Here is a 144,179-nt window from a genome sequence, read left to right as displayed (position 1 = left end):
GCATGATCTCTATATGCATTTTATCTTACTTCCAAAACCATGCCTGTAGCTGAGAGATTATTTTAAACCAGAGTTGACCAATTACATATGCAAAGGACAAATATGGGTGCAAGTCTTCATATCAGTCATGCAGGAGCAACAATAATTTAGAGCAAGGTGCTGACAACCAATAAAATGCTGTACATTGTACAAAATTCTGAAAACGTATAATAATTCAGTCTCTACTGCTTATTCAATTCATTTTTATTTGTATAGCGCTTTTAACAATGAATATTGTCTCAAAGCAGCTTTGCACAGATAATGTGGTGATTAAAAGTAAATATGTTCTTTTATAAGTAAGTTTGTCCCTGATGAGCAAGCCAGTGGCGACTGTGGCAAGGAAAAACTCCCTGAGATGGCATAAGGAAGAAACCTTGAGAGGAACCAGAATCAAGATCATAGCTTAAAGGGAGAACCAGAAGGTAACACCGACATGAGGGATCTCTTGGATAAGAGACGACCCACCACACCACCGTCAACAAACCTGAGTAAATGTGTGAAAGTGAGGGGACGACAGCATACAAATATCCCAGTTCACCAAACACTCTATATCCATGATCCCTCCAGATCTGCGCCTTTACCTAAGAAAAAGTGCCTTTTGTAAACTTTTGTAAACGCTAGTGCCTTGCCCAATTACTTGCTCAGTGATTAAGGCTCTTGGTTACTGATCGGAAGGCCACTGGCTCAAGCCCTGGTATCAACAAGCTGCCACTCTTGGAGCCCCTGAGCAAGGCCCTTAACCCTCGGTGCTCCAGAGGCTCTGTATTATCGTTGACCCTGCGCTCTGACCCCAGCTCCTAATATCATTGTGATATGCAAAGAACATATCACATATTTACATTCTGGCTCAAATAATGTTCTGCTTCTTCATGACTACTACTATTTTTAGTTCCTGCACATGAAAATCATTCACTGCTTCTTAGGATGGTCCTATATCGATACCCTAAAAATACCTAAAGAAGGTTGTAGGTAGTATCGCACCGACACTCTTAAATCTGCTGTCAATGTTCTGATGTCACCTATGAGAGGATGGGTTGCCTTTTGAGTCTCTCAAGCTTTGTTCTTCATGCCATCCCAGGATAACTCAGTGCTTATCTAAATCTAAATCTGTATTTTGATTGTTAAAAATGCTACATAAATAAAATAAAATGTACCTGCCTGTGAGTTTGGGTTAGATTACTGTCTGACCCAAAGTCTGGGAGAACACTATTTGCAATATCACTTCGGTTCCATATAACTGCAGTGGCATTTGCGTCAGGTCAGTGAGCAGAAGTGATATCTGCCAAATGCACAGAGAAGTAAAAGAGCTGGGACTGGAATTAAGCCAAGGCGCTGTGTTAGGGTTTCGCCGACCGTAGTAGGATCTTATTAACTTCTTCAGTAGGCCATGATTGATGCTGTGAACCCTGGTGTGTCTTGTTACTTCTCACCGTGGTGTGTCGATTTGTGCTCATCAGAAAAAGTAAAGTGTTTAGTCGGAAAAAAACCCCACCTTCATATTAGGCATGCCACATAAACCTGTATATGTTTATGTGTGAAATTGTGGTATGGTAGCCTGTATATTTAGCATTATTAGAGTGTGTGCTATTGGCCAGTGCTGTCCAGACTAAAGTAATGGCAGTGATTTATGCCTAACCTTGTATCCAGACTGCAGACAAAAGTCAGAACCCCAAGGTCAAGGGCTCTGTCTGACCCCGCTGACCCTTTCAGCTTACCCATCAATATCTGATACAAGCTGGTCCTCATTTGCTGTCTCAACCAATAACACATTTAAGGAGAATATCAATAACTGTTCCATTACTGTAAATCATTATCACACGTCAAGTCAAGTCAAGAGGCTTGTATTGTCATTTCTACTATACACAGTGGTACACAGTACACATTAAAAATAAGACAACGTTCCTCCACAACCCTGGTGCTACACTAAACAACATAGAGCTACAACACACAACATAAAGCTACATAAAGTGAATTGAGTGCAAGCTAGTGCAAACAGTGCAGAGGAAAAACAGTACTGACAGACAGACAACACAGGACAACACAAGACAGTGTGGGACAATACACACAATAATATACAGTACTGTGCAAAGAGGACTATAAAGACTATAACGATTGTGTTGTAAACAAACACAATGCGGTGCAAAAACAGCAGTAGCAGCAGTCAAGAGGTGAAAAAACAGCATGTAAACAGTGTAATATGGTTAAGTATAAAAAATAATAAATAAATGATGGTGGAATGGATTGAGATGAGAATTGAGTGTGTGTTAAGTTCAGGTTGTACAGTTTGGTAACACACAGTTGAGTGTGTGTGTGTGTGTGTGTGTGTGTGTGTGTGTGTGTGTGTGTGTGTGTGTGTGTGTGTAAGTTCCAGTTCAGTTCTGTGTATTGAGGAGCTTGATGGCTTGCGGGAAAAGCCATCAAAACAAAAACATGTGGCCTTGATGAAATGGAAAAATAAGGAGGAAAAATAAGGAGGCAACCTAAAGTTATGGAAGGATATTCTGGACAAAATTAAAAAGGAATCAGAGATTGTATTTTCAGTTGCATTTTCCATATGTGGACGCATAATTGTGAAAAAGTTAAAATGCATTTGCAAATCATGCATTACTGTTTGTGTTCTTGCTTTCGCAAATGCACAGCAACTTCCAAATTTCAAATGGAAAAGCAAAGTCTATTTGCAACTGTATTTCCCATTTTTTATGAGTTATGACCATGTCATATTTAAATAGCTATATTAATTACCATGTGTGCTTTTTCACTTTCTCTGCATCACCTATGTAGTCTGCCAAAACTCAGAAGGAATCGTAATTCCTTATGCATTTGGATTTACAAAGCCTTACACTGAAAGCTGTCCCTTCGCAAAGACATTGATTGGCGTTCTTGTCATGGATTGACGGACATAGCAACAGTAACTAAGGAGAGCAGGGTCTTTGCGAAGGGTCAGTTGCTTATATATATAGTGAGGAAAATAAGTATTTGAACACCCTGCTATTTTGCAAGTTCTCCCACTTAGAAATCATGGAGGGGTCTGAAATTGTCATCGTAGGTACATGTCCACTGAGAGACATAATCTAAAAAAAAAAAATCCAGAAATCACAATATGATTTTTTTAACTATTTATTTGTATGATACAGCTGCAAATAAGTATTTGAACACCTGAGAAAGTCAATGTTAATATTTGGTACAGTAGCCTTTGTTTGCAATTACAGAGGTCAAACGTTTCCTGTAGTTTTTCCTGTAGGTTTGCACACACTGCAGGAGGGATTTTGGCCCACTCCTCCACACAGATCTTCTCTAGATCAGTCAGGTTTCTGGCCTGTCGCTGAGAAACACGGAGTTTGAGCTCCCTCCAAAGATTCTTTATTAGGTCTTGAGACTGGCTAGGCCACACCAGAACCTTGATATGCTTCTTACAGAGCCACTCCTTGGTTATCCTGGCTGTGTGCTTCGGGTCATTGTCATGTTGGAAGACCCAGCCTCGACCCATCTTCAATGCTCTAACTGAGGGAAGGAGGTTGTTTCCCAAAATCTCGCAATACATGGCCCCGGTCATCCGCTCCTTAATACAGTGCAGTTGCCATGTCCCATGTGCAGAAAAACACCCCCAAAGCATGATGCTACCACCCCCATGCTTCACAGTAGGGATGGTGTTCTTGGGATGGTACTCATCATTCTTCTTCCTCCAAACACGTTTAGTGGAATTATGACCCAAAAGTTCTATTTTGGTCTCATCTGACCACATGACTTTCTCCCATGACTCCTCTGGATCATCCAAATGGTCATTGGCAAACTTAAGACCTGCCTGGACATGTGCTGTTTTAAGCAGGGGAACCTTCTGTGCCATGCATGATTTCAAACCATGACGTCTTATTGTATTACCAACAGTAACCTTGGAAACGGTGGTCCCAGCTCTTTTCAGGTCATTGACCAGCTCCTCCCCTGTAGTTCTGGGCTGATTTCTCACCTTCCTTAGGATCATTGAGACTCCACGAGGTGAGATCTTGCATGGAGCCCCAGTCCAAGGGAGATTGACAGTCATGTTTAGCTTCTTCCATTTTCTAATGATTGCTCTAACAGTGGACCTTTTTTCACCAAGCTGCTTGGCAATTTCCCCATAGCCCTTTCCAGCCTTGTGGAGGTGTACAATTTTGTCTCTAGTGTCTTTGGACAGCTCTTTGGTTCTCGGCCATGTTAGTAGTTAGATTATTACTGATTGTATGGGGTGGACAGGTGTCTTTATGCAGCTAACGACCTCTAACAGGTGCATCTAATTTAGGATAATAAATGTAGTGGAGGTGGACATTTTAAAGGCATACTAACAGGTCTTTGAGTGTCAGAATTCTAGCTGATAGACAGGTGTTCAAATACTTATTTGCAGCTGTATCATACAAATAAATAGTTAAATCATATATTGTGTTTTCTGGGTTTTTTTTTCAGATTATGTCTCTCACAGTGGACATGCACTTACGATGACAATTTCAGACCCCTCCATGATTTCTAAGTGGGAGAACTTGCAAAATAGCAGGGTGTACAAATACTTATTTTCCTCACTTTGTGTGTATATATATATATATATATATATATATATATATATATATATATATATATATATATATATATATATTATAGAAGTGTGGAAGGCTCTATCAATAAATACATCCTGATAATGGTGACCTTCTATAAGTTGCGCTGGATAAAGTGCTAAAACAAAACTATTTATCACACCATACCCATGCTTTACCATAGGTATGGTGTGGTAAGTGCTTTTGTTTTAGCATCGAATATAACACCATACAACAAAACTGTAGAAAGAAAAATCTTCTTTCCTTCTGTCGAGAAACCCTTCCTCATAGCCAAGAATAGTATTGGAAAACTGGAAATGACTACAAAAACCATGCCAGTACTGCCAGCACTAATTTATTAATTGGTCTCAACAAGCATGTGTGTGTGAAGGTTTTTTTTTATTATCTTGCTTGTGCTGTATATTTGCTTGCACCCTCCGACAATATTTTATCATGAACCGTGTTAATTTTATTTCCCAAACAGCCCATACAGTTCATGTGAGATCTCCCGATCAGCAGCTCCTGCTTAAAAATAGTAATAGACTGCTATTTATGTCTGTATTTGGTCAGATACTACATGTGCTATACTATGTAAAATGAATACAGGATATGAGTATAGGATGTCTTTGGATGCAGTAGCATGAAATTTTCCCTTTAACCAGAAGACCCAAACCTGTTCCAGCATGACAATGCCTCCATAAAGATATGCTTTACATGGGCTGGATTGAAAGATGTCCTGCTGTAGAACTATTAACCCTATTGAATTCCTTTGGGATGAATTGGGAAGCTGAGGGAGATAGACAGAGGGAGGGAGACAGAGGAAGGGAGGTAGGGAGGGAGAGGGAGAGGGAGGGAGGGAGGGAGAGAGAGAGAGAGAGAGAGAGAGAGAGAGAGAGAGAGAGAGAGAGAGCCTTATAATAAAACGGAACAATTGTACTGGGTTTATTAGTAAGTAGCTGATCAATATCTATTACAGTCTTTATTTGTGGCACACTCCCACAGGCAGCTGGGGGGGGAGAATTGATTCTTTTAAGGTTGTCTTGATTTCAAAATCACACTCACACATACACCCTACACCCCACCACCACACATACAAACCTATTACTGTGTCTATAATAAGCACTTTCACCTTCAGTATATACCTAATGAGTGTGTTCTCACACTGCAATGCGCTCACACTCAATTTCATGTGGGCTTTTTTTCTCACTTGGCCACCAGGCCGCATGACAGAAATAATAAAAGAAGGTGAGCATTCAACAAGCCAGACAAAAAAAAAACCACTACAATTTTCTTTTGAAATCTGTTTCTGAATGATGCTATGATTTCTCAGTCACAAAACATAAAACAGGAGCACTGCCTGAAAGACCATTGTGGTCTGTATGTGTGTGTTTACCTTAAAGGTTTAAAATTTTTCTTGATCAAATTGAAATTATAATAATTATTGTAATCACAGTGTAAGTTTTATTTATGCATTAATGTTGGAATAACATGCAAAGATAACAGCTACAAGTGTGTGTGTGTGTGTGTGTGTGTGTGTGTGTGTGTGTGTTGGGTGTGTGAGTAAGTGCATAAATAAGCTTCAGTTAGTCCAGAATGCAGCAGCAAGGGTCCTCACTAGATCTAGGAAATATGACCACATCACCCCTGTTTTAATCAGTCTACACTGCTCCCAATCAAATCACGCATTGATTATAAAATATAACTACTGACGTATAAAGCACTTAACGGTCTCTCACCGCAGTATCTGAGTGAACTTCTGTACCAGTATGATCCTCCACGCCTACTTAGATCAAAAGGTGCTGGCTATCTGTTGGTTCCTCAAATAATGAAGACTACAGCAGGGGGCAGATCTTTCTCTTATAAAGCCCCACAGTTATGGAACAGCCTTCCAACCAGTGTTCGGGACTCGGACACAGTCTCAGTGTTCAAGTCGAGGTTGAAAACTTATTTATTTAGTCAAGCCTTTTATCAGTAGATTTTTCTTAGGTGAAGGCTCAGATCTGGAGGAAGCATGGATATAGAGTGTTTGGTGAACTGGTATATTTGTATGCTGTCGTCCCCTCACATTCACACGTTCACTCAGGTTTGTTGACGGTGGTGTGGTGGGTCGTCTCTTATCCCAGCGATCCCTCATGTCTGTGTTACCTTCTGGTTTTCCCTTTTAGTTATGCTGCCATAGCGAGTCTTGCCGGAGTCCAAACTGCACAGTGACATTAACTTTCATACACCAATAGGGACACTTAATAATCCATATCCTTCTCTCTCTCTCTCTCTCTCTCTCTCTCTCTCTCTCTCTCGGTCGAGTTAAACATGCTCCTGAGGTTCCAGTGACCACTGTTCCTGCCCCTCTCCCCTCTCCCCTCCGTGGATCTTCACACTTCTGTGCAGCTTGGGACGGTATCTCATCAACACCTTGGGTGGTTCCATGTAATTCCGGAGTAGAACGGGTGCTTTTGAGGACGGATTGGACTGTAGTTGGTGTCGGTCTGCTGCACTGACTCGGGAGTGCAGTTTGCTTCTGATCGTCACCACTGTACCCCGCAACTTTGTATATCTGCTTCAAATGGACATTTGGTGCAACTCAGATGAGGATGGGTTCCCTCTTGAGTCTGATTCCTCTCAAGGTTTCTTCCTTATGCCATCTCGGGGAGTTTTTCCTTGCCACAGTTGCTCATCAGGGACAAACTTACTTACAAAGAACATATTTACGTTTAATCACCACATTATCTGTGTAAAGCTGCTTTGAGACAATGTTCATTGTTAAAAGCGCTATACAAATAAAAATGAATTGAATTGAATTGAATTGTGTGTGTGTGTGTGTGTGTGACTTAGTTTGTAAATGAGTGAGTGTGTAAGAGAGTGAGTATGTGTGTAAGGGAGTGAGTGTGTAAGGGAGTGAGTAAATGTGTAAATGAGTGAGTATATGTGTAAGGGAGTGGGTCTGTAAGGAAGTGAGTTTTAAGGGAGTGAGTGTGTAAGAGAGTGTGTGCACGGGAGTGAGTAAATGTATAAGGAGTGAGTGTGTAAGGGATTGAGTAAATGTATAAGGGAGTGAGTAAATGTGTAAGGGAGTCAGTGTGTAAGGAGTGAGTGTGTAAGGGAGTGAGTAATTGTGTAAGGGAGTGAGTGTGTAAGGAAGTGAGTAAATGTGTAAGGGAGTGTGTGTAAGGGATTGAGTAAATGTGTAAGGGAGTGAGTAAATATGTAAGGAGTGAGTGTGTAAGGGGTGAGTAAATGTGTAAGGAGTGATTGTGTAAGGAGTGAGTAAATGTGTAAGGGAGTGATTGTGTAAGGGAGTGAGTAAATGTGTAAGGGAGTGAGTGTGTAAGGAAGTGAGTAAATGTGTAAGGGAGTGAGTGTGTAAGGGAGTGAGTAAATGTGTAAGGGAGTGAGTGTGTAAGGGTGAGTAAATGTGTAAGGAGTGAGTGTGTAAGGGAGTTAGTAAATGTGTAAGGGAGTGAGTGTGTAAGGGAGTGAGTGTGTAAGGGAGTGAGTAAATGTGTAAGGGAGTGAGTGTGTAAGGGAGTGAGTGTGTAAGGGAGTGAGTAAATGTGTAAGGGAGTGTGTGTGTAAGGGAGTGAGTCAATGTGTAAGGGAGTGAGTATGTAAGGGAGTGAGTAAATGTGTGTCACGCATGGATCAAGAGTCGGAAACCAGAGTACGGGCAAACGCGTTATTAGTCTCAGTACACAAGGCAGAAGCTTCCGTACAAGCACAAACTGAAAAACGGGTGTAATCCGTAATGTGGGAAGTCCAGGGATGATCACCAGTCTAAACCGTAGATCGTGAGCAAGTGGAAATAGGGGCCTTATGAAGGGGAGAGTAGATTGGAGACAGGTGAAAGTGATTAGTAGGAGAGCGAGGCTATGCGAGTGTGCTGAGTGTAGGAGAGCGGTGTGGCTGGTGGTTCCCTGACAATGTCAATGTGCCTCCACAGAAATAGTGTCAATGTCCCTCCACAGAAATAGTGTCAATGTCCCTCCACAGAAATAGTTAATGATTGACTATTATGCTAATAACTAGCTTCATACAGCAATCAAGGAATCCTAGTTATAAACTGATACACATTTACAATTTAATGCAAATATCAAAGGAAGACCCTGCCCAAATGATCAATATCAAACTTCAGACAACAACTTTCATCAAAAAGGAGATAAAGGAACATATGCACCAGAACCAGCAGATTCAGGGCCTTTTCTTTTTTCCACCCACTATCACACTACTGAACTCTATACTACACTGTATAAACACTGAGTATAACTTCTGTACAGCTGTACTAACAATGTACATGTTGTATATTATAAGTATATTATGAAGTCATTCTCTACACATATTGTGCCTTACACACATCTGCACTAATGTTTTATATGTCTATCTATCTATCTATCTATCTATCTATCTATCTATCTATCTATCTATCTATCTATCTATCTATCTATCTATCTATCTTTCGTTCTTTCGTTCTCTCGTTCTCTCGTTCTCTTTCTCTCTCTACCACGAAAGATATGCAAATATACTAACCAAACACACACACACAATCTGTTGCTGCAGGCCTGCGCATATTTATGCTGATAGATTGAAGGAGCTGAGCTCATAAATCAGCTTTGAAGAAAAACAGCTTTAAATAGAAGCGTACTGCGGCCTTTTCATTGCAAGATCACAAGAGAGCACATTTTTTTCTTGTGAACATGTATAGTATAGTTTATTTTATTTATTTACGTTTATTTCACTAGTCCCAGTGAGATTGATTATCTCAATGCGAATGCAAAACTCAACATTAAAGTACACAAATTTAAATAAAAAAAACAATACACACCTGTCTAACACCGGTTCTTACTAAAAACAATCACATGCCACCTTCATCAAATTCCTTATAAAAGCCTTTAATGTTTTATATATATATATATATATATATATATATATATATATATATATATATATATATATATATATATATATATATATATAATCGAAATACCTGGCAACAAAAGTGAGTACTCCTTAAGTGATAACAGCTGTACATTGTTTACTAATACAAAGCCACATTCATGTTTTTATCTGCTTCACTGGACTATACAAAGGTTATAAGAAGATCTAAGTTGCAGTACAGTGGCCAGGGTCATACAGAGGTTTTTCAAGACAGGTTCCACTCAGAACCTGCCTATCAAGGGTCTATCAAAGAAGTCGAGTTCTCGTGCTGTGCATCACGTGAGGAATCTGGCTTAAAAAATCTGACTTAAGTTCTGCAGCTTTGCTTTAGCGTTTGCATGGCCGTCGTACCAGAAGAAAGCCTTTTCTGAAGCTGGATCACAAGAAAGACCACAAACAGTTTGCTAAAGATAACCGGTCCAAGAGCATGAAGTAGTAAAACATAGTCTGATGAGACTAAGATAAACTTTGGCTCAGATGGTGTCCAGCATGTGTGGTGACATCCTGGTGAGGAGTACCAAGAACATTGTGTCTTGCCTACAGTCAAGCATGGTGGTGATAGCATCATGGTCTGGGGCTCCATAAGTGCTGCTGGTACTGGGCAGCTGCAGTTCATTACGAAAAATCATGGATTCCAACATGTACTGCGACATTCTGATGCAGAAGATGATGCCCACCCTTTAAAAACTGGGCAGAATAACAACCCCAAACACACTGCCAAGATTACATCTGCCTTGCTGTGGAAGCTAAAGGTGAAGGTGATTGAGTGGCCAAGTATGTCTTCAGACCTGAACCCTACTGAGCACCTGTGGGGCATCATCAAGCGGAAGGTGGAGAAGCGCCACGTGTCTAACATCCAGCGGCTCAGTGATGTGGAGGAGTGGAGGAGTGGAAGAGGATCCCAGCAACAACCTGTGCAGCTCTGGTGAATTCCATGCCCATTAGGATTAAGAGAGTGCTAGATAACATTGATGTTCACACAAAATATGCACACTTGGACACACTTGTACTCACTTTTAATAATGGCTGTATGTTGAGTTATTTTTAGAGGACAGTAAATCTGTACCGCTGTAAAAGCTGCACAATGACTACTTTAAAGTATATAAGTTATATTTCTATAGTATACTCCCTTGGGTGCACAATGACATGTACATGTCTAGCGAGGGGGCACAGGATAGCTGCGATAAATGTATAAAAAGCGTGAGAGATGAGATTCTATTTAGAACATTATTTAGAACTAGATGGTGATATCACAGACCCTTGGCTGAAAGTCCAAAATTGCATGATGACCTCCGATCTTTTTCCTCAAATTAATGTTATCTACCATACAGAAATGAGGTAATAATTTTCCCAAGGGTGGAACAAACTGGATGTTTAAGTCTATTTCTTTTTCATTATCTACATATGAGGTATTACTTGCCAGAGCATCCTAAATAGTACAGGGACATATCAAAAAGCAGGCTGTTCCATCGCCATTATCCTCTTGGGCTCTCGTAGGAGTCCTAATTGTACATTGGCTCTAGCTTCCAACTGATGCACTACCTGTACTTGATACAAGAGCCAAGAGTGACTTACCTGAAAAAGCCAGTTTCCTTGGCAACCCTGCATCATAGACACAGGGGCAAGGTCTGCACACAGTAGGAAACTGCTGTCTGAGAAGTAACATATGCTACTGCCAGCCTGCCTCATTCCAGTCCTGATGAGCATCGATGTTTACAGATTCATTAAAAATGGATTTCTGAAACATATTTGGTCTGTCAAAAGTTTGCCAACAACTTGCTGTCTACAGTTTGCTAATAGACAAGCATTTCCTTTTCCATCCATTTCTCGGAGAAAATAATGCAACATAGTAATGTTTGTGACGGTACGGAAATAAAAATTAATTAACAACAACAACAAAATCTAAAGTGGTCTTCAGGATAGAGATATTTATGCTGTTTACAGTTTATCAGTAACATGACAAGCTGCATTTATTATTAGGGGACCAAGCACCTAATGAGCATCTTCACAACTCATGAATGCTTTTAAAAGCAATTTTTGTTTAAAACTGTCCAACAACATCAAACGATCAGCTTCTCTAGTTTTTATGTCAAACAAAGACACCGTTGTCCCATTGAGCCTTTCCTATTGGCTCATGTATTGACTAAGGCTTGTAAATATAGGTCAAAGTTCTTCTAAATAAAACAACGGTGAACAAAAGAAATTTTGTAATTAGGGGTCAAAAACAACAAACCTACTGAAGCATACAGCAGAGCTTAAATTGATGTACACACCAGAGTCCACTGTTCTGCTTGGTATATTTTCTATTACCTCTAAACATTAAAAAAAGAAATTAATAGTGCCTAGATCGGTCCAAGGCAGAATTGATTTCTACAGATGGTCTGGTGAAAATTACAAGGGACAGAGGGCCTCTCTGCGGGTTTCTGTTAATACAGCGATATCCAGAGCCAAGCCGCCTCTTCGAAAGGCCCCGATGTGACAATGAAATCATCACAGACATCGCTGCTCACAGCGGGACACTACAGAGTTCTGGCGCTGCTAATGAAGTCTGCTGGCTCGGCCCAGTCTGTTTATGTGTGCGCATATGTGATGGGTGTTTTGTGTATTATTTGAAGCAGGTACATATTTGCTGTACTGCATTATTTTGTTTGTTTATTAGTCTTGGCAGAAACCTCGTTAAGCTCATAGCTGTGGGTTAGAACATGCACCCATGCACAAACAATGCTAACCTCATTACCACTATTTTCAAAAAACTTTTTATAGTGTTAATTTAAGCACAGCTGATCCAGTCTGACGTGCCTGTATTATTAGAGAATCTCAGTAGCTAATAAACATGTATTAGCTAATTGGCAGTAAAGATACAATGTGTTATGTGCAGTACAAATATTTCAGCATTGTTTCTGGGGGCTGCTTCCTGGGAGAAAACCTGCTTCCAAATCAAATGCGACATGTTTCTATTCGCTTGGAGATTATTTGACTAACGCTTACAAATAACATGTTCAAGTTCAGGATTTAGCAGAATGTTGTCTCCTCACAGCCATGTGTCTCATCTGCATTCAGCCTAATTAGCGCTGCTCTGTGCCTTTAGTTTCCTCTCAGAAGTGGGTGATTGGCAGTGCCTTACTGACAGGAGGAGTCCTGCACTCGCTTATTTTTAGAACATGAGCAACTGTAGACTTTGAGTTTGAGATTACGCATAATTATAGGTGCTGTGCAAAATAGAGAAACGGTTAGGAACAACAGTAAACTCAAAGGGAATAATTATATTTATGTATCAAAGGAAAAATGTATATTTAATCAGATAGAGAGGGACAGATGTTATTTGTACCCAGGGCCACCTTGTATAACAGAGCTGAACCTCTTTTATATGAAAACACATTAAAATTCATTTATTTGCTCTGAACACTGCACATTTTCAAAGTTTTATGAAACGAAATCCAAATCAAGACCACCAGTAAAATAAATAAGCACAATGCTATGAAGGAAGGATGAGTGCTGGTTTCCTCCTAGCCCAGACTGTGCATTCATAAAGCCTTGATGTAGATTTGATTTCCATTTGGGCTGATATTTCCTATCCCGCTTCGTTGAAACATCCATTACACGGTATCAGCAGTGAAAGTGAAGCTGCATGTAAAATACACTTAAGGGGGGAATTAAATATAAACAAGTTGAAGGCCTTTTCCCAACTCTGAAATGCCTTTTTGATTCAGAAGTACAAATAAAATTAAGTATAAATTAAAGTATAAATTACATTAAAAAATATACAACTATAATCTTAGTGGGTTTTGGTTTGGAAGGAAGGTTTATAAATATCTCATACAGCATGTTTGGTATTTGGAGAGAACCCACCATGCAAAGAACATGGACAAGAACATGGAAGGTCCTTGTAGGTGTGCACCACATCTTTCTGATTATGCCTTTGGTAAAGACTTACAAAATATGCCTCTGGTAAGGACGATATAATACTATTGCTTAATCTAAATAGCCTTATTATTTATTACAGTGGGAAATGAGTTCAAGCCACAGTATCACAAGCTACAACTCTTAGGCCCTTGAGCATAGCCCTTAACCCCCCTGTGCTCCAGGGGCACTGCAGGAGCTTAGTATCATCCCTGGAATATGCGAAGCAAGAATTTCACTCTGCTGTAATATACATGTGACAAGTAAGAAATTAATTTTTCAACTTCTTGATCAGATAATAGCCTTCCATCCTAAAGATCACAGCCAGTACATTTGTAAATCAACAGTAACAGTATCTAGGGTTAGGGTTAGGGTTAGGGTTATCACAAGACTATGAGAGTGTGCTACAGTCCAAAGCACTGCAGGTCACATGTATTTCTTAACATGGCTGTTCAAACATTATACACTTATTTACTGCTAATTTACAGGTTAAAAACAGTCCACAAGTGGATTTTTTGCTGTCTTTTTCCCTCAACTGTCTCACATTATTAAAATACTTCTCATCATGCCGTATTTGAGTAGCTTGTGATGTAGAGAGAGGGTAGTATAAAAATGCTCCTGATCAATGATGTTTTTTCTGTAAAAGGATTTGGCAGGGTTTTTTTTTCACCCCAACCTCAAGCAGAAATAGATCTAAGATTACTATAATAGGATTGAGGAGTTATTTTCGGATGAAACAATGTATTCTATTTGTAATAGACTGATGACCAGTGTTGGGCAGTAACGCGTTACCGGTAACTATATATGCGTTTTTACAGTAACTATATATATATATATATATATATATATATATATATATATATATATATATATATATATATATATAGTGTTTAAAAGTTACGTTGTGTTTAAGTGAGTTTTGTGTTTGTATAGACCATAACGCATAAAAGGGCATTAATGGGAACATTAAAGAAGGTTCTTTAAAAAAGTAACTAAAAAGTTACTTTTTACAGTAACGCATTACTTTTTGGTGTAAGTAATTAACAAAGTAACGGAGTTACTTTTTGAATGAAGTAACGAGTAACTGTAACTAGTTACTATTTTTTAGTAATGAGCACAACACTGCTGATGACCCTAGAGCCACTGACGGCTTCTAACACACCCATTGCTTTGGCTAACAGAAAGGAACAAAAGGGCAATGAACCAGATGTTTAGGTTCATAAGGAGAACAAATACTTTAGTTAAACAGACCTTTCAATAAACAATACCCAGATTATAAATACTCACTGATCATACTGCACCTAAATACTTCACATGTACTACAAAAGAATCTAAAATTAAAATAATATGTGAAACAATCCCTGTTTGTCTCTTGCCTTCTCTTGTCTGCTATATTACATTGAGTTTCCATTTCAAGGTTTTTCCTTTGAGTTTTCACTCTATTTCATGCACCTAATTTTGGTATAATTAAGGATATTAGTCAAATAACATATTTTATTGAATAATTTCTCATATTTTTCATAACCTCACTCATAAACCCTCTTAACCCCAGTTCAGCCCAGCTGCAGTGTGAGCACCTCTAAACCTCCACCAACATTTCGGGTTTTAACTGTATCTAGGACACCAAGAGAAGAGCAGTGTACACAAATTAATTGTGTGCATTTGAACACAAGTGCGAAGACTTTTACATATTCATTCAATTGAGCCCAATCCTGTCATGTAATTGAATGATTCTCTCTCTTTTTTTTTTTTAGCTCACAGAGGGACAGTAAAACAGTTACACATGCAAATCTCTAATCGAAACACTGTTCATGTGGGAAGTGGTGTGTTTGAGTCAAGTAATTAAGCTGACGAGGTTTTCACTAATTAAGTTTGTGTTTGGCAGAGGTCTGTGGAAAGGGCATAACAAGCCCAGGTACTTACGTTAATGCCCCTGAGGATAGCTGGAAATTAGAACCAAAGTAATGTTTCATACTCGCTGATTGGCTTAATTAAGCACTGACACATATATAAGTGGATCTGTGCTGAGGAAAAAAAAGGCATGAATTATTCAATGTGGAGCTTATTATGGGTGACTTTTTTGTTCAAAATAATTAAATTAATGAAGATGACAGGATGGCATGAATGTATGTAATTACAGATAAAAGGAGAAGCCATTAAACCATTTTGATTTCATCGCAAATGAATATGTGAAGGACAATGCCAAGCCATTGACAATAAAGCGACATCCACTTATTTAGGGTTATTCATAAGACATATACGATGCTCCAACATTGGATCCCGTGTCAACAACAACAGCAAAGGAAGAGGCTCCTGCAACCTCTTAGACTCAATATATTTTCCAGCGCTATCTCATTGGAACTTCTCCTCCACTGATTGTTCTGTCCCTACTGAGCCCTGTCCCCTGTCACACATCTGATTTCATGCTGCGCCGTGCTGTATTGCCCTGTCAGTCCATTGCTGGCTAAAGCAGGACTTAGCGGTTGGAGTGGGACGGTGGGGAAAGAGGAGGAGGGGTCGGTAATTGAAGTTTGAGGGACTGGAGAGCTGAGACCAGAACGATTTTTCTCCAGGGTCATGCCCTACCTAGGAAGCACCCCACACTTTACAGCACCTCTGGTGTCTACACATCAACCAGGTGACACTAGCAGGCACACGTTTCATTTCACATTACATTTTCACATTTAATGAAACCAGTGGCTTTCCAATAAAAGGGTAGCATGGTCAGTACAGAGGTCTAGATTTAGCTGCAGCAGCAAGCTGGCTATAAACAGAATCCTATTATAGGCACAGAGCATCTATATATTGTAGTCTTATTATAATGAGACTGGAGTAGGCCAGAAAAAACACTGCACTTAGTGAATGGAGTGGTGCACAAAGAACATACACGCTTTCATTTGCCGTTTTAGTTTTAGTCAGCACCAACAGAAATCTTTTGATTATTTATTTCATTTTACTGCTTAAAAGAAGCAATATCTATATGAATCAGCCATAGCTATAAAACCACCTACTTGGTTATGTTGTCCTCATATCTATATATCATCTGCATGTACACTGTGTATAACTTTTGTAAAGTTACATATTCCATATTGTAAATTTTTATATCCCACATTCTCTACACATCTTGCACCATATATATTATATATTAATCGCACGGTTATAGGCAAAATTCAATAATGAATTCAAAAGTAGTGTATAGCCCACCTTTATTTTAAATATACTGCTGAATTAAAGAAAGTGCAATAATACTTGTTGTGCAAACACTAACAGCAGTATTTCATTTACACAGTACCAGTTAAATAAAATATTTAGTGTAAATCTCAACTTAAACAACACAAATATTAAACTAAGGCTTATTGATACTACCAGGGCATTCATGTTTTATCCTGTTTGTTATAAAAAACAAATGACCACAGAACCTTGAGCAACAATCATAACATTATAACAGGCAACTTCTGAGTTAACATTTATCTGGGGCTTTTTTTGTTTGTTTTTTTAACAGGTAGCAGTAGAAACATGGAGAAGCATAACCAGTCTATGTTTAGTACCAAATGTCCCTGTTAGAGTGAGGTGAAGTGGTCATGCACAAAAAAATAAAAAAGTTCACAGCTGGGATTTACTGTGCAGGGTTTCCATGTTTATGCTGGATTTCCTTAGGACAATCTCAGTTAAAAAAAAGAACCAGAAAACACTTTCAGTGCAGTTTGTCAATTACTACAACTTTACAATTTCATCGGTGTGTGCATTTAAGTGATATTTTAGACTGGAAGTACTCCGGTGATAGGAAAATTCAACTTTGTAAAAAAATTAAATTTTGCAGTGTTTCAAATAAATAAACAAAAAATTCTAATAACTTTGGTTCTATTGACTCCGCCGTCTGGATGAAGTTTAAAATGAAACGGTCCATGTAAATTCAAATAAATTTGGTACATTTTTCCATGTTTGTTTATCTGCCAGTTCTTTTATTTTCCGGTTCCTGTGAGCGCCACAGCAGACATACGGTCATACCAAATGCTCTCATTAGTTGAGATGCGTGATGACGTTCATCCCAAGCCAGTACGGATCAAGATGCCCCCCTCCCATCACCTATGGTTTGTCTGTATGTGTATTTAGAGCCAGTGCGCAACAGACTTTTAAAATAGTAAAAATAATTATAAAAACTGTGTTAATACACGATAAAATGATTGTCGACCTCAATTAATTAACGAGTTAACGCGATAATAATGCGTTAACTTGTTCGGCCCTGGAACACCTCTGCCGAGTCATCACAATTTGGCTATTGTTAAAGTAACTCAGAGCCTTATAATCACCCATTTTTCCTGCTTCCAGTACATTAACTTTAAAAACTGACTGCAATATTTTCCATGGTGGCGTTTTACTTTATTCAATTAATGAAGCTTGAATGTGTCTAAAACATCCACACACAGTTACAAATGCAGGTAAGCGACATGTTCTCAGGCAGATTCAAGTCAAGTCAAGTCAGGTTTATTTCTATAGCGCTTTTCCCAACAGACATTGTCTCAAAGCAGCTTTACAGAATTCAACAGTTAAGGTGAATGGTGTGTATTTATCCCTTATGAGCAGCCGTGGTGACTGTGGCAAGGAAAAACTCTCTTAGATGTTATGAGCAAGAAACATTGAGGGGAACCAGACTCAAAAGGGGAACCCATCCTTATTTGGGTGATATCAAGAGTGTGATTATAGTATTTAAACAATATAGAACGAGAGTGAGAACTAACATGAGTGTGAGATTATGAGTAATGTCCTTTTACAGTCATTTGAGGATATAGAACTAGGAGCTACTGAGCAACTCATAAAATAGCTCAAAGGCAGATCCATGTCCTTGGATCTGCACACACAGAAACATGTTCACAACCAAAGTTTCCTCATTGTAAACCTGAACCGTAGCTGGATGACATTATCACTAAGAAAGAAAATTCTGGTTCTGTATTGTGGTGCTGATGAAGAAGACCCTTGTCTTAGCAGAATGAAGGGTGTCATCCATTAGGTGCTAATGGTGGGGTTGATATCTCCTAATGTAGTTGTTTCAGCAGTAGACCAGCTAGTGACAGCCTAATACACTTATTTCTATGCTGCCTGCCCTCACAAAAACCTACACATACATTTAAGAACAAACCAGATGTCATTTCTAGGAGTCTTATCAAAAACCATCTAAACCCTCATTGACTTTTAATCGTTGTAATGGTTATAATACACATTTTATTGAGTTTAATGGAAATTGAAATGCCATCTGTGAGTCTCCACTAGGAATGTGTTGTCTTCTATATTTTTCATGTGTAGTGGATAACATTAAAGACCAACAGAGCTTCCAACCGATACGTGGTTTCTTTGGTGTAATGATAATGATTGAATCATGTATGCTGTGGATGTAATGGAAACCATTTGCTAATGCTTTTAATGGTTAACCATTGATGGTGTGTAATGGTATTATTTGTAGTGGAAACCATTAGAATGTTTGTCATCGTTTTTTATTGTTTCATTTCTACAGCAGGCTAAAAAGCTAATTCCATTAGAGATAAAAACAGAGCCATTTATTTTTCTTTATCCTCTCTGCTTTAAGGTTATCTCAACAGAGCGGTATCTACAACACAACGAGACTCTATCTGTAGGAAAGTGTTATTAACAGGTAAGATGGAGGATGGGCCCGAGCGCTGGGCTACCACCTGTCTCGAATGAAAAATGGCTCGGTGTGCCTTCATGAGTCGGGTGAGATGCGCTCACTGGAGAGCCATAAAATCCAGGCATGCACAAAACTGGAATAAAAGAATGAATTTGTGGAGACGCAGCGCTCTCATCCCCTGGGGTGAGTGTGTATCTGTGTGTGATGTGTGGTGTGTGTGTGTGTATGTGTGTGTGTGTAGAGGAAGAAGGCTGTATGATGTGTGCACAAAATCACCTTTTCTAGCTGGCACCGTCATTTGCATGGCGCATAATCTCCAAGGTTTTGCCATGCAAATCTCTCATAACATGGAAACAGAAAGGGTTTTTGGAGCAGCCGCCAAGAGTAGATTTATACGCACGCGCCCAGCCACTGCTGCAATTCTAAATCACATTCAATTACATGACATTTTCAATATAGAGGCTCCGATTAAGAAATATATGGTGTTCTCTTCAAAATTAGGCTCGAGGCACACGTTGCCAAAAATTGGTTTCAATGTCACTTTTTTTCCCACCTCATAATAATGACTCCACTGAAATGTTATTTGTCTTGTGCTATCCTGGAAGTAAGTTTAAATGGAAGAACCTTAAGTCTATTGGCTGTGTCACAAAGCCTCTGTGGCCTGTTTAGTATAATGGATATTTAAGTATGGAATAAAACATGATTTATACAAAGACATAGAATTACACAAAGCAGAAGGCTATAATTATCCAAGAGTGGATAGGTTTTCCAATAAGGCACAGCCCTTTCTTTAATTTAAATAGTTACATAATAAAAGTTGCATAATAGTTACATAATAAAATATTAAACAGCTGTTTCTTCACCAGAAAAATATTTTTTTCTCTTGAAGTTAATACCACAAAATAAATGCAGCTTGTCTTGTTGCCAAGAAAAGAACAAAAGCCTCGATCCTAAATACATTCTTGTTTTGGAAAATGTAAAGTTACAGCTTCACATGCAACTTACAAAGTATTAAAACTGGAGACTGAAAAAAAAAGGGAAATACATTATATGACCAAATGTTTGTGGACACCTTAACATGAGATTGGTATGTGCTTTTTGAACATCCCATTACACATTTAGTTTCCATTTGCTCGTATAATAAACTCCACTATTATGGAAAGATTTGGGGGATATTGGTGCTCATTTAACCACAAGGGCATTAGTAAAGTCAGGTACTGATGTAGGTGAGATGAGGAGGCCTGGGGTACAGTCAACGTTCCAATTCATCCCAAAGGATTTCAGTTGGTTTGAGGTCAGATCTTTTGCAGACAACTTAATATCTTCTACTTCAATCCACTCCATTGTCATGCTGGAACAAGTTTTGGTCTCCAAGTTTAATTGAAGGGAAAATCCAAAGACGTCCTATACAACTGAGTATCTCCAACTCCAACTGATATCAGTGTGTGGAACTGCATATGGCTGGAAAAGTCAGGTGTTCTAATAATATAGTGTACATGACTTCTTAAAAAAAAATCAACCCATGCTGATAAAAACGTTTGATTTAAAAAAAAAACATTTCAGAGCAAGTAAATTAACATACACCTGAGTTGTTAAATTATAGGAAACTTAACAATACCACCTTTACCAATCAGAATGTAGCAGTGCTGTGGTATAAAATAAAAGGTAATAAATAAGAAAAAGCCTGTGGCAAGCTGATAGAAAATGAGTGACAGTGACAGTACCCTGGTGATCTCTGTAGCAGGTAATAATGCTACAATATCCCAAGAGTTAATAATACAACAGTGCATTGGTGAAATGACCCCCAACAATATCACTCTGCAGAACAGTACAGCTCTTATTTAATTTAATTTGTTCTACTTTAAATCTGCCATTTATTGCAAATGTTATAATTAGAGGAAACACGTACTTGGGGAAGTTGTTTTTGTAATATAATATACACAATATGTACAAAGATATTGGGACACATTGGGACACATTGCACAATAATCTTTACAGTTTTCTGCTACTGTGCACCTTATTTTGTTAAGACAGGTTTACTGGCGGAGCTATTTTGTGTTTTGTTTATTGTCCTGCACTGTCCTGTGTTGTCTTTTGCACTGTTTGCACCAGTTGCACACATGCACTTGAGGCAAGGATCTCCTACTTAGTTCTTGGCCCTGTGTTTTTTCTGTTCTGTGACTGTTGTTTTATGTTGTTTTATTCAGCACCTGGGTTCTGGAGGAACGTTGTTTCATTTCACTGTGTACTGCATCAGCTATATATGGTTGAAATGACAATAAAAGCTTCTTGACAGATTCCAGTCTTGACTTGACTTGAATCTGGATCAGATGTCTAGAGCGACTAGAACATGACTTTTCCAGACGTATGTGATTCTTCCCCAAATTGTTACTGCAAAGTTGGAAGCACACCATTGTATAGGATGACTCTGTTCACTTCAGCTAGAAGAATCAAACCTTTTCCAGCATGACAATGCCCCTGTGAACAAAGCTAGCTCTATGCTTTACATGGGTTGGAGTGGAAGATTTTGAGTGGCCTGCTACAGGCCTCCTCATCTCACCTACATCAGTACCTAACTTGACTAAATTGAATGTAGGTTAATGAGTACAAATCTCCAGAAGAACTTTTAAAAATCTAGTGGAATCTTCTCAGATGATTGAATTTTGTTATTGCTATGTTTTGTAGAGAGTTCTTTTTTGGGATAATAAAGCACTTGAATTCAAATTCAACTGTCTTTATATTGTTGAAATATTTTCCAGGCTGATTAATTGTGACAGATCTAAACGTATTTATTTCTCTTACTTTTTTTTTTTCCGAGCATTTTAATCATATTTAATAACCATTTACTATTAAAACACACCCACACATAATGAACACCCATGTTCTCTCACACTCTTGTTAGTAGTCAATTTCCTGAAATGTGATAAGGCTCTATGGTGAAAGCTGTAATACCAATGAGGCCGTTCATTTCCTCTAATTGAGTGGCTTTGAAACAGAAAGCCAGACAGCCAGTCTATTTGTTCATTCATCATTCGGCTCTTCACCCGCACTCTCGCTCCACTGACACTGATGTGCTCTGTCAAATAAAGACAGAGACGGTATCATACCTCCAGATAGCAATCTAATCTGACACCGTGCTTTGCCGGGTGCATTGTCTGAAGTAACACAGTGTCAAAATCAAATTAGATCAATGTCAGTCCTTGCTAGCTCGACCTCCCCGTGCCAGCCTGAGAAGGATGAGCTCTTCTCGCTTTTAAGTTTTATTTCTTAGGTTTCTTCCTCCTTCTGCCAAACAGGGACTAGCCCTTGGCTTGCTCATAAGGAATTAGTGAATTGGTGCCTGAAAGCATCATGTGTTTAAATATCTTAAAGAAAAACATAATTATTTTGGAAAATGCAGAGCAGGAGTAGCATTAGGTCAAATCATAAGAAGAATGGTGCCAATAAATTAAGTAGTTTTCCAAATCAGAGCACTGTATTTATATTATCCTGTATACTCACTGTGTGTATAATAACTATGTTCCTGCATCTCTTACTGTATAATTACTGTCGAATTTTACTTAATATTCTTCCTATAACCAAATAGTCTTTGTGCCACCAGTAAAAAACTTCAGTTGTTCAGTTTCCTCAGCTTACAAAAAAAACTAACTAATATTCCATGCAAGAAGTTAATTTGTAGCAAGGCGTTATTTATTCAGTTATTTCAGTGACAACATCCTGGTGAAGATCATGATGGATCCAGAGGATGTCCCTGTAACACTACAGTAGAGAATCTACTCCAGATACAAAGCCAATCCATTGCAGGGCACCATGCAGACATTTATACCATAATTCACACTTGGGGGGAAATTTAGTGTCGACTTTTAACGTACACACTTGTCTTCGTACATTGGGAGAAAGCTGGAGAAAGCCAGAGGTGCTTGGATAAAGGTGTGTGCCAAATGCCATAAATGTAACCATAAACCTGAGGTTAGGATTAAACCAGGGATCCTAGAACGGTATCGTGGCAATGTTTCCTGCTTCACCACTGAGCTGACATTGCTTATCAGAATGTTTCGGTGGTTGAATTTGACATCTTGTGCGTCTGAATGATGAAGAAAGAAGCCCATCAAGTCATAGTGAGCTGTATATTGAAGATGCTGTATATTCCAGTGTATATCAGTGATGGATATATAGATCTTGGTGACAATCCTGCAGTACACACCATAAATAAAAACACATTTGATTCATTGATGTTGGGTTTGTGTGGTATTATTTACTAAACACATCGTTCATCTTCTGTGGATTAGAATATTATAATGATATACGCTCAAATTTATTCAATACTAAGTATTCAAATTACTGGAATGTTTTTAATTCTGTAATATGACTAGGCTGACAAACAATATGCGATTATAAACAATTCAAATAGCATTTATATAATAAAAAATCAATCAAATACATGCCCAGTTCAGTGTTACAATACTATACTATTTGTAATGAGACAAGTAGGCATGATAGTTAGAACTGATGAAACCTCTACCACTTTGAGAGAGAAATTCATAGGAGGAGAAAATGCAAGGTGAACAAGCCCCTCAGCTCAAATGATGAAAAAAGACAGTAAGGATAATAAACAATAACTGAGAACCAGGCATCTCTGCAGAGACAAGCGAATCCTATTTCCCTTTAATAAACAGAGCAACTGTACAAGAAACACTCTCTCTTTATTGTTTCATATGGGATGTCTGTGCTGTGCGACGCTTGGCATTTCAGAGCACAGGGGTTTTACTTAAAGATTTCATTACACGGTCAGAAAAAACAGGATGGTCTCAGAGATAGAACCAAGTCACAAAGGCACTAAGATTTTATGAACTTTATAGTTGTTTGGACTAAGTCTCTCAGGTAGCTGTTTATACAATATTACAGAAAATATAATACAAGCAACACATGCATTTCTACAAGAAATCCACACCACCACCATCAGCACCCCACAGAAACTAAGAAAACAACTATGGACTGTAATTTAAAGACCACAATGTTGTCTGAGCTTTATATGTTAAATTAATGCACTGAATGACCATTAAATCAGTCAATTCACAGGAAACTTTCATTTTTAATGTATTAAATAATCTCACCACGTTTGTACTGTATTTAGAGCTTCCTTCACCATGAAACTCAAGGGTATGTCAATAGGCGCTTTATGCTCCCCAGTAGAACCAGCTTTGGTAAACAAGAAATGAAAACTGGATTTAGGAAATTGGAATGTCACTACACTGAAAGAGCACTGAGTGTGAGTTAGTGTGTGTGAGATGAAAAGATCTGGACACTGTATACATGTGTATGACAGGATCTCAGGAAGGAAGATTATTTATGTATTTGAACTAAATAGCAGAGTCAGAGTACAGATACTGTATATGGCATTCATGAAGAATGTGCTAGAGATGATTCTTCCTAATGACACCAGTGCTACGAGGGGGCTTGTACTGCAGAAGACACAGATTGTCAATAACAAACGCTTAATTTGAAACTCACTTTACTTCAGGCTGAATGTCTATGATTAATTCTGATACAGTGATGAATGAATTAAATGATTGTCAACTGATTAGCATTGGTGATGATTCGGATACAATGTACAAGGTTATTGCAATGTAGCATTAAGACGGAATGGACTGTATTGCAGTCACAGTGAAAGAGGTAGCATGTTCATAAAAGGGTGCTTTTCATTTAACTGTAGGAAATCCTGAAGGGCTTCAGCCAAAGCAATTGCAAAAGCAACTGATGTCTTTATCTTGCTGAGGTTACTATACTATTTAATAGTGGGTGAATAGGTTTAAGCTGGAGGTAGTGGGTGAGGATTGCAGGTTGTTGAACCTATTTAGAATTGCATTAAGATGTAGGACACTGTCATTGTATCAGCAAACTGTGGGCAAGTTTGTGTTCCAATTATGGAAGCAAAACTTCATAGCACCTCAGGAAAAGCAAGTGTGATGGAGAGAAAACTTCATCGGGTTGAGTTCAGTTGAGTTGTTTTGGAACACTGCAGGTTCTGTCCAGGCTGTGAGGGGATAGAGGAGTATGCTAATTTACATGTAGTTTAGGAATTTGAAGAAGGCTGCATTTACCTAAGAAGGCACTAGCCTAGGGGTCTCTTCAATAAGAGTGCCCATAAAAGAGTGGTTGAAGCACTTTATGATTGGATTCATGTCCGAATAAAATAAGAGTGTGAGAAATTAACTCGGCAGTAAAGCAAAACCTCTGTTTTAAACAAAGCTCTGTGATTACAGCTGGAAGTGTCTTAATCCAACCAAGATATAAAAATGTATACAGGCTGTAATATCATATTTTGTGGCTACAAAAGTAGAACAGGGTGATGAGGCCCTGTATGTAATGAAGCCGAGGCTGATTAGGTACTGTTACAGTTTGACACTGGAGAACATGTGTAGCATGAATGCTCTTGGCCCAATAAGATTAATGCTGGAGATGCAGTGGATACAGAAATACAGTGGACTCTAAATTTTAGTTTAACTAGCTGTCTCAAACCGTATTATCAGAGCCCCAACAAGCTGTCGATATGCTGGTCGCTATCTGAAAGCAAGAACCTTTAGGTGGGGCCAAACTTTATATAAATGCCCAGAACACAAAACTGTGAAAAAAGGGTTCTGTATGAAAATGAAAGAGTAGTGGAAAAGCATTTAAAAAAAATAAATGTCACCTGTGCTGCAACATTTACAGTACCAGAGATTGCAAAAGTACACACATCCTTCACTCACTCAGATACTCAGATGTTTCAAAAGACTCTGGTAAAAAATGGAGTAATGACTACTTAAATTAAAAAGTGTAAAGAAGTTTGGGCTCTGATATGTACTTAAGTAAAAAGTAGTCATTACTCCTACCTGTTTTAGTGTCATGCTGGTTACTGGACCTCTCATCATATTAATATATTAATACAAAAAAAATTTCTAATTTTGTTACTTAGTTAATGTAGCCAGGCAGAACATCCACCATATAGAACGCAAGCAGAGAAAAGATTATGTTGATCAGGTGATCAGGAATGTCTCTGTTCTCTGAAAATGGTGCGTAATAAGAAGAAAAAAATATTGATCATGTCACCAAATAGATTTAAACTCAAGTAACAAGCCTGTTTAAAAATGTAAGTAGAAAATACAGATATTTGAGGAAAATATCTAATGAGTGAAAGTAAAATGTCCCCAAAAAAATAGTGAAGTAAAGAACTTTAGTGCAGGAACAAAGTATTTGTTCTTTGTTACTTCCCATCTCTGAACCTCCTACTGGGATTAAATAGAACCAACAACATGGTGATGTTCAACATCAACCATCACAAAGGCACAAAATCACACATATTGAGGTGGGAAAACAAGCTCTGAAAGTGGACACATGCACACCATGAAGCCTTTATCTTACATGTTGCACAACATATTAGCCTAATTTTCCCAAAGTTGACTAGAGATACCTTGTTGGGTTTAACTTAAGTGTATGTGTCAGCATGGTCTGTTCACCTGGAAGCGGTTTCATTTCAATTGCTGGAAGCACCCGTATCATTTCTTTAAATTGAAAATTATATTAGTCACACGAGTCATTGCTTTGACCCGTCTAATAATGAAGGACAAACTTGGAGCCCACTTACGTTTTCTGCTGCTTGCTTTCACTCCAGCCCTGCATGTGATTTTTTCTGTGCTACCTAGTTACCATTAACGCTCAAAAACACAGCCTGTGCAATTCACCATAGGAAATTAATTTTCTCTGGCAAGGAATGGATTATTGATGGCACTGAGCCTTAAACAAGGAAGCACCCTGGCTATAAACTCTCACAACATTCACTTCTAGCCCCTAATTAACAGGTAGAAGATGAACGAGTAAGTAGGTAGAGAAGATTGTGTTGCCTTAAATTGACAGGACATTGTCGGCATCTGATTTCTCTCACACACACACACACACCGAAATAGGCTGGCTTTATAGATGCCAATCTGGGTCATCAGTACATTCTGTTGAAGAGAGACAAACTAATCTCCTTTTGATGAAGAAGTTGCTTATGGACGAAGCTGAAGATTAATGGCATTGTAGTTTCATCCAGACCTGGTTAAGCATGACACCTGCCAGACTGGTGCAACAGACAGGAAACACGAGAGGGCTCTATATACATCTCCATTTTACATCCCGCCCCCACGTTCATAAACTAGCCAAGAAGAAAATGAACCGATTATTCAATTAGGCATGGATGTGAACCACTGTCCAATATCCCACATCATCATTAGGCAGGTAGGACAGTGAGAATATTAAAAATAACCCCATTACCCTTTATCTCAGTGGAGTCTCACCAGCCCTTCATTTTCAACATTCTATTCTATTGTTTAATATAAAACTGTTCTTGTTTCCTGTCCTGAAATGAGACCTTTAACGGGATGTTGCTTGCATAGTCTGGTGTAAAGGCATCACTCGAGAGCATCTTTTAATATATAAGAGCATCTCTTAATATATACTGTTACCTACAGCCTTTTCATTGTGGCATTATAGCACATAAAACTGTAAGGATCATTCAATTGTGCATGTCTGCATTTTATAAGTAACTATAAATGAGAAATAAGTTCACTAAGCATGTTTAAAATAGACATGTGTGGGTGTGAGTGTGTGGGGGAGAGTGAGAGAGAGAGAGAGAGAGAGAGAAAGAGAGAGAGGGAAAAAGATTATTGACTGGTAGTCAGCAATATAAAGGCTTGTTTTTCTTCCCAATGGCTGATAAATATGGTTCGGGAAACCATGCATAACACACCATATGCAGAAACTTTGAACAAATGGATTACAATAAATTGATGATAAGAGCTGAAGCGCGGAAAGTGCGCACACACACACACGCACACACACACACACACACACACACACACAGACACACACAAAAGATGTACGTCGTTGCTGTATTTGCCCCAACACACACATTGAATGTATATGCACAGTGGCTTCACCAGCATCACACTCATGCAGAAGTGGTCAATTCGCAGTTATTAACCTCAGGAGAAAACACAATATAGACAAAAACAAAGAGAGCCCTCTATTGTCTCTACCACTATCACATTCTATGCCCCCCAGTTCCCCTCTCAACCCCTAACCCAGCACCAGAAAAAAATTGCATGCCTTTGTGATGAAACAAGCATTAGATGTGACTATTTTTTTTTTCTTATGCCAGCCATGAGCTTACACTCAACACTTAGCATTTTGTGCAATCTGCCTTGCCAAAAAAAAAAAACCCACGAGATTTTTTTCTTTTCTTCCCCTATTTAGCTCTTGGTTTCCGAAAACACTTCCAAGCAAACTTTAGTGTTATGCAGTGAACACTGCACTGGAGCCTGAGATCCCCCACTCTATAAATTTCATAAATTTTACAGCTGCCTTCTAATCAAGGCAGAACTGATTTGCATTTGGTAGAAGCTGGTATCCCACCCCTGCCTGAATGGTTGGCACCCAGCCAGCAGACAGAGGAAGGAGGAACCTGAAGTGGGAAAAAAACTAGACGAGGGAAAGGGGGATGGGGGAGGGGCAGGATGGTGGCATGGCAGCAGAAAGAGGAGAACAAGAAATATGAGATGAAACGAATAAAAGAGGGAAAGGGGGAAAACAAAACTGAGATGAATGGTGCAGATGTCTGCATAGAGTGTTGAGGAGGTGGAAGTTGCCCAGGCGATGATACAAAAACAAACACACAAGTCACTTTGGGATTAATTACAGAAAAAAAAAAATATTTGCAATAGCCATTCTCCAAAACAGTAGAAAGTAGAGCTATGATTATATACATATACATGTATGTGTGTGTGTGTGTGTGTGTGTGTGTGTATATATATATATATATATATATATATATATATAATGGCGATCAAAATTAGAGAACAATTTATAAACAATTGAACAATTCTGAAATAATGTCATCTTCACTGCTCAACAGTTGAAGGAGTTTTTGTCCTGTCTATACCATGCTACCAGAACACCTTTTCCACAAAATAACTAAGGCATTTCCAAAAAAAAAAACAATTATTTTGCAGAAAACACACTGATCAAAATTAGAGAACAACAATGACTGTAGCATGAAAAAAGATTACAACAAAATTTTCTGAAGGTTACAACAGTCAGCAATTAGTAGGAAGTGTACAGGCCTCTGCTCTGAATGACGTCAGCACATCTGCGGCCACAGGACAGCACTAGTCTCTCACACTGCTCTGGTGTGATTTTGGTACACTCTTCTTCCAGTCTCCTCCACAGTTTGGTGACTGTAGTGGGTTTCTTGGCCATAACTTTGTCGCCAAGGATTTTCCAGAGGTTTTCTATTGTGTTGAGAGCAGGCCATGTCATTATTTCAATGTTTTCAGTTTCAAGGAACTGCTTTACCTGTTTTGCTGTGTGACATGAGCGTTGTCCTGCATGAACACTGCGGGCTGATTAAGTGATGAACGCAGGGAAGGAACCATATGTTGTTAAAGAAGGTTCTGATAAACATTTGCATTCACTCTGTTATGTAACTGTATAAGAGGCCCAACTCCTGCTGCAGAAAACATGCCCCAAACCATCACACTTCCTCCTCCACTTTTCACTGACTTCTTTACACACTTTGGGTTCAGTCTTTCTCCAGTTTGTGGCGAACATAATGTTTCCCATCGGACCCAAATAAATTAAACTTGCTTTTATCACTGAAGTGAACTTTGGACCAGTTCTCCTCTGTCCACACAACATGCTCCTCAGCAAAGCTTAGTCAAGCCTTTTGATTCTTTCTGCTAATGAGAGGTTTAGTCACTGCAGAGTGGGCTTTCAGTCCAAATGCTCTTAAACGTCGAGACACTGTATGACGAGACGGATCCTTAACCTGTTCAGCGCTGAACTGGTGAGCAATTCCAGCTGCAGTGTGGAAACGAAGCCCATTGAGATCCTCCGCAGTATCCTGTCCTCTCTTGTATTTGTCTTCCGTGGACGACCAGCCTTCTTGAATGAGTTTGTGATGTGGTAAAGATTCAATATTCTTGAAATCGCAAATTTGGAACGACCAACTTGTCTTGCTATGGCTGATAGGGTCATGCCTTTGGCCTTTATCTGGACAACCTGCTGCTGGACAACCAGCAAAGGCTTTCAGTCACTTTAGAACAGCCCACCATCTTGCAGAGTCAGTAAAACTGGAAGGTAGGCTGCCAGTTAAATAGGGGTTGACAGATAATCAAGGAATTTAGCACCAGGTACCAGATTAACACCAATAACTGGGAGGTATCTGAAAGTGTTCTCTAATTTTGATCATTGTGTTTTCTGGAAAATAATGTTTTTTTTTTTAAATGCCTTAGTTATTTTGTGGAAAAGGTGTTCTGGTAGCATGGTATAGACAGGACAAAAACTCCTTCAACTGTTGAGCAGTGAGGATGACATTATTTCAGAATTGTTCAATTGTTTATAAATTGTTCTCTAATTTTGATCGCCAGTGTGTGTGTGTGTGTGTGTATATATATATATATATATATATATATATATATATATATATATATATATATATATACACATACACACACAGTGAAAAAGTATTTCCTGATTTCTTATTTATTTGCATGTTTGTCACACTTTAATGTTTCAGATCATCAAACTAATTTAAATATTAGTAAAAGATAACACAAGTGAACACAACATGCAGTTTTTAATAAAGGTTTTTATAATTGAGAGAAAACAAAATCTAAAACTACATGGCCCTGTGTGTAAAAGTGTTTGCCCCCCCTGTTAAAAGTGTGGTTTATTACACCTGAGTTAAATTTTGCTATTCACACCCAGGCCTGATTACTGCCACACCTGTTCACAATCAAGAAATCTCTTAAATAGGTCCTGCCTGACAAAATGAAGTAACAAAAGATTGACTTCATGCCGAGATCCAAAGAAATTCAGAAACAAATGAGAAAGTAAATAAATAATCAAGATCTATTGGTCTGAAAAAGATTATAAAGCAAAAACACTTTTTCACACCACTGTATATATATATGGGATATGCCCCCTTCGTCCCAGCCTGCCTGGGTGGGATGGTTTTCTGTTTGTTTGTGGGCCACTCTGTGCAGCTGGGGATGGTTTCATATCAACGGCCTGGGGATCCATGAAATTACGGAGTAAGAACATGAGCTTTGAGGATGAATTTGGACTGTACTTCATGTAAACAGTCTGTTTCACTGACTCAGGACTACAGTTTACATTTGAGCATCACTGCACACCTCAACATCGTTTATCTGTAATAAACGGACATTCAGTGCCACACAGAAGAGGATGGTTCCCTGTTGAGTTCCTCACAAGGTTTCTTCCTTATGCCATCTTAGGGAGTTTTTCCTTGCCACAGTCTCCACCGACTCGCTCATTAGGGACAAACATACACTTTTAAAGAAAAAATATTAATATTGATTCTTTCTTTCCACATCATCTGTATAAAGCTGCTTTGAGAAAATGTCCAATGATAAAAGCGCTATACAAATAATGAATTGAATTTATAACCGAGGCCAATGCGATTCGCATCTCGAAGCATAGCCAACGATACGATACATTAAAAACACATATAAAGCAGTGTGATTTGTTTTATTCCTGTTTCGATGCAGTGCGATTTGATTTCGTACGTCGCTCTGTATAAGGGTGTCTGCTAAATGCCGCAAATATAAATGTAAATGTAATTCAGTATGGTGCAAATAGTTTGTTTCTTTGGTTTAAAAAGACAGCAAATCCTAAAAAAAACAGATATTCTCTCCCCTTTCTGTCTCCAGGAAGATGCAGCTCTACCTCTGCCATGTATATTCTATGTGACTCTCAGGACACACCTCAATTAGAAATATAATTTAACTAGAACAATATAAAGGTTATTTAATATATATAAAAAAGGCATAAAAAACTAAATTATCCACATATTACATTTATACATTATACATATACATTCAACCAGGTTCTTAATAAACCAAGAAAGAAAGATAAATCTATAAACATAAATAAATATTTAGAATTTCACTTTTAAAGTGCCTTTGAATATCTATATTTCGAAGTTTCTAACTCAGTGACCGCATGGTCTGCAAGCCGAATTTCACTATAAAAGTCTCGATAGGCGCAATAACATAAAATGTTCAAAATAACAAAACAAAACAAACACATTATAATAATATTAAGAAAACAGAATTAAAGCAAATAAAATGATATTAGTAAAATTTGCTGAAATAATGTTATTTAAACTTCCACCAAATCAGGAGTGACTAAGTATCAAACTTTAATACAAATGATTTCTAAAACTGTTAGTTAGCCTACATGTAATTTAAAACAAAGAACCAAAACATATTTTACCATCAAGTAAATGTCAAGAATTTTAAGCCACATCCAGCAACAGGACCAGCTTCTGTACTAGGCGTTCAGCTACTAATTGTTTGATCAGAGGTCTACCATCCTTCCTCAGCTTTCTTTCTCCAAAATGTATTCTAACTCTTCTGACTAGGCCATCCATTGCAGTTTAAACGACTTCTGACATACGCCATGCATTCCTGGGCAGTTCCTCTACCTTCTCCAACTATATCTTCAACCTGCATGTTCCTTCTTGGTGTAAGGCAGCATTGTCTAATTGCTATGATAGATGAGTAATCCCTTATCCAACAACTCAATTCCTTATCACCACATAAGCTAAACTGCTTTGAGACAATGTTTATTGTTAAAAGCGCTATACAAATAAAAATTAATTTAACTGAATTAAACTCCAAAACTGTTCTGCTAAGTATTGGACATGACACACGTTCTCCCTGACAAAACTACAGAGTGGTAGAGCTTGAGTAGTTTTCGAGGGGAGCAGATGATTAGGAGTTGGAGGCTCAGGACTACAGCGATTACTAACTTATCTACAATTAGTGGACGGCTGTTTACAATGGCCATGGCCTCATAGAAGAAGGTTCGCAGAGAGGAATCATCCTCCAGGTGACTGGGACAGAGTGGAATTAAGAACACTTTTCGCAGTTCTAATCTGTCTCTCCCAATCTCCGCCGGTGTGACTTGAACAGGGTGCACTGATGACAAAGTCACACTGGTTTTATGCTAATAATTAATAAAGGCGTCCGTGGACATGTAGTTTAGCATCTCAATGTGGACAGCTCTGCAATAGAAACAGGTAAAAATTAGTCTATACCTCTTGTACAAATTACACCCTTGTTTGGTGATAAATGGACCAAAACGGTCTATTCCACAGCTTGTGAATGGAGGAGATGGCTCTGTACGCTCTGGGGCAGATTGGCCATTCTTTGCTCTTCTGTGGGTTTGCGAAGCTTGCAACATCTGACACACTGATGCTCAAAAGAGGCCACAGATTTATTTATTCCTTGAATCCAAAATCCTCTTGACCTGTTCTCATTTATGGTGAGGCCTTTATCTTGATGTCCTTTTTTCATGACAATCAGCAATCAGGAGCTTTGTAACCTGGTGTTCCTTTGAGATATTATAGGGTGTTTAACAGAGATAGGAACAAAAGTCTTCAAAGTCTTCCTCCCACCTTGAATAATATGTCACAATCTACAAAGGCATTAAGATGGTATAGCCTGTGGTGTTGTGGGAGATGCATCTCTGATCTCTGCATACATTTGACTCTGCAAGTCTTTGATGATGATGCACTTAGCATCTTTATGCTTTTTTACTGTACTTTGATCAGTTGACTTGTCAGGATTTTCTGGGCACAGGGTGCACACTTCCGGTTTTGCTGCGCCCACATCCAGTTCTGCAGTGCGCACACAGTCAGCGGCAATCTTGCCGTTTTTCCTGCGAGTCCTGGTAAGGACACACAAGACTTTAGCTCGAGGCCAGATTATCTTACCAGCTCCCTAGCCCCTGAGATTACTCTTGCCACCCTGCCTGCTCTGGTTCCTGTTCCTGATCCCTATTCTGCTCTGCCTCCCTAGTTACCTGGTTTGGACTCTGGACTGTTTATTGGTTTTTGTTTCTGCTCTGCCTATGTTGCTCGGTTTGCCGGCTCTCTGAATTTTGAACTGTTTTTGGACTTTGTGTTTGCCTTGCATTGATCAAGTTGTTTCTTTTTTATTAAAGCCTGTTTTTTCCATACCCCTGTGACATGTGACCTAGTCCTCTGAGTTTCCAGACAGAATAATAATAAGGAACCAGCAGATGCACTGAAGCGTTGGGCTTGCTCCGCCGCAGACCGGCTATTTAGAGAGTATTTCCAGGAACAATCTCTGGCAAACCAGATGGTTTTAAATAATCTCCTGAGATGGCTGTCCCTTTAGCTCCTTAACACTGCTGGGGGGCTGCCCAACCTCAGCCTTCCTGCCTGACTGGGGACGTCACCCAGCTCTTTTGCTCTATCGAAGATGCCCCCAAGCCTGTCTGCCCTGCCGAGCATGCCCCCAAGTCTGTCCAGAGTCCCGCCAAGGGCGCCGCTCTCCTCCAGAGTCCCACCGAGGGCGCCGCTCCGCTCCAGAGTTTTGCCGAGGGCGCCGCTACTCATCGCTCCAGAATCCCACCGAAGGCGCCGCTACGCTCCGCTCCAGAGTCCCGCCGAGCACCCAATACTGCTGACTAGGTTGTTCCACCACAGGGTTTCTCCAAGGTATTCGTCTGGCCCCTAGGTTTTGCTGACGACGTTGCCAGACCTCCACAGAAGACGTCGCTCCGTCCCAATCGGCCAGAAAGTGCTTGGGGCAGCCACCTGGGGGCTCGCTCCATGTTACATCCGGCCTTTCCTGACGTCCAAGGCTAACCAGTGGCAGTTCGCCTCAAGCCCCTCTGTGTCTGCCGCTGGCACTTGACTTTCGGTATGGATTATCGTGCCTTTCCAGTATATTATTTATATATTATACATGCAAGCATTTTTTTTATTTAACTGTTGATGATTACAAGTGTTAATAATAATTAACTGTGTTATTAAAAAACTTTTTTTTGTTTAGTTTTTTGGTTTTATGTTTAGCATTTCTTTCCCCTAACTGTACTAAAACTGTACCCAACCATGAGGTTTAAACAGAGGTACATACCGAAATACACACACATTTACCGGCCACTTTATTAGGTACACCTGTCCAACTGCTCGTTAATGCAAATTTCTAATCAGCCAATCACATGGCAGCAACTCAATGCATTTAGGCATGTAGACATGGTCAAGACGATCTGCTGCAGTTCAAACCGAGTGTCAGAATGGTGAAGAAAGGTGATTTAAGTGACTTTGAACGTGGCATGGTTGTTGGTGCCAGACAGGCTGGTCTGAGTATTTCAAAAACTGCTGATCTACTGGGGTTTTCACACACAACCATCTCCAGGGTTTACAGAGAATGGTCCGAAAAAGAGAAAATATCCAGTGAGCAGCAGTTCTGTGGGCGCAAATGCCTTGTTGATGCTAGAGGTCAGAGGAGAATGGCCAGACTGGTTCGAGCTGATAGAAAGGCAACAGTAACTCAAATAACCACTCGCTACAACAGAGGTATGCAGAAGAGCATCTCTGAATGCACAACATGTCAAACCTTGAGGCGGATGGGCTACAGCAGCAGTCAACAACATGAACGCATGGTTCCATCCTGCCTTGTATCAACGGTTCAGGCTGGTGGTGGTGGTGTAATGGTGTGGGGGATATTTTCTTGGCACACTTTGGGCCCAATTGAGCATCGTGTTAACGCCACAACCTACCTGAGTATTGTTGCTGACCATGTCCATCCCTTTATGACCACAGTGTACCCATCTTCTGATGGCTACTTCCAGCAGGATAACGCGCCCTGTCATAAAGCGCGAATCATCATTGGTTTCTTGAACCTGACAATGAGTTCACTGTACTCAAATGGCCTCCACAGTCACCAGATCTCAATCCAATAGAGCCCCTTTGGAATGTGGTGGAACAGGAGATTCACATCATGGATGTGCAGCCGACAAATCTGCAGCAACTGCATGATGCATCATGTCGATATGGACCAAAATCTCTGGGGAATGTTTCCAGTACCTTGTTGAATCTTCGTGGCGAAGGATTGAGGCAGTTCTGAAAACAAAAGGAGGTCCAACCCGGTACTAGTAAGGTGTACCTAATAAAGTGGCCGGTTGGCACAGCAGCATGTATTTTATACATATACAACAGTATTCTAATACTGATGGTAGTTTGTAAAAGATGTGCGTTTTGAGTATACTGCTAAGTTCATTTAACAATAAGATCATTGCCAAGTCCAATAAATATAAATATATTAATGCGATCAATGAAAATTTTCTATAAACAGTATTATACAGTATATTGGGATATGAGGTGGGATTTAAAAGTTTCGAGGCTAGCTCTTCTCTAGCTGTTATTCTTTTTGCCAAATGTCCTAGTTAAGAATCTGAGACTTGGCGGTAGAACTTGCTTTTGAGGGTCTGCCCCCTGGGGTGAATTCTCGATGCACGATTCCACGAATGCAGAAAAAGACGATGAGCATGCAGTTGGTCTTGTCTTGCCTTTTATCATGGAGTCATGGAGATTAAATTAGATTCAACTTTATTGTCATTATACATGTACAAGTACAAGGCAACGAAATGCAGTTTGGGTCTAACCAAAGTGCAATAACAGTACAAAATACAGTGTTTTCATGATTTACACAAGTTAAATAGAATGGTAATATCGAACTATAAACTGTCTACACAAAAACTTATGCTCACTTGGACACTTGCTCATTTCTCACCTTACACTTTGTTATTGCACTAATGGACTGTTTACACTAAACTATGCTCATTTGCACACTCTTTGTATTGCTGCTCACTATTAACTTATTACCATTGTATATATACCTATTTTCTGTTTATAGTAATAGCACTATATTATGTTCACCGTTCACATCCTTCTGTAAATTTCTGTTTACAGCAATTTACAGAAGGATGTGAACGGTGAACATAAGTGTCCAAGTAAGCATAAGTTTTTGTGCAGACCGTCCATTAGCGAAATACCGCAGTGTGAGGTGTGGGGGGAAATGTGGTAGTGTATCAGCCAGCGGCAGAGTTCAGTAAAGAGACAGCTCTAGGAAAAAAGCTGTTCTTTAGTCGGCTGGTCCTGGTCCGGAGGCACCTGAAATGCCTGCCGGAGGGCAAGAGAGAAAACAGTCTATGGGTGGGATGAGAGGAGTCCTTAAGAATGCTGCGAGCTTGACACAGGCAGCGTTTCTTTTGGATGTCCACCATGGCTGGGAGTGAAGTCCCTGTGAATGCACTGGGCAGTTTTCACCACCCGCTGCAGTGCCTTGTGCTCCGCAATAGAGCAGCTATCATACCAGACTGAGACACAGCTGGTCAGGATGCTTTCTATTGCGCAGCGATAAAAGTTCACCAGGATATCCGAGGAGAGCTAATTTTTCTTTAGTGTCCTCAGGAAAAAAGAGGCGCTGGTGAGCCTTCTTGATGCTCACCAGCTGGTGCTGGATCTCCTCCCTGTAGGCAGTCTTATCATTGTTGGTGATGAGACCGATTCAATTCAATTCAATTCATTTTTATTTGTATAGCGCTTTTAACAATGAACATTGTCTCAAAGCAGCTTTACACAGATAATGTGGTGATTAAACATAAATATGTTCTTTGTAAGTATGTTTGTCCCTGATGAGCAACTGTGGCAAGGAAAAACTCCCCGAGATGGCATAAGGAAGAAACCTTGAGAGGAACCAGACTCAAGAGGGAACCCATCCTCATCTGGGTTGCACCAAATGTCCATTTGAAGCAGATATACAATGTTGTGGGGTACAGTGATGATGATCAGAAGCAAACTGCACTCCCGAGTCAGTGCAGCAGACCGCCGACACCAACTACAGTCCAATCCGTCCTCAAAGCACCCGTTCTACTCCGAATTAAGAGACCGTCCCGAGCTGCACAGAAGTGTGAAGATCCAAGGAGGGAGAGGGGCAGGAACACTGGTCACTGGAGCCTCAGGAGCATGTTTAACTCGACCGAAGAGAGAGAGAGAGAGAGAGAGAGAGAGAGAGGTGACGGGAAGAGAAGGATATGGATTATTAAGTGTAACTATTGGTGTACGAAAGTTAATGTCACTGTGCAGTTTGGACTCCGGCAAGACTCGCTATGGCAGCATAACTAAAAGGGAGAACCAGAAGGTAACACAGACATGAGGGATCTCTGGGATAAGAGACGACCCACCACACCACCGTCAACAAACCTGAGTGAACGTGTGAATGTGAGGGACGACAGCATACAAATATACCAGTTCACCAAACACTCTATATCCATGTTCCCTCCAGATCTGTGCCTTTACCTAAGAGAAATCTACTGATAAAAGGCTTGACTAAATAAATACGTTTTCAACCTCGACTTGAACACTGAGACTGTGTCTGAGTCCCGAACACTGATTGGAAGGCTGTTCCATAACTGTGGGGCTTTATAAGAGAAAGATCTGCCCCCTGCTGTAGTCTTCATTATTTGAGGAACCAACAGATAGCCAGCACCTTTTGATCTAAGTAGGCGTGGAGGATCATACTGGTACAGAAGTTCACTCAGATACTGCGGTGCGAGACCATTGAGTGCTTTATCGTCAGTAGTAATATTTTATAGTCAATGCGAGATTTGATTGGGAGCCAGTGTAGACTGATTAAAACAGGGGTGATGTGGTCATATTTCCTAGATCTAGTGAGGACCCTTGCTGCTGCATTCTGGACTAACTGAAGCTTATTGATGCACTTACTCGCACACCCAGACAGTAAAGCGTTACAGTAGTCTAATCTAGAAGTAACAAAAGCATGAACCAGTTTTTCTGCATCCTGTAACGACATCATATTTCTAATCTTAGCAATATTTCTAAGGTGAAAGAAGGCGATTCTGGTGATGTTATTCACGTGAGACTCAAAGGAAAGACTCGGGTCAATAATCACACCAAGATCACAGTAGTGTCATCTGCAAACTTGATGATGGAGTTAGATCCATTTATAGGCCTGCAGTCGGAGGAGAAGAGGGAGTAGAGGAAGGGACTCAGCACACAGCCCTGTGGTACACCAGTGTTGAGTGTGATGGTGTTGGAGTAGATAGAGCCATATCAAACCTGCTGGGGTCTGTTGGTCAAAAAGTCCAAGATCCAGTTGCAAGTGGGGATGATGGTGGGGATTAGTCCTAGATGCTAATTATTTTCAGGAGTTGAGCTAATTAAAGGTCTTTCTGACCTCTCGTCATCTTTCAGTGATGTTCTTCCACTCTTGTAGCGTGCGTACCACACAAACCACGTTGAAATACTCATTGCAGCATCTCCGTAAACTTCAACTCATATCAAATGTCTCTTTGGCAGATTTGCCTAGTTTCTTGCAGAATTTCATGTTTGCAGTTTGTTCTATTTTACTGTCCGTGATGTGAGCACCCGATGTACACAGGACAATGTCTTTAAGCTCACCAACCTATGAAGGTCAGTGCCTCCTGTGACTGTGTGTTCAGCTTGTGCTGCCATCTGTTGCCATGTTACAAAACTAATCTCATAACTTTTTATACCAACTTATATACTGATGCTGGAGTGTTAATATCATATTAATTATAATTAACACAGCATTAACATGCTGCGTTTTGAGAATTGGCACTCTGAAAACACAGACACACACAATAACACACCTGCACAATAACTCCTAGGAAAAATACTGAATCCGACTCTGGTCGCTAATAAAAAGCCAACATGCAAATTCTTTAAATTAAATCTCTGGTAATGAATAAAATCCACACTGGTCCGCTAGATTACAAACTTAATATAAATATAGCCCTAGAATTCTACAAACTTGGAAAGTGCTAATTTAAGTGTACACAATGTTATCGGTTAAAAGAAAAACGAAAGCACACGTTCCCAAAAATCTTATCAGTGCGTCGTCAAATCCACATTCACAGCATCTCATCCCACTGCCACACATTACCGCTATCCCTGAACATGAACTCTCATCACCAGTAGTGTCCAGGCCAACTGTCCCTCACCTAGTTCCAGCTCATTGCTTCCAAACTGCTGAAAGGACTCTCTGAGCAAGACTGGATATTCCACAGCAACACTATTATCTGTGTACAATTTAAAATGCTATTACCTCCACGGTATTACATAATTGTGAGGAATATTTAGGAGTGTATATTGCATTTATTTTGGTTTAACTTTGTGTCCAGTTTATTAAGTGCAGTTAATTGCGCTGTGGACTATTGTATATTAAATATATTTTTTATCTCGATTTATATATTTATTTAAGTGCAGTAGCTCCACTGGGCAATACTCTATATTAATTACATGTATATAACACTAAGCTGTTTAGTGCACTGTTCAGTATCCTTTATTATTCAATCAACTGCACTTTTTCTCCCTATGCATTAATACTCTGGAACAGTGTACAATGATATGTTTTTCTGTCAATCATTAGTCCTCCCTCATACATCTGCATTTTTATAAACTGTGCAATTTATTTTTTTGATAACAGATTTTTGTATAATAAGTGAAAACTTATGACTAATTCCATGACTCACTTGGGATTTAGCCCTTTATGTGCTTCAGCAGCATGTGATTGTGGAATTCTGTAAAATATATCATAGGGTGTCTATTCTACATAACCAATTATAGGCGAAGGAAACAATGGAAAAGATGTTACACAGACAACTGGGGGAAATTTAAAAAAATGTAATGGTCCTCATAAATCGCTGGTGAGGAAATGATTGAGAATTAAACAAATACTGTATATAGATTATATGTAGTAAAGAGTTTTCTGCTGCCACTATAGACCTTTAATCTCAGTTCTATATGAAGGAGAAAATCCTGCTGAAGGCTGTGAGGATGTTCACAGTTAAAGTGAAAAACAATAGAAAATAAATTCAGATGTTTTTACTGGTAGTCTACTGGAATACATTTTATACTCAAGGATAATAATGACAAGGTTGAAAAAAAGCAGAAATTAAAATTTCCATCTTTATTTCTTTAAAATAGCAGATATCAAAGATACTCTTAATATCAGTAGAAACAAACAAAATGACTATGAAAATACATCACAGAACGACAAGGCTGACGTTTTTCTCCAAGTTAAAGCAGTTTAAAGGTTTGGAGACACCTGTAAAGCCGTACAATGTGTGTTGTGTGTGTGTGTGTGTGTGTGTGTGTGTGTGTGTGTGTGTGTGTGTGTGTGTGTGAGAGAGAGAGAGAGATTTGGGGGGGGCAACGACTTCTGTTCGGACTGCAAAGATGCTTCAGTCATGACTTCTTTAAAACATGAAAAGGAAAAAAGCAGATATAATAAGGCACAGTAAAACACACTGGAATTTGAAAGTCACTGACGATACAGTGAGGGATATAATACATAACGCAACAGGAAGCTGTCTCTAATCTTAACTGCAGCACCGGACAGCGTCCAAAGTCCTGGTGAAACGAGCAGTTGTTGAACTTGCCGTAGCAGAATACGTTCAGTCATCCAGCACAAAAAATAGGGTCTAAAAATGCTTATAGGATCTTTCAGCTGGACCTTGTGACCTCTTTATTAAACAGAAACATGTCATAATGAATAAAAAGCAATATTTCCCCTTAGACATTATATCAGCGTTCACTATACCACCAACCTGTATGAGTTCCTGTCAATGAGATAATCCTGTCAATGTTCTGTGTGTGTTTGTAATCTGTAGTCTGAAGACTGATTTCACAAATAATAACATAAAATAACCGGATAATATAATAATATAACCTGAATACTATGCTTTATTTTCATACACACTGATGTATATATTACCCTGTTACTTTAAGCTGTTGCAACGACATACACCCAAGTTTTGGATTTATACGAATAATATTTAACACTACTATCATTACTGACGGGAAATACTGGCTTTTACTCATTATTTCTGATAAGATTACTAATAAAGTGGTCACTCACTCATGCAAAAAAAAAGAAAAAAAAAGAAAAAAGAAGACACATGCATATCCATCTGAATTTGGACCTGTTCCACCATTAAGTGCAATAAAGCAGGTGGGCTTCTGAATGACTGAAGTCCACAGAGCTTGGACTTTCACATTTTTGACAAAGCAGCACAGCAAAATAAAATAAAAAACAAAACAAAAACTCAATAAGAATAAAAAGAGGAGGTTTATATGAAGCGCTGATTGTAATATCAAAAGCAAGAAGTGTATATATATATATATATATATATATATATATATATATATATATATATATATATATATATATATATATTACAAGTCCGCTGACTCACATGAACTCAAGCTGTGGTTTAACCCCGAAAACATGGGGCATGTGGATGCATTCAGGGAGAAAGCACTGAAATGTGTGTGTGTGTGTGTGAGACTTCTACAGTCTCAATTCTGTGAGTAAGAGAAGGTATGGGATGTGTGCTGTACTTTGTGGGGAATGATGTTATAATAACATGCCCTTCTCAGGGGAACTAATTGACTCGATTTCATGCTGGCTCTGGCAGCAAAAAAAAAAAAAAAAAAAAAAAAAGCATAGATTGGAATGAGGCGGCAGGTGGAGTGCAGGGTGGAGAAGTGGAGAGAGGGATAATAGAGGGAGAAAGGGGTGGGGTAAAGGCACTAGATTTCGTGTGAGGCTGGGTGGTGCTCAGAAAGCCCATTGGCCTGCATGTTGTTCTCGTTAAGGCGACGCACACGGTACATTTCGTAGTGAATGCTGCTGGTGATGTCCTTAATGTTCTGCATGTGGGTTCTGAAAACAACAACAGGAAAAACACACACAAAAAAAGAACAGACATTTTTTACACAAGGACTCATCAACATTCAAAGTAACCATTAGTGCTCTTCTCAATAGGATGAAGTGAATAAAGAGCTTCATGCACCTGATAAGAAGGTCCCGCAGGTAGGCAAACTCACAGTGAGCGATGTTCTCAACTGCACAGACAAACACAAAGAGCAAATTCTTTATATGACATGAAAAACATGCATGTCTCTTATAAATGTTCTTTCCTGCAAGTTGTCAGATTTGCCACTAGAGGGCAGGAGAAGCAAAGGTCTTCGATTATTGATGAATCAACATCGAGAGAGCATGGACATGAAGCAACAGACTGGAAACTTCTGCAAACAAGAATGGAAAGATTTTTTATAGAGAGTTTTAAAAGAGACACATAAAAGTATTAGAGCTCCTGACTACTTCCAGTCATATGTGCTTCTTCCCCAAACTTGGCACAAAGCTTGAGGAACACAATTGTATAGGATGAAACTTGGCATGAAACTTGGGAGACTCAAACCAGGATTTTTTTTGTTCATGTCACATCATGTACAGTAACTTACTAGTTTCAGTAAAAGGTCACTTTGTGTCTGGAACACAACGATGTACATGGGGCTGGTTTTTAAATCCAAATCTTTTAACCCTGACCTACACCTTAGCTTACGCATGTGCGATATGAATTCTGTCTGTGCAACTATTCGTTTTTGTCTCTCTTTAGGGTTAATGTATACAGTCCTACCTGATAGCATTAGAACAGCAAGGCCAAATCTCTTGTTTTGACTGTACGAATTTCAGCATTGGAACAGACAAAAGCAGCTTTTGGAAGCATTTACACACTCGCATCTGTTTTTAAAAGTTTCCTGCTTTCCCGAAAATTCCTCTTCAGAAGGTGAAATGCATTCCCTAACTGGGATAAGGTCTGGCCAATTTAAAATCCTCCACTTTTCCACCTGATGAAGTCCTTTGTTGTCTTGCTGCATTATAAAGATCCTCCTAATTCGATAAAAATTTTATCGCTGCAAACTGGCAGGCAGAACATTTCTGTAGACTTTTTTATTCATACTGCTGCTTCCATCATTAAGTAATAATCCATAAGGATTACTCTACCAGGTAAGCAGCTATGCTAGCCCAAGCTATAAGCCATGCCTAATGCTTGTGCCATGGCTGTTTCATGGTTTGCTTTTCTTCCATAGACGGCCTTCCCTGGTTTTCATGCTTGTTTATCCTTGCAAACCTCTGGTTTTGTAAACCACTCTATGCAACTGGGGATGGTTCCACATCTACAGCCAAGGATCCATGAAGCCGCTGAGCAACTCAAGAATGACTGATTCGGACTGAAATTAATATCAACAGTCTATTACAATGGCTCAGGACCACAGGTTGTATGAACAGTTCTCCATTTACACACCTATTACTGCACACCTCAGCAATGGAACTGCAATGAATAGGCCACCCAGATGAGGATGGGTTCCCTGTTGAGTCTGGCTCCTCTCAAGGTTTCTTCCTCGCCACATTTTCAGCCACTGGCTCGCTCATCAGGGATAAACACTTGCACTTTATGTGGTGAGGACACTTACTAGTCCTTAGCCCTGCGTTTTCTGTTATGTAGCTTTATGTTCTTTTTTGTAGCACCAGGGTTCAGGAGGAACATTGTTTCATTTCACTGTGTACTGCGTCAGAATAAAAGCTTCTTGACTCGACTTGAAAGGAAAAAACTTCTAGGCAATCCACTTACACATTCTTTTATATAACCTTAATACCGCTATATTCAATTTATAATTGAATTGAATTAAACAAATGCAGTCTTTACAGGTGAAACCCAAAATCGAAATGCGAGTAACAAGACGGCCCGAAAAATGAGAGCCAATAGAATGCAGGTAACCAGAAGTGCATAAGTGGCCCCTTTACAATAAATAGCAATATGTTAAATAAGGGTATGGGTCCATATGTACAGGGGTGAACGTGATTAATGTACAATGTAATGTTTTTAGTGTATTGGGAAAAATTAAGTGCCTTGCCATTCTAATACTTTTGGAGGGGACTGTAAATCGTGAAAAAGCTGCTTAGATATGAGTCACTACCTTCTATGGTTCCCCATTTGGTTTTCCTTCCTAAGAGTCTCCTCCCATTGACCTGGTACTCTTGGTCGCTCCCCACCACTGCAAATGGAATCATCTCCTGGAGCATCACAGGAAAAACACTTTTACACTTTTTCACACATATGAAACAGTATCCTCTATGCTCTCATACTTCTGTTCATCAAATCAACAAATGTTTCAAGGATTCAAAATTTGATTAAATAAACCTGCACCAGGAGTCTGCACTTACTCTTATTTTCTCGTTGATCAGTCTGTCCTCTGTATCCTCGTCGAACTCCTTCTGTGGGTAGACGTCAATGTTGTTGGCCCTCAGTTCTTCCCTGATCTACAAAAACACAAATCATATCAGAAAACACCACAGCAGACATACCCCATTTCCCTGAGGACACATTATATTGATATTGGATCAGTATTAGACTAAGAAGTGGACTATATATCACAGGGAGCTCTGGGATTTGAGTCTCAATAGGTCTCATCATACATTTCCACCGAATGCAGATGCACGCTTCTCCTCGAGCAATACTGTATTTTACTTTTCATAATAAAAAAAATAAAAAATGCCCCTCAGGTAAAATACTGTATATACACTAACTGACATGTTGGTAAACATTTTATTATAGGCTTTTCCCCTCAGTATGAAGACCTGCTCTTTTCTATCATCGACACAAAGAGCATTAAATGAGAAGCTGTCATGAGAGCACAAGGTTCTGCTGTGTGCTTGTGTGGAGTGAAGGGATCTCTTATTGTGTGTAACTATAGAAACCTCTCTCCTTATAACACCACGACTTGCAGAAGAATAGAACACTGAACTGTATTCATTATAAAAATATGCACTATATGGACAAAAGATCATGAACCCCTGACCACAGTTGGTCCCCATTTGCTGTAATTGTAACCTTCACTCTTCTGAGAAGGTGTTCCACTAGATTTTGGAGTGTGCCTGTGGAGATTTGTGATCATTCAGCTACAAGACCATTAGTGATGTAAAGAATTCTGGGGTGCAGTCCACATTCTAGTTCATCAGCAGGGTCAAAGTCAGAGATCTATAGCAGGAGATCTTCCACTCCAACCCATGTAAAGCATATCTTCATGGAGCTGGCCATTCTGGAAAAGTTTTTGGGTCTGGAGAAATATTATGTCTGAACAGAAAACTCTCAGCTGAGTAGCACCACTGGAAAGAATGCAGATGCATGTCTCCCTGAGTTTTCACTCCCAGGTCTTCCTCCCAGTGTAGGGCAGCGCTGATCATTTAACGGGGAATCATAGGTCTTTCACGTGTGCTTTTCCCACAAATCTCCCTTGTACACTCTATCGCAAAATCCCTAATTTGCGCTTATTAGTGCAAAACAAACTTCCTTCGCACTAATGAACATACTTGGCTCACCCAAACCAAAAAGATGGATCCTGAAGATCCTGCCCATGAAATTGAATTATCTACAGGGCCAATAAAGCAGCAAGCATTGATTTGCGCTTGAGCCAGAAAAGCTCTACTGTATTTCCTGCTGCTGTGGAAGAAAGCTCGGCGGGATTCCTGAAAAACAGAGCGAAATATCTGCTGTCAAAGCATGGGTCCTCCTCTCCGAGTGAAGCTGGCCAGAACAAACACAACCAATGATTAACACTAAACACTACAACACTGAAGAGTGCAGGAACAATGAACCACTTTCCTATCGGCATGCCACGTGTCAACTCGACACATCTGTACCATATCCACAGAGCTTCTTCATACGGGTTTTGGAATCCCGAAGCAAACAGGAAGTCCCTACTGGCTGATATTAAGGGGAACATGCACCAAGTAATGCATAAAACATCCTATGATAGCTGGGTTCTTGGAATGTAACTACGTGCTTCTACACACAAACCAGGAAAACACAATCCTGAATGCAAATAAAGATTTTTTTTTTAATGTTAGTTTTAGTGAAAGGTCACTCTGTGTCTGGAACACAACACTATACATGGGGCTGCTTTTTAACCCGATTTTTTTAACCCTGACCTTCACCTCGTAGCAAAACACAATCCTAAAACCTTCCAAAAATAGTTTCACTGACACACACACAGCAGATATACTGCCTGAAGTACAAGCAGCAGTTTTTTATAATACAGAAATATCATCAAACAGAAAAAGTGAAGCTACTCACCTTTTTCTTGAAGAAGTCCCTCTCTTCTAGAGTCAAGGTGTCAGCCTTGGCAATAACCGGGACGATGTTCACCACTTTACTCAGACGTCTCATAAACTCCACGTCCAAAGGCCTCAGACTGAAAGAGAAGACAGAGTTGTATGAAATTACTGAAAAAGTTAGTGCTTGCCACGGGTAACTTTTTAAATTATTTTTCTTTCATGAGGTACATTTAAAAATATAGGTTCCTAAATGGTTCTTTGTCAAGGTACAAGGTTCTGTGAAGAACAACCATCCATGGAAATGCACAGTGGAAGTTCCTAAAGGGCTAAATAATATCAAAGAGTTCCAAACTGTAAATTATTCTAAAGGTTGACATTATTAAGACAGTACTTTGGTGTATTTTGAAATGAAAAAACAAAGAAAACACCAAAGTTAAAATGTGGAGATATTTCACAAAGAGTAAATGTTTGTGGTCGACAGAGGGCAACTTTCTAAAAAAACAAAAACAAAAAAAACAAAAAAAAAAGATTAATGCGCTGGTCTCACGATACAAAAACGTGCCCCATTTTAAAGATGAGTCATGTTTATGACCAAGGATCAAAACTTGAGTGTCAGTCCATAAACATAGCTCAGATCTGCTGTGGTGTGTGGTAGGTGGAGCCAAAACAGTGACCTTTAAGAAACAGCAGAAAAGGCAGGGAAACTCCCTTTTTAATAAATTCAAACCAGTCTTTAGCCTGAACCAGGATGAGATGTGTATACTCTCTAAAGTCTGGGCTTTGGGTTTAAACGCTGTGCTACCTATTCGAGGTGTTCGAAGCCAAAATGCAGCTGCACACACATCTGTAGCACTGCATAAACAACAATCAGCCTTTCATCACATTATACAAACACTCAAATGCCTGCAACTGACACACATCAAGGTGTGCGGCTCAAAAATCTCCTTCTGACACAAACCACGTGTCTGTATGGATGTGTGAACAAAAATGAAAGGGAAAACAAAAAAAATGATTCTACTCGAACCTTAAACACTTGCGAACAGAGTAAAAGAGTATATTGCCATAGTAACAGCATCAAAGAATATTCTGGAAGATGAAAAACAGGCCAGGAAGTCTGCTGAGATACTGAGAAGACTCTGGTTTGGACATCACTGTCACTGCTGGCAGACTGTCAGAAGCCATTTCCTCCGGCAGAGCTACTTGATGAAAGGTATGTGTCGGTTTTTATCCTAAAGAGCTTTTGAAGCACACACACACACACACAGTTGAGTAAAAATATCCTAAAAACCTAATACACACACACTTACAATGTATGATCAAAAGTATTCTCAAATACACCTTTCCAAGCCGTATGTGTTTCTTCTCCAAACTGTTTTCGCAACATCTGAGGCACACAATTGTATAGGATGCCTTTGGACATAGTAGCATGAAATGACAGGAACCTCAAACCTGTTCCAGCATGAAAATGCCCCTGTGCACTCGGCCAGCTCCATGAAGATATGCTTTACATGGGTTTGGAGTGAGGTGAGGAGGCCTGGTGCGCAGACAGCATTCCAAATCATACCAAATGTGTTCAATAGGGTTGAGGTCAGAGCTCAACCACAAATGTGGTCAAGTGTCTACAAACTTGTCGATATAGTTCAGAGTTCCATTCTCCTGCATATCATGGCATACCCTTCACTCCACACGCACACCTTTCCTTCTCTTCCTGTCACCCCTCTTCTCTCTCTCTCGGTCAAATTAAACATGCTCCTGAGGTTCCAGTGATCACTGTTCCTGCCGCTCCCCCCTCCGTGGATCTTCCCACTTTGTCCAGGTCTGCCTCTGGATAGTGTTCTCTTGCAAGCTGTGCAGCTTGGGACGGTTTCTCATCAACGCCTTGGGTGGTTCCATGAAATTCCTGAGTAAGAACGGGCGCTTTTTGAGGATGGATTGGACTGTAGTTAATGTCAACAGTCTGCTACACTGACTCAGGACTACTTTTTGCTTCTGATCACCATCACTGCACCCGGCAACATCGTATATCTGCTATAAATGGACATTTGGTGCAACCCAGATGAGGATGGGTTCCCTCTTAAGTCTGGTTCCTCTCAAGGTTTCTTCCTTATGCCATCTCAGGGAGTTTTTCCTTGACACAGTCGCCACCAGGGACTCAGGGACAAACTTACTTATAGAGAACATATTCACTTTTAATCACCACATTATCTGTGTAAAGCTGCTTTGAGACAATGATCATTGTTAAAAGCGCAATACAAATAAAAATTAATGCAATTCAACTGAACTCTCGGCAGAACCATGGGGCTACGCTTGTGCTTTCTAGACAGCTTCTTATTTGTTTCAGTGTTCTTCTCTTAGTATCTGCCTGGTTCATCCCGATGACCTACATTTGTATGGGATTCCCTTCAATTGGACAGCACTCTGGATGCCTGAAGATGGTTCTACATAAACAGCTTAAAAGATCCATGAAGTTACTGAGCAACTTGGATGGATTTGAACCTTAATTAATATCAACAGTCTGCTAAAATGGCATAGGACTGCAGTGTGCATGGACAGTTCTGCATTTTATCATGCATCACTGAACAGTACACCTCAACAACGATGAAACTGTAATTAATGGACATTATGTGCCACCCAGAAGAGGATGAGTAAGTCTGGTTCCTCAAGGGTTTTTCCTCATGTCATCTCAGAGTTTTTCCTTGCCACTGTCACCACTGGCTCACTCATTAGGGCATGCTTTCTGTAATGTAGTGGAGTAAAAAGTGAGAAATCCAATAACCAAATACTCATATAACGGATTCCGTCACTCCACAGTAGAAGTTGGTGCAGCATTTACACAGTGAAACGGACGCTCTAATTATTAAATTGTTTAATTTTGCCCACTCTTGGGGGGTTAGTAAGCAGGGTGTTCAAATGTGAGATCAAGTAATCAAAAAAAGTTTTCAAAACTAATATAGTAACCATATGAAAAGTTTTTTTTTCAGGCTGCCACCCATAAACGTAAGAGGAAACAGGTAAAGTTTTGCATTTGGTTTTGCATGCACAATACAGTAAATAAAAGAAAAGGAAGAAAAAAAAAAGGAAAGAGTACTGACCAATGTCCTGTGGGTGGGATAAAATATATGCAGCAGTGAACTCGTGAGTCAGGGATTCGCTTCTTCCTGTTAATGTTGATCTCCTCCTGAAGGTATTGCTCATACTGCTCATTAATGAACTTCATTATGGGCTGCCAGCTGTAAACAAGTAGAGCAAGCAAAAATAAACAAAAGTCATTTATAAAAAGGACAAGGATTGTAAGGGTTATTTGAATCTTTCTATTTATTTTTACCAATTCTCATTGTTGATCTGATCCCCAAAGCCTGGTGTGTCTATGACGGTCAGCTTCATCCTTACGCCTTTCTCTTCAATATCTGCACAAAAGCAATTCGAACACTTCACAACCCAGCAGAATTATTTACTCAAGACATATGAAATCAGATGTAATGCAAATTTATTCACATTCTTCATTACATTTAAAGCATTCTTGTGCGAGATTTCAATCCAACCCATTGATCGGAGTTTATCTACATCTTAAACAAGAGAAAGAAAATAGATTCATGGAAAAAAAAATAGATTAATAGGCCAAAATATACAGATTTTAATATCCTTAACGAAAAACATTGGTCTGAACGATTGAAAGATTGTCTTATATTGTTGTTAAGGCCACTAAAAGCCATTTTCATGTTTTCTAGCACAAGAGTGTACATGCTTTACCATGGCTGATGGACTTGATCTCAATAGTCTTAGGTATGCGTTCCTCAGCCGTTCCCATGACCGACTTTCGGCTGACTTTAGACTTGAAGAGGGTGTTCATCAGTGTGGACTTCCCCAAACCACTTTGACCTGCATGGACCCCCCACACACACACACACACACACACACACACACACACACACAATACCAATTGAAACTGCTCTTATCAAACAGCTTATGGAAACAAACCGGATAGGTTGTAAGTGTAACAGAGGCAGGAAGAGATAGCAAGCACACACATTAATAAAGTCAAAGACCTCAAAAATACACATGATAAGCAAGCATCCAAGGACCATACAGTACCCGATGCCTCAAAAAACACAAATAAAACTTTAGCCAGGCCCAATTACAGTTACAATCATGCTTTCCTACTGCTGGAGTCTGTGGACTGATATATCTCTACCTTTTTATCTTTATTTCTCTAAAACAACTGTGTTTTTCAGACTATCAGCAAATTGCAGCCCATCATCCACACACTGGACTCTCTCAAGGCTGTTCTGGGAGAGGCTGTAAGAATGAATTGGCAGGGTTGTGTCTTTGTAAGCTGGAGTACAGTCGGCTCATGTATACCCAAATGACCCCAGCTGACCGTTAATCATCTGTAAAAGTACAGTTGCCCTGCCCTCTTTTGCAAACACTCGGGGCACTCCTCCCCACTCCCACAGTTATTTCCAAAATGCGTTTTCCCAAAAATATAGACATACATATGTAAGTTAACCCCAGTGAACTGTTTGCTAGCCAAGGACATTATAAAACCTGATGGATAACATAAAACAAGTGGATGTGCTGTTAGCTATGGGAAGGTAATTTCTTTGTACATTTGATTTATAACAGTTCTCTCTCTCTCTTTGGATTGCAATTTTTAACTTTGTAAACTGACTCTCACGCACATTACAATGAATACTTTCTAGACCCACAGTTTAAAGGTCCCCCCCCCCTCCCTTTATGTATGTCTCAAACACACATGCTGAACTTATACAAAATAAAAGGAAACATCTGTATAACACAGTATAATCACAGTTATTATGCAAATAGATGCATGCACATGTGATCATCCATTCAGCCAATCATGTGGGAGATGCACATTCCATCAATCCTTTCAGACACGGGTCCAAAACGTCAGAACCAACTGCTGTTGGTAAACTCATAGACCTCAAGATGCGTAGCAAAGTTTGTATGTTTAGATATGCTACCACAAACATTCCCAAGTTTAATTTCTTTAGTATTGTGTACCTCGAGAAGATATACTTAAATGGTTGTGCGCTCTCTCTCTCTCTCTCTAGCTATCTCTCTATATATGAAGATTTTTCAATATTTGACAATTGTGAAATGACAACATTGTAAGAATGTACAGACGTAGCAGCGTATATGCAGTATGACACTTTTGGGACAGGATATAGGCATCTCCCAGCTTGTGAGATTGTGACCTTACTCTTGCCACTGGTTGACAGAGTTCATTTGTCTCGGTTAGAGCGTGTAGTTTTTCTGTTTGTAAATTTTTTAGCTCTTGTCTCTGTCGCCGGACACTGAAACAGAGTGCGTCCAGCTCCGCCCCCCACTCACAAACTGGAGCTTGTTCACGCACCTGCATTCATCCATGCGTTTGCTGCCACATACTGTACATATATCTAGTAAAGCTTTCTTAGATTATTTACTGCAATTTGTTAATGTAACTAACAGTACATTTTTCTGCCCCATACTGATCACTATTCTTTAAGACTCCTAGGCAATGACTTGACTGTCACAATATTGTTAAGTTACAATGGGGTCATCGGAACACATCTCCATAGTAACAGACAGACAGACAGACAGCCTCCATCCATCCATCCATCCATCCATCCATCCATCCATCCATCCATCCATCCAGTGTGTGTGTGTGTGTGTGTGTGTAAGAATAATAATAAGGAGAAAGGTTTAAGTGGGAGAAAAACGTGCACACAATATGGCAATATCTAGGCACATCTGGCAACATATACTTCTTTGATTAGAACTCACCCACTACCATGATGTTAAGTTCGAAGCCCTGCTTCATGGCCTTCCTCCTCATCTGTTCTAAGATGGCATCGATCCCCACATAGCTGAAGTCCACACTTGGCCTCTCTGGGCATGCGGCCGGGGGCATTTCAGAGATCACCGGCTCTGCCATACTGCTGTTGCTGCTATTGTAACTGTGGCTGGAAATGACCTCTGACCCTGAAGAGAGAAAACCAGATAAGTGTCACTATGTGAGCAGTGAGAGTATGAAACGTACTGCAACACCACAAACTTTTAGGAAGCCTAACAACTATGTCATCCGAGCTGAAGGCCAAAAGAAAACATCACTCCTGACACTTGTGTCAGAGCTGAACAAAGTATTTATCTTATCCAGAGTCTGCACTGTGAGAACTTGACTGCTCCACACATGTATAGCAGATTAAAGAAACACTGGAAGTGATTAAACATGGACGTTTTGGCTAGGGCTTGATCTCTCCACCGTTCTTGCACTCAGTGATTTGTATTCCACTGCTCACATTTGGTCCCAAGTTCTCCGTCCAAAAATGTTCTCATTCTTCCACCTGATGTAGGACTGATTTATGACAGGGGAGATGGCTGATTTAACATTAAATAAAGACGTCTAGTCAAATCCATGAAGGCTATTCCTATTACATCATGAGTGGTGTATGCCAAACACAGACGCACAACATGCAAGCGAAGAAATGTAAGTTTTTTAGCTTTTCTCGGAGACGACCGTTTAATTGACGACCTTGTGGTACAGCTCAGATACTCAGGAGCCACTTCTAAATACATAAAAAAAAGACCCTGAATGGGGTTGCTGCTGTGTGGAGTTAATAGAAAGGAAACCACTTACTGATGTTCATTGATAACATCATAACTTACTGTACAGTAACATTAATAAGCACCTCAGATGCAATGCTAAATACACCATATTGCCAAAGGTATAGGGATATGCGAATTTTCCAGACATATGCAGTTCTTTTCCAAACTGTTCGCACAAAGCCAACTCCATGAAGATATGCTTTACATGGATTGGAGTGGAATATCTTCTCCAATACAGCTCTGACCTCAAGCCTATTGAACACCTTTGAGATGAATTAGAACCTTGTCTCACCTACATTAGTACCTGACTTAACTCCTGTGTGGCTCAATGAACAAAATCTAGTGGAACATCTTCCCAGAAGAGAGGAGGTTATTATTATTATTAAGAGCAAATGGGGACTAAACATGGAATGGGATGTTCAAAACACACAAATCAAGCTTATGCTCAGGTGTCCTTAAAGATTTGGCTATATAATGCATATTTTGTTCTGCTTAATTGTTTGGTTGAATACTGTAGTGAACATCTATGTTGATACATCAAGACCACAGACCAATTTTAACCCTTGGAAAATCCCTCTATTTACAAAAAATAGCATCCATAAGGAATGCCAACTATTCAGTTCGTATTAACAAATGCAGAACACTGATAAACATATGAAGACTGTAAAGCAACTTTCAAGACATAACTAGACGAAGACCCAGAAAAGACCCTGTTAAGACAGGAACGCCAGGGTAAAAAAAAATCCCCAGGCCCGTAACCTGAGCCACTGGCAGCCCTTCACACTTGGCACTCACTACTCAGATTCTCTGTCAGCTCCTCACAGAGCAGTTAGTTACAGCAGCCAACAAAACCATAGCAGTGGAGGGGAAAAAAAAGAACCATTTTACATCCTCAGCAGTCTTATAATACAATACAGGACAGCACAGGTGAGCTGAGCCAGAATGTCAATCATCTACCAAATGTAGAACAGAGCTGAGAGCACAGCAGCAAGACGACAAGAGGACAAACATGCAGAGAGGAAGAATTATAGGAAAGACTAGACTTTGACACATACTGATAAATTAAATATTACAACTGTCGAAAGTTAGAAAAAACACTCATGTTCAACATACAAGTCTATATGTTTGATTTACTGTAGAAACGATAACATGCTAGAACAAGTGCATTATTTAGAATTGAATTCCAGCTGGCACTACTGTCAGAGCCATGCTGTTCCTGAAAAAAAATCGCCAATAATCAACACCTGCTTACGTTAAAATGGAGAACTCCAAAGCAGTGTGCTTACAGCACTTCTTCAATTAAATAATCAGGGAATGATGGATGCTATGAAAATCTTAATTTGGATCATGGGCTCGATTACATGTGCTTTATTTTCACAGATGCAACATGCATATGATTCAAACTGTTAAGTGCAGAGGTATACTACATGGCCTAGGGTTTGTGGTGCTTTTAAACATCTCATTCCACATTTAATCCCCATTTTCTGTTACAATAAGATCCACTCATCTGGTAAGATGTTCCTCTAGATTTTGGAAACAAAGGCGTTAATAAAGTCAGGTACTGATGAAGTGACTTGAGAAGAGCCTTGGCTGCAGTCAGCGTTCCGGTTTGAGGTTTGAAATTAGAGCTCTGTAGCAGGAGATCTTCCACTTTAACCCATGCAAAGCACAGGGGCATCAACTCCTGCATTCTGCATTAAAATTGCGCAACACACAGACAGCTAGCCTGGATTAAGCCGTCTGGATGAGAGTCATACTATTTAAAAAAAAAAAAAAAAAGAAAAAAAAAAAAGATTTGTGCATAAGAAACAACAGCAATAATTGTTTGTGTCAAGCCATTAGATAACCAGTGAAAGTGCCTACACTTATTGTGCAGTTTTACATAGTTTGGCCAAAAGTAAAATAAAATTAAATGGGAGAAAATTTGTTTATTTTGTAATATAAAGTACATACCACCCATACTAACATCATTACACTACATAATTGTGTTTAATGTCAAAATAATCCACATTTTCAAAAATTACACTGAAAGCATAGAGCCATATTTTTGCAGCTTGTTGGTAGAAGTCAGGTTGTGGTCTAGAGAGCAGAATGAAACCAAAGAAAACCAGGGAAAACCAAAACAAAAAAAAGTGATTCCAGTTGTTTAGATTCAAGTTGATTGCTGACTTGCGATACAAAGTTCAGCTCACTGGTGATATTTAGTCCTAAACCACATCAGCAAGTCTGCATGACATGAAGGAAAATCTAGATGCATTGTTATACCAGTTTTTTATTTATTTATTTATTTATTTATTTTACAAATGGACTGCAGTTACAATTTCCAGTCAAATTTTTTTGGGATAAGTTCGAATAAACTTTTCCAGGTGCTCATTCATACATTTTACAGGAGTTTTCATTACTGGCAAACTAATACATCGTTCACCAGGTGTTTCCAGTGTGTGTTGGAACCAGTGGTTCAAGGCTTTTTTTATTATACTGTATGTACCGGCACTTCAAATAAACACCCTGTACACTGCTTCAGTCGTGTCTCATCCGGACCGAAGAACATATTTCTTCGGCTACAAACCCAATAATAATATTCTCATTTATTCAGGACAATATACAGCTACTTCAACCTAACAGCTCATTGAATGTATATAATATTTACATACTATTAATATAGAATATTATAAACATCTTTATACAATTCAATATTTAGGTAAAAGATAGTCCTGCTGTTAGGGGGTTAAACTGACCGCTCATTTAGCTCTACAATTTGCAGGGGCTGTTGTCCTAATGGATGAATAATAAACCCTCATCATGTGTTATTTAAGTGGGACTAAACACACAGATCACAATCACACACAGGATTTCTTGGCCTCAATGCACTTTTTCCAAATCAATACCATGCACTGCCCATGTGACAAACATCAGAGGGCCAATGCTATCAATCAATGATCCCAAACTAGCAACACAAGTCTTTACTGCAACGAGAAATTACTTTGGTGACAAGTCGTATTTGTTTTAGCTGGTTTTATGCAGCTGTGCATAGCCAGGAGTAGGTGTGGCCCACCTAATGGCACAAAATGATTGGAATTGCTATATATATAAAAAAAAAAAAAAAAAAAAAAAAAATGAATAAAGCATACACATTCAGATGTGACAATATTTCAGATAAGGAAAAGGACCACAATGGATATTTTTGTATTTATTAAGTTCACATTAAAGCAAAACAATTTATTTTGACCAGTGCAGCTAAAAGCAGCTATTGGTCCTTCCCCAAAGCCGATTTATTTATTTATTTTTTAGAACTCCCGCGCCATCAGGGACTTGTCGGGTTGGTATCTCAATGCCAACCCTCCTCCTTTCGCAGCCAGGCTTGGGGCAGTCCATAGCGGAGTACTTTATCCCCATTCCCACAACTGAGCACCCATGGGGGTTAAGGGTCTTTCTCAAAGGCCCAAGAGTGGTAGCCTTGCATGGCCAGGACTCGAACCCACAACCCCCGGATCCAAAGTCTAATGCCTTAACCACTAGTATGTTTTCAAGTTTAATGATAATTGTAAAAAATTTTGCGCAAATACGTGCAGTTACACCCCTAATATACACAAAACTTCATCGACACCTAAGCATAAGATTTGTTTGTGCCTTTTGAACATCCCATTCCACCTTCAATCCCTTTTTGCAGTTGTAATAAACTTCACTCTATCTGGAAGATGTTCCACTAGGTTTTGAAGTGTGTTTGTGGAGGTTTGTTTGTGAGCATTGTGTTAGAATCTAACTGAACGCATTTATTAATTAAAAAAAGAATGTAAAAAAAATGATTTGTCAATGGCTTAGCTTGCAAATGCAAAGCTTTAAATAAACACCAACAATATTTTATGTGATTTGAAGAAAATATTTGCTGATATTAACATTGCTTATTTTTCAATGTGTTGCCATTTTCACATAAATGTCTGATGAACATAACATGATGTCTGATTGGTCCAAGTGAAATCTCTGTTTCTTCCTTATTCCAAATGATGTGTAATTGTTCCCCATATATTTAAGAAATATCTTTTGAACAAACCCAGGGCTTTATTCATAGGCACAGAGCTGCACGAGCCATGATTCATACTTTCCCCCTACTGCTGTTTTCCATGAGATGGCACACCTAGCTAATATCTCACAAGGCCAACAAACTACTTCCTCCCTTCTCTGTTGCCTTCTATACTACAAACAGCCTCACTATGTTAAGCCTCTCTAATACAAGTGTTTTTACACACAAAATGTCCAGGCAGCAGTATTATACTGTGGAGGTCTGCACTGTTATAGATTCTGAACAGAATCAGTTTTGGCTTGTGTAAGAAGTTACCTCTCGACGACATCAGGGTCTCTCAACGGTGTAACATGTATACTTTTGTATAAACTGTTGCTTTTCTTTGAAATGCAAGCTGGAATCCGGCACAAACACAGTACAGGTAGTCCTCTACTTACGATGGAGACACGTTACGACGACCCCATCGTAAGTCAAAAATATCGTAAGTTGAGGATGGTGCTATGACTGTGACAGCCTTTCCTGCTTTATGCTGATTTAAAATTTTCATTTTCTGCTCTAAACTGATGGCTTTCATCTTATTTTTTTTCACTACCAGCAAGAGGGCGCTTTTAAGACATGCCTTTTATAACGGAAATTGCTGTTTGAAACAGAAAAAAATGCACAGTAACTCGAACCATTGTAACTCGGGGACCATCTGTATATGGAATAACCAGATATTTTCCAAACAAATACTAAATAGTTATTTTTCAAGTCAAGAAGCTTTCATTGTCATTTCTACCATATATAGCTGACGCAGTACACAGTGAAAATGAGACGACGTTCCTCCAAAAACCCTGGTGATACATTAAACAACATAGAGCTACAGTGCAACCGAGTGCAAACAGTGCAGACAAAAAAACAGTGTAGACAGACAACACAAGACAGTGTGGGAAAAAATATGCACAACATAAAATACTTAATAACGCCGACCAGTAAACCTACTGTAAACTTCGATTATACTCTGATTATACATTAATATAGTAAGCACATTATTGGTTTGCGTTAAACACAATGCTACTGGGCAAACAAGAATAGTTTTTTGATGAAAATATCAGGCAAAAAAAAGACTATTTATTCAAATCCAAACAATTCTAGGAATAACTCTGTATAGTACTATAATAATAACAACAGATCATCACTTACCAAGTTTTACTCCTATTCATGTGAATCAATGTGATTTATTTCTGCATCAAAATCATCAACCTGTGTTCTAGATCCTTTGCCTACATGTTTCCTCAAACACATAATTAATTGAAGCCATTGTAAATACAATAAACTCTATAATGAGCACTGGTTATAGAATAGAATTTATTTGTCACAAATACATTACAGCACAGTGAAATTTTGTTCTTTGCATATCCCAGCTTGCTCGGAAGAGCGCAGGGCAGCCATGATACCGTGCCCCTGGAGCACAGAGGGTTAAGGGCCTTGTTCTAGGGCCTAAGAGTGGCAGCTTGGCGATACCGGAGCTTGAACCCCTGACCATCTGATCAGTAATCCAGCGCCTTAACCACTGGAGCTACCACTCCCCCATGTACCTAAACGTACCTAAATCCTTTAAAATAGCAGTTATCAACCCCCTAATTAAAAAACCTGACCGTGACCCATGTCAGCGGTACAAATATAGGCCAATATCAAACCTCCCCATTATCTCTAAGATTCCAGAAAAGGTTGTAGCACAGCAGTTATGCTCACACCTACGTAGGATCAGTCGGGATTTAGGCCTCATCATAGCAAAGAGACAGCGCTGATTAAGGTGGTAAATTACCTGCTATTGGCCTCTAATCAGGGCTGTGTCTCCTTACTTGATCTTACTGCTGCTTTTGACACCACTGCTTATAATATCCTCCTTGCTAGACTAGAAAATGTTTCTGGAATAAAAAGAAAAGCTCTCTAACTCTCTGAGGTAAAGTTTGGTGTTCTGCAAGAATCTGTTTTAGGCCCATTGGTTTTCTCTTTATATATGCTGCCTCTCAGTGAAATTATACATAAACATGGTAATCACTTCCATTGCTAAGCTTAACAATGTTGAGTAGTAAAGTGTGTGTAAAGGACATTAGACAATGGATGCTTGATAACTTCATTCTGCTCAACTCTTAGTAGGACCGCATGCAGCTAGAAGTAATCTTTCCGATTATGTCGCATCTCTGGATGGTCTTTTTGCCCCAGTGTGTACAGCAGTCAAAGACCTTGGTGTGACCCTAATCTTTCCTTTGAGGCTCATGTGACTAACATTACCAGGAAAGTCTTCTTTCTTAGAAATATTGCTAAAATTAGAAATATGATGTCATTACAGGATGCAGAAAAATTTGTTCATGCTTTTGTTACATCTAGATTAGACTACTGTAACACTTGACTGTCAGGGAGTTAGGGTAAGTGCATAAAAAAGCTTCAGTTAGTCCAGAATGCAGCAGCAAGAGTCTTTAGCATAACCAGGAAATATGACCACATCACCCCTCTTTTAATCAGTCTACACTGGCTCCCAATTAAATTTTGCATTGATTACTAATTACTACTACTGACGTATAAAGCACGTAATGGTTTCATGATGCAGTATTTGAGCGAACTTTTGATAAATTATGATCCAGCAAGCCTACTTAGAGCAAAAGGTACAGGCTATTTGTTGGTACCTAAAATAATAAAGACTACATCAGGGGGCAGATCCTTCTTACAAAGCCTCACTGTTATGGAACAGCCTTCCAATCAGTGTTCTGGACTCAGACACAGTCTCAGTGTTCAAGTCGCGACTGAAAACAAATTTATTTAGTCAAGCCTTTTGTCAGTTTTCTTAAACAGTTAAACAATGAAAATGCTTAAAAATTCTTATTCCTGTTATACCTCATCTCTCTGTCTCTGTCTCTGTCTCTCTCTCTCTCTCTCTGTCGAGTAAACATGCCCTTCGGTTCCAGTGACCAGTATTCCTGTCCTTTTTTCTCTTCGGATCTGCCTGGTTCATTCCGATGTCCTACCTCTAGATGGAGTTCTTCTCAATTGAAGACCCCTCTGTGCTGCTGGGGATGGTTTCACATCTACAGCCTAAAGATCCATGAAGCTGATGAGCAACTTCTGAACTTTGAAGACTGATTCAGACTGTAATTAATATCAACGGTCTACTATAATAGCTCAGAACCACAGGTTGCATGAATAGTTCGACATTTACGCACCTATTACTGCACACCTCAACAACGTTACTGCAAATGAATGGACATTCGGTGCCACTCAGATTAGACCCTTTTGAGTTTGGTTCCTCTCAAGCTCTCTCCCTCATGCCATCTAAGAGTTTTTCCACGCCACAGTCACCACTGGCTCACTTATCAGGAAAAAACTATTAGAAGGAATTAACGTATATGCAATAAACGTACACATTCTTTAATATAATCGTATTACCACTTTATTTGTGTAAAGCTACAATGAAACAATGTCCATTGTAAAATGCGCTAAACAAATAAAACTGAAGAAAAAAAAAAATTCTGCGTAACCTGTATTTGTGCATAAAAATACAGGTTTTACTACGCAATTCTGTCTTTACGATTCAATTTACTTGAAACTCTGATGAACTGACTTAATTTTAGCTCCTTTTTAATTTTTGTGTATAAAACTAAACAGGTTGGTCTTACAAGATCTTATCTTACAAATAAATTAACAAATGTATATATTTCTTATTTATAGTCTCAGGCTCAGGGAAAATGTCGAATTGAAACATGATGAGTTCTGTAGCAGTGCCTGAGGCGCCATTTTACCTGAAAATAGAACTCCACAAGTGGCTTACATGCCTGAGTATCGCAATCATATTGTCAAGCTCTGAAAATCACAGAGGTGCAGGGCTGGTGGACTCTAGTACTATTGGTCAGTGTGTCTTTCATATAAATTTAAGGCTTTTATAGCTTGGGATATCTAAAGCATTAGAAGCATACTTCTATTTCAACAATGTAAAGTCACACATTCCCATGATGCACATAGTGCTGCATTACTATGCAACTGCGATACGCCATGCAGAATCATTACATCTCTGAGTAATATGCTTTTACATATATGCTTCACATTGGCCATGCAGACCACATGCATTAAACCCTTTTTTTATTTTTATTTTTAAGAACAAGTTGTAGATTCTCCAATTCTCCAATTCTTCAAGAATTTAATTGAATTAATGGAGTACTATTGTGTAAACTGTTTGTTTAATAACTTCGGGACAGTTGCACTGGATCTGTTCTGTCGTGACTCGCCAGCATCAGCTTAGCTCGTGACAAAGTGATGGATTCAATTAAAACGGTGTGAACAAACACTAAATCTAAAAGCAGCAAATAGCAGCAGTAAACGATTACATTTTTAGTCACTGTTGTGGTTTTCAGCGAATGCTTATGCATTTTTACACCAATGCATATTTTTTCCTTTTTTTAAAGCCTCTTAATTTGTTGCGTTTCTCTGTTCCATTCTTTTTGTATAGCATTTGTCTGCTACAACAGTAAACATCTGTATTCAAACGTGATTTACTGCGACTTTACTATGCAAAAATAACGTTTTTCAATGTTTGTTTTTAATTCATGCATATATTATTTTATTATTATACAAAATTACATTCTTAATTAAATGCTTATATCTTCACAACTAAACAAAAGGTTAATTTTTTTGAGCATGGTTGTCAAACTTGCCATCTGCAATTATCATTCAAAACAATTCAAATGTGGAATTACACAATTCACATCAAATGTTTTTTTTGAGTGAATTTGTTTAAAGGAGACATGCACTGCTCAATAAGCAGCCACTATAAGCTTTAAAATGTCAAAATTAAAGATAGTTAAACTCAATACGTGGATTTAGCATTTTTTTAAAGTACACTTTTATACTTAAATACTCTGAAATAGGGTTCTATGTAGTTATAATAAGCAATTTTTTTACTAAATTAATCGGAAAGACAATCGTCCGATTAATCGATTAACATGGTTAGTAATAATCGTTGTTGCAGCCCAAAATCAGATACAGTTCCCTCTTAAAATATGATGTCGTTTGTAATAAAAGAATTTTAAAAAATCGGTTTCCTCATACTACATTTTAGCAGCTCATGTGCGACAACCTTCTACCGCCAACAAAACATGCTAATCTGCTTAACTAAAACAAAGTAGTATTTTCCACTGTGTAATAATAAGCCAGAATAAAACTTCCATATAAAAACTCAGGCCACTGCTTTCTGCTTTTATTGCTATCGGCCTGATTATGGTTAGAGGGTGGGTGGAGATTATGTGGTTTCACTGAGTTGTAGTTCTCTACTTATTAAACCAAACATACAGCATGGGAACTTCCGAAAGGGGAATACAACCCAGCACTGGTCCCATACTCATAAATATAATGGTTCCTAAATGATTCTTTTTAAGGTGTATGGTTCTGTGAGGAACCTTTAACATCCATGGAGTTACACAAAAGGTTTTCTGAAAGTGAAAGAGTTTTCACACTCAATCTACCAAAGCTGGGGAAAAAAAATAAAAAGAGGAAATGATAAATAATGTGGGAAAAAAAACCCAAAACGGATTGAACAGTTTCATCAACACGCATATGAGTAGGTTTTATTCATTCACATTTCAAATCCAAAATATTTAATTTGCAAAAACTTGTTGAGCCAAGAGATGTAGAGGACTTTTCTATTTTCGGTAAATGTGAATCATACTGAAACTGAAACTTTAGGGTATGAATTAGATCCTGGCTACAGTACACAAGGTGAGTTTATTCATTTTGAATATGATCAAGGTCAGGAGCTTCTTGGAGCAATCAGATGGGGTCATTAAAGCGTTCTCATGAGTGAAAAATCGCTGGGAGAAACCCTTTATGGTTTTTCCTGGAACTTTTATTCATATGAGTAAATACACATTAGCTGTAAATGGACCTTGAAATCACCTTGTCTAACAAATATTGAAATTCCAAACAGTCCTCGCTCATATCTCGTCGCATATCTCCAAGCTCAAAAAAAGGAAGGAAATTTGAAGGTCAGTGGAAAAGGCGTACAAGAAGAAAGAGCATTTAAAAACACAATGCACACTGACAACGTCATGAAATCCTGATAAACACAAAGTTGTGTTTTACTGAATGTGCACAATGTTATATAACAACTCTGACATAAAGATAATAAAAGGATCATATAGTAAAGGTATATAGTGGAGGTATAGGAGACATTTCTTGGCCAGAGCGTGGAAAGAAAACCAGGTATTAATCATCCGGACTGCGCTGAAAGCTCTTGAACTCTCTGACATGCAGAAGAACAAGAGAGGAACAAGCAGATACAAGCACATCTACAAATGATTTCCCGTCCATCCTGAGGGCAGAATGAGGGTTTCCTCAGTGACATGAAAAAATTTAAAGTAAACCAACCACATTTCCTGTCCTCCAGTTTATGGAATCCTGACCTGTTTACAAAAGTGCTTCGAATATGTGAAAGATTTATTTGAATGAAAATTATTTTCTAGCGTTTAAAGTTCTAGAGATCATGAGAAAAGTACTTGGACCAGAATGTTATGAAATGGTTTAGAAGTTTTGGAAACACAGCAACAGCAAACACATGGGGAACATTACATTGTGAGTTTAAAAGGTCTATTCAGCAATATGGAGGAACAATGACCAAGGAGAAGGTTCATGGATGTGGTGAGGGAAGACATGCAGGTAGTTGGTTTGAAAGAGGCAGATGTAGAGGACAGAGTTGTATAGAGACTGATGATCCGCTGTGGTGACTCCTAATGGGAACAGCCGAAAGAAGAAGAAATGTAGTATAAAAGTATAGGAAATGGATTGTAAACTAGTAGCAAGTTGGCTGGGTTTTTAAATGTTTGGTTCAACCACCAGTTTTCCTCAGGAAAAAAATAACATTGACTAAAAAAATTATTCAAGATGGACAAGATGCAAAATACACATCTCACAGTTCAGATATATATCTGCATGGATGAGCTTCCAAAAAAAAAATATATATATAAACTACTAAAAATCAGCGGTACAGTATATATATTTAAACCGTGTGAGAACTCCAGCTTTAAACTGAATTCATGTCACCATTTGGTTTCTGTCACTTCTCACTTCTCAATCAGAAAAGGAAGTGTGCAGACTGACAGGTCTGAGGACATCCACCGCTCCTGGCACTACACCCATCATAAGATAACAACCTGTCCAAACCAAACAACAGCAGGATGGGCTGAGAGGAGAACGGGGATGACAGATGAGCATTTGTTCTGGATTGGAGGAGTTAAAGAAGCAGAGATTTGCTAAACCACCACTATGCACACCACCCTGCACCACCCCAACATACCCCAAATAAATAAAGAATTTCCAGCAATCACCAATTGCACCACATGTAGTTGGGCTGTACTGAACAGAAACAACGTCCATTTTTTCATTAGTGCAAGTACAAAACATTCAAATAAAAAAACTCAAATAATAGAAACTTCTACCTCATTGTTGGAAGCGGCTCCAATACTAAACTGAATTTTCCTCAAGTTGCACTGATTAAAGGGAACAGCTAAGTGGTGCCTTAACTACGAGTAAAAAAATGAGATCTCAGAGCTGAAATGAAACAAGACTTCTTTCTCTGCTTCCAATTAAAGATACATAAGCTTTCCCCTTCGTTTCTGAATCGCTAGGAGCTATGCACTGAAAACTGACGCCAGTAACCAAAAAAACCACAGAAATGAGGTGGAATGAGGAAGCAAAGTTGGAACCATTTGTTTGCTTTATACAGTACAGGCAGAGAAAATCAATTCAAACAAAAAGTAGTAATAAAAAAAAAATAAAAAAAAACTTGTAAGTTGATTAAAGAGCTGGACGGGCTTCATGACTTTGCATTTAAAAGGACCTCGAGAAGTTTGTTGTCCCTGTGAGCAAAATCAACTGTGCGAGACTTCAGGAAATATGCTGAAACATTACACCATATTTAAAGAAAAACTATAATAAGAATACCTAGCAAGCTTTTTCTCACTTTCTAGAGCTTCTACACACTCCTGAAATACCAGTGATGCTGTAACTGCTACCAGTCATCACGCCCTACTTCTGAATGCAGTTCTGTTCAGTTGGAACTAACTGCTGATGCTAGGATTCAGGAAGATGGATGTGCACTCTAATATAAACAGCCTGCTGCAATGGTTTAGATTCAATCGCCATGATCAGTTTTACACTCGAGTCTCCATCAGCGTCCATCTGCGACCTTCAACCTGCCTGAAAACCACAACAGTGGTTGTGGGTTTTATGCATTTGTACACAATGCATATTTTGTACCTTTTTTATTTATTATTTTTTTTATTAAGCCTGTTTGCTTTCTGCGTTTCTCTGTTCCATTCTCTTTTTATAGCATTTGTCTGCTACAACAGTTGTTTTCAAACGCGCTTTACTGCGGCTTTACTACGTTCAAATGCTTGTTTCTAATGTTTGTATATTTAATTTATGCATACATCATTTTATTATTATACAAAATGTAACTAATTACATATTCTAAATGCTTATATCTTCACATCTGAACCAAATTTTGTATATTTAGTTTTTTTTTTTACAAAATTGTCAAAACAATATAGTATATTTTATATAGATTTTTTTAAACATGATTGTCAACTTGTCATCTGCACAATAAAATACAAATATTGATTTACACAAATTGCTTCACCATGCGTATCCAAATACGTTTTTTTTTTTGTTTGTTTTTTACAGAAAGAAACAACCCAGCATAAGTGAATTTGTTCTAAAGGAGAGAAATCTCCTCAACAAGCAGCCACTATAAGCTTTAAAATGTTAAAAATAGTTAAACTCAATATCCGATTAATGTGGAAAAAAGAACTGCCTGATTCATTGATTCGCAAAATAATCGTTAGTTGCAGCCCAACTCTATTGAGCAAGACAGAGGTGACCATGGGGTGTAAGATCCCTGAGTAGACACAAAGACAAAACCCTCTTTTTTCAAGGGGACACCAGAAAGAGAGATTAGAAATTGTTTCTCTTTTAGAATTGTATAGTACAGTATAGAGTACAGCAGCACTAAATATACTGAATAATTATTATTATTATTATTATTATTATATTCTCCTAAATGAGACTTCTAGCCAAAAGTCTATCACTTTTCCCAAACTATTTGAGGTTTGCTTCTCAGACAAATCAGTTGGGGTCATTAAAGCATAATGAGTGGATCAACCAAGAACCTTTGTAATGAGAGTTCCTTTGCAATACCAGAAAAGGTTTTTATGGCACCAATAACAATTTACTGAAAGGTTCTTCAGGGAACCAAAAACAGCTATTCAGCAGCATTACTGTAAAAACTATTTAATTAAGAGTGCATGGCTTCTAGTGTGGCTTTAGGTGAAGCTGTGACACCAGGCAAAAGAGGAAGAGGACTTGAAAGAGCCTAAATGTAATGTCAAATCTCAAGTTGAATTCATTCCACACCCTGCACCTGTTCATTTGTCGGTTCCACATAGACAGATTAGAATTTGGTCACTCACGGAAACGTCCTCCTTGATCGAGCATAGAAAGCGTGACATGTTACGGGCTTGAGGAAAAGACGAAACAAATTAACAACATACATTCTTACATGCAAACAAACAAATAACGAAAAATTTATTCATGATTGATATTACCACAGCAGCAAAAGAAAATGTAATGGCAACAGTTCATTTGTTGAAATCATTCAAGTAAACTAAACTGTTTTGAGGATGTTGATTGAGACGTATAGAGGTGGTCAGAATTTGTTGCATTGTGTGTTTGATGATTTGGAAAAAGCGTACGACAGGGTCCCGAGAAAGGAGTTGTGGTATTGTATGAGGAAGTCAGGTGTGTCAGAGAAGTATGTGAGGGTGGTGCAGGACATGTATGAGTACAGTGTGACAGCAGTGAAGTGTGCAGTAGAAACGACAGACTGGTTCAAGGTGGAGGTTGGACTGCATTAAAGATGGCTCGGCTCTAAACCCTTTCCTGTTTACAGTGGTGATGGACAAGTTGATTGACGAGGTCAGTCAGCCCTGGACTATGATGTCTGCGGATGATATTGGGATTTGTGGTGAGAGTAGGGAGCAGGTTGAGAAGAGCCTGGAGAGGTGGAGGTATGCGCTGGATAGAAGGGGAATGAAAGTCAGTAGGAGTAAGACAGAGTACATGTGTGTGAATGAGAGGGAGGGCAGTGGAGTGGTGCAGTTGCAGGGAGAAGAGGTGAAGAAGGTGGAGGAGTTCAGGTACCTGGGGTCAACAGTGTAAAGTAATGGAGAGTGTGTTAGAGAAGTGAAGAAAAGAGTGCAGGCAGGGTGGAGTGGGTGGAGAAAAGTGGCAAGAGTGATTTGTAATAGAAGAGTGTCTGCAAGAATGAAAGTGAAAGTTTATAGGACTGTGGTGAGACCTGCGATGTTGTATGGATTAGAGACAGTGGCATTGAGTAAAAGACAGGAGGTGGAGCTGGAGGTAGCAGAGCTGAAGATGTTAAGGTTTTCTTTGGGAGTGACGAGGAAGGACAGAATTAGAAATTAGTTTATTAGAGGGACAGCGCATGTAGAACGTTTTCGGGACAAAGTGAGGGAGGCGCAATTAAAGATAGTTTAGACATATGCAGAGGAGGAACATGGCGTATAGCAGTAGGAGAATGCTGAGGATGGAGCCACCAGGAAGGAGGAAAAGAAGAAGAACAAGGAGGCGGTTTATGGATGTGGTGAAGGAAGACATGCAGGTAGTTGGTTTGAAAAAGACAGATGTAGAGGACAGGGGGGCATGGAGATGGATGATCCTCTATGGTGAAGCCGAAAGAAGCAGAAGATTCCAGTAAACTAAATAAATGTTGTAAGAGTTTTTACTCCATCTACTAAATCACTGTTCATTTTTAAAAAGTACCCTGAAATATTCCTTGTCACAAAGAAACTAAATGACCAAAACGCTAAAAGATTGTTATATCCTCTTGAACATCCCATTTCACATTTAGTTCCAGTTTGCTGTTATAATAAACTCCACTCTGATCTTATGTAACTTATTTACTGCAAATGTGAGAATTTATATTGCACAATTTATTCTTATTGTGACAAATTGTTCAGTATCATTGTGCTACAGCGAACAGAACTGCCTGCTAGCACCTCTGGAGTCTGTGGATTGATTATAAGCTAGGATTACTGTCTATCTTCTCTCTCCTCAGCGTTCTCCTAAATTATGTGGATTTTCTCCTATAAGAAGACCCTAGGTGCGAAAAACGTGTGCACTAACTTCCCATCCAGGGTTGGCTAAAACTCTACAATAACTCTGACCAGGGTAAATCAGTTAATCAGGCAAATCAGATTATTTAATGACTGAATTAGAACTTGCTGCAACTCCTGAACAATTTTAATGGAACGTATCTACTGGTCCAATCAACAGAACACCTGGTTATTACGGTGATTCCTGGATAATTTTCTAGAAGAAGTGACAAAGTAGGTTTTACTTCGTATTTCCTCTACTCCTAGCCTGTTGTTTGGCAGGAAGTCAAAAGCAAATAAAAAGACAAGAAATCTTGCATTTCAGCGAAGTGATGATGAACATCATCTATCACTCAGAAAACCAAACTCTTCTCCAGACCCATATGTGGCAACAGTTAGAGATATGATTATTATAATAAACATTATGATGACCTGCATAGTGCGGAGAGTCACATCCTGGGTATCACATTGACGCCGCGTGAAGACGGCATTAACCGATAAAATTGGGAAACTCCGGCAGCGTGGCCATGTGACATGTCAAAACGCTCAGAACAGTGGGGAGAATTGAATGCTGGGTAACGTAGTGTCCTGCCTGTACAGAAAATACTGGGGGAACATAGATGTGAGACATGTTAAATCACTCAGCACGTGAAGGAGTGTCACTTTGTGCATTTTGCGCTGACAATGATGAATCAGTGCATCAAATTTTGCACAGTCAAGCACGTCAGGAAATCCTAATAATAGGTTATTAATTTTAAAAGCATTAGCCACATAAAACCCATGCAAAAATCAGGAAATCCGGGTATCTACATTAAAAACAAAGATGTTGGCCCTAGAGAGGCGAGTGGGCCAGCAGTAAAGCCTTAAGCCAAACTTCCTACCATGTCATCACACAACAGTCCACTGCTAGTAGCAGTGTGTATCAATGACTCACAACCCTTACTTACACAACAAAATGTCTGCTTCCACACGGAGTTATCCGGAAAATTCTCCGGTAACCGTGTATACAGCTAATTTTTAGAACCGAGACATTACTGGGAAGAGTCAAACATGTGGCCTGTAACATCAGAGCAAAAGGCTGTGACATTACACAGCTGCTCCATAGTTTATCACCCCATGGAATGCTGCCTATCTCCTGGGTTGCAAAAAAATAAATCCGAAGATATGGAGCGAGTGAGTATCGAGTGTTCTGTGCTGACAACACTTGAACAGTGCTAACGTTCAGATGGAAAGGTCAGAGGCGAACACAGCTGGATGTGAAAGTCTATAGCTGGACAGGAGATGGCTACAGTATTGCACGGTGAGACGATGAGATGATGCGGCTCGCACTTCGGCTGGAAAATACAGGGCGGTGGATCAAAGAGGAAACTCCACCATAAAGAAGGAGAGGAGGCGGTAAGGAAAGGTGAAATTACAGAGAATGCCAGAATAAGGAATTGCTGCCAGCCCTGTAACCTGCACACAGTAATTACAAGGCCTCAAGTGAAGGTGCAGAGAGAGAGAGAGAGAGAGAGAGAGAGAGAGAGAGAGAGAGAGAGAGAGAGAGAGCGCTGGGGATGGGTGAATAAAAAGGAGCAGTGGAATCCAACAGTCCCCCCCTCCACCACCACCCACCCACCCACCCACACACACACACACCCACCTCCCCTTTCTTCCGTACAACAGAAGGCTAAACACTAAATAAAGTGTTCAAACAGGAAGAAGAAAACTTAATTTGCAAACAAGACAACACACACACACACACACACACACACACAAGTTTGCATGTTCTTCATACACTCGGTATCGAGCTACATTCAGATCCACACCAGCACAAGCATTTATAACCCAGTAGTTCAGGCAAAGCAACAACAGCATAAAAGAGAAGAGACAATGCAAGCGAGAGAGAGAGAGAGAGAGAGAGAGAAAGAAGTAAAGAAAGAGGCAGAGGTAGAGAACATGGAAGCTGGAGGGGGAAAATATACAAGAGATTGCAAACTCACCCGTCTGCTCAGGCTTATCCTCCAGTGTGAAACACAGTCAGAGCCACTCAGCCTCTTACAGGCTCCACCCACAAGCCAGCTCATGTGAGCTGCTCTATTTCTCTCTCACTCACACACACACACACACACACACACACACACACACACACACACACACACACACACCACTCCCCTCTCCACTTCCACAGGATAAGGGGAAAAAAGCTAGGGAAGAATAGGGATAGGGAAGAAGCTCTTAAGCAAACAAACACACACACATTTTTCTCTCTCCTCCAGAGCAAGGGAAAATTCCCTCAAATTTCAGAGAGGTCATGAAATCACTAACAGTTTGCAAACACACTTAATGAAAGCAGAACAAGTGTATATGTGATGCCTATAAAACAAAAACAAAAATCATTGTCCCAAAAAAAAAACAAAAAACAAATTGACAAACAAAAGTTAGGATCTGACAATCATCATCATCATCATTATCATCATCTTAAAAATGATTTAGAATATTACCAGTTTGAAATAAAGGAAAAAAAAAAAAAAAAAAAAATTGATGTCATTGAGGAAGACCACCATCATCACGTCCCAGCGCATTTTCTTCCCAGCGCGTGCTTCCTTCCGAGACACAAAAAATAAGAGAACTGAACTAAAGGCACCAGTGTTCCAGAGAATTCAGTAGAAACAAGTCACTGAATCAAAACGACTGGTTTAAAAAATGGGATAAATAAAATCATACATCTATAAAGTGTAAAGTGTTCCTGATACCGGACAAATAAGCCATACCAATGCACAAATACATTCACACTCACACACACACACACACACACACACACAGACATTCAGAAATTATGGAACTCCAGGCATGAAGAATCGTAAAACATAGGCCACAACACTCTTGGAATCCCAACCAACTTCCTGTCCACCAGGGTTTCAAGTTTCAACATTGGGTTTTATAAGGCAACATAAAAAAAAAGCTTGATGTTTGGAGAAGTTTACTGTGGCTTGTAGCGCGAGTGTTTCAGTGGGAACGCCGCAATATGCACTTCGCTTTCTTCTGCGAAAGCCTTTTTTTTTTTTAGTAATGAATGCATTAATAAAATATTAACATTAATATTTTTATATCTGCTATAAATGGACATTTGGTGCAACCCAGATGAGGATGGGTTCCCTCTTGAGTCTGGTTCCTCTCAAGGTTTCTTCCTTATGCCATCTCGGGGAGTTTTTCCTTGACACAGTCACCAGCGGCTTGCTCATCAGGGACAAACTTACTTATAGAGAACATATTCACTTTTAATCACCACATTATCTGTGTAAAGCTGCTTTGAGACAATGTTCATTGTTAAAAGCGCAATACAAATAAAAATAAATTAAACTGAATTCATCTTTGATAGGAGCATTTACACAAGAAATGTGGTCTTCATGGAAATTTGTGAAAAATTATTGAGCTCACTGAAGATATGCTGTACAATGGATTGGACTGGAAGATCTCCTGCTATAGAGTAGAGACCTGCACAGGACCCGCTCCCGCAAGGTTCTGTACCTCTCCCACAAAAATATTTATTTTCTAACGCACGCAATATTTAAGTTTGGTCCCGCACGCAAAAGCCCGCAGGTAAGATGTCTAAGTAGTTTTACTTCCAATGCACTTTGAGTTTAACTTTTTTGTGTAAATGATGGACAAGGAACTTTTCGGAACATAGAACATCATCTGAAACAATACCTGATTAAAAAAACAAACAAACAAAAAATAAAATAAAATAAAAAAAAACAGCCCAAGGGTTTTGTTGTGTTGTATGTTTTCCTTTCTTTAATAATGAACACGCAAGAGTTCGCTTCCGACCTGTACGCAGTTTTAGTTTATTTAAGTGGCCATTGCTGATTTTAGAATTTTTTTTTATCTGTGTTGTTTTGCTGTTAAACACACACACACACACACACACACACACACACACACACACACACACCACAAATGACTGTAAAAGACTGTAGAAAGAACATTACTCATAATCATACACTCCAGTGCTCATGTTAGTTCTTACTCTGCAGTGTTCTGTATTGTTTAAAGATTTATAATCACACTCTTGATATCACCCGAATGAGGATGGGTTCCCCTTTTGAGTCTGGTTCCTCTCGAGGTTTCTTTCTCTTAACATCTAAGGGAGTTTTTCCTTACCACAGTCACCACGGCTGCTAATCAGGGATATCATCGTATCATCGTATCATCGACATCGTTCACCATAACTGTTAAATTCTGTGAGGCTGCTTTGAGATAATGTCTGTTGTGAAAAGCGCTATAGAAATAAACTTGATACACACACACACACACACACACACACACACACACACACACACACACACACACACACACACACACACTTATTAATTTAATCACAGACATCAGTCGAAAGAGAACAAAATATATTCCTGTTTTTGTGAATCTGTCGTTTGTGTGAATATGATGTGAATGCTGCCTTTTACGGACTTTTGTGGACATCAGGAAATGCAAAAATAAGCTCCATCAGCGTTTCTGAATCTTCTGTAAACTAGAATTGCTTCTGTTTAGGATGCTTTACACTTTGCACTTGTTTTTGTGGCAAAACTGAAGCAGTAAAAATTGACTGAGCAGTTACATTTGAAAGAAAGTGAAATTGTGTAAATCTCACCCTGGACTATCCCTTTTAGAGAGAGTGAACTGTGGGCTTTGGAATACCCAGTCCTCGAGCACCCCACCCCCCATGTCTGTTCATTTCCGTCCCATTTACAGCTGCTCAAGTTTTTCCAGCTGTGTACCTTAAGGGTTTAGAGAGAGAAAAAACAAGCTTCTTTTAACTGTACTCAGAGCAGTGTAGCAGTGTAGCAGTGATGTTGAGTAGGCAATGTGTGAAAATCACGCATGTGCACAAATCCGGCAGAAGTGCCATCAGTATTACGTGATAATACGTGTTATCAAAGGATCTTAATCTTCCTGATCTGCATACATTTGAACTTGACTTGTACGAGTCATGGTCCCAGTGGATCCTGAAATTTTCCTGGGAACGCTGGAAGTAAGTCAGACAAATCTAACATGCTTTGAAAATCCTCTCTCTAGTACACACACACACACACACACACACACACACACACACACACACACACATTATAGAATGTCTGCAAAACAAGTCCCGCCAATCACTGAAACCCTCATGCCCTCGTTTCCTCTCGGAATTTATACAACCGAAAAAACAGGCTTGTGTCTGGGAAACCTGAAAGCGCAATCCCCGGGCCTGTGACAAACTGACTGAGACACACACACACACACACACAGTATGACCCACAAATGTGCCGACACTGATGACTCCTTCCATTTGAGATAAACATCACCCTGCAGAAAGCATAATAATTATACATCGATCTTTGTTATAGAACAATTTATTATCAACATCAGTGTAGGATAATGTGCCGTACACGTTCCACGTCTCTGTGAATCGGCGCTTACTACAATAAAAAAAGCTGCACATTACTACAGTGCTGAAAATATTCAGATATTTATGTTTTGTGCTCGACACTGAAATAATCTACAGTAGGGCCGTAACGATTCCTCGAGTATTTAGAGTACAAAATTCCTTAAAATTTCATTTTGTCCATTTGGCTACACGCCGTGTTTCCCACAGACCATAATTACCAACGCACCGCCCGCTAAACTCTGGAGCGTGCTAGACAGGTAACACAGGAGACACTGCAGAATGAACAAAGAGAAACGGGGAGAAAACAGCGAGAGGCGAGGAGAAGATTCATGCCAAAGAAAACAAAGTTTGCGATCATATCAAACTAAAACATAAAGAAAGTGTGATTACCGTTTTTAAAGTAATTTGAAAAAGATTTTTATATATTTGTATTTATATACAGTGCGGTCAAAAACATGTTTTTAAAGCTTTTCCGGAAAGAAGAAAACCGCATCGTGATACTGTGCGAGATTTAATAAATAAATACAAGAGTGAGAATAATTCTGAGTTTCATTAAACGGATAGTTTCCCTATAACCTTCTCTACACGCCCACTGCAGAGTGACTTTTTGAACACAACTGCACTTGTATTTTATATTGCAGATAAATGCACTAAATGGTTTTAGTTTTTACTGATATGCTTGTATGTAATTTCAGCAATAAAAATGTCAATTTTTCTAAAAAGAATATCAAAAAACTTGTTCATTTTCGAGAGATCCGTTAAAACTTTCTTTCAACTTCTCCCATTAGGGGGCGCCACAGCGGATCATCTGCATGTTTGATATGGCACGTTTTTACGCTGGATTCCCTTCCTTACGCAACCCTCCCCATTTATCCGGGCTTGTTATTGCTCTTTAATAATGAGAAAGTACTTCTTATCCGTTTAATCGATGTAATAATCGTTAAAATACAGTGGTACCTTGTCCTCGTTCAGTGGACGAGCTCGTATCTCAATTTGCTCGCAAAATCAGTTTTCCATATTAAAAATACTTAAATTGGCATTAATCCGTTCCAACCCTCAAAATGACACCTCGTTTTTATGTTTCATGTTATTAAATTAGGAAAATACATTCCTAAATAACAAATCTTGTATAAAAACATAATAGAAAGAGTGTGTAAAGATATAATAAGGTTTTACGCAGTGTATTTACCTTGGAGATGAGACGACTTGAGCTAACGAAGACGCTGGTGGAGGGGGGGCGGGCGGTCTAGAGGCGATAAGCAGAGGAGGGAAAACTCGTTTTTTACCATCACTACTGTACACTACATATTTCTAAACTTTTTTGCTTATCTTAATTTTCAATCACAGTCTTCACTTTCTGGCTTCGCTTCGACAAAACATCGACCGAGTGACCGCTCGTACCTCTGAAAACTCGTACATTAATGCACAGGTACCACTGTACTCGATTACTATAAGACGATATACTATAATCGAAAGCAACACTAATCTGCAGCGTTTATAGACCATGATATGTAACCTTTATTCTCACTGTAAGCCACCAACAGGCTTCTGTGGGACAGTTCTTGTCGTGAATATCACTATAACGAATAAAAAAAAACGCTTTACAATCATTCACACGCTCGATCGACTGTTGCGGCTGGATGAACTTTTGTTCATTTATGGTGTGTTTATTTAAGCTAACCGACTCTTCTCCTGGAACGAGTGCCAACATCATGTTCAGTAACACAATAGGAATTCTTTTGCTCGCTCTCTTTTTCTCTCTCACACAAACGCAGATCGTGAGCTGACGTGTCACAGCAGCACTCCAGCTGTGTTAGCAATGTGCTATGATGACCCATAACAGCCTTTGCACACAAACCCTGTTTATCATCATTATTCCAGTGGCGTGCGATGCGATACTGCTCTCACTGAAGTACTTTAAAATAAGAAAAGACTCTTCAAGGTTCCAGTTACTTTTTCTGTAAAATGTCTTAATTATACAGGAGCAGCCTTTAAAAAAACAAAAGAAATCCAGACCCTGCAAATTTGTTCGAGCCATTAGACAAGTCAGCTCTAATTTGTCGTTTCATGCTAGCTGGGACAAGGCAGTTGAACATGACCACAAAATCTCCAGAAATCTTTTTTCTTGCTGTGACTTTCATGTCCCTGCAGGCTGTCTGGGTGAGCTGTGGCCTCCAGAAGATTGACCGTCTCAGAGGAACGTGTTGGCACAATGGCTTCCTGGCTTTAAATGAAACAAAGCTGGCAAAGACGTGGTCAGCATAGTGCAAAAAACCCACGAGAGCTGTCAAACATGTGGTTCTCAGGCCAAAAAAATGCAGAGACCGCGTGTTATCCAGCAATGATTTTGAAATCACTGTGCGCTTTATAATCAAGTCTTCATTTGATTGGAGGATTTCAGACAACACTGGTGTTCTTTATTTCAGTAAGGGACAAAAACAACCAATAAACTTTGGGTCATACAAAAAAATATAAAAATCAAAGGGCGAAATTCTGCAACTATATTTTTAACCAAAAGAACAAATGTAAGAGGTTCACATTTCAGATTAATTATAATAGATAGTAAAAGGACTTTTGCCCATTTATACCAGCAGACATGGATAACTAAAAAGACTACCGAATCAAATGCTCAGCATCCTCTACTGCATGAATGAACAGTGTATAGGTGCACCTAATTCCTAATTTAACTAGAACCCACTTGCTATAGCTGAGCTGAGGAAGACTCCACATGAACAGCCTTCAGATCCATGAGCTTACTGTGAAAGGTTCAGGAACTCAGGAACCATGAGGGTGGATCTGGACTGGACTTTGTGAACAGCTGATAACCTCAAAAATGATGAAACTAGAATGAATGGACCTTCACTAATGAGGATGAGTTTTTCCCCTCACCACCGTCACCACCATCACCACCATCACACTCATTTGGGACAAACTTATAGGAACTCAGTTATGCTGCTAAAATATCGATGTGTAATCTATTCATTAGGCTGCTTTGGGACAAGGTTCAGCATTAAAAGTTCTATACAAAGAACACTGAAGCGAATTGTAATGCAGCCCAATAGAGCCTCGAACCACAGCCTGAGACAATCACACACGCTCGTGGCACTTAGCTATTAATTATTTAAATAAAAGCTGCATTCGTGCTTAGTGCACACGTGTTTAGATGAAGGGTAGACAAAGAAATACAGCCAATAGGCTTTATATTGAAAGATATAGCAGTGATCATGCATAATACACATCACAATGAAGCTTCATTTTTTATTTTAATAAGCAGACAAATATTTGAAAGCATATTCAGGATCATTTTGAATAACTGCCTCCCTTAACATAAGCACGGCAGATTGGAGTGCGAGCTCGAGTGGACAATGGTGCTTTGCTCTCACCAAATGCTGCACGGTCACTGTGACTGAGCAAGTTGGAGGAAACGGAGGCGGCTGAGAAAGGCTAAGTGAAAAGCTCGTTTGTCAGGGTGAAGAAAGCTTTCCATTTCATGATGCCAACATCGTCCTCACCATAGAAGCAATGCAGGAAATATGCTTACTAATGTTCTGAACTAAAGGGAGGATTCTCTCCAGTGAAAGCCCAAAAAAAAAACATTCACCCCGAGCATGTTCCTCCTTCATGTTCATCACACTGGAAGTTATTAGTAATGGAACACAGATTTTTAAGTCAGGTTTATTTCTATATCACTTTTCACAATGGACATTGTCTCCCAACAGAATCAGAGAATTGAAGTAAATGATGTGTGTTTATCCCTGATGAGCAGCCTGGGGGGACTGTGGCGGGGAAAAACTCTCTTAGATGTTACGCGGAAGAAACCTTGAGAGAAACCAGACTCAAAAGGGGAACTCATCCTCATTCGGGTGAAAAAGAGTGTGATTATAAATCTTTAAAACAAAACAAAACACTGGAGAGTGAAAACTACCATGAGCACTGGAATGTAAGATTGTGAGCCATGTTCCTTCTACAGTCTTATACAGTCATTGGCATTATGGAACCAGGAGCTACTGAGCAACTCATGAAATCGCTCAACATTTGAGATCATCATAAATCCAACACCAGCTTCTCCAGAGCCTTTAAACATTCACAGAAGGTCCAATATCCAAACTCTACATAAAAGTGAGATCCAAATGGTGCTGGTACGTCTCTAGATGGTATGGTTTTGATTTTTTACATGACTCCTATCTACATGTTGGTCTGTTTTTAGTTTAATTGTAATCTAGAATGCACACAACATCGAACTCTCTGACCAGCTCGTCCGTAATCTCTGCTCAAACAGATCAGCTTCCAAACCTCCAACTGACACGCGAATGCCATCAACAGCATCGTTTTCTCCAGCTCACAGATCGATAACTACCCTGGCTGAGATCAATATATTATATAGTACTACATATTGTTGATTTTTTAAGAGAATGTACTGATCTGCGGTGAACTTTGACTGAAAAACATGCCACGAATCAGAGGGAAATTTAACATCTAAACTCTTCATTCTACATCTGCACAATGCACGTTGTCGTAATCATTGTTTTTGGTCCGTTGTACCTCCATTACATGTTGTTCTTTGTACTTCCTTTGCACGTCTAAATATATTTTGCACTATTTTTGTGAATACCACCGATTATTATATAATATAATTTCTCATGTCTTCTCGTACTTCTTTTTTCTTCATATTTTGTACCTCAATTATTGCACGATTTAGCGGTCGATCGGGTTTTCATTTCACTGCTAGTTGTATCCTGACAAACAAAAGAAATCTTGTTCGATCTTTCTTTTCATAAGATCCCTCAAGTCCTTCTATGGAAGCTTGTCCCCAAGACTTGTTCTATCCAGATGCTATATAAAGTGCTTAAGAAAGTCTATTAAAGAGCAGACCATCACGAGTGACCGTTGCATCAATGTGTGCTTTTTAAACATCCTATTCCACATGCAGTTTGCAAATCGCGGTTACATTCACCCTTCTTGGAAGATTTCATTAGATTTTGTGGAGATTTTTGCTCATTCTAGAAGGGCGTTAATAAAGGCAGATACTGGTGTTGATGAGGTGAGGAGGCCTGGGGTACCGTCAGCTTTCACATTCATCCAATAGGTTTCAATAGGGTGCAGGGTCAGAGCTCAGAGAATTAGTTAACCATGTGCTCATGAACCTTTGTGTACTGGGCCATTGTAATACTGAAAAAAAACATTGGAACATGTTTGGACCTCTTGAATCTTTAGTTTCCAGGGAATTTTTTACAGCGGCAGTGTCCAAACGCCACCGGTCAACTGTTAGCCTTTTCTTCTCTTATAAAATAAACAATATAAACAGAATGTTTCCTGTCAGCTGAAGATGAGCTTTGGATTTTTTAATCATGTCTCTGCAGTTGAAACCAGCTGCATTATATCCTACTAAAGACATCCTATACATCTGTGTACTTCAGTCATTTGGCTACAGTTTAGTGACGGCCCTTACATGGGCCTGTTGGTCAGGAGTTAAGAATCTTCAAGTCCAGTGCTTATGGTCTCCTCAAATTTTCCATTGGACTTCTCATTATTATGACAGTGAACTCTGCTGGAAACTCTGCTGACCATCATCAATTATGTTTAAGATGCAGTGAAGTGAAGAAAAGAGTGCAGGCAGGGTGGAGTGGGTGAAGAATGGATCTGCAAGAATGCAGGGAAAGTTTATAGGACTGTGGTGAGACCTGCGATGATGTATGGTTTAGAGACAGTGGCATTGAGTAAAAGACAGGAGGTGGAGCTGGAGGTAGCAGAGCTGAAGATGTTGAGGTTGTCACTGGGAGCGACGAGGATGGACAGGATTAGAAACTAGTTTATTAGAAGAACCGCGCAGGTAAGACGGCAGACAGGGTTAGAGAGGCACGATTGAGATGCTTTGGTCAGGTGCAGAGGAAGGACATGTGGTATTTAGGTAGAAGAACGCTGAAGATGGAGCCCTAAAGAAAAAAAGAAGAATCATTAACCATCATGTAAAGGGAATCATTGGCAACGTGGCCACTGAGCCCAACTAATATTATTGAATCGGATTCCGCATGTTTCATATAGAGACGGCATATGTAACTGTGACTTGTAAAAAAGCGCCACCTGCAGTGCTGGAGTGACTACGTGGTGGTGCTACGTTTGTTTGGATACAAACAATGATTTGAAGAAAACAATAGTTAGGTATAAAAAGAGAATGTTGTCGTTTGGCTGTTGATTGGACAAAACTAAACAGAAAGGTAGTAAAAGATTGATTTTCCCCAAAAAAACATTTTCAAACATTTGCCATTTGTTGGAGTGATATTGAAATAAAAATGTTGTGGTTCTCACTTACAGAGCACACAAATATTTAAATGCTTTTCTGGGAAACAGCACCCTGATTTTTGCACATGCAATTCTAACAGCATAAGCAGTGCCTCTGCGAAACGGAGAATCTGTCATTCTTACCTGTAACGGAATCGCACGGCTCTTTACCTGACTAACAGCTACTCCTGCTGGAGCTGAGTGGAGCTGCACATTTTTTGGGTAAGGAACTAAAACAAAGTGATATGGTTGTGACAAGTCTATATTCAATAAATTGTAATTGTTAGCGTGACTATGAGCGTTTGACCACTATGAACACCTATTTGAAGCTACATAATCATTAAAAGAAAAAAAATAAAGGGGTTCATTGGTGTAATGATGCAATGAATTTCAATTGTGTGATAGTTTATTGGATCATTTGCATAATTATTTTACATTGTATGATTTCAGTAATACATTTTAACTTTTTCCCTATTATTTTACTATTGCTGTTGGATTTAAAATGCAACAACAGCTAAGAAAAAGTATAAAAGACAACTGAATCGTCAAATAAAACCGTTTTAAACGACAAAAATATTTACAACAGTGACAGACTTTGAATGTACACATGTCACAAACCTTTACTGGAAATAGCAACCAGGACTACAAGGATGAATTTATCCTTTTCTTACCCACTTCCTTAACTCGTTCTTTTGTGGTAAACTCTACTAAGTACTAGCAAATCTTATTTTTGCATTTTATTTTTTACAGTCGCTATTATTCTCAATTCTATTATTTTACTAATAAAATACAATAAAAATACATAATCAATTCAAAGTAATGTAAGTAGCTAGGTTATGTAAACCTACTCTGTGTCTACACACAACACTCATACTAAGTAGCCAATCACGTGCCCTTTATTTATTAGCCACTGAAGCGCAGAAGACGGCACACATGGGCACCACACAGATACTGTGAAAGTGCTAGAATGAATCATCTGGATTTAACTTTTGCCTTCAGCAAGTAAATAAGTAAACAAGTGGCTAAGGTCTTGTGATTACACAACATTCCACTTCCTTATAAAGAATGCTTGGGGTCACTGTACAACTACTTAAAATTCACCCTGTTGCTTTTCTCAGCACACACGTCAGAAAACACCAGGAAAACAAATCCACTAGCAGTCGTCCACACTAGTGCATTTAGATGAAGTGGTATGCTTCAGATCATGAACAGTTCCTTTCCTTCTCTATACTCTTGACATTATTTAAGACACAAGTTGACCCATGTCCATATAATTTTGTTCATATAATTTATCAGAAGTAAATGTACCCCTGGTGGATATCCTTAATCTAACCAACTGTTGTATTCTATGGTTTACAGACTAGAGCCTTTGGTGTACCTGAACTCACCAATGCATTCAGCCACATGTTTTTGCAATTGTTCTCATGTGTTTGTTGATTTTTTTTTTTAGTCTAATGATGTTTGCTTCACTGGCAGTGACAGTACTTTAGGTTTAATATCAACAGATTCTATAATCAAATCTCACACATGATCAGCCCTTTTATACACTTACTTGCATGTAAAATAATAAGTTAGTAGTGCAAACCTGGCCATTAAAATGCTAAGCAACCAATTGTCCGATGACTTTTGGTAACCTTAGTACACAAAAATAAAAACTAATTCTCCTGATAAAGATTTATCATCATCAAACAAATGCCCATTGTTTTTGATATCAAAGTAACAAATAAAAAATCATGAACTGCAGTAATCTCCTGAACCAGAGTCTCTCTTTGTCGTTCTCCATCCAAGGAATGTGTCTCTAGAGCAAAGTCAAAAGTCAAAGACTTTTATTCACTTCTGTCCTCTTGAATATTCCTCCCTCTCTGCTTCCGACTGGTTGCTGCTAGAAATTACCCAAAGCACAAACTACAAAATTTATCACGTGCTCTCATGTGACAAGCGCAAGTTCTACTCCCTCGGCCAAGTGGGACCCTTTGTGTGCGAGATAAAGAGGCTCAAGTGAATCATCACAAGCAAAGGGGTCATTCGGCTCAAAGCGTGGAGTCACGTTGCCTCAGTCTCTAGAAAGCTCGCGTTATTTACTTTCCAAAAGACGCCTCATGGTCTCGATCCCTGGTGTTGACAAAGGGGTTTGATGAGTCAGAAGAATGTCCGTCCCAGACAAAGTAAATGGACAGAGATGACTTCCTGGCTTTTTCACTGTGCTCTGGAATGCACTCCTACTCCGCTCACCCCTCCAACACAGGTCAGACATGCACATCTGGAGCACATGGAGAGCAGTCGAATACGAAAATACCTCCCCTGCTCTCAGAACTGAAAAGTCTCCAACATTAACTAAGTGCTAAACTAATGACAGCATCTGGTCCAACATTTCTATTTCGTTTTCTTTAGTGTAACTGACTGTAAGGTTCAATGTGCAGCAAATCTATAATGTCCAAATGTAAAGACAGTGCCTTGTTTCATTCTCAAGTTCCAGCATGCACATATGATGAGCCTCCAGGCAACGAGCGCAAGAGAATTCTACAAATATATATTTAAATAATAATGTAATCAGTATCGGGTGTCTTCTTGCTGCTGCTCTGATTCGACTCGCAGTCTGGCTGAACTGAGAGATTTTTCTTTCTTTTGTTCCTTAATCATAGCAACAGACGTGTGATAGTTCTGTATTATATATGCCTGTTGTTAAAACAATGGAAAAAATCTGAGTGCCGACCACAGGAATAGCATGGTGACGCTACTCAATTCCCTTTGAGGGTGTTTTCACACTTGAATGCTCGACTCCACACCCTTGACGAATTCTAGGGTCCTTTGGAGGGGGGGCTCGTAATAGCAGGTTTGCTTTCACAGCAAGAACGCCTTTTGAACCCTGGACTGATTGCGTAATGCTGTACGTCCCACCTGTGTGTCCATGCGGTGTATTTTTGTACAGCTAAAAACTGCAAGGGTCCAGCTGTAAAGTGTGAACCCTGTTTCGTTCACAATCCCTGCTCCCCTTAGTGTTTTTTTATCATTTATTTATTTCAGTTGAACTCTGGCGCAGTCCACATCACAGGTCTCCTTTAGGACCTGCACATATCTGTAGTTTTGAGCATGAACATGACCATGTGCGTGCAGGAGCTTACTGGTAAACATATCAGGATAAACATATCACTGATTTTACTGCACCAACTTGCAGATAGAACACACACATGGAGTGTAAAGTAAAATCCTGATCTATAGATCAATTGGGATGGTGTTTTCTTCAAGCATTTGGCACACGCAGATTTTTGGAGGTCGGAATGTGAAATCGGTGGATTTTGTTTGATCTCTGTTCATGGGCAGAATGCCTTACTGATACATAAAATCTGACTTTCATAGGACCAGAGAATGATCATTAGCTTTCCTTTCTGGTGAGAGAGCATTTCAAATGAACAAATTCTGGCCTGTAATCAACAACAATTTTTTTGCGCAATAGATCCACGGTTCGGATGAAAGTCTTCTGTGAGATATTAAAAAAGAACCCAGAATCAGTCCCGGGTGCAGCCTTGAGTACTGGCCCCAAGTGTGAACACTGCGTAGATCTTAAAACAAATACTCCATTCTACATCCATCAGATTGATCAGGACATGATTAATGCATTCATTTGCCCACTGGACACTAGCTTCAGTGTGCTAGCAATGTCTTCTGCTTTGTTGCCAAAGAAGTAAAAATGACTAGCATATGTGCTAACAACTAAAGTGAATTAATGTTTACTAAGGGAGAAAAATTATTCCTCTAGTATCAAAGTTTCCAACGTAGCAAATCATATTTATGGGCAACAAGTTATAAAGAGGTCATGGCTATAAGAAAGAAAAATAAATTAATTAATAAAATAAAATAGGAATAATTTCCGTCATTAAACATTTGTTTTTAAAGTTGGGCTAAGTAGATCTTTCTATGATTTTCACTATTATACATAAAAGTAGTAGGTTCGGTACTATATCGGTGTATATACAGTGGTGTGAAAAAGTGTTTGACCCCTTCCTGATTTCTTTTTTTTTTTTTTTTTGCATGTGTGTCACACTTTAATGTTTCAGATCATGAAAATAATTTAAATATTAGTAAAAGATATTGGATGTTGTTATCCCTCAATAATAAAAAACCTTTATTTACAAAGTGCATGTTGTGTGCACTTGTGTTATCTATTACTAATATTTAAATGAGTTTGATGATCTGAAACATTAAAGTGTGACAAACATGCAAAAGAATAAGAAATCGGGAAGGGGCAAACACCACTGTGTTATAATACACACCACTGTGTATATAAACCTAAAACCTTGTAAATGTAAGCCAAGTCAAATGTACACTGACAGATCTTTTTCAACCTCATAATATTCTCTATTTACAGTTATAGAAATGAAAAAAGAGGGCATGACTTCCAGGCTGAATCACTTATCATAGAGAGCAAGCGACTGTAGATTAAACTGCCAATTGGCTCTTCACCCACGTCATTACGGAGACCCAGCTGGCAGGTCTGATGTGATAAAATAATCAGTGTAAATGTCAAAGAATATTATTGCAGAGTGATATGTAGTGATTAAATCATCATATCAGACAAGCCTACCACGAGCTGTGATGTCCTCACATCACATAATAGCATGTAAATCTGTCCAGCTTTATGTTTAACCACAAAGTGACTGTTACTTCTTAAAAGAGAGTTAAATATATTAAAGAATAGACAATTTAGAATTTGAGGTCGTTAGCTGCATAAAGACACCTGTCCACCCCATACCATCAGTAAGAATCCAACTACTAACATGGCCAAGACCAAACAGCTGTCCAAAGACACTAGAGACAAAATTGTACCTCCACAAGGCTGGAAAGGGTCCACTGTTGGAGCAATCATTAAAAAATGGAAGAAGCTAAACATGACTGTCAATCTCACTCGGACTGGGGCTCCATGCAAGATCTCACCTCGTGGGGTCTCAATGATCCTAAGGAAGGTGAGAAATCAGCCCAGAACTACACGGGAGGAGCTGGTCAATGACCTGAAAAGAGCTGGGACCACCGTTTCCAAGGTTACTGTTGGTAATACACTAAGACGTCATGGTTTGAAATCATGCATGGCACGGAAGGTTCCCCTGCTTAAACCAGCACATGTCCAGGCACGTCTTAAGTTTGCCAATGACCATTTGGATGATCCAGAGGAGTCATGGGAGAAAGTCATGTGGTCAGATGAGACCAAAATAGAACTTTTGGGTCATAATTCCACTAAACGTGTTTGGAGAAAGAAGAATGATGAGTACCATCCCAAGAACACCATCCCTACTGTGAAGCATGGGGGTGGTAGCATCATGCTTTAGGGGTGTTTTTCTGCACATGGGACAGGGCGACTGCACTGTATTAAGGAGAGGATTTTGGGGAACAACCTCCTTCCCTCAGTTAGAGCACTGAAGATGGATCGAGGCTGGGTCTTCCAACATGACAATGACCCGAAGCACACAGCCAGGATAACCAAGGAGTGGCTCTGTAAGAAGCATATCAAGGTTCTGGCGTGGCCTAGCCAGTCTCAAGACCTAAACCCAATAGAGAATCTTTGGAGGGAGCTTAAACTCCGTGTTTCTCAGCGACAGGCCAGAAACCTGACTGATCTAGAGAAGATCTGTGTGGAGGAGTGGGCCAAAATCCCTCCTGCAGTGTGTGCAAACCTGGTGAAAAACTACAGGAAACGTTTGACATCTGTAATTGCAAACAAAGGCTACTGTACCAAATATTAACATTGACTTTCTCAGGTGTTCAAATACTCATTTGCAGCTGTATCATACAAATAAATAGTTAAAAATCATACATTGTGATTTCTGGATTTTTTTAGATTATGTCTCACACAGTGGACATGCACCTACGATGACAATTTCAGACCCCTCCATGATTTCTAAGTGGAAGAACTTGCAAAATAGCAGGGTGTTCAAATACTTATTTTCCTCACTGTATATTATATATATATATATATATATATATATATATATATATATATATATATATACACAGTACAGACCAAAAGTTTGGACACACCTTCTTATTCAAAGAGTTTTCTTTGTTTTCATGACTATGAAAATTGTAGAGTCACACTGAAGGCATCAAGGGCTATTTGACCAAGAAGGAGAGTGATGGGGTGCTGCGCTAGATGACCTGGCCTCCACAGTCACCGGACCTGAACCCAATCGAGATGGTTTAGGGGTGAGCTGGACCGCAGAGTGAAGGCAAAAGGGCCAACAAGTGCCAAGCATCTCTCGGGGAACTCCTTCAAGACTGTTGGAAGACCATTTTAGGTGACTACCTCTTGAAGCTCATCAAGAGAATGCCAAGAGTGTGCAAAGCAGTAATCAAAGCAAAAGGTGGCTACTTTGAAGAACCTAGAATATGACATTTTTCAGTTGTTTCACACTTTTTTGTTATGTATTTAATTCCATATATAATTCCACATTTGTTAATTCATAGTTTTGATGCCTTCAGTGTGAATCTACAATTTTCATAGTCATGAAAATAAAGAAAATTCTTTGAATGAGAAGGTGTGTCCAAACTTTTGGTCTGTACTGTGTGTATATATCAATCAAAATTAGAGAACAATTTATAAACAAATGAACAATTCTGAAATAATGTCATCTTCACTGCTCAACAGTTGAAGGAGTTTTTGTCCTGTCTATACCATGCTACCAGAACACCTTTTCCACAAAATAACTAAGGCATTTCCAAAAAAAACACACTGATCAAAATTAGAGAACAATGATGACTGTAGCATGGAAAAACATTACAACAACATTTTCTGAAGGTTACAACAGTCACCATTCAACAGTCACCAATAATGACATTATTTCAGAATTGTTCAATTGTTTATAAATTGTTCTCTAATTTTTCACACACACACACACACACACACACACACACACACACACACACACACACACACACACACACACACACACACACACACACTGTCAGCCAGGTACATTAATTAATCTTTTAGTAGTTACTCTACATGGAAAATGGAATTATAGTACAAACAATGTAGCCTCTGTTCGTTAAATATTCTCTTTTCTTTACTCTTTTGGTCGTGGTCGTTCTTGAACAAAAAGCTCTTACATAACCTACAGGTGTGTTTGCGATCATTGTCCTGTTGTAAAACAAAGGATGGCCCCACTAAGTGCAAACCAGATAGGATGACATGTCACTGCAAAATGCTGTGGTAGCCATGCTGGTTAAGTGCACCATCGAATTTTGACGAAATCACAAGTACTGTCGCCAGCAAAGCACCCCCACACAATCACACCTTTACACTGGGAACCACACATTCACAAACCACCTGTTCACCCTCTATAGGTTAAGAAAAAAACACGGCGGTTAAAAGAAACAAAAATCTCTACAGACCAAAGAACAGTTTTCTACTGATCTAAATGTCCATTTCTTGTGCTTTTCGGCCAAAGCAAGTCTCCTTGCTTGTTGTTCTTCTGAAGTAATGGTTTCTTTGCTGCAATACAACCATGAAGGCCTGACTCACACAGTCCCCCTGAACAGTTGCTTTTAAAATATGTCTGCCCAATCGAGGCTGGTAATTCTGAAAAATTTATCCTCTGCAGCAGAGGTAGCTCTTGGTCTTCTTTTTGTGGGACGACTGAGATTGCACTTAAGGGTACATTTAAAGTTCTTGAGATGTTTTTGGATGGCCTGACATTCCTTTTTTTTTTTTTAAGTAATGATAAACTGTCTTTGTTTTGAGTGTTTCCTGCAATAAATATGCATTGTTGTAGTAGCACTAATAGGGCTATTGTTTCTGTACTCGCGGTTTTCTTTGCACAAGAGAACTAAAGCACATCAAGAAGGCAATAAATATAAAAAATGAACGCTTAAGTTAATTTAAAGAGGTTACTGACGACTGCAGTGCAATGAGTTTATTAGAGGGACAGGGCATGTAGGACGTTTTGGAGACAAGGTGAGGAAGGCGAGATTGAGTTGTTATGGACATGTGCAAAGGAGGGACATGGGGTAAATCGGTAGGAAAACGCTGAGGATGGAGCCACCAGGAAGGAGGAAAAGAGGAAAACCAAGGAGGCGGTTTATGGATGTGGTGAGGGAAGACATGCAGGTAGTTGGGTTGAAAGAGGCAGATTTGAAGGACAGAGGGGTATGGAGACAGATGATCTGCTGTGGCGACCCCTAATGGCAGAGTCTGGAAGAAGAAGCCGAAAGAAGAAGAAGATCTTAACATATTATTAAGCATTTCATCAAAATCATCTTGTGCCTTAATCCGTTTATCCAAATTGCCATTCACTATAAGTTACACGACTCTTATATAGCTCATATCACTCCTGTAGCTCAGTAAAGTAATAAGAAAGTGTAAAACAGCTGTACAACACTCTGAATGCGACTGAGACCGTCCAGCAACACATACTTGCTTGTCCAATTTCTTTAAAATATTGAGGGACTATACAAGTAACTGTAATTCCTAAATCACATCTTGATCGTTTCAAAATCGATTGTGGTGGTGTAGAGGGACAACTATGTATGGACTCGACTGTAGGATTGAATCCTGTTCACATTTTCGAAAGTAATTATTTTATGCTGTGGTGTTGAATATATGGCTTAGAGAAAACCCAGACACCATTTAAAAAAAACAAAAAAAACCTTTTCAAGATGTGAGCAAGGCAACATTTGAGTTCAATTACCGCTCGCTCACTGTCAAACTCAGCATGGTCACATCTTTCTCCTTGTTCTGCCAGAGTGTATGAGTGTGCGGAAATAGGTTCCTGTAACAGGACTGATTCAAAAGAATATTTGAGAAACCATGTCTGCAGGTCTGATTCAGCTCTCAGCGTTTGTATATTCAGTTACAGTTTCCATTTGTCTCACTCGACTTTGCAAAACACAATAGTTCTGGATGACTGGTTATGTCTAAAGATTCATATTATTTTTATATTAATAAATAATAGTGACTAAACTGACAAGAATTCTCACGGTAAACAGTTCTGGTCAGTTTGGTCACCATATTTGTGAATACACTTATTTGACGAATAGCTTTTATATCATTTTCAATACTTTTATCTCAAGCAGTCCTAACAAATCTTTCCCTCTTTCTGATCACTCATTTAGATTCAGGCATCACAAACATGTACAGCTGTAAATGACAAGCCTTTTATTTTTATATCACACATTTCTGAAAGGTCACACCTTCCAGCAGTCCTTCAAGCCTCACTGATTACATGCACATTCCTTATGGAAAAGTGCCCAACCTCTTGGCAAAGAACCTCAAAGTATCTTTAAGTAAGCCAAGACACAATGATTAAACAAAAACGTTGCCAAGAAATCATCACACCACAACATTAAAGCCGTCCTGTGCAAACAGATTCGATCTCATCCAGCTCAGACAAATCACAATTATCTGGCTTAGTCAGTACAGCAACAGCCACAGATTCCACATGCATCAACATTTACACACGAATACACGCTTTTAATTCCTTTACCACTCACTTTAATGGAATGTATACCATCAGTTTAGTGTTATATATATACACACATATACATATACACACATATACATATATACACACACACACACACACACACACACACACACACACACACACACACACACAAACACACAAACACAATATTGCCAAGAGTATTGGGTCACCTGGTCATAAGTACAGTATGTGATTTTTGAACATTGCATTCCACATTTAGTCCCATTTTGCTCTTATAATTCCTTCCACTCTTCTGAGAAGCTGTTCCACTAGACTTTGTAATGTGCTTATGGATATTTGTGTTTATCAGCCACAAGGGTGTTTTGAAAGGCAGGTACTGATGTAGGTGAGGAGACCTGGAGTGCAGTCAGCGTTCCAATTCATCCCAAAGGTGTTCAGTAGGGATGATATCAGAGCTCTATAGCTGGCCACTCAAGATCTTCCTCTACAAATCATGTAAACCAGATCTACAATTTGGCAATAAAATCTACTTTTGGCAATATAGTGTATATATAAGCTAATATAAGTTACATTCAATTTAATGATTGATTTTGGTGCATTAAGTCACAAGGACCCACTTTCATATAAAACACATTCCTAAGTTTATCTGCAGCCATCTGCTTCGCCAAACCCAAGAGTGCAAACAAATTACTCAGGCAGGGGGTCAAGATCATTATAAAACAGTGGTCACACACCACTTTTCACTCAATTGACTCCCAGTGAACGTATATGAACAGTAAAGATCTGAAACACAAGCACAATGTGAAGAATTTTTGCATTTTGCTGCACCCCAAAATCCATGTTTGGTGATATAAGTTGTGCGATACGCCAAAGTGTGACCCAAACAAGTGTTCTCAAGTGTTTAAAGACTAAACACTGGTTATAGCATAATCGATTTCCTGTGTTCAATGTCAAGTGTGAACACAGCCTTAATCAAGCTCTATCCCTGACTTCCAGAACAAACCACCAAAAATCTTTAAAAAAAATTAATAAAAAATAAAGGTTATTCTTGTTTTGCCAGGAGAATAAAGAGTTTTGTTGAAAACTTAGACCTCAAATAACAAAGGGAATCCATTTATTATGAAACAATAATGGCCCATTTTTTTATAGACTGATGGAGTCCAAACCTGCTCTAGGTAGCAAAACTCCCAGCTGCAGAAGTTTCCATTAATACTGAATATATATATATATATATATATATATATAAAATAAATAACAAAACCTAAATCAACAAAAATACAGCAATGAATCGGGTCAGCGTGTGGACTGTTCGCATACTGTCCTGATAATTATAAAAAAACTTTTAGTTGTGGAAAAACAAAAGGTTGGAAAAAGAAAAAGGAAAAGCTTCGAGCGCAATGGTTTCTCCGTGAGCCGAGCACAAGTTTCTGCACCTCAGTCCTTCCCCATCACATGCTAGCTGCCTGACGTCACCCTGCTCCAGAGCTCCACAGGGCAAATTAGTTTCTATAAGAGACTCCTGTTCTTCTCATCTGCACAGGATTTATTTTTTTTTGTCTGCCTCATGGGTAACTATTTAGTCTGAAGCACACCTAAGAAGATTTCCTTTACCAAAGCAACATTAACCATTTCAATTCAAAGCAGGGCAAATAGAAACCGATAAAATAGTAGCTTACTGGAAAACCTATGCCTTTTACAGACTTCGGCAATCTTCTAAGATCATTACACATCACAGTGGAGGTGTATGTAGATTAGTGCTGTTATCGATTATTTTAGTATTCGAGTATTCCAACGATTATTCCATCAATTAATCGAGTAATTGGATAAGAAGTACTGTTTTTTCTTTATTAAAGAACAATACTAAATACTACAACTTAAATACTAACCCTACTTATGCATTTATTTATTAAATCTCTGTACTTAATGACAGCTACTTAATTATAAGGGCTACATTACAAGTTATTATAGGACTTGCGAGGGACAAATGTGAAAAACTGGGAAAAAAAAAAAAAAACAAGTAACAAGTTATATAACCCACAACCCTGAACTTTCTTCCGTCACTTGGAACCTTAACGACTTTTCCAAACTAGTTGGAGATTAGCCATTACACCATCTTCGTTGCCATCAGTGTTTTTGTTCTTTTTTAAATTATAGTTGAATTTAAGTTATCAATTTACTTAAAAATGATTTTCTCAGCATTATGGAAGGTATCGAATGACTCGAACTGCAAGAAACTGAACAGTAAACGAACACTTTCAACCGAAAATGAAGACGTCTGACCAGCAAAAACGAGCCGAATATGCTAAAGTTCATAGAACAAAAAGTCACAATATCTACTGCATACAGAACAATAAAACCATTATTATGCCTATAATCACTTTAACCCCCTGCTGCTGTTGCAAACACGTTACATTGGTAAATTCTTTGAAATCGCTGCACTTGGGTGTCTCAGGGTTTTCATACTTTAATAAACACCAGATTTTAGGACTTTTTTAAGCACCATTTATTTTATAGCAAGTACCAATCAAATTAACACCCCAGCATATAGACCATGAAAGACCAGTTACAGTACTAAACATTTACATTAAAGATTTCTGAGTAATGATGACGTTTGAATGTGTAGGTTTCAGAAATTTAGAGCAGTCGTGCTCTAAGGATTCTGATTAAATACACTGAGTTCTTAGTGGTAGGATTCAAATAACGAGTGCAAAACGCTGCAGGGGAAAGTTCGAGATACTAAAAATAATAAATATATATAAATGATGCACACAAACACACGCTTTCCACCTGTGATATTATAAGAATAAATTTAGTACACATTATATACGAGCACACAGAATCTGATCTGAAAGCATGCACTTCATATTGTGGGCTCTTCTGCTTGACTGTCTATAATTAATGCTTTATTAATACAGTGTTCACTCATTCTTAATAATAAGGAAGGTTATTTTGGAGAGAGCAAGTCTAAGCTTAAATGTCCAACCCCTGCCCACTACAAGATTAAGAAGTACCACAAAAGAAATCACTCATACACTGCAGGCAGTGTCATAAGGTGGACATGATCATGTTGGCTATTTCGCTACAAGTTCAGCTCTCCCGATAGCATTTTATTGTATCCAGACAAGATTTATTTACTGACAAGATTAAAGCGCCATTCTACTAAACAAAATGGACCCATATATTTGTTTTCAAGGACTTTCCAGGCCTTGAATCCATGTGTCTGAAATTCAAGTACTTTCAAGAAGTGTGGGAACCCTGTTTAGTGCACATGATGGCCAATAAACTCACAGAAGAACATGGCATTGCTGATGAGAACAAGAACAAAAAAATGTAAAGTAAAAGTCGTCAGTAAGCTCGAGTTAGATCATATAAACTAAAACAAATGAAAAACAATTGACTCACTGTCTGAAGCCCGGTTGGAATTCTCCTGAGCTGATGGTAGGGTTTTATATTCAGTGAAGCTGGGGGTCATGCTGGCCTCTATAGAGAGACTGTTCTCTGACTCTCTGGATGGAGATGGAGTCTCCGTCTGCCTGTTAACCAGTGGCTCGGACCGTCTGCTTAGCAGTGATGAACTGTCCGCTGTGCTTGGAGACTCGGCCTTCCTCTGAACAGGTTCAGGAATTCGTGCGGCTGAGGAAGGCACATCAGCTCTACGGTAGGCAGCTAAGGGTTCCTGCGCTCTGGAAAGGGTGATCTCTGCCCTCCTGGGAGAGCCCGGCTCTGGGATTCTGTTATGAAGTGAGACCTCCGGCCGCCTCAGACCGTAGCGGTTAACGCCAGGGCTGGGCAAGCTGTCCACCTGTTTGGAGGAGATGTCGATGGAGATTTCGGTGCGGCGTGAAAGATCTATGCGCCCCCTGCCGCTCTTGGGAGAGCGCTGACCGCTGGATGAGGATTCCGAGCCATGTCTGGAGGAATTTTCGGAGTTGCGAGATCCCAGTTCATGAAATCGACTCGTTGCTGAAGAGCGAAAGGGATTGACATTTCGGCGTGAAAGCGGCGAAGGATTTGTGGGCGAATCGACCTCCTCGACTTCGAACGACCGTTTAAGAGCTGCAGAAAAGAAAGAGAAAAAAAGTGAGACTTTCATTGTATGGCTAAGAAAGAATTCCAAAGATATCAAACATGTTATGTGTATTTGAGGGTGTAAATTGGAGTTAAGATTATTCATTGGAGTCAAGATATTTCATATTATACTCTGTCTCTCTTCACCTGTCTCAGCTGGACTGGGCACAACTATCAGCGTCCCCAGTCCCCTCAACCCACCCACCCCTCTGTTTACAAATAAATTATCAAAACAAATCATGACAATTCAGAAACAAACTACCCAGAACAGTCACATATTAAAAAAAACAGCACTTAAAGCCTAAATCACTGCTGTTCTAGAAGTTTACCTATCTAAAATAACATAAGCCATCTCTGCTTATAAATAAACACTGTACAAACTCTCAACTTGTAATGTTTTAATGTATGCTCTTATGGTCCATGTGGGTCTCTGCTAGACATTTCTTGTCTTCTATGGTGGCGTGTTATGAATAATACCATTACAGGCCAGACTGCAAGATGGCATCTACTGGAAACCAACAGGGACCATTAAGACACCATTAAGCATCTAAATTCCAATACATTTCGTCAATGATTTCTTTGGTTTTGTTGATTTCTGCAAACAGAGTATGAAATTTAAGGGCTACCAGTTCATGGTGTTTGTAGTGGAAACCATTAGAATTTCTGCGATGGTTCCTTGTTGGTTTGTTTCGTTTCTCGGGCGTTTGGGTGCAAGAATACCAAAGTTACAGAATCAGATCACCATAAAGTCCTAATTTCTTCTAATTATTTCATGTCTTATATAAACTGCTGTTTGTCTCAAAACACAATGGAGATAAGCAGTTGATTGACACCAGTTCCAAAAGTATATCAAAATGAAACCTGAAATACCAACAACGCAGCAGTTTATAAAACAGACCTACCCGATTTGACACGCTTCACGTGTTTTGACAACATCGCCGCCATGATGGAAAACGTCAACACGCCAGCGCGAGCGCAGCCCTTTCACGCCGCGGATAATGTCACTTGCATGACTGATAGGTCATATAGTGATGGTGTGATGTTTCAGAACACATGCAAAAGGTCAACTAAAAGATTTTAGGGAATTACAATGGTTCAAATTACACACACTGTCGCGTTGAGCTGAATATGTCCGAAAAGTTATAATGCGCTCTGAATGGATACCGGATTCTGATTGGCTGGAAAGTCTGCGGTCCAACACATGAGTGAATGCAAAAGTAGTTCCGGTATGTTTAAGAACCGTTCTAGATAAATGCGCTGAACGCCATCATTGAAAATTAAAGCCATCATTATTAGACTACAATAGACTGGACTTCTTTTTCTTAATTTCTTTTTTTTTTTTAATGGTCCCCCCCCAAAAAAAAAAAAAAAATATTAATGCAGCACGCATTGATCATTTTTATCACAAATATAAATAAATAAACATACAAGAGGGGAAATTAAACCCTTCTTTACTCGGCTATATAAAAAAAACTGACGCGTCAAGTCTCAAACAAGCACCAAAATCCGCCAATGTACACATCCAGCAATTAAAACTGTCCATGTGGAAACATAGCAAAAGTTCAGTTTGGTGTATATATAGATGGTGCAGAGCAGAAGGTGGCAGAGTTGATGCTGCGATTTTTATTGGGAGTGAAAAGGATAGACAGAATAAGAGATGAGAGACAAGGTGAGAGAGGTGCAACTGAGTTCGGTCTTGTGCAGAGCAGGGACATTGGGTATATAAGTAGAGGAATGCTGAGGATTTATGGATTTGGTGAGGGAAGACATGCATTTTGGTTCACAGCCCCAACGGAGTTACCAGATCCAGAATGCCTTTACCCCTGGACAATTAGGTTTGGCTGAGCAGTCTGATCCCATTGCAATGCTTTAGCAGATATATCAACACCTGAAAGGCACTCTTTTACAGCCAACTGACAAAGTACATCGCCTCTTATAGGAGCAGACCATCCTCACCTGATTACAACTATTGAGTTGAGACTCAAACCAATCCAGTTTACTTTCAGCTAAAGACTGATTTCTAAAGGATTGATTTCTGTAAAGCTACTTTAAGACAATGTCTGTTGTGAAAAGCGCTATAGAAATAAACTTGACTTGACTTGACTTGAAGGACTATGTGACATCAGAATGTCTCCTCTCCCGTAACATCCAACAAGACAGCTTTCCAGAGTAATACAAACAACTAAAAGCTGATTACTCACTTTAGCCCCAGAGTTTGACAAAGCCAGCCAGCTTATACGGGTTGGGGGACGTCTACGTCATGCCGAAGGATACTCATTAATCTACCAGAGATAACTGATGAGGATGACACCAATATTAAACCCAAAGACTTTTAACCATGATTTAGAGACAAATATGCCTTGCATATTTGAGGGTGGCCGTGTAGGAAAGCATTCCCCTTCCACCCTCATTTCCTTCCTTACATTTAATCCTTTGAGCTAGATTGTGAAACTTTCTTACAATCAAACAATCAATCAATCAATCAATCAATCAATCAATCTATCTATCTATCTATCTATCTATCTATCTATCTATCTATCTATCTATCTATCTATCTATCTATCTATCTATCTATCTATCTATCTGCTTTACTAGTTCCTTTGATGTTGTCTCGGGGGATCAGCTCAACCCTTTTAGGCCAAAATGTATCCATCCTGGAAGTAAATTCGTGCTTCTTTCCTGAAAGATGTAATGTCTGTGTGGTCCCAAGATGTTTATATTTGGATACAGCTGTTTGTACAGATGTTTGTGGTACCTTCAATTGTTTGTAAATTAATCCTAAGGAAGATCCAGACTTTTTTTTTAAGTTGCCTAGATTCCTCTGGCATTAAGGGCAGAAAAACAATGTGTCTAAATGTAGACCATTTTACAAACACAGGTATGCTTTCATTAACTCCTAATTCTGACATTTAGCCAATCAGACGTTTATAAAAGTCATTAGATCAATTTCTGGAATCTAGATCTGAATCTAAATCTGTAGATAAAGTAGATGCCAAAAGAAATGTGTGGTAGCCTGAAATGCATGAAACATGAATTGTGAAAATAGGAGTGAATTTCTGGAGCTTGTTTTTACTGGCCTCAGGTGTACTTCACTGACCTTGGTTTGTGTCGAATATTTCCCACCGTATGTGTGGTGTGTATATTTATGTCTCATTGGCTCAAAGACATGTGGCATATCAGGTACGGGACAAATGAAAGATGTTTGTATACTATTTTGGTGAACAGATTCAGAAAGTGCACTGAGACTCAAATTTGAACTTAAAAAGACCAAGAAAAACAAGGAAGATGATATGTCAAAAATAAATACAGTAAGCTTTTGGTAGTGGCTCAGTTTACAACACTATAAGCACAGCTAATTAGATATTTGTGGCTATGCCATTAGCTAAATACGTTATTGAAGAAGTGACAGCTCAGGGGTTAAGACACTGGATATTCTGTTCAGAAGGTTATGAGTTTAAATCCTGCAAATGTAAAGCTCTTGAGCTAGACCTTTGACCCTCAGATGGTTAAAAGTAGATTGCTCTGTATAGTAAGCTGATCTGGATAAGCATTCATTATGCTAAAAGTTTGATCTTGACCTACATGGTGCACTGCCTTATTGTTAATATTGTTTCACTTTTTCGTTGTCTCCCTCCAAAAATGAATATGAAGACCGAAACCGATGTAGATCAATGCAGTTAAAATTTAATCAGGATGAGCACATTCTCTTTTAATCACTTGGTGCATTTGTACCTATTATGTTCTAATATGAATATGAGATCTATAAAGTAATTTATTTTGTATTGATGTAAAATAAAAAAACTTGCTTTACACAGGTTAATATACCAAATAAATCTGTGCTACTTGGGAGCCACCTCTATTTATCCCAATAACCTGTAATTTGCCATATACCAAATTAGCTTCAAGATGTAACTAAATTACGGGGTCTTATTAGTCTGGGTATATTACTGCAGTTACTATATATTCAAGATATATTATTAGCTTATGACTGCACAGTCCTGGATACAAATTTATACTTGGCACTTGGAATGTTTCAGTTTACATAATGAACAAAATTCGAGATAGAATGTATGGTTTCTCCTGAACATGCAAAAACCATATTACAAAGCTGAAACCTAATTCACCTGGGTAGTCAGCTTTACAAGAAAGAAATTTTATGTGTATATGATTAACTGCAGCAGTTGTGTCTCTCACCACCACTAGAACTGAACTGGTTCTTATAAAGTTGGGAAACATCTGCCTGTGTCCAGTTTCCACATGCTTATTCCACAGCTGGTGTACATGGGGTATTTTGTGAGGTCTTGGTGGGGCTCTTTCATAGGTATCTATTTGCAGGCTTTTCAACAGAGTAGGTGCTCATAATGCTTTACAAAATTGTCTAAAGGTTTTTAACTCTAGCTCCTTTACCTTAAGCAGCTGGGCAATAGTGTGCTTAACATAGCAGAACATGCCAATCATGTGAGTTTAGATTCTTTTCAGCACACAAAAGACATTTAGTCTGTGCAGGAACCTGAGAATTGAGAAGTGACAACAACACACTTGTGCTCATGGATAAGATAAAAAAATCCAACAAATGGTTTGTGTGTGAATGAGTCTGAAAGCAGTAATTGCAAGTGTTATTTAAGACCTGACTAGAGTTAAGAGTTATCTGACTGTCAAAACTAAACCACAGAGCTCAGGCACTTCTGGTTTGCTGTGCGCACTTACGATTTGGCGGCCATCTTTTCATTTTTCTTGCACCGCCACTTATTTAAGGACACCAGAGACACCAACTGGCTGCGACATTATCCCAGAGATTATCCCTGAGATTATTCTTGCCTTTCTGCCTGTATAATTTCCTGGACCCTGTCTCGGATATGTTCTGCCTGGCTCCCCTGGCAGACTTCAGACTTCAGACTTTAGACTGTCTTTTGGTTCGTGTTTTTGCTCTGCCCTATTTTGTTCCGTTTGCTGTGCCGGATGTTTGGACTGTTCTTGGATTCTATTTTGCACCTGCCCTGTTTTCTGGTATTGAACTAAAAACTGTTTGTGGATTTGGTTTTGTCTCCTGCCTCTCCTATAGTGCCCTGCTGCCCGTGCTCATTAGTTTTAAGATGCCTTTTTCTTTTCTCTACCCTATTTATTATTGAATATTTATTCATTCCTGTCAGAGTAATCTGGCCAAACATAGATCCTATGAATGAACCAAAGCATTGGCTTGCTCCACTTTAAACCAGCAAGTCATATACACAGTCAAGATCTTTGAAAGCTAGCTTTGGATCTCCCGCTGTGTCCGCCACTAGCACCCGACCTTCCTCAAGCCCGGCGCAAGGATGTTCATGCCTGGCTAGTAGTTTGTTGCACCAGACCCACCTGCCCAGGGCAGGTTGCTAGGCCTTGCCTCTTCTGTCCGTCGCCTCTTACTCCCCAGACAACGAGCAAAACGGGGCCAACTGGAGACTCCCTTGGAGGGGGGGTACTGTCAGGCTTGTGGATTTAGTTTTGTCCCAGCCTGCATTACTCAGTTTGCCTGTGTTCAATCTGTTTAGTGGTTTTGTTCCTACCTCTGCTATAGTGCCCTGTTGCCCATGCTCACTCAGTCCTTGGCCTTGTGTTTTCTGTTTCTGTGACTGTTGTTGTATGTAGCATCAGGGTTTAGGAGTAATGTTGTTTCATTTCACTGTGTACTGCGTCATCTATATATGGTTGAAATGACAATAAAAGCTTCCTGACTTGACTTGACTTGACTTGACTTGTCATTAGTTTTCAGATGCCTTTATCTTTTCTCTTCCCTATTCATTAAAGACTGTAGGGCTGAAGCTATCAATTATTTTAGTAATCGAGTATTCTACCGATTATTCCATCAATTAATTGAGTAATCTGATTTTTTATTATTAAAATGAAATACTAAATATACAAAAGGAAAAAGAAGTCTCTAGTCGTCTTCCGTCTTTTTTCTTGCAATTCTGACTTTATTTCTCGCAATTCTGACTTTTTTTCTCTCAATTGCAACTTTATTTCTCATAAACATCCAACCAGCAACCATGTTGTCGGCCTGAAGTTTAAAACTGTTGGTGTATGGACAAGGCTCCTCTGTTTTATGTCTTGTTTTGTCTCCTCCAGAGCTGATTGTTAGACAGAGTTCTCTTTAGGGATCGAAGGCTTAGTTTAATACCATGCAATTCTATTGATTGTAGCCTATTTCATTTTCAATATGTAATGCTTTCTGGTACTACAGAGGGGTGACGCTGCCCGACTGGCTAAAAAAAAACGAGAAATTGCTAGAAATAAAGTCAGAATTGCAAGAAAATTATTTAGGCAAACCTTTTTTTTTTATGTGGCAGAAACAGGCTTATCTGCTTCAATTTTTTTTTTAATTCGAATTACTCAAGTAATCATTTCAGCGCCAAAATACTGTTTAACTATGCTTCAGTTGCGTCCTGCATTTTGGGTCCTTCCAGTCGAGTTCCTTACATGGTCCTTACTGCTGTTTGAGTTTATCTCAGAAACCTTTTCACGGTCTGGACAAATGCAGTATGACAACATATTTGCATCAGCAAAAAATGTTGATTATCGTTTGATAGTTCACCTGTTGCCAGCTATGAAATGTTATAAAGGTAAGTACCTGCATTAAATTACCAGGTACAAAAACCCAAGAAGTAAAAAGATGTATCCAAAAAATTTGTAAACAGTTTTGTAGCTACATTCAATTCAGTGTTTTGGAAATACTGAGCACACATATTGATGTCATGACCTATTTGTCCTATGAGATATAATTGAAAATTCTGAACCTTAAAAACTTAATAACCTTTATGACCCAGATGATCTGTCAGGTCAATAGTATATACAAAAGCCCTTATACATTAACTCTTATACAACAGCAGGAGATTTACAATCAGTTGTCACATTATCACTATTATAATTAGTGAAATTTCCATGGTCATTCCTTTGAATCAAAATTATATTACTTATATATTTCATTAAACATATGAGATAACATTTATTGGCCTGTTCAATCAATATGACAGGGGGTCCATGGAGTCAAGACTTCTGAACTTAGTTTTCATAAGATTTGGAAATGAATATTATGCCAATGAGCTACACGGCTTACTTGTTTAGAAATTTGGTCTCAGTTTCACATCAAAAATCGTTCATCATTCAGAAAACGTGTAGTTCTATGCCTTTTTATGAATATCCTTTAGAAATGTCAGGAGGTACAAACTTTGAACTTGTATAATGTCTTGTTAGCATGTCCACAATTTCCCTGAGAAGTGTGTGCTGCTCCAGCCTTAAAAAGTGGTGAACTGGGTCTGCACAGTTACAATGCTCCCTGTGCACACACTCTTTCTGCAGCGAGTGCTCAGCTGTAAGGTAAACACATAGACACACACAGATCTGTCAGTGTTCTGGCTGCTCCATACCGTATCTCACACCATACAAATATGGTATGCCTGTGTGCATGAGTGTGCATGTTTGTCATTTCAAACATGCAAAGCTTGTATCCCTGTAACTCTACCCATTTGAACAACGTTAGAACAGATGCATGCTTATTGCAACTTATTTTTACCTAGAAAGTGAGTGGACAGAATATTTAGTATGAGATATTTATGCCCAGTTCACCCTAGATATGGAATATAGTATGTCCTATGTAGGCCTGACTTTCACAGCTTTAAACATCATATTGATATTGTCTAATAGCATATATCACATGCAGTCAGCTACTTTTCTGAAACATATAGGATTTCCTATTTGTGTAATATAATAATGTAAAAGATCAGTTTAATGCTGTGTTTATATGAGGGAGCAAGAAACAGCCATTAATTCTGTGTAACACTTAACTGCAGTTTGGACAGTTAAGTTTTTTGCCCTCTCCCATATACAGTACATGAGCTCTAGATTGGCTAGAGGGAGTATGCAAGCCCACCCATTTAGCACGGCCAGTTTAGCTGTTCTGTATCCTGGTCACAATCGGCTATGGAATCATGAGGGGGAATTGTGTTGTTTCAGGGAAACAGTTAAGTTACCCAAACCCCAGCTCATAACCAGCTTGGATATGCATAGAAAACAGTTTCACATGCTGCAATGTATATGTGACAAATAAAGGCTTCTTTTTCTATTCTAGGAATCTGCTTGCTAGTTAGAGTAACTAAGAGGTAACTGGTCAAGCTCTTTAATCATAAAACTTAAACTAATAAACTGTGATTTTTTGACTGCATTGAGGAACATCACTCATTAATAACATACCACAAGCATGATTAAGCTTTAATTATTTTTTGTACAATCAAATTAGATCAAAAGGCTCTAACTACAAAATTAAAGGGTCTAACTTGAGCAGTTTACGGAAGAATGGAAGGTCTTTATCTCCTTAGTTGCAGTTCAGAATCCGAAAATGCAAATTCTCAAGCGCTCAACTCATACACCAAGGCAGATGCAAATAAAGAGTAGTCATTCTTTGCACTAACGTAAGAGAGACATCTGGCATGGACTTTTAGGGGCCTTGTCTGGCCATGGGCAGGAATTTTAGTCTATGAGTCCAAAAAAGAAAAAAACAAAGAGCAGCAGCAATAAGCACACCCAACTAAGTCTCACTTTGCTGAAGGAGGCTGCTCTACACAGTATTAGTGTTGAGACAGAAAAGCTGGAAATAGGGCAGGAGCTGATATCTTTGTTAAGTCTGACAGACTAAATGATTATCAGCCTTCAGCTGATGGGATTAGCGTGCAGGTTTATCAGCAGAGAAATTTATTTGGTGCTTCGACTGATATAAATAATCATTTGAGATTTAATCTGCAGAATCAGCATTTGACTGTTGCGGATGAAGGTGTTTCTGAGATGAACCAAAATTCGATGTTATTTCTAAGCTGAACACGCTTCTACAGTGGAGAGTACAGTACGTCGCCAAAACACTGTATGCTTAAACAGCATATTTGGCTTTGCAGTGCGGTCAGTCCGGTGTATAGACTCCACAAATAGTCAGGTTTAATCGTGCACTTTAACTGGCCATCAAAAATCAAGGTCGCCAGCAGACTAAATAGCTGCATGATGAGGGGTTATGTCATGCATTTACAGTTTAATAGCGATGCCAGACCCTATCCTTAAATTCCTTAAAAAAAAATAATAAAAAGCTAATTTAGGACTTTACAGAAGGACAGCTTGTAATTCTGTGAGACAGAATTAGCGTTCTTATAAAAAAAAAAAAAAAATGCTGTATAAATTTAAAATGAATGCATTTTCGACTCTCTCCTTTCACAGAGTTAATAGTCTGGTGCTTTTATGGTGAATCTGTGTTTATAGGGCACTTCTTGGGGTAGTATTCACTATCCAAACACTTAACACTTCCTGTGTAATTTCGCCCACTAAATGTTTTTCCTCTCTCGTGTTCCCCCTCCATGTTTCATCATTAGGTCACGTCTCATTTTAAAAGAGCGAAGTAACAAAAACTTGTACCTTCTGCACTGCCTGGTGCTTTAGGAACAAACCAAGTGATATATAATGCGGCAGGTGAATGCACTGCCCTATGTGTGTGTGTGTGTGTGTGTGTGTGTGTGTGTGTGTGTGTGTGTGTGTGTGTGTGCGTGTTTATGTACACATTTGTCAATGAAGGTGTGTGTGTGTGTGTGTGTGTGAAAGAGAGCGAAAGTGTGTGTGTGTGTGTGTGTTTATGTACACATATGTCAGTGCAGGGGTGTGTCAGTCAGGTGAATAGGGTGAATGGGGTGCTGAGAGAAAAGAACCGCAGGGGGATAAAAGAGATGTCAGAGAAAGAATGCTTAGTATTTCTGTGTTATTCCGACACTTATGATTCATGAGGAAAGGTCTACAGAGGGTAGATCATTTCTAATTTTGAAGAAGATTTTTTGCTCATTGTCAGGGTGGAGACATAAACTAGACTAGATGTAATTAGTAAGAATACACTCACACACACCTCTCACACAAGAATATAGAACAAAATTCCAATATGATTTATGTCATTAATCCAAGCTGGAAGGGAAACATAAAATAAGAGGCAGACCACCGAAAAAAAGGGGCTTTGATTATTAAATGAGGCTGAGATTATTAATCGGTAACTTGGAAGATTAATTTTGACAGTCATTTGGTTAAAAAAATAAAACAAAATATTAATGTACTCATATATGCATATACACATCAGCACATCTGCATATACACATCAGCACAAATGAACGCTGTTCAAGTAAAAGTAGTGAAAACTGGTCCAGACAGCCAGAAGCTTATGAATTTGATGCAAGAATTCAAACACTAACCTTCAAAGTCTGAAATGATCCCCTCCAAGTGAGCATTAACAGTGGAATCAGACATTTTGGGAGTGAAGATCAATGCTCGGGATTCTGTTTCCAAGCAAGGCAATCTCTCACAGATGCACTCAAGGCTCTGGCCGCCAAACAAATCCCAAATTAGGAGGCACCAGGAGGGAGGGGGGAGCTACGAGATCGCCGCTATCCACAGATCCGAGCCCCCTGCTTTCTTAAAAGACAAACTTCTTCTGCTTCCTCGTGCACTCGGAAGGCAGCAGTGCGCAGTGACAACCCCCACTCCCCACCCTCGACTCGCTCTCTTTCTCTTGCTTTTACTCTCTCCCTCTTTCCCTTGCTCCTCCCTACTGCTGTGTAGTTTTCACTCTGAAACAGGGTTCTTCCATAGAGCTTAGTTTGTATTCAGCATGTCCACCTCACACGTACGAATGCGAATGTAAACACATACCGGCATGTACACATGCTCAGGGGATTCATACAGTTGTGGGGTTGAGAATTTGAGTTCACAGACCTCTATAAATCTCCAGCTCCGGATCTACAAGGTCTGTGTCTGCCTTCACCTCCGCATGAATCCCAGACTTAAAATGCATAATGCAAACCACCGTTTCTGGTTGAGGTCACTGCTGATTCAGATCATCGGGGGAATGGAGGAGTATTCCTGTAGTTTATTTTTGCCTTATGTGGCATTTTTACTCATTCGCTCCTCAACTAAGCATCCAAAACGCACAAATCCACCACTTTTTCCTTCAGGATGCAAAAACTTACCATTAAAGACTAAAATAAGCATCACATCCTCTCAGTGCTGGTTTTGGAAAATGTACTCATTGCACTAACAATGCTTCCTAAAAGCTCAAATCCAATCGTTTAAAAGGTGTCAACTAATCTTCTACATCTATTATAGCTGTTATTCCACAGCTTATAGAATTTTTTATAGAAAAACCGCGAGGCATTTGGCCTATCATTAGGAGTTCAATTTAAGTGATCAGAATTAACCAGTGGATGGGATTTGATACATTCTCTCCCTTGTCAGATCAACAATTGCCAGTAGTGTGCATCTGTGAGTATGTAGAAGAGGGCAGTGCACTTTCTTCTGAGTTGGTTATGCTGCCCTGTGTTGTAGCATATGCAGCATGCCACATGGTACCATACGATGAAGATGCAGAAGACCCCATGGTTCAGATACCGTATTTTCCGGACTATAAGCCTCTACTTTTTTCCCATGCTTCGAACCCTGCAGCTTAAACAACGAAGCGGCTTATTTATGGATTTTTCCTGGGTTTTTCCCGGTTTCACAAGCTTCAAGCTAAAAAAAACTGAGCACCAAAACATTAGACCAATGAAATTGCCGAACGGGTTCAGGTGAACCAATTAAACTCTCTCACTCGGACTGTCTACAGGAAATGCGAATCATTCGTCACGCTGAAAACAACCGGGCATGAAAAAAACGCACTTCACCTGTGTTCTGAGCTGCATGGCATCGGGAGAAAAGCTTCACCGATGGTGATTTTTAAACGCACGACAATACCAAAAGAAAAACTTTTAAGAGAAGTAGTTGTGAAAGGAAGGAGGAAGACAGTAACAATGACTTTCTTGGTAGGCTACTGATTAGATACAAGCCGTTGTAACGCGTTGAATCTCGGTCATGGGATAGCGTGCTAACTCCAGTTGCACCAGAAATCATATAAGCACAGACAGGTTTCCAAAACTTGTGCTTTTTTTTTCTTGGCAACAGCGTTACGGGTTAGTCAAAGAAACTTAGAAATGAGCATCAGAAAATAGTAAGGACATATTCCTCGGCCTTGCACACATGCAATAATACCGGAAAAATGCGGCGGCAGGCTATTCCCAAAATGCCGTTCTGCTCTTAAAAGAGCCACATAATATTTCACCCGTTACACCGTGTAACAGGCACTGTCTTTCGTTAAAGCCTGTGTAAAGTTCATTAGTTTCAGTGTAGATTTATAGACAGGTGCGCCTTATTTATGTTTAAAATAAAAATATTTGTAAAATTCAGTGGGTGCGGCTTATATTTGGGTGCGCTTAATAGTCGGTTCTTAAATATTCTTAAAATTACGGTAACTTGGAAATATTGTAGGCATGGCCTAGCTTACCCAGGATTCTTAAAGAATGGCGATCAAAATAGGGTAGTATATAATAACTGAATACATTACAGTACACAATTTAGTAATACAGAGCAATACAGTACAAACAGTACTGTAATGTATAAACTACACTGTGTATATGTATTTGGCAGCAGGCACGTGGATGAGCGGCGGTTTGCGGGTGGAGGGCGGAGCCGGACAAAACGAGCGGTAAGAACCTGTAGCTGTTGAGAAGAGAGACAAGAGATAATATTGTGCTATGAAACACAAAAAAACACTGGAAAAATGACACGCTCTAACACTATGCATTCTAGCAGCATCCCAACGTATCATACTGCATATATGCTGCTATGTTGCCTGCCATGCAAAACGTAAAATATTTTTTACAATTTTGTCTTATCGCTATCGTCTTCATAAGATCCAAAAAACTTAAGTCAAACTTTTGTAACTCAGGGAACTATCTGTATATCCTTTTGTCACGTAATAATGAGGAGAGTGGCTGTAAGTGAAGATAGATTTAATATGAACGTATAAAATATCAAACAAAGAATCAAAGAGACTATAACCCTGCATTATGGCAACGAACGTGAACAATAACAAGCATGGAAGATAAACTTGAGACAAGGTATCCTGTGAAAAATTTAAACATCATTATAAATGCAAATTATAAGACCACGTGATTCAGGTGTCAGTGATCAGTGACATGTGACTAGGTCATGTGACTTACAAAGAATGATCGGAGATATAGCCATGTATTCCACCCTCCTCTTTTCTTTCAGGTCAAAGTTTATGAAACACTGGTGAACTTTGGAGTTTGCACTAACTTATTCAAAGTGCTGATTTCATTACTGATTATACTCCTTGGGTATCCTTCTACAACACTTCTGTCACTTCTGAACATCTTAGAGTTTGTTCTTAGAGTTCGATCTTAGTTTTATGTAAGAGAACATACAGAAATTACATTTCTTTCTTTGAGCTTTTTCTATACTGGAAAATACTACTTGTTACATTAATGTTTACTGGTCATCATGGTGTATTTACTATAAGGAAAAGTTACTGTCTATTTGCATTCTTTACACTGCCTGAACGACACTAACAATCTTGCTGTTATGCCAATATTCATCATTTATGTGTGATTTACTTGTGTCATACTTTCTCCTGATTTCCTTTACCAAATCCATTTTCAGAACTATCTTCATCTTACGCCTTCTTTCATACGGAATCCATAGACACTTTGGCGAAATTCCAACATTGAGCTATTTCCTTTCCATCACCACTTCAAGGATATCTAGCAAATTCTTACACAGGTGCAGTTGAAGATTACACCATTGCCAAGAGAACTATCTCTCTGACACTGACTTGTAGGGGCAGGAATAACACTGCTTTAAATAGCGTTAACTGACAAATGGAGTCAAGACGGTGTCAAATGAAAGGAAACGTTGTAAATCAATGGACAGGAAATAAAAATAATTGAGTATTACTGTACGATGTGTTCGTGCATTCGTGAATTAAAATCTTATTTCGTGTTTTTATTTATAGCAACGTTACAAGGTTTTATGAAAATGTATTACTGCTCCATTGGAATATATTGAATATAATTCATTTATATTATTTTGCAAACATCAGAATACGTATGATAATAATGTTAGTGTTTATTAATCACATTTTGAATTTTTGTATTTGACTGGATTCAATGGACATTAGGTGGGTCAGCAAATTGAAAGAAACTCTAATGGTGCTGAGGTAATGCATGTCAAATAAAGAAGAAGATAAAAAATTAAATTTTGTCTGCATCAATGAGCCTTAATAATTTGCCATCCAGACCTTAGTACCTCCATAGACTTTCCATAAAACTCAAATAATGTGCAAGGTAAATAAGCCACACAGAATCACCTATCACCAGTCACTGATTTCTGTTTTTTCCGATTTCCCTATCTAAGCACTGCTAATCATTATCTCAAAGTTTTGGAGTAAAGAGTGGAGAGTACTGGCAGTATGGGGGGGGGGTTGTCTAACTGCATTCACTGGCCCCTTAGAACATGCAGAAATCCTAGGTTTCTGCCAAAGATGCTTCTACAGACCTACACCGCAGAAACAGTCACACTCAATTATCTAGGAGTGTTTCAGACATGTTGGCATTCATTTAATTGGTTTGCTACTAGCAGAGTATAAGCTCTTTAATATTCTGGTCAAAAATGTGTTGTAATTGACTGTTATAGCTGGAAGTAAGTGCTTTTTATTTCAATATCTGCTAAGGCGTAAAATGTTTCTTTTCAGGAAGCATCACTCGTGTGTTCCATGTCACATTGTGAAATCTAATCCAGGTTTATCACATTCAAATCAACCATTTCCTCGTCTGTCTGTTTAGGCCACATGCCTCCAGAATAATGGGAACTGAGTGTGTGAAAAAAGGCACGCAAGGTTGCCAGCCAAGAAAGTATTTAAGTGAGAACAGATTCTCAGTTTCGGTCAGGTCTGACACACACATACATCTAGGGACACAAACACATTCTATTCCCATCTAGTCAAGCTCATGAATTACTTCCTATGTGCTCTCTGGATGTTTTTTCACTCTTGGTTTAGTTTTACCTTTTAAACAGGACCATATTAGCACAACAGTACAATATTTCAGACTGACACACACAAAGAAAGGGTAAGATTCTTCATCTGTTCCTTTCCTTTTTCTCTCGCCTGCCTTTTCAAGTTAATGTCCTACTGTGAACTGACAGTGAACCAGCAGAATAGCAACTTTATGAACTTGTTTTCAGGGAAATGGTTGTCTTTGTCACTGCACAACCGATTCCAAGTCAAGACAAATAACAGGAATGATAGATTTCTTCAGCAGGGTGGGTGGTGGTGGTGGTGGTGGTGGTTAAGGAAGCCACATATATGCAGAATATCAGTTGGAAAATTTGTAGAACCTGTAGAAATTTCTAAATAGGTAGCTGGGTTGGGGGCACTGGTGTATGCAAGATCATACATTACAATAGCAAAAATTACAAAAAAGCATTACAAAAGCAAAGCTTTGGGAATAAGCCAATACCTGATGATGGAACACTAATTATATATTTTTTGTAAGTGAACAAACTAATAATCGATTTTATGAAACATGAATAGTATATTGGCTTTCAGAAATTTGCCATATGGTTTTATACAACATTATAACCATTTTATCTCTGTAAATCTGCTTTTAGACAAATAAAAATGAATTGATTTGAATATGTTTTCATACATTGTCTGTATTATGCCAGATTACATTACACATGTCCAAACATTGGTGCGTATCTGTATACGTAACCCAAACAGAAGCATCATTCTCCACTGTTTACGTACATTGAAAAGCCAAAGTGGGTTAGGAAAGGATTCATTCATGATCCAAAACCTACAAGCTCATTGGTCATGCATGGTGAAAGTGGGATTGAACTTGCATAGCTGTAAATTATATTGGTAACAGCAGAATGAGTTCAAATGACTGCAATGAAATGCATTCAATGTAAATGGGCGGAACTTAATCATGAATCATGATTACAAAGAAGACAATGGACTTGATCGAGTGAAAGGTTTTAGACTGGACAAGTCATATCCCAGACCATGTCCTAATTGAGGATGGATTTCACCTCCTGAAGAGGAAACTGAAGGAACAAATAGGGACCTATAAAGTAAACAACAACCAAAAGAAGCTGTGCTACAAGCCTGAAAATCTATCACAAAAGAAGAATTCTAAAGATGTGAATGGGTCAGTGGCATGGTGCAGTTCAATTCCCGGTCAGGAAACCAACCCCAGCCATTAGGGTTGCACAAGCCAGTGTACTCTTAGCGCCGGTCCCAAGCCCGGATAAATGGGGAGGGTTGCGTTAAAAAGGGCATCCAGCGTAAAAACGTGCCAAATCGAACATGCGGATCATGAATATGGATGATCCGCTGTGGCGACCCCTAATGGGAGATGCCGAAAGAAAGAAAGTTTATTAGGTTATTAACTTTCATTTATTTTGACTATCTGTTCCATGCTGTCCGGTGTCACATTCTGAATAGTTAAACATGGCTAAATAACAAGAAATAAAAGCAGAATGAGCAGAATTCTCAATGACTGTTTGAAACATCTCACTCATACTGACAGCTTCCAGTCCTCTCCCTGGTGCACATCCTCTGCATTAGTGTCAGAGTGAAACACTCGACTCACAAAGAATCAAAGCATTATTTTAAATCTTCACTCTACTCTCTCACTCTCTTTACAAGATTATTTTTTTCTCTAAATGAAATTAACTGAAATGTCACCAATTGCGACAGGAGAAAACCTTCTGGTGCAGGTCTACTGTTTGGAGGGCAACATTGCCACCTTGTGCAGCGCTAAAGCAAGCAACATGCAGCAAGCTCCCAAAAAGCATGACGCTGAATTAGTGGGTGTGCATAACCCGTCTGCAGGCCACATAACCACATGAAGATGAAAAGACATTTATCATCAATACTTTAAATAAACAGAAAGAGAGGGAGAAAACAGATGGAGAAGAAGTCCAATAAGACACTAAATGTTTTTGAAATTATACGTATATATATATATATATATATATATATATATATATATATATATATATATATATATATATATACAGATTAAACAGCCCTATTTTAATCCACGCGTAAATATAACTAAGAGGCACAGTTTGGTTGGAAATAAGGTTTTCTTTTCCTGTCCTTGCCCAATTGCTATTTTCCAGGTTAGAAATGAACACGCAAGCTCCACGACTGGAGCAACAGAAATGTGTGTAATCTGCTAGAAGATTGTGAGTTTAAATCCAGATAATGACACAGCCGTCCAGCAAAGCTAATCAATTGTGAACGTCTCTGAGTCCACGTATGCAGAAAAGTGCTGTCTGAGTGTGAATCGTTGCCCTGTGTCACAGCATGAGCAGCAGTTAAAAAAAATATAATCAAATAAAAAATGAAATACAAAAATAAAAGGCTTGATGTTTCTCAGAGAATGTCCATGTTAACCCTCCTTGTCTCTTGTTTGAAGCTGTTTTATGTTGGAGAGATGTGGCTACATGGCAAAAACTAGACAAAAGTAAAGTAAAAAAAATAAATAGCTGAAACAGTTTTTAGTAGCGTTTTGCATGATCTGAAAGTGGATCATATGAAACCTGCTGGTGCAGTGAGATCATAAAACCCATGCAAAATTGCACCTGCTTAATGCTGATGTATAGCCCAAACTTTACTGTCCTGACTTTTGATTGAAGTCCTCTCTCATTACTTACAAACTGGATATCAACTCGAACTGAATATACATTGGCTAGTTTTCCCAACTACTAACTAAATACAACTAACTGAAACCATAAACTAGTCAGGACAAACTACTCAGTTGTGGTCAAATCACAATAGACTACACACACACACACACACACACCTTACCTGCTGCCCTCTGCCTGGCACTGCCAAGCACAGAGTAGCAGAACTTCAAGACAAAATGTTTTTCCACCAACACAGTCTACTTCACATACACTTAAACTCATGTGCTTTATACAGTATATGAACAATTCATGTGCATTATGTAAAAGTGCAATACTGATTCTGTTCTATTAATTATTAATTACACTGCATATACCTTTAAATATTTCTATGTGCTCATTTCCACTTATACATATCTTTATATGTATATAATATCTGTTCATTTTGCATATATCTTCTTTATATACCTTTTTTTTCTTGGATTTACATTCTGTTCCTAGATGCAAATTCATTGTATTCAAGCACACAATAAACCCCTGATTTCTGATTTCTACTACCTAAATGCTGACATAACATTCTTAAAAGAATAAAGAATAAAATGCTGGACATTAAGGAACCGTGCTGTATTTCTGAGACATTTTTAAAGAAGTGCATTTACTAATAATAAACTGATAACTCATTCATTCTAACCACACTTGTGCCAATTGTCAAGATAGAAACGGATGTATTTGTCATACAGTACCAACACGTGTGCTTTTGCTCGACGATCTTGAGCAGTAGAGCTATAACAGTCCAGTAGTTCAGTTAGTAATTAAACAGAAAACAAACACAGTAAATAAGTGTGGAGTGCAGATTATTGGGCACACTGCAAAGTGAATCCACATGTGACTGGGAAATGCACTTGCCCTTAGTACCAAGTGCAGACAATGTTGCCTACTATGCCAATATGTACTTTTATCAATACTGTCTTTTTTTTATTATTTAAACTTTAAACTTTTTAAAGGGTCCAAAAGGAATATTAGCCTGTCTTTGCTTCTGGATTCTAAATCTGGAGCTCACACGGACATTTTGCTTTGAAGAAACAAAGACAGAGAGATTAGTGTATAACCAAGCAGTGCTTATAAGGGTGCTAAGATCAGGCAGAGAGAAGCTACTGTACTTTGCTTAAATGTTTTAACAGTTGGTCCTCTCTTAGACCGTCCTAACTCCTCATTCACAGAGACTACAATCAGTGGCAGCGTTGTTGCACTGACACATACAGTCTGAAAGCATTTCAGCACATGCACACAGGCGTATGCACACACTCGCACACACACACACACACACACACACACACACACACACACACACACACACACACTTTATGGGTTGCTATTACAGCATGGCTGCTTTCCTGTGGAAAAAATCTATGGAAAAAAACAGCAGATCCACTGAGCCCAGCACAAACCCGCAAGAGCAAAGCCACCAGGGACAAAAGTAGTATAGCGCAAGCCACTTTTCTAAACTTTTTACCAGTTTTAACTACAAAATGTGTGGCGTCAGCATATGAAAATCTTTCCAATTAACACTACGGTTTACGGTCCAGTGCATACTGTAATAAAACTGAAAGCACTAAAGTGTATGAAGTGCAGTACTGCCCTGTGGCTCAGCAGAGGAAGTGCTGACAGTTGCTCAGGTCTTACCTGCGATTTTGTCTCCCTCCATAGTAAGACACACTCCCTCCACGGCCTCATATATCCACTGCTTTTCTTCTCCAGTCTTTCCTGGGCTTTCCTTCTCTTTCCCACAATAGCACTGCTGCCTTACTCACTCATGATCTCCCTCCCTCCCTCCCTCCCTCCCTCTTTCTCTCTCTCTCTCTCTCTCTCTCTCTCTCTCTTTCTGTCTCTTTCTCTCTATCTCTGTCTAATTTTTCTCTCACTGTCTCTCTCTTTCCTTTTCCTCAGTTTTAATTTATTCCTTGTGCTGTGACAATGAGTGTATCCAGGATTACAGCATACCCATGTGCTCATCATATGGAGCTTTCATTGCTTTTTTTTCTCCATCTTTCAGTTCGCTTAGTTATATTCTCTCTCTCCCTCCCTCCCTCTTTCACTTTACTGTGACACTGAAGCAGCATTGTATCCGAGATGGAAAGTCGAGGTCATGTGATTCGAGCTCCTCTTCTGAAAATATCTCTCTCTCTTCTCAGTGGCATGAGGAATGCTAGTGCCATTTGATTTTCGCCGCACCACCCTGCTTGTAATGTTGCGCTCTCGTTCTGTGTGTGTACGTGGATGATCATAAATGTATATCTGAATATGCCCTCTGGGCTGGATGGAAATGCTGTTATCCAAACTGTGTTTGATGAACATGACATTTTGGTGCATTGCTCAAGCCGAGTAAAGAAAAGAGTTTTGTAGCTGATTGGATTGTGGAGGCTGTTTTCTTTGTTCGAACACTAAGGGACTTTGACTTGTTCAACCATGACTTGGGGAGGGTCAAAGGCTATTTGACAAGCACACAAATGGGAGAGAAGCCCAAACACACCCAAGTGTAAAGACACACTTGTGTGAGCATGGGAGCTCATGCCACACCCTCTATGTCGCAATACAACTTCTATCCTCGACACAGCCAAGAGATCCTGCCACAGATCTGACCGCTTAATGTAGTGTCAGGAAAATATACTCTGGAAATTTTACTCTCAGCTCAAGTCATATACTTTATAATCATTGTAAAGAAATAAATATGTAAATGAAGCCTTGTGTAGAGAATTGTGAAGATTTCAAAACCTCATTATATCTATTTTTAAGTTTTTAACAACCGGTCATTCATCCAATTCCATCCTTTACTCCATTTTTTAATTAAGTACCTAACAGAATGCAACAGAATTTATTTTGGGAAGTTCCATTATAAAATGTTTTTTTATATATTATATGTTACCTGTTATGATCCTGACTGCACTTGTACGTTAATTTTATAGCCCGATTCCTACAGGTGAACAGCCATTTACCTCTTTTGTGTTGAAAACTCTTTGCTGTTTCCCCCACTGATGGATGGCAAAAGAATTGTAAAATCTTATCTATACAGCCTTAAACATCCCTGAAGTCTGAATCACTAATATTATCTACAAACTAGGACCCAAGTCTGGCCAACCTCCAATTTACTAGTTCTTACTGAGGCAGTTGATTAAACAGTCTAAGTCTAATTCTACATCCTTATAAGCCTCTGAATCTGATGTTTATCCAAATACTACTATCCTATCGTTATGACCCTTAGTGAAATCATACCAAGTCCTCAGAAAAAATTCTAATATTGACTATAGATCTGACCTTGATACCTAGTGATCTACAGAGTATTTTCTTGCCTTGGATTACAACTGTCTCCTATTCATCTTCCTTAAGCCCTAATTTCAAAATTCTTTCCTAGGCTGCCACTAAGGCGGCCTCAACAATCACTCGTAAACTATACTGTTCAAACATCTATAATGTGCTTCCTTTTGCAGAGTGTGCTGATTACTTCACTAGCTCTTGGTGTCAAAACCAATAACATTCTTTCACCCTCCAAGAGTCCGAGATCTCGGCAACACAAAACCTCAAAGCCATACTTTAGAAATACACCCTATCACAGTACTTTACTTCCTCAACAGGATGTCACAATATAAAATGTCAGTGCTGGAGTGTTCTAGTCCCTACGATATCTTTTACATTCCTCGCAGTCAGTCTTCAACCTTATCTCTGCTATAAAACTTTCATAGCATAGCTGTGGAACATGTTTTGACACAAAAAAACTTTTCTTCCTTTACTGTACCATTGCTTCCTTATTATTTTTCTCCTAAAATAAAAAAAAACGCTTCTTTATATATATATATATATATATATATATATATATATATATATATATATATATATATATATATATATATATATATATACACACACACACACACACACACACACACACACATATATATGTTTCAATTTCCTAACACACTTTTGGTTTCAACCCAGAACCCTTTTTAACTTCTTTGGGGAACTCTTGTTATACATATTTTAAGGGAGGATAAATTTAATATTGAATTGTATTTAAACAATATAAACTTTTTTATAAACATTTTTATGTCCAGTTCTGTATCATATCATATTTGAAATTTCAATCTCTGGAAAGATGTAGAGAAGGTGTAGGCTTGCAGGTCTACCTGAACTGCACACTCAACATCAATGCACTGAACAAGAAAAGTCACACAAAACTTTTCTTCCTACACAAACTCGAGTCTTTTATTGTGTACTGCAGACTATTAAGATTGTTCCGTTTATGAGGTGCACTGTTCTGTCACTAATAGCACTGGTGTTCCTGAACAGCTTATTAAGAGGTTTACACAAGAATATCCTTCATGTTTCTTTCCAGCAGCTCCTTTAGCTCTATACAATGAATAAATAATGGGGCTGATTCCATCCATATACATACTATGACATATCCCCTAATCAATCTCATCTCTTAGCTGTTGTAAATGTCTAAGTGTGGTTTTCTTCGACACGTTTCCATTCTTTTGCTCTGATGTTTTTTTTTTTAAGGAATGTGGGTTTTTAATATGTGCCCGAAATTCTTCTTCGGAGATAAAACTATAGCCTGAATTGCTGACAATGGAACTGCGAGGTGATGATGCTACCTGCTGTGATGCTCTGCTTTCCATTACAACATTCTTATTTAAATTATCTGTATTTTAAATTGTTAGAAAATACTTATTTTAAATACAGGTCATCTTCTTTACAATTACATTCTGAATGAAGTCTTATTTAAATTAAAGTTAATGTTGGTGTCATATCTCATTGCCCTGATCCCTGCTTTTATCATTCAGAACTGATGTCATGGAAATTCCATTTACATACGTTAATTAAATATAGTCCTCAAAACTCAATGGTTCCTTACTGTTTGCAGCAAAAACACTTTTATTTTTCGTTTTCATTGTTTTTACTTATTTGTACTTTTCTTTTACTATGAACCCAAGCTATACAGTTTGCTCCTCACAACCTACAAGAAATTGACATTATGAGTTATACAAAGTTTCTCAAACATATTTGTTTAGTTTCTGAGGATTTTATTTATTTTTCAGTCATTTATTTACCTGTCAGCTCTACAGAAAACTGCAACCCACATGGCCTACAAACACACACACACACACACACACACACACACACACACACACACACATACACACACACTCACATTTTGGTGAGGTTTTTTAAACTCTCTCTCTCTCTCTCTCTCTCTCTCTCTTTGGCTGGCTATTTAAAAGACATTCATGGTTGTTTCTCTGGTTCTATAGTTTTACAGATTGCCATGATGCTGTTAATGTTGTTTGCCTCTTGCCAGATTTAACTCAGATATTTGGATTATGTTACAAATTTGCCTGCAAGCCTTTTAGTAAAAACTGCAAACACTGCACCTGCATCCGTCTCAGTCTTCAACATACGACAATTATTTTTTTCTTGCACGACTGTATTTCTTGGTTTATATGAAGCACATTAAAGACACTGTTTTTTTTTTTTTTAAGTGCAACATAATAAAGCTTCACTTCCTCATGTATATGTTTATACTGCATGAATCTCAAATTCTGGTGCAACTCTAAAATGTTTTTAGACACAATGATTAATACTGTATATCTGATGAGAATATATCAAACATGAAAAGATCTCCCAAGTCTTAGAGGCATCACCACAGTTATTCACACTCACTCACACGCAGGGAATAAAAGAGCTAAAGTATTTCCATGAAAGGGGAAATGTCTTTTTGGTGAGGTTTTTTTTTAAACTCTCTCTCTCTCTCTCTCTCTCTCTCTCTCTCTCTCTCTCTCTCCTCTCTCTCTCTCTAATAAAATAAGAGTTTTTGGAGGAACGACATATGGCTGGAAAAAAAAAACATACATATGTTACATATACATATATATATGTGTGTGTGTGTGTGTGTGTGTGTGTGTGTGTGTATGTATATGCATGTATGTATATATTTTTTTTGCCAGCGATATGTCGTTTCTCCCAAAACTCTTATTTTAAAATATGTGTAATTAACTAGGAGACTCTTTACATGGATTGGAGTGGAAGATCTCATGCTATAAAGCTTTGACCTACCGACTGAACACTCATGAAATGAATTGAAATGCTGGCTGCACCCCAGGCCTCCTCACCTCACTTACATCGGTACCTGACTTCCCTCATGCCTTTGTGGCTGAATGTCCACAAATCTCTACAAGCACACCCCAAAAATCATCTTCCCAGAAGAAGGGGACTATATGTGGAATGAGATGTTCAAAATAGCAAATATATCCTTTTGTCCATATAGTGAATTTTATTACCTGCTAAATCATTCTTTACCAAGAATAAATGACTTTTAAATCATAGAAAGATTTAACAAATTATATGATTTAATAGTTTATTACTTGGTTTCTGATTCAGTGCTTTAGTATACACTTACCAGACCCAGTGGCCCCAGTAGAATCTCCTTTCTCTAGTCTCCTCAGCCTGCCACTGCTGGACCGAGCTGGTGGGCCTGTCAATATATAAAACGTTAATGTATTCTTCATCCCATTTCCGTTTTTTTTACACAAATCAGTTTTGACATCAGTAAACAGGTACCAACTTAAATTCTATAAACAAGATACACATATTCCTGCATTAAATGCTGTCATGGAAGAATTATATTCCCACCAAGTGGTGTACACTGCACCAGAGGTCGTTTGAGCTATTCTGTTTATAGTGTACATACATACAGAGATAAGAGTGTGTGCAAGCAGCAGCGTGTAGGACAGGGGATGAGACTGCACAAGCCGCAGTTGTCACGGCACAATTACGAGCCTCAACACAGCCAGGGTGACGCACGTGGAACCTCACTGAGAGATTTTGCCTAGATCTGACCCGCTGACAAAACCGAATACTTGATTTTCATTAGAAATGCTATATTTCTGCCAGTCTCACAATGATGATTTTACCATCATGTCAATAACTGGGGTATTATTTAATTATTTGTGCTGTTACTATTCACACCACATGAGGGCACAAGATACAAGTTTAAGATAAACGAGTTAGGTTTTATAGTATAAACATTATGAACAGTCCAATTTTCATTTCTATTATTAATATTATTAGTGGTAATAAATATACAGTATCATGTACTGTGTATTTATAGTGTCCCATCTCAAATGATTTCATGATATACTGATTCAACAAACTGAGATGTTGATTAATTATGTATGAATAAATAAATAAAACATTATATGCTGAAATATTCAATGCAACAGCAATTTACTAATAATAACGATGCCAAAATAGTGGGATTGAAAAATCTACAATAAACAAAGTTTAGAGGAACTAAAAAAGGCCTCAAATTTAAAGTGCAAATATATTTCTTAGTACATATTTTTTGCCACAAGCATGGGCTTCTAGCATGGCACTCATCTGGTTTTGCTGACAATCATGCCAGGATGGGTGTGATTTTCTTTCTTTAGATATAAGTATGCTGAAACTGGCAGCCTGCTTTCCACAGATTTGTGCAAAGTATTTCTGTTGCAGTGGAAAGTAGCCCTACTTTGTACATATTTTGGTACAATTTAACATTAAATAAATAAATCAGATTTCATAAGAGGTAAAGTAAGCCATGGTCTCGGCTGAGGCAGATATTCCTTTTGTGAAATTTGCGTCAGCACAAATCTTTACTACGTTTCTCCCGTGTGTATATATATATATATATAAAATATATACCTTGTATCCATAAACATACCCTGTATATACAATTTTTCCTATATATATATCTTTATCTTTATATATTTTATATTTTACATAGTTTATTGTCTTTATTTATCAACCTGCTTTTTCTTAGTTTTATTTCTTCTCCCCATCCTATTCACTCATGCCGGCCAGTCGTACAAAGCATTTCACTGCATGTCGTACACTGTATGTATGTGTATGTGACAAATAAGTTCTAATGATTAGTTCATGGTCTGTTCCCAGGCTGGTCATACTAATAGTCTGGGGCGATGGTTCAAATCATAGATCCTGAAAACAGTGCAAACAACAGGGCCTCCCCTTTCAGGCTCTTGATAGAGGCAGTATTTGTGTAAGAGGTGGTCCACCGTTTGTACAACACACCCACAGAGATGTACTTTGTGTTGTTGCCACATGCCACTTTATTTTACTAGGAAGCATTACCCTGTTTCACAACCGCTCCAGGAATGATAAGTAAAGGAAGCAAAAACATCATTCAGCACAAGCATCCGTTAAAAATCCTGCAAAGCAATGGCACAAAATCCTAGTCCTGGCCTTGGTCTTGGTCTATTAGCACTCCATAATGAGTCAAATCCTATGTTAATGTTATCAGAAGACGACGATGTCCAAGGCAAGAATAAGCTTGTTGTGTGATCATAAAACACTTATTACTTCTGGCCAAACTAAGCTGAATCTGACAAGAAGAGATTTGTTTTAGTGAATAGAACGAAATCTTGTACTGACAGGAATTTTTCTTCCGTGACTCAAGGGTGCTGCTCCATCATTATCTCCAGGTTTATGCATTGTTTAGCGTATATATATCAAGCCGCTGCTTCAGACCACGCGTGATTCAGTCTTAAAGAGGTAACAACACTGATAGCAGGTAATGACAGCAATTAATCTGACAAGTGTCCACACAGCTTGAAATACCTACACACTTATAGTTCAAAGCTATATTTCATGTGCCTTGGACAAAATGATGAATTTGTACTCAGCTATAATAACAATATACAGTATTTACAGAGACTAAGCTTAGGGACATATCAAGAAACTCCGAAGTGCTTGATGCACAAGCAAAAAGGGGTGGGGTTTATTCATGGCACATTGTCCGGGTTGATGTTGGCTGAATTGAGATAATCTTTAACATGAGTCTTATTGCACTCCTGGCAGGCCTGAGAAGCGAGGGGCCATAACGGGAGCCCGCTACATTCCTGCGTCTGCACATAATAATTACAAAGCACACAATCTGGTTTCAAAGAAATAGAGATGGGTGGGGAAAGAGTGAAATAAATAAAAAGGGACTGAGTAAGTGAACCAGAGGGGGAAAGAGAGACACAGGGAGAACCATCTGTTCTTCTAAATTCCATCCCGACTCATAGAAAACAGAGCATCTAAGCACAAACACCAGAGCTCTCTAGTGCAGAGCTGAGATGCTTTAAGAAAAACTATTACACAAATAACTGAATTCGATGGCTTCTGTAAAAACGTGGTCTGTGAGCTGACATCTATACGCCACTGTATGGACTTTTCAGAGCCAAAGAAACATCTTTAGAAAAGAAAAACAGCTTTCAGTTATATTATGTGCTCCAATTTATATATTGGAGCACAGAGGGAAAAGGGCCTTGCTCAAGGGCCCAAGAGTGGCAGCACGACGATAACAGGGTTTAAACCCCTGACCTTCCAATCAGTAACCCAGCCCCTTAACCACTGAGCTACCACTCCCCCTTTATATTTGTTTTTATAGAATCATTATCTGTATGATAGAAACATTAGTGTAAAAAATGTTTCATAAATCATAAATTATAACACCAATCATAATATGCAGAAGTTTACTCTGAAAAACTCAAATATAAAATCCATCTAATTTTCATCTGAAATTTTTACTGGAACTGCAGAAGTACATAGGACATAGGACACTGCTTTAAACAACATTTTAATACCCTGTGACTTTCCAGGAGGATTATCTTTTATTAACGATGGGGAATTTCCATTTAAGAATGGCAAACCCATGCACAATAAGTGTACAAGTGAACGTTTTAAAGTTCTTTGAAGCATTATTGATTGAAGAGATCACGCAGAAACATGCAGCTCAGTGCACAGTGTGTGTTCTGTGTGAGTGTTATGCAGTTGCATAAATTATTATTTTTATACAGAAATACGTTAAAAATATGGTTTCAATATTTTATATATAGGCAAAAAGGAATTTTGACTTGGCAACCCATTAGGCAACCTTCATAAGAGCATGCCCTTCAAGCTCTGCGTTAAGGTCGCAACCTTGATTTGCACAACTTTTTCAATTCACTCGGTTGAAATTCAGTTCAGCTGCACATCTCAGGTGTCAGTGTGAAGCTCTTAGACATGCCTCCTAATCACGTGTATTTGTATGTGTTTAAAACGTGCACATTGTGAAAAATGTATCTCCGTACAGCACTGTCTTAATTCTCACATCTGGTGTTGCAGTTTCTACACTAATAAATGATTCGCAAAGACTCTTATTGCAGACTCTTTAAATAAGCCTTTGTGATAGTGAGAGGCATTTTATTTCTGTTTTATGTACTTTGTGACAAAATAAGAGAACAATTTCTAACTGTTATAACATAGGTGGTAACGGGAAATAACCTCTCCCCTTTCTATTTTACAGGAAAATTCTTATTTCTCCCAAAATTAAATGTTATTAGAGATATATAAAGTGTTGTCTTTTATTTTACTGTACATTGAGGTATAAGAGGACTAAACCACTTCTAGATGATCTGATATAAGCAAACAAAAAATTCAGGGCATTAGACCACCCTGTGTTATACTCTTGAAACTTGTGTCGTGTTTTATTAAAAGAATGGCTGCTTTTACTTATATTCTGCTGAGTGTCATTTGAAGTACTTGTCTCCCGAAAATGTTCGAAAAAGCTCTAGTATTTGGATTAGGTTTACTCTACACCAAAATCACATGGTTCTGGCAGTTAACCACACTGTCACTCTGTTGAAATCTGAGTGCCCTAATTGCTTTTAATTCTCAACCCATGGGTAAAAGCTCTGCCAAACTCTGCAGTCGCATGGCTAATCAATATTCAGCACACTGTATTTATACGTGTATAACTTTTTAATATTAACCTAACGAGCTTGCGGTTTATCAAGTGTGCATGCACTGGAACTCAACCAGACCATGTATGATTTCTCTGGCTATAAATAAACTGTTAACTCAATGGTGACAGATCAGGTGAGGCAAAGGAGGAAGAAAAAGTACAATAAAAAAGCTATCATTGCTCAGAAGAGCTCGGAGGAAAAGATTACTCTCTAGTGGGCAATCCTCCAGGAAGGGGATTAACAAAGACATGCATTCATCCTTCTATAATGATTCCCTTCCTGTTGAGTATGTGGAATCCCTGACTGATTCAAAGCCTTGCGGCAAAGAAGTTCGGATGTGTCACGCTCGGTCTAAGAGGAATCTGTCTACATTCTCTACAGGTTTTAGTTTCCGATATTCACCACCTGTAATGTTCAAGCGAATATAGGAATGCTGTTAACAATCATATCTGGAGTATAATGTTTACACAAGACCAACCATCATGTTACTTATTTACCAGTAGTGCTGAGTGCTGAGTAGTGCTGAAGATATTTTCTCAGATTTTTAAGATCTCTCTTATACACACACACACACACACACACACACACACACACACACACACACATTGTTATGGTTGTTGTCTTGTCTTTTTTCTCCACTGGTGAACTGAACTACTCTACAGCCAATGAGCATACAGTGGATAAAAAATAGATAAATGTGCATGTGTGTACCTGTGTGTGTGTTTGTGTGTGTGTGTGTGTGTGTGTGTGTGTGTGTGTGTGTGTGTGTGTGTGTGTGTGTGTGTGTGTGAAAGCGATAGAGAAACAGAGAGACTACATGATCCAACATGTGTGCGAGACTAGTTGGGTGTGCTGTATCAATGACTTTGGCGAACCTTAAGAAGTTCTACATTCCAGCCAAATAAGTGTGTACACAAGGTGTACTAAGGGGGTTATGGCTCTGTACTGATTACAGAGGACAAAGCCTTTCTCATTTCAGGTCCATCACGTAACCGACCTGGTACGAAGATCTGGTATAACAGACAGTATACCTACAAGACAATGCTGAAGCACCTCCGGCTGATAAACGCTAAGATATATTCCACCAATAAGCAGAATCAACAGGAAGGTGTCTTTCTTAAGTCAGTAAGACAGGTCTTTCAGCAAACCCTCATGCACAACAGAAAATGTCAGTGTGTTGATCTAAAAACAACAGTGACATGTCATTATTTTCCTGCACACATATCTCTCAATAAGGAACTAAGGGTTTGTGGGGTTTGTCTGACACACCCTGTAGGTAAGAGTGAATGAGATAAGCAGGGTTACAACCTTTTGTAAGGGTTTATCAGCTGAGATTGCCAGCTTCTCCAATCAATTACATTAAATAACATATAACATTATATTTATCCCATATTTATTCTCATGTAACAGGACCACAACAGTCATAGATACCTGTGCAAGCAAAGCTTGGGGAAAGTGGCAGCTCATAAAATCTAAAAGCCAGAAATGTTTACTATAAACTCACCTGAAGACGACTTCTTCATTTTATTCCCACCTGCGGCAATAACTCAGATATATACTGTAATATCACACACTTCCTAAGGGTTCAAGGCAGCTGGAGGTCCGAGGATTTTTTTCCCTACAGTTCTCACGTTAACGCATGTAGCCCCGCCCCCTTTCCGAGTCAGGAAATCGCTGTAGGGTCGAGTTCACGCTGATTGAGATCATGGACAGCTTGTTAAAACCACCGCACAAAAATGTACCGTATCTTTTCGCTTACAGTCAAAGCATGTACACCTGAAGACTGACTCCGCCTAGGACAAAGAGTTGTACACACCTGAGTTGTGAGCTGTTGTGTTTTTTTCCTCTCCAGTAAAATGCTGAGGCGGTTCCACTGTTACTGCGCAACAAACTGGCATTGAAATGGTGGCATCAGTGGTGGCAGCATATATATATATATGACATCACACCTCGTTCAGTAGTTTTCTTTTTTGTTTTGTTTTTTTTGTTTTGTTTTTTTAACTATAACATCCAAACTATAAATAGACAAGTATGGAATTATGCAGTAAATAAAATGTGCTCAACCACCCAGAATATGTTTTATATTTTTATTTGTCTAAATAGCACCATTTAGCATTCAAGACAGCTTGGCAAATTCCTGCAATTCTGTAATCAAAATCATGAGGTAGTCACCTGGAATGGTTCTCAATTCACAGCTGTGCCTTGTCAAGAGTTCATTTGTGCCATTTCTTGGCTTCTTAATGTGCTTTAGTTGTCTTGTGCAGAGAAAAGGGTGAGTACAGGGTCAATACTACTAGTGCTACTGCAGCTGATGTATAAATCCATATTACGGCTAGAAACACTAAGTTAAAGAAAGAGAACAAAAAAAGTCCATTACATCTCAAGAACTTTAAACTATCCTCCAAAACCATCAAATGCTGAGAGGAAACAAGCTCTTATGGACCATCTCAGTAATGGAAGACCATGAGCTACCTCTGCTGCAAAAGATAAGTTTATTAGCATTACCAGCCTCAGAAAGGCTACTGTAAAAAAAATCTATATAAAATATATTTTGGTTTGTTTAAGATTTGTTTGTTTACTACATAATTCAAGAAATATTCTTTAATCATTTGGATGAAAACCTTAGACAATAAGACAGAGGCCTACGATTGTATAGGGTCTTTGGATATGGTAGCATCAAATTATTAGTTACCTATTAGTTACCTTCACTTGAACTAGGGGACCCAAACCTCTTACAACATGACAGTTCCCCTGTGCACAAAACCAGCTTTATAAAGATAAGATATGATAAGATAAGATGTACATGGGCTGAAGTGGAAAATCTTTAAGCTCTTGCCTGCTATAGAGCACTGACCTCCACCCTATTGAATACCTTTGGGATGATTTGAAATGCTGATTGCACATAAAAATATTAGGGCCAGGTGTCCACAAACATTTGTCTAAGTATATACATTTTTAGGTACACCCCCAATACCCCCCCCCCCCAAACCCCCAAATGCAATTGACTTTGCATGGTTTAAGATAAGTTCAGCTGAAGATTAGAAAAACACATTTTTGTGATAAGGATGGGAGAAGGGTGTAAAATTATTTGTAAAACCTTAAACTTTTCTTCTGTGCTCTCCACCAGAGGACTTTATTTCTTTATCCCAATTGGTGTTTTTTAACCTTTTGTGAGCTCTCTCTGAGATATTCTATGCACCGAAATCTCGCTAGATGGCACCATAGGAAGACCTTTTAAACCAGCTTTCACTCTAGAACAGGGGTCTTCCACGTTTTTTAGGTCAAGGACCCCTTAGGTGATGGGACATGGGGCAGGGACCCCATGATACAAAAAAGTGTCAAACATAGCCACTGATATTAATAGAAACCAATCATATTACTCTTGATATATTATGTTAAGACAATTAGAATTACAATATATTTCCAAAAGTACTGGGTCACCTGATCTGCTATATGTGGTTCTTTCCCCAACTGTTACCACAAAGCTGGAAACACTTAATTGTATGGGACGTCTTTAGATGTGCTATAATACAATTTTGCATTTACTTGAACTTAGAAACCCAAACCTCTTGCATGGCAGTGCCCCCTGTGCACAAAGTGAGCTCCTTGAAGATGTGGTTTACACGCTTTGAAGAGAAAGATCTCGAGTGGCCTGCTATAGAGCTCTGATCTCATCTCTACTGAAAACTTTGGGATGAATGTGAACACTGACTGCACCCCAGATCTCTTCTCCTACATCAGTACCTGCCTTTCGTAACACCTTTGTGGCTGATGAACAAAAATATCATAATCACACGCCAAAATTTAGTGGAACAGCTTTCCAGAAGGATGTAGGGAATTATAAGACTTAATTGGGACTAAATGTGGAATGCAATGGTCAAAAATCACATATCATACATACATATCAGGTGACCCAATACTTTTGGAAATATAGTGTATGTTGTTGTTGTACATACATCATTGTCTGTCTACTTTTATATATGTTTTTAATCTTTCAAAATATTTATGCATCATAACAAACATAATTTGCAATAAAAATCACAATTTATTAAGTTGTTCACAGTTGTCTTTTATTTTAATAGATTTGCTGTTTCATACATTTTCCTTTTACTATCAGGTGCATAGTTTGATACATTTACATGAACTTTAGCTTTTATTATAAAATAAAAAAATGATTTGAAAAGGCAAAATAATATATATTTTTTTACCAAATTTCCTTTAATAATCAGTACAGTCTGAACAATTCCAGGGTGAAGGTGACTCTCGCTAAGGATGGACTTATCCACATTTATTTATTCATGTTTTCTAAGAGCAAATCGGAAAAGGAAATGTTTTTTCTTGTGTTCATTTCTTTGGCACTGTCCATGTTCTGTTGCTAGTGTGAGTCTAGTCTTCTTGACTCCGTGAAACACTTTTGGAAATTGTTTGTTGCCTTACTGCACTTGACCATTAAAACAATAACTACTCTAAACTCAGGTCCTGCTTTTTGTCCAAACAACCCGTAACATCTGAATGGTTATTGTTCCCACACTCCCCTAGGCCTAGCCAAGGTGGGAACGTAACAAGTGGGGGCTTGACCGGGAGCTGTTTGGATAGGGTTGGTTATTGAATTTATGGTTTATCGAGTGTTCTGGTTGACCGGTCAATAGTCTTGACAACCTTTGAACTTCAGCTGTTTGTTGCTTCTCCAAGTCTGGATATTTTTGAGAAGTGTCGTAAGGATAACCTATTAGAGCTAACTGTTTACTATAGTGTACCAGTTTCTCGGAGTCTGGTGAAAAAAGAGCTCAAGAGTAAGGTTCTTGCTAAGCTGTGTGAATCAGGGGGTCTTAATGTTGTGGCTAGTGGTGTGGAATCCACTGATGTTGGTTCTGGGAATTTAGGTGCAGAGATGGTTGAGCCGATGGTTGAAGCCAGAGCTACCTTACCCCGCTTCGACCCATTATCTCCTTCTTTGTCTGCAGGATCAAGGGATGAGGCCCGTGCCAAAGTGCGCATTGCACGTCTCCAATTGGAGGCTCAAGAGAAAGCAGAGGCACGTAAAGCAGAGATGGAGTTTAGGATAGCTGTGTGTAAGATGGAACTCAAGGTAGATCGGGAAGTCCGATTAAGGCAAGTGGAGTTAGAAGCGATGAAGATCTCTTCAATATCTACTGCCCACTCAGATAACCTGTCTTCCCCTCCTCCGCCACTGTCCTCTCACTTATCTCCTGTAAGGCCTGTCCCTATGCCTCAGTCTGCTTACTCTGTCCCAGCCACACCTGATTTTGAAGTTAGCAAAAACATTGTGTTGGTTCCTCCTTTCCGAGAAAGTGAAGTAGACACTTATTTCGGTGTTTTTGAGCATATCGCTATAGCCTTAAATTGGCCAAAAGGTGTGTGGTCTTTCTTGCTTCAGTGTAAGCTTGTTGGAAAAGCTCAGGAAGTGTGTTCTTCGTTGTCCCTGGAGGATAGTTTACAGTATGAAGTAGTTAAAACGACTATACTCCGTGCTTATGAGTTGGTCCCTGAAGCCTACAGGCAAAGTTTCAGAAACCTTAGAAAACGTAGAGTTTGCCCGAGAGAAAGAAACCTTGTTGGACAAGTGGTGTGCTTCTAGTATAGTAAATGATTTTGACTCCTTGAGGGAGCTTATGTTCCTTGAGGAATTTAAGAATTCCCTACCTGATCGTGTTGTGGTCTACCTAAATGTTTCCTCTGTTTCAGAAGCTGCTGTCCTCACAGATGAGTTTGTGTTGACTTATAACGTCTTCAAGCAGACTAAGATAGAACCGTCAATAACCACTGTTTAGCAGTTAAAGACGACTCGGTCTAGTCGGTCGAATTCCCCTGGATGTTTTTATTGTCATAAGCCTGGCCATGTAATTGCAAACTGCGCAAGTTCAAAGCAAAAGCAAGACAGGCAGAAACAAGCTCCTAGTCCTACCCAACGAATTGCACTAGTGAAAACCCTTAGTCCCGCTTCAGATTTCATTGGACCAAATTTTGAAGAATCTGTTAATATATGTTATTAGCCATTTGTAACAGACGTACATGTTCTTTAGTTGGGAAAGATCAAACTCTCGTACCTGTTAAAATTCTTCCGGATACTGGCCCAACTCACTCATTTATATTAGCTGATGTGTTATCTTTTTCAGACAAGTCCTTCTGTGGAACACATGCCTTTTGTAAGGGGATTACTATGCAGTACATTAAAGTTCCTCTTCACTATGTGCACTTGAGCTCAAATTTAGCTACAGGAATCTATAAAGTAGCGGTATGTCAGTCTTTACCTGTGGAAGGTGTTACTTTCATATTAGGGAATGACATAGCTGGAGGTAAAGTCCTTCCAGTTTTAGAAGTTCTTGAGAGTCCTGCTGACAATCTCTTACCAGATGATCTGTCACGTGATCACCCCACATTTTTCCCTGTATGTGCTGTGACACTTGCTAAAGCTCGTTTTTTAGAAGATGTGGTTGACATATCAGATTCGTTTCTTGCTATAGATGATGCAGAGTCTGCTGTGTTGACTCCTCCCATGGCTTGTTCTTTCGACCCAGTGACTTCTATGAAAATATAGAGCACAGATGTTTAGCTTGGTGAGTTACCTATTAGTCGTTTACAATTTATTGATGCTCAAAACGCTGTGTGTAGTCAGGAAGAGTTGAGCAAAACGACCAGTAGCCTATTTTGTATCTCTTAATGCGGAACCCAGCCATTAGGGGTGCACTCTTAGTGCTGGTCCCAAGCCCGGGTAAATGGGGAGGGTTGCATTAGTAAGGGCATCCAGCGTAAAACGTGCCAAATCGAATATGCGGATCACAAATAAGAATTTCATACCGGATCGGTCAAGGCCCAGGTTACCAACGACCGCCACAGGTATCGTTGGCCAACAGGGTAGCGGTGAAAATTTGGCTACTGTTGGCCGAAGGAGGAGAAGGAGAGGAGGAAGACGTCTACAAAGATGGCAGGGAAAGGAGAAGTGTAGGAGAGTGGAGGTTAGGGTTGGTACTTTAAATGTTGACGGGTAACTTTAAATACTATTACGGGTAAAGAGAGAGAGGTAGCTGATATGATGGAGAGGAGAAAGGTAGATATGTTGTGTGTTCAGGAGACCAAGCGAGTAAGGCCAGGAACATTGGAGGTGGGTTTAAACTGTTCTATCATGGTGTGGATGGAAAGAGAAATGGTGTAGGGGTGATTCTGAAGGAAGAGTACAGTAAGAGTGTAGTGGAGGTGAAGAGAGTTTCTGATAGGGTGATGAACGTGAAGCTGGAAGTTAAAGGGATGATGATAAATGTCATCAGTGCTTCTGCTTCACAAGTGGGTTGTGAGATGGAGGAGAAGGAAAGATTCTGGAGTGGATTGTATGAAGTGGTGGATGGTGTACCTAGGAGTGAACGATTGATGATTGGGGCAGACTTTAATGGGCATGTAGGTGAAGGGAACAGAGGTGATGAGGAGGTGATGGGTAGGTATGGTTTTAAGGAGAGGAATATGGAAGGGCAGATGGTGGTAGATTTTGCTAAAAGGATGGAAATGGCAGTGGTGAAGACGTATTTTATGAAGAAGGAGGATCATAGGGTGACGTATAAGAGTGGAGGAAGGTGCACACAGGTGGACTATGTTCTATGTAGGAGAAGCAACCTGAAGGAGATTGGAGACTGTAAGGTGTTGATGGGGGACAGTGTAGATAGACAGCATCGGATGGTGGTCTGTAGGATGGTTTTGGAGGTGAAGAAGAAGAGAAGGAGAGTGAGGACTGAGAGAAGAATAAGATGGTGGAAACTGAAGGAGGAAGAGTGTAGTGTGAGGTTGAGGGAAGAGGTCAGACAGGGGCTCGGTGGTGTTGAAGAGGTGCTGGATGATTGAATAACTACTGCAGGAGTGATGAGGGAGATGTGCAGACCTGCAGGAATTAAAGGGGAATTAAGTTGATCAGTCACACCATGAAGTTATTGGAAAGAGTAGTGAAAGCCAGGATGAGAGAAGAGGTGACCATCTGTGAGCAACAGTATGGTTTCATGCCGAGGAAGAGCACCCCATGCCTTATTTGCTTTGAGAATGTTGATGGAGAAGGATAGAGAAGGACAGAAGGAATTGCATTGCGTATTTGTGGATTTAGAGAAAGCGTACGACAGAGTGCCAAAAGAGGAGTTGTGGTATTGTATGAGGAAGTCAGGTGTGTTAGAGAAGTATGTGAGGGTGGTGCAGGACATGTATGAGGACAGTGTGACAGCAGTGAAGTGTGCAATAGGAACGACAGACTGGTTCAAGGTGAAGTCCGACTGCATCAAGGATCGGCCCTGAGCCCTTTCCTGTTTGCAGTGGTGATGGACAGGTTGACGGACGAGGTCAGACAGGAGTCTCTCTAGACTATGATGTTTGCGGATGATATTGTGATTTGTGGTGAGAGTAGTGATCAGGTTGAGAAGAGCCTGGAGAGGTGGAGGTATGCACTGGAGAAAAGGGGAATGAAAGTCAGTAGGAGTAAGACAGAGTACATGTGTGTGAATGAGAGGAAGGGCAGTGGAGTGGTGCGTTTGCAGGGAGTAGAGGTGGAAAAGGTGTAGGAGTTTAGGTACCTGGGGTCAACAGTGCAAAGTAATGGAGAGTGTGTTAGAGAAGTGAAGAAAAGAGTGCAGGCAGGGTGGAATGGGTGGAGAAGAGTGACAGGAGTGATTTGTGATAGTGGGGTATCTGCAAGCATGAAAGGGAAAGTTTATAGGACTGTGGTGAGACCTGCAATGTTGTATGGATTAGTGACAGTGGCATTGAGTAAAAGACAGGAGGCGGAGCTGGAGGTAGCATAGCTGAAGTTGTTAAGGTTTTCGTTGGGAGTGACGAGGGTGGACAAGATTAGAAATGAGTTTATTAGAGGGACAGCCCATGTAGGACGTTTTGGTGACAAGGTGAGGGAAGTGAGATTGAGATGGTTTGGACATGTGCAGAGGAGGGATATGAGTTATATTGGTAGAAGAATGCTGAGGATAGAGCCACCAGGAAGGAGAAAAAGAGGAAGGCCAAGGAGGAGGTTCATGGATGTGGTAAGGGGAAGACATGCAGGTAGTTGGTGTGAAAGAGGCAGATGTAGAGGACAGGGTGGAATGGAGACGGATGATCCGCTGTGGCAACCCCTAATGGGAGCAGCCAAAAGAAGAAGAAGAATCTCTTAATGTGGAAATGGTCTCGCATTGATTCGCCTTTTGACAGTGTCTTTCAGATTGTGGAACCTTCAGCTTATAGGCAAGGTGTACTTCAGGTAGCCTATGATCATCCTTGGTCAGAAAACGTAGGCATCACAAAAACGTACATTCTCAAACATTTCTTTTGGCCTGCACTCAGGAAAGATGTTGTTCAGTTTTGTCGGTCTTGTCATGTTTGTCAGTGTACTGGAAAGCCAAAACAAGTTATTCCACCAGCTCCTCTTTACCCTATACCAGTACTTGGGTAGCCATTTGAGCATGTTCTTGTTGACTGTGTTGGTCCTCTGCCTAGAACTAAGTCTGGGAATCAATATTTACTAACAATATTGTGTGCTGCTACTCGGTTTCCAGAAGCGATTCCCTTGTGTAGAATTACTTCTTCAGTGGTGGTCAAAACCTTATAAAATTTTTCACCACTTTTGGCCTGCCCAAGGTAGTTCAAACGGCTCAAGGAACTAACTTCTTGTCCAAGCTGTTTTCACAGATTATGAAAACACTAAACATAACTCATCACGTGTGCAGTCCTTATCACCCTGAGTCCCAAGGTACATTAGAAAGGTTTCACCAGTCCTTAAAATCTATGTTAAGGAAATACTGTTTAGACACTGAGAAAGACTGGGACGAAGGAGTGCCTCTTATGCTGTTTGCAGTAAGAGAAGCAGTTCAAGAATCTCTTGGATTTAGTTCAGCAGACCTTGTTTTTAGTCATTCAGTTAGAGGTCCTCTGAAAGCTCTTAAGGAGAAGTTTCTAGTAGATGGTGGTAAGAAACACAATATTTTAAACTATGTAAGCAAATTTTGTGAGCGTCTGCACAAAGCCTGTACCCTAGCCCGTGAAACCCTAGGGTTGTATTAAGCAGTGGTATGACAAGAAGGCAGTCTCCCGGCAGTTTCAGCCTGGTGACAAAGTAATGGTTTTACTTCCTATTCCTGGTTCATCCTTGTCTGCCAAGTTTTCTGGTCCATACTCCATAAATGAAAAACTCAGTGACATTGATTATGTTCTCTGCACCCCTGACCAAAAACGCAAGACACGGGTTTGTCATATTAATATGCTGAAAGAGTATCATGCCTGTGAAGGTGTCTCTAGTTCCAAGGACTTGTATAGTGATGAGGCAGTTTCTGCTGGTTTGGTAACTGTAACAAGAGCCTACTGTTGATTCATATTCCGATGGGTTGGTTTTACGTGCACCACAAACCTTTTGTCGACTCTTAAACTCCGAAATTTTATCCACCCTGTCTTCCTTCCTAGGTCATTTGCCTGACCCCCAGAAAGCCGATATTGAAAACCTCATTCGTTTGTTTCCAATAATTTTTCAAGATGTTCCTTCTCAGACAACAGTCTTCAGAGGTGGCAAAAGTACACACATCCATTACTTAAGTAGAAGTACAGATACTCATGTTTTAAAATACTCAGGTAAAAGTTGAAGTACTGATTAAACTTTTTTACTCAAGTGAAAGTAAAGAAGTCTTGGCTCTGACATGTACTTAAGAAAAAAGTAGTTTGTGTCGCCATTATGAGGGAAAACCCCACAAAACGCCACCTAGAGGGTTAATTGTGTAAAACATGGCGGATTTGGTGTTTGATTTGAGACTTGGCGCAGAAATAAAACAAAAGTTTACTGATTAAAAATATTTTTATCTGGAGTTTAATAATTTATTTTATATCTAAGTGAAGAAAGGACGTCGTGGATAAATGTATTTTTTTCCGAAGGTTTTAATTTCACCTCTTTTATATTTAGATATTTATTTATGTATTTACATTTTTTATAAAAATGGTAAAAACAGAAATGCTGAATTGATAACGCGTTAATAACATTTAGTGCCGTTTACAATAATTTTTATTTTGACAGCCAAATATATATATATATATATATATATATATATATATATATATATATATATATATATATATATATATATACACACACAAAACGAATTAAAAATGTTGTTACCTAATGAACGTATTCAGGCTGAAGATCCACATATAGAACACAAGCAGAGAAAAGATGATGATGATCATGAATGTGTCTGTTCTCAGTCATGTTTACATCACTGACTCCCTCTGTCTCATCCACATTAACCCCAAACTTCTTACTGCCTTCTGCCTGCTGATTCTTATCTTCGTAAAGAGTGAGAGTCAGGACTTTATACACCAGCAGATTGAAAAAGACGCGCAGTAACAGGAAATCGGTTGTTCGGCTGAAATCGGCGCGCAGTGAAAAAAAATATATATATATTTCACCAAATCAATGTATTAAAACTCAAGTAACGAGTCGGTTTTTAAAATGTAAGAAGTAAAAAGTACAGATATTTGTGTAAAAATGTAATGAGTAAAAGTAAAAAGTTGTCTGAAAAATAAATAGTGGAGTAAAGTACTGATACCTGAAAAATCTATTTAAGTACAGTAACGAAGTATTTGTACTCCGTTACTTCCCACCTCTGACAGTCTTACAACATGATATACAAGTTACCACCACTGCATTCATTAAACAATATGCCTATAAAATCAATGTAACTAAGAGAGAAGTTATGAAAGGAGAAGTCAAATACTTATTGGAACATAAGTTGGCCAAACAGAGTTGTAGCCCTTGGAGTTCACCTTGCTTACTAATTCCTAAACCTGATCATTCATACCGGCTGTGTACCGATTAAAGATGTGTTAATGCTGTTACAGTCCCCGATACTTATCCCTTGCCAAGGATAGATGACTGTACTGACAGTGTAGGTTCAGCTTGTTTTGTCTTAAAATTTGACTTGCTTAAGGGTTATTGGCACATACCACTAACTCCTGGTGACTCTGCTTTTGTCACACCTGACAGTTTTCTGCAGTATACAGTTATGCTATTTGGACTTCGAAATGCTCCAGCTACGTTCCAGCGTCTTATTAATATAGTGTTGGCAGATGTTTCTCACTGCTCAGGGGACATGTAGCCCCATCCGAGGATTGTCTACCCCCCCCAAAAAAAAAAACTCGCACTCTCTATTGTGAAAAATATATGTATACCTAAATAATTGTGTAAGTAGAAAGAAAACTGCATTTAGAAACAGTTAAATTCCCCCTTCCCTTCCTCACAGTGGTTTGACCCACTGCCTGCTTTCCCAGTTCATCTCAACTACTCTACACACGAGTCAGGTGTGTCTCAATTAATGTGCATAAACTAGGGTCTTTTATTCACTTTAAATAAAGCGATTCTCTCTAATCTAATTGATGCAGACTCATTCATAAATTAGTTGCGGCAAAAATGCTGATTAGCGATGTAATTTTCTATGAATCTGCTATATTAGCGAATAAAATATGACTTATCTAGTTAATGTTAGGTTGTTTAAAATCTCTTGTAGCATAGTGCACTGTAACTAACACGCCAAAGCCGTTTCCCATGCAGTGTTTCATTTGGGACGACTTGGTATAATGTTAACTTACGTTAACGGCCACAATTAGCATATTGTTTAGCTGTGCATTTACTAAATGAGCACTGTGCTACATCCGAACTGACCCCACTGTATTTTTTTGTATAATCCATTTCTATTGTTCTTAAGTGTCTTCATTAATTTTAAATACAATTATAAACATTTTATTAATTCCTTGTTTTGCTTTTTTATTATTAATTTCTTGCTTTGAACCTGAGAAAAACTTTGAAAATAACCATAATGATGCAGTCTCCATGCTACAATAATAATGATAAAAGCAAAGTTTTTCACTGTGGGGACACTGTCTTAAGTACAATTTGACTGTATTATTTGTGTCCCCTTCAAAAATTGTTAGAGAACATTTATATTTATTGTCCCCCCCCCACTTTTAAATGAAATTTACGTCCACTCCACCCTGCCTGCACTCTACATTGCACTGTTGACCCTTGGTATCTAAATTCATCCACCTTCACCGCCTCTTCTGCCTGGAACCACACCAATCCACTGCCCTCCCTCTCATTCATACACATGTACTCTATCTTACTGCTACTGACTTTCATTCCCCTTCACTCCAGCACATACCTCCACCGCTCCAGGCTCTTCTCAACCTGCTCCCTACTCTCACCACGAATCACAATTCTATCCGCAAACAGCATAGTCCACAGAGACTTCTGTCTGACCTCATCCTGCACACTTCACTGCTGTCACATTGTCCTCACATTGTCCTCACATTGTCCTGGGAGTGATCATTTATTCTGAACTGATATATATTAATATTTGTATTTGTTTGCTGACAATCTACCAAAGCTGTGATAAGTGCGAGTGATACAGAAGTGAGATCAATTGAGCTATTGCTATAACGATCTGTGCGTATAATGGCCCTAATGTGTGACACTATTTAAGTTTTTCATAGCACTTCTTAAAAGCAGGCAGTACAGTAAAACCCCTTCTGTCTTTGTAAACTTCTTTCTCCTCTACTTATCCTCCTTTGGCCAACAGTAGCCCAATTTTTACCGATACCCTGTTTGCTAACAATACTTTGTTGGTACCTCGTTGGTAACCCGGGCCTCTAACGATTCAGTATGAAAGTCTGATTCCTAATCCGCATATTTGATTTGGCACATGTTTTGCCCTGAATGCATTTCCTAACGTAACCCTCCCCATTTATCCGGGCTTGAGACCCGCACTAAGAGTACATGGCTTGTGCAACCCTAATAGCTGGGTTAGATTTCATCTAATGCATTTTTTTGTAAAAGCATAGAACTGTAACGTACCTAGTATTTAATATACTTTGATAAACAAAAACTTGGATTAAACTAAATGAGTCCTTGCATATATACATGTACACAACAGACTATGTGGATTTTTCCCAGTGCAGTTAGCATTCAGTAATACATTGTAATGTGATTGGTGAGTGTGCTCTCCATAATGCAGTGGCTGAAGTTCACTAAAAGCAGCAGAGGTTGTCTGGCCTATTTAAGTTTCCGCAAGAAGTATAACCTTTGATCTTTTTTTAGTCTACACTATAAGGAACCTGGTATCGTTAATGCTCTTTGTCTTCTGTTTATATTCAAATAGGTCTTCCTAAATCTCCTAAAATTTACAACTAATCCCTTTTTTTATTTTTTTTAAGTTCAGGACTGAATTATTGTTTATGCATGACTAAACTAGATTATAAAACTCCTACCTGCAGGCGTCTTCATTGTTTCTTTGAATTTTGTGCCCCACTGTACCAGTGTAATCATTAAACTTTACTATAGGGTTGGAAGAATAAACTAGAATGTATTCATAATTAAAGCGATTGAATAGGCCTAGGCTTAGCACAGAAGAAAGGGAAAAGAGAGAGGGGGGGAGTGATCATTCATTCTGACCTGATATATATTAATATTTGTATTTGTTTGCTGACAATCTACCAAAGCTGTGATAAGTGCAAGTGATACAGAAGTGAGATCAATTGAGCTATTGCTATAACAATCTGTGCGTATAATGGCCCTAATGTGTGACACTATTTATACGTTTTTCATAGCACTTCTTAAAAGCAGGCAGTACAGTAAAACCCTATTGTACGATCAACTAATAGTACGAGCAAACGAAGATACGAGCGACCTTGCTCGCAAAACTTTATTTTGCAGCAAAAACTTAACTTTTTATAAGTGTTATATTATTATTATTCTACTAAAAACCTTAAATCTTGAAAAATGTCTCCCAAGAAAATCAGTGATGGTGCTGGGGAAAAAAAAATCAAATAGAATTACGATTGAAACCAAGAAGGAAATAGTGGAAAAGTATGAGCGTGGTGTGCGTCTTACACTCGCAATCAACCACTACCACATGAGTAAGTGTTAAATTATGTTTACATTACGGTAATTTGCAGTGTATTTGTTTGCTAAAATAGGCTACAAATACTTTTTAAGTGCAGAAATAAGCGACTGAATGAGGTCTCGACACGGATTAAATTGCTTTTACATTCATTCTTATGGGGAAATTTCGTTTGAACGTACAAGCAAATGGACCTACGAGCAATTTTCAAGAACTAATTATGCTCGCCGAATGGGGTTTTACTGTAGTCCTTAAGGCATTCCCCTACAGGTGTTTTTTGCACAAGTATGATAATGGCTTTCTCTAGAAGCTCCACTTCCACTTCCAAGCTTTTTTGGCCAAGCATTTGGTCATCAAAACAAGCCAAAACTGTTTGAGGGAATCAGAAAGAGAAAGCTTATTACTACATTTGTGAGAAATTTTTCTTATAGTCAATATTGTTTTTATTAACTTCCACGTGCTACAAGGGGGGTTGTTCTAAGAAATAACCTTAATGTGCAATTGTAAAATTAATACTAGCCAATTTTTTATTTTTTTGAGATGGCTATGCGTGAACGTGATAAAATATTGAAGTGTCTTGTTAAACATTATTTAAACCCAAACCAAATTAAGGCATAATTAAAACACCTATGATTTTAGGAAGTTAACCAACTATACTTTCTTAACTGGTAAAATAATGGGTCTTATTCCTGACATACAATAATATTACATTTATACTGATTTAAATATGATTAGTTAAACTTACCCAATTAAATTACAGCATTTCTCTGCTGAGGTGGATCAACCAATTAGCTAAATATTAGAGGTGATGGTAACTCTGCCCAGGAAAAGTAGGGGGAGTGCGAGTTAAGAAAAGAAAGGAGAAAGAAAAAAGAATTCTAAGAAAGCTAAAAATAAGGAAAGAAAATTAGATACAATTTTTATTTAGAATCTAAATAAAAATTTGTTAAAGAACTGTACTTAGCTAGATGTTGGTGTTTGTTTTTTTCTGCGTTGTTTTGGACATTTGGATATACCTTTTTTGAGGTTTTTTTTGCAAATACTTCACTTCATAATTGAGTGAACGGAGAATTGTAGCAGTTGCTCATTGTACGGCTTGAGAGCTTAAGTAAACGATTACGGATCCTTTCGTTTCCACCAAGAATGAGATTTCGTTGATGGGGTATGGACATCTACAATTGTAATTATTGTTCAGTTACTTGTGTTTTGGATTTAATTATTCAGATTTAACTGATTGAACATTTGTTTTATGTATGATATTTATTTATTAGTTATTTTTGCGTGGTGAAAGGGTTAAGTATCCAAATATTAGGGATTTTGATGCAACATGTTCATTAAAAAAAGGAAAAAAACAAACACAGGGAAACAAGTTATTACTAAATCCTTAGTATATTATCTGTGTACTAATTGAGTTTCATAATTCTTGATTTATACTGACATTGAAATTGATGTCTATTTTTTTTTTTTTCCTCAGTGCATAACAAATTCTATTTTATTTCTTGTGCCACACAAGTTCATAAATTCACATTTTTTGTTTGGGTCGTTTTCATAATGCAGAGTCCCGTTCCACTTTAGCTTTAATTTTTTTTTTTTTTTTTACAGAGGTTCTCACATGTTCAAGTGCTCTGAGATACACGGTAGAATTCATGGTGGATTCTATGATGTGAGCCGGCCATGTCCTTCTGCAGAAAAGCATCCCAAAACCAGGACACTTCCTCTCCCATGTTTCAAGGTTGGTATGAGGTTCTTTTACTGGAATGCTGTATTTAGTTTACGTCCTCTGTTCCTGTGTCCAAATAATTCAATTTTAACATCATTCCAGAAGTCCTATGCTTTTTTTTTTTTTGTTCTCTCTGGCAAACTTCTGTCTGGCCTCCATGTTTTCCATAGAGAGCAAATGTTTCCTCCTTGCACACCTCCCACAAAGGTAGCCACACTTGTGACTTGTGACTAAATGTGTGTAGTCTATTTCTGATTGTAGTAAGAGCCTGCTGTAGGTCCTGTTATATTTTAATGTTTTTGGTGACTTTCAGAATCTTGCGGTCTGCTCTCATGGTGAACTTGCTTGAACAGGCATGTTGGCAGTTGGCAGTTGTTTTAAATGTCCACCACTTGTAGACTATTTTCCTGATTCAAAATTCTTTAGAGATCTTTTTAAATCCTTTTTCAGACTAATAAGCCATTCCAGTGTTCTTTCTAAAGGCCTCAGACAGCTCTTTCAATCTCATCATGGTGTTCATTTTCACTTCAAAAGTCAGAAGCACAACAAACTAAATGTCAGTGTCAAATAGGGCTAACCTCTTTTAAAAAATTTAATGGATTGTCACCCTGATGTTTGCTGTTTGCATATCATGTTTTGATAGACATCTGGTTTTCCTGTTTTTGCAAAAGAGGTAAATATTACATATTTTGCATGACCCATAGATTCGAAGTAGACAGTTTAATTAGAAATACCATATTTTTAAATAAACCAGAGAAATCAACATACATTGTCTTTAATTCTCTCTCTGGTTTCTTTATTGTTTAATAATATAAAACAAATTTAATCTGCTGTGCATCTGGAAAGTATTCACAGCGCTTTACTTTTTCGCATCTTATGTTACAGCCTTATTCTAAAAAAGAATAAATGAAAACAAATCACATACATGAGTACAGTCGAACCCACTTATCTCGACCTCGGTTTACTCGCCAACCCTATTAAGTCGATGTTTTTGAAGTGGAACCGGCAAATTCTCGCTTTGTCTTAGCATTTTTTTAATCAGTTGTCGTTTTTTTTGTCACCGAACCCTAATATCTCAAGCACAAGGGGGGGCAAATTTGCCACTTAATGTCGGTTATGTCAGGAAAACTCTGCCACGCCCCCTTCGGCAGCGGCTTTCCCGAAGCACTCTGCTTCTTCTCCCGTGCGGGCGAGCTCGTCGCAGTCCTGCTGATCACACACACCTGACTCTCATTCACTTACTTATCCCATCTCCTATTTAAGCCCCTCACCTCCACACACTCTCTGTCCGTTATTGTTTGTGCATGATCGTATGTGTTGGTTTATGGCGGGCTGTGTAATCGCGTATACGTATCCCGCTATGTACCCTTCTTCTGACTCCGCATTCTCTCAACAGCATCCCGGATTACCCCGAGCCTTCTGTTTTCCATGTTCATGCTGTCTGCACCACGTTTATCCGATGCTGCCCAGCGCTGCGCTTTCCATAGCGTGGATCCGTGGATTTTCTACACGAACTGTCTCTGCTTTCACAGAACTTTGTGGACTGCGCTCCCGGAGCACACCACTGGTTATTACTGCTTCGCTACAAGTATTGGTGGATTATCTCCTGAATATTCTCAATAAACATTGTTTGCGTTTACTTCGGCTTCCGCCTCCTTATCCGCATTACAAGTTATCTCGATCCGCATGACCAATCAAACAAATCGCGGCAACGCTGTTGTGTAAAAAAACCTCCAAAAACACATGCATGCACATTCTCATTTAATACTGCACATCATGTACATAAAGAAATTTTCAAGCATGTTAATGTATTGCCGCCATATTGGTTTTCGTTTATCTCGATCATCGGTTATCTCAACGCTTTTTGGCGTCCCCTGGGCCGGCGACATAACCGGGTTCCACTGTATTCACAGCCTTTGCTGGGTACTTTGTTAAAGTACTTTTAGCAACAATAATGGCCTCAAGTCTCTTTGAGTATGATAGTATAAGTTGGTACACCTTTTTTTGGTGGGGTTTTTTTTTGCCTTTTTTTTGAAGCTCCATCAGTTTGGATGGGGAGCGTCAGTGCATAGCAATTTTCTGATCTCTCCAGATGTTCAATTAGGTTCAAGTCTGGGCACTGGCTGGGCCACTCGAGGACATTAAAAGTGATTCTAGTAGCCACTCCCTAGTTATCTTGGCTTGACAGGTTTTCATCAAGGATATCTTAGTACATTGCTGAAATCATCTTTCCCTCGATCCTGACCAGTCTTCCAGTTTAACATTCCCATAGCATCAGGCTTGATGCTTGCCATTCAGTCCAAAGAGTTCAATCTTTGATTATCATGGTCTGAGAGTCCTTCAGGTATGTATGTATGTATGTATGTATGTATTTTCTTGCTGTAACTTTTCTTGATATAAATTGCAAGCAAATTAAATTTGTCGTCTTCACTTTTTGGCTGATCCAAAAAATGATCCAGTCCGTGACTCCGTGAAAAACCATAATATGATCCGAACCATGAGTTTTGTTAGATGTTGCACCACTGATAAATAAAAATATACAGTTCTGTGTTTTCTTTGTTTTAGTTTGAAATTATAGCAAACTTTGGAAACTTTCTGGTGTTTTTTATCTGGCCATAATCTTCTCCTCGTCCCTCGCTGTTTTCTCTCCATTCTTCAATTTTTTTTCATTTTGTAGGGTCTGCTGTTACCTGTGCAGAGCGCTCCAGAGTTAAGCAGGTGGTGAGTCTGTAATAATGGTTCGTGGGTAACACGGATAACGATGGAAGAACAGAATTTTGAGAACAGCCTGCTGCAGAGGACATCTCCCCAGAAAACTCATGTAGTGCTTGATGATGATGATGTCAAAGCTTTGAAAGGTAAGTTGACAGGAATTAAAATTGTTAACATGAAACATATATATTTAATGTTTCAAGCCATCGGTCAACCCATACTGGGTTTTTTTGTGTTACAAAATGATTCTCTTATTTTAAATACAAAATTATTGCCACTATTCTAGCTTTTGTATTGTTAATCCAACCTGTGAGTTATGTTTAATTGTAAGGAATGTTTTAAATTGTTGTTGTTCGTTAGTTAAAATGTAGGTTTACAATTTTTTAGATTGTGCACTTGCCTATGCTTACATAGAGTAAGTCATTGGTCACTGTAAGCATTCCTTCCAAATGTAATTTTGACTTTTGTGATGGAACGCAAAAATATTTAAATGAAGCTGATATGAGGCCTTAAGTAAATGCGCAGAGAAACTGGTAACCGAAAAAGGTTAATTTAACAAATAATTATGTTAATAACTAAAGGTCAGCCAACAGTGGATTTTATGGATACCGATCGCTAGGTTGGATCATACTTCCTGATAACCGATTTAGCAATGATAGTTTTGGATACAGGATAAAAAAACAAACCTAAATGATCCATGTAAAATAATAGCTACTGAACTTAGTTAAAAAAAACTGTGCTGAAGAAAATAAATATGAATATATTCATGAATAAATATAATTATATAAATAATACATTTTTAATTTTGTGTATATGTGTATGTGTATATATGTGTATGTGTATATATATATGTGTGTGTGTGTGTGTGTGTGTGTGTGTGTGTGTGTGTGTGTGAATATATATATATATATATATATATATATATATATATATATATATATATATATATATATATACACACACACACACACACACACACACACACAGTATATATATATACAGTACAGACCAAAAGTTTGGACACACCTTCTCATTCAAAGAGTTTTCTTTCTTTTCATGACTATGAAAATTGTAGATTCACACTGAAGGCATCAAAACTATGAATTAACACATGTGGAATTATATATGGAATTATATACATAACAAAAAAGTGTGAAACAACTGAAAAATGTCATATTCTAGGTTCTTCAAAGTAGCCACCTTTTGCTTTGATTGCTGCTTTGCACACTCTTGGCATTCTCTTGATGAGCTTCAAGAGGTAGTCACCTGAAATGGTCTTCCAACAGTCTTGAAGGAGTTCCCCGAGAGATGCCTGGCACTTGTTGGCCCGTTTGCCTTCACTCTGCGGTCCAGCTCACCCCTAAACCATCTCGATTGGGTTCAGGTCCGGTGACTGTGGAGGCAAGGTCATCTGGCGCAGCACCCCATCACTCTCCTTCTTGGTCAAATAGCCCTTGATGCCTTCACACATTATATACAGGGAGTGCAGAATTATTAGGCAAGTTGTATTTTTGAGGATTAATTTTATTTGAGGATTTAATTTGAACAACAACCATGTTCTCAATGAACACAAAAAACTCATTAATATCAAAGCTGAATATTTTTGGAAGTAGTTTTTAGTTTTAGCTATTTTAGGGGGATATCTGTGTGTGCAGGTGACTATTACTGTGCATAATTATTAGGCAACTTAACAAAAAACAAATTCATACCCATTTCAATTATTTATTTTTACCAGTGAAACCAATATAACATCTCAACATTCACAAATATACATTTCTGACATTCAAAACCAAACAAAAACAAATCAGTGACCAATATAGCCACCTTTCTTTGCAAGGACACTCAAAAGCCTGCCATCCATGGATTCTGTCAGTGTTTTGATCTGTTCACCATCAACATTGCATGCAGCAGCAACCACAGCCTCCCAGACACTGTTCAGAGAGGTGTACTGTTTTCCTCCTTGTAAATCGCACATTTGATGATGGACCACAGGTTCTCAATGGGGTTCAGATCAGGTGAACAAGGAGGCCATATCATTAGATTTTCTTCTTTTATACCCTTTCTTGCCAGCCACGCTGTGGAGTACTTGGACGTGTGTGATGGAGCATTGTCCTGCATGAAAATCATGTTTTTCTTGAAGGATGCAGACTTCTTCCTGTACCACTGCTTGAAGAAGGTGTCTTCCAGAAACTGGCAGTAGGACTGGGAGTTCAGCTTGACTCCATCCTCAACCCGAAAAGGCCCCACAAGCTCATCTTTGATGATACCAGCCCAAACCAGTACTCCACCTCCACCTTGCTGGCGCCTGAGTCGGACTGGAGCTCTCTGCCCTTTACCAATCCAGCCACGGGCCCATCCATCTGGCCCATCAAGACTCACTCTCATTTCATCAGTCCATAAAACCTTAGAAAAATCAGTCTTGAGATATTTCTTGGCCCAGTCTTGACGTTTCAGCTTGTGTGTCTTGTTCAGTGGTGGTCGACTTTCT

At 38.9% G+C, this 144,179-nt stretch overlaps 1 protein-coding gene and 1 long non-coding RNA gene across 6 annotated transcripts in view; one reads left to right on the top strand and one right to left on the bottom strand.

Annotated features, from left to right (window-relative positions):
• Nucleotides 1-40,925: 40,925 nt before the first annotated feature.
• On the bottom strand, nucleotides 40,926-124,114 carry sept9a (septin 9a). 5 transcript variants are annotated; one of them, XM_046865903.1, is made up of 12 exons: nucleotides 123,849-124,114; nucleotides 117,979-118,053; nucleotides 93,288-93,941; nucleotides 52,719-52,916; nucleotides 50,685-50,813; nucleotides 50,260-50,341; nucleotides 50,027-50,164; nucleotides 46,954-47,071; nucleotides 45,045-45,140; nucleotides 44,798-44,894; nucleotides 42,829-42,880; nucleotides 40,926-42,698 (listed from the first exon to the last, which is right to left on the bottom strand). In XM_046865903.1, the coding sequence occupies exons 1-12, from the start codon at nucleotides 123,865-123,867 to the stop codon at nucleotides 42,566-42,568; spliced, it is 1,791 nt and encodes a 596-aa protein (XP_046721859.1). In that variant the 5' UTR covers nucleotides 123,868-124,114; the 3' UTR covers nucleotides 40,926-42,565. The 5 variants fall into 5 exon arrangements, with proteins under 5 accessions (XP_046721859.1, XP_046721862.1, XP_046721860.1 ...); XM_046865906.1 differs by lacking the exons at nucleotides 117,979-118,053; nucleotides 123,849-124,114 and adding an exon at nucleotides 113,211-113,326; XM_046865904.1 differs by lacking the exons at nucleotides 117,979-118,053; nucleotides 123,849-124,114 and adding an exon at nucleotides 104,195-104,438.
• A 14,750-nt stretch (nucleotides 124,115-138,864) lies between these two features.
• Nucleotides 138,865-144,179, top strand: part of LOC124397218 — a 6,592-nt gene continuing 1,277 nt past the window's right edge. Inside the window, exons 1-2 of the long non-coding RNA XR_006927896.1 lie at nucleotides 138,865-138,991; nucleotides 141,657-141,837. This is a non-coding gene — a long non-coding RNA (uncharacterized LOC124397218). The remainder of the gene's footprint in view (nucleotides 138,992-141,656; nucleotides 141,838-144,179) is intronic.

The sequence above is a fragment of the Silurus meridionalis genome, chromosome 14 (genome assembly GCF_014805685.1).
Source record: "Silurus meridionalis isolate SWU-2019-XX chromosome 14, ASM1480568v1, whole genome shotgun sequence".
Taxonomy (NCBI): Eukaryota; Metazoa; Chordata; class Actinopteri; order Siluriformes; family Siluridae; genus Silurus; species Silurus meridionalis.
Note: the sequence above shows the minus strand (reverse complement) of the source record. Positions and strands in the feature narration are given on the sequence as shown.

Bases quoted from the DNA above. Each gene is read 5' to 3' on its own strand.
- sept9a (XM_046865903.1), bottom strand. The intron at 50,342-50,684 runs GTAAAGCATGTA...GCTTTTGTGCAG, and splicing joins GATCAAGTCCATCAGCCATG to ATATTGAAGAGAAAGGCGTA. The intron at 42,699-42,828 runs GTGCATGAAGCT...TGTTGTTTTCAG, and splicing joins CTGCGGGACCTTCTTATCAG to AACCCACATGCAGAACATTA.